General features: G+C 38.2%; 1 protein-coding gene and 1 long non-coding RNA gene across 2 annotated transcripts; both read left to right on the forward strand.

The window, feature by feature from the left end:
* Positions 1-440: 440 nt before the first annotated feature.
* Positions 441-34,902, forward strand: LOC118673102. Its single transcript, XR_004973306.1, has 5 exons — positions 441-474; positions 619-645; positions 31,333-31,404; positions 32,139-32,246; positions 34,868-34,902. It is a non-coding gene; the product is annotated as an uncharacterized LOC118673102 (long non-coding RNA).
* A 16,156-nt stretch (positions 34,903-51,058) lies between these two features.
* On the forward strand, positions 51,059-109,167 carry LOC118665306 (collagen alpha-1(XXV) chain-like). Its single transcript, XM_036326708.1, has 13 exons — positions 51,059-51,080; positions 53,084-53,128; positions 71,704-71,757; positions 73,688-73,714; positions 76,024-76,068; positions 83,007-83,039; positions 83,475-83,510; positions 88,518-88,562; positions 101,213-101,275; positions 105,095-105,163; positions 105,934-105,978; positions 107,987-108,031; positions 108,970-109,167. The coding sequence occupies exons 1-13, from the start codon at positions 51,060-51,062 to the stop codon at positions 109,165-109,167; spliced, it is 726 nt and encodes a 241-aa protein (XP_036182601.1). The 5' UTR covers position 51,059.
* The last annotated feature ends 4,701 nt before the right edge of the window (positions 109,168-113,868 follow it).

Raw genomic sequence — 113,868 nt, forward strand, 5'->3', positions numbered from 1 at the left:
ATAGGTATGTTCAGCTTGTGAAAATTTGTTCAACATATGATGTACCTATGACATGTACTTTTCTGTGTGTGTGTGTGTGTGTGTGTGTGTGTGTGTGTGTGTATACAGGATGGCCCCAAAAATGTGTACACACTTTAACAGCTGATAGCTCAGTTTTGAAAATGAAAAGTATTTTAATAAACACTGCCTTCATAATTATTCAAAGTGTATGTACATATTTTTGGGGAGCCACCCTATACATACACCATTATACCATATATATAATTTTCATAGCCTAACCATATTATAATTATAATTTAGATGCCAAAATTCCTTGAAAAACCTCGGTGACAGCTATATCTCTGTGCCCTTTGCATGAATCTTGCACCTAACCCTAGCTCCTCTTGCAAACTACAATTTTAAAAAATTATTTTTAAACTATATTTCTTTTTCTCTTTGTTTTCTTAGGGCCCTCCTGGTCCAAAAGGTGATAAGGTAAGAAAATGAATAGCAGAAACAAATTAAGTTAGTGGAAATTCATATTGACATGATCTATGCTATGTTTTCCTTTATCTTTTTTAATGAGCATCAGATATAGACTTAGTGCTAAAATTATCCTCTCATTTTTCTACTCTGCAGGGAGAACAAGGTGATCAGGGACCTCGGGTAAGTTGTACCCTTCCGATCCTGAGCAGAAAATTAGTTTTCAACTCCAAACTTGTCTTGACTTCATGACTGCCTCTGTGTCACATAGTTTAGTATCACCTATACTTACAATAATTGATTAACAATAATAATTATTATAATGTGCATACACTGTTGTAGTATCTTAACTTGATAACTGTAAAGAGAACACTCCACAGTAATTAGCCCTATGGATTCAGGGCCATAATTGCTACCCACAGTCAACAACAACATCATTCCACTGGCTACTGGGTCCTTTATAATTGCATGCAGTGTTTTCAACATAAAGGCCTTGTGGGTTCCTATTGAATTTGGCCTTTTTTTCCTGCAGTTAAATTTTATGTGCTGTTGCATAAATATGATACATTATAGATGAAAATATTAATGCATTTTATATGTTTATTTCTCATCATGTTTGAATAATACTTATTTGAATTTCTTATTTGTTATAGATGTTTGAGCAAATAAAAGGTGTAATGTAATTTAGCATTCCAGGGAGGAAGGGCATCCTTTTCTTTTTCTCAAATGTGGCTCTTTTACCCACTATAACACAGTGGTGAATGCTTTGTTGTTACCTTGGTAGTGCCAAGTCCTCTGCTCCACATCTGTGCCTTATTACCCCAATGTTCAGACATACTGTTCCAATGATGTAGTGGCTCCGTTCAGACATACCTCTCGATTTTCTCATGTCACTACGCACAAAAGCGAGTATTCGGGTGAAGAGAGTCTTTTTTCTTTTTCTTTCTTTCTTTTTTTTTTTTTTTTTTTTTACACAGTGGAAAAGCACATCTCAAACTTTCAGGTTGAAAACACAATTGTGTAGGATGTTTTTTGTCACTGTGCATAATTATTGAATCCATGTATACTACAGTCGAGGTTTTATTGCAAACGATGTAGTCAGTGCAAGTCTGAAAAGTTTGTGTCTTATGTCCTTATGTTTATTAAACTAGGTGAAAGTTATGCTATGATTTATGTTCCTTGCTATTCTTCGGCCATTCTTCATACAGAAATCATTATGCCTCAGAACGTTTCGTTTCTCATGGCAGTTATTCTAGCTGATGACTAGCTTCAAGGTAAAAGCTTATTTTATGGTCAAGGAGATTAAACGTTCTGATATATGTCCTGGATGTGAATGGGGTAAAATTCTCATAACCTTAGATGATTAGCGTATAGCCACTTGCTTGGTACGTGGCGGTTATTTCATATGGCATGTCTCCATGTATTGAGTGTCATTTCTTTCTACACGCAATACCAGAATCACTCAGCTTGCCCTTTGCAGGTAAGAGGGAGACTGTTTCCACTCTGAGAAGTCTTCTTTTGGCAAAGGAAGTGAAGGGGTGGTTCACAGCTTAGCTGTCATCAGTATGCAGGCAGCCCTCATTTTTAAAAAAAGGTGTGTTGGCTTTCATCGTTTTAAAAAGTGATGATTGATTATAAAGCTAAGCCAAATTTTTTAGGATGAAACCTGAAACCATGTGAAATTCACCTGGTTTCATGTTGCAGTGCAAACTAAGACTTGGACCAGGTTTCTTGGAAGTTTGGCCAAAGTTCATGAACTACTTTGACGAACCCAGACTGCCTTTCGTACAGATTTCAGCCAGTTTTCACACTGACTGGGGCCAAGTTTCACACGATTCAGGAGCCATTCAGCATTTCAGGTGGAAAGTGGCAAAAAAATGATCCCATTTTCTCCTCAGTTTTGCTTTGTATTGAAAGAATTTAGATTGAATTAATAATGCAGGACAAATCTTCATGGGTAAAAAGCTAAATGCTCTGGGAAGTACATGAGAAAGAGAATGCGGACCTACCGGATTGCCTAACTTTTCTCAGATTCTTAACTTAGAGACACGGCAGGTCACTTTCAGTGCTCTTAGAATTTTATAAATATTTCTTTCTAGTAAGCTAGTATTAGCTACTTATTAGGAAATTTATTTTATCAAGATAATAAAATGAATTTTTTATATTTCCTGGTAAATCAAATTAAATTAGAACTGGAAAAGTCTTCAATTTAATGATAATTAACTTTACCCACAATTTCTATAGGCACAGTGTTCAGGCTGATGCTGATAGAGACTCTTTTTTAAAAATATAAATCTTTGTATTTGATTATGCTATTTTTATCCTATCAAAGATTTGAATTCTACTTTTTACCATTTGTTTCAAGTAATTTATTTCTTTCCATGATTAACTTAACAATAGGATCCTCCATCATTTCATTATAGGATCTATACTGTTTCCTTGAATATGAAGTTCTTTTATTTTCTCTTTCCCAAGTGTGAAACAGGAATATATTAAGGTGTAATATGTGAATCAAAGCAGGAAAAGGGTAATATAAAATTAAGAAGGTGAAAGTATCTTGAAACTCTTGAACACATATTTAATGAGGTATATTGAGCATCTACCATGTTCAAGATACCATGCTTAATACTACAGAGACTATTAATGTGTCAACTTTTCTCTCTTCTACTGCCACTGTGGTAGTCTTCCAATTAATCTTGCTTCCACTTTTAAGCCGGTGTAATCCATTTTCTACACAGCAGCCAGAGAGGTCATTTTACCTGTAAGTTAGATCATCTTGCTCCCTGTTTTAAACCTGAGAATGAAATCCAAACCACTTCGGTTGGCCTTCACAGGCCTTCAAGATTAGGCCCTTGCCTCCCTCTATAACCTCACCTATACTAGTCCTCCCTCCACACACCGTGCTCCAGCCCCACTGTCTTCCACGTGACCTTCAAACATGCCACACTCACTCCTAACTTTGGGATGATTTTCCACTTGCTCTCCTCTGATCTTTTTGTGATTGGATGCTTCTTATCATTGATACTTCATTTCAAATACCTTTACAGGGAGAACTTCTGTAATTATCCAATCTAAATCTGACATTATCCTATTTGCTTATTTATCTATTTTCTTGTTATCTGTAAAACATGCCTCTCCTTGAAACATAAACTCCATCTTGTTCATGACACCCACCATCACCTAAAACAGAGAGGACCTGATAAATATTTGTTGAATGTTAGAATAAAATATTATTACATCATTACTTCTCTTATGGATCTGATAATCTCATGGGTACCTGAATAAGAAAACTATGTGGTTGTATGTTATATATCTTAAATAGCTATGCCACAAGATGATAGAAGAGGAACATTGTTCTATTTTAAATATTAATGGGAGACTGTGGGCGAGTTGTCACTAGAGCTAGGAATTCATAAATGGGTAATCTGTAGAAGATAAGATTAAGAGCAAGACATTACACATCCCAGGAAGAAGAAATAGTACAAAAGTGCTATACAAGTAGGAAATAACAAGATTCATTTAAAGAACAATAATATTCTATTTACCAAGGAAATAGTTTAAATATAGAAAAATTGTATTATATAAAGCTGAAATTTTTATAGAAGTTATACTATGGAGCAGTTTGAATATCTAATGTAGTAGGCAAGAGGGAACCATTGAAGATTTTTTATTACACCATTTGATGCATATTACCACCAGACTTTTTGGTGTTATTACCAAATGTTCTTTATGAAAATCTTTTTGTTGATGTAAGAAATATCCAAACCTGTAGAGTTTATTTGAACCAAACTGACAATATACCCAGAAGCAAGTTCGCAAATGCTTCACAGAATGACAGCTTTGCAGTTCCCTTTACACATTTGGAACTAAGGAGGGACATTAGGAAGATTAGATGAAGGTAAGAGAAAGCAAGGACAGAGAAAGAAATCTCTAGGACTGAATTACAGGACAGTTAATAAGATATGTGCTTCCTGGAATGTGACTAGGCCTCTGACGGGCCTTTTTAATATGTTTTTATTGATTTCAGAGAGAGGAAGGGAGATAGAAACATCAATGATGAAAGAATCATTGATCAGCTGCCTCCTGCATGCCCGCCACTAGGGATCTAGCCTGCAATCTGGTCATGTTCCCTGACTGGGAATTGAACCATGATCTCCTGGTTCATAATGCTCAACCACTGAGCCAGACCAGCTGGGCTCTTTAAAAAACAAAAGTATCTTTATTGTTGAAAGTATTACAGATGTCCTCCCCCCTTCTCCGCCACTGACCCCCTCTATCCTACTCCTGTCCACCCTCACCCCTCCCCCCGGCCAGGCCTTCACCACACTATTATCTGTGTCCATGGGTTATGCATATATGTATGTAAGTTATTTGGTTAATCTTTCCCTCCCACCCCCCGCTCCTCAGAGAAGTATGGAACAGACTGATTCATTTCTGAGGGTCTTTAAAAGACATTTCACAGGTGTGTTAACCTAGATGCATAAGAACAATGGACAGGGCTTGCTTAAAGCAAAGATAAACCTTTTATGTGCCTGGGTTGTCCATATCCACTATGATCTGCTCAGTTAGGAATTTATGATCAGATCACGCTGTGGGATTCCTTTTGGTCACTGGACTTGGCACATTTATCACAGAACCCCTTTTTTGTCTACGTGGGTGATAGTGTCCAGTACAGAAAGGAACTGGAAGAGATTGAAAGCAGGAAGACCAAGTAGACCAGGACACTATGTCAGCCATCAGGACAAGGTCAGAAGAATCTGGGCTGTAAAGATAATGCCCAGTCCTCAGGGGAAGAGGAGCAGAGGGGATGGGCTGGCTCAGTCTGGAACATCAGGCGTCATTGGGAGCAAGGGGCTGTACTGAGCAGAAAGTACAGTGTCTGAGTGAGAAGCTGAGCAGTGGGAAAGACTAAATTGGTGAACCAAAGAAGACATTACAAAGGAGTCACCAAAATGTTGTAGAAAGCGCCATGTTTTCTATGGGAATTAGGATATGAGTTTATTTTTCTCACATAATTAGAGGTTCAGAGAAGGCAGTTGGTGTTATTTATATAATTCAATGATGTTACTCTAGAAGTCTCTGGGAATCCCTTGGCCTTTCAGTCATAATTGCAAGAAGGCCACTTTAAATCCAACCATCACATGTATATCTATTATCAGTAGGGAAAATAAAGGAAAGAGAGTCCATATCACAAAAACAAAAATTTTCTCGTGAATTTTATGGTATGTTTCTGCTCATGTCTCTTGGGCCAGATCCTGTCACATAGTTAGGTCAAAGCTGCAAGTGAGCTGAGGAGAATGGAGTTGAAAAGGGAAGTTGGTTCATCTTACCAATAGGGTTTATCATAAGTGCAACCAAAAACCTGGGCAGATAAAGATGGAAAACCAGAGATGACACAATGAGTGGAGAAATTGGTAAGAGAGAAGTATTGAAGCAGAAGGTAAAAGATAAATTTGATCTATATCCAAAGTCTATGGCCCTGGGTAGAATTGTGGCCAGGTTAAGGTAAAAAAAAAAAGTGTTACAATCGAGAGGAGAAGACCTCAGATCATGTCTTCTTAAAGGGAAGATTTCAGTCAAGAGACAAAGTGTAGTAAAGCAAGCAAGAATTTATTGACCACAGCAAAACAAACAAACAAAAAAACCCACTTAGGACAGTGAAACAAAAAATGGCATAGAAGGAGCTACAGGAGAGCCTAGGCTGGGCTGCTTTGGCTCACTGGGAAAGGAGAGGAAAGGGGGCCTTGGAGACAAATTATGGGGGTTAGGCAGGATGAGCTGCCGCTGCCCATTGCTCCCTTGGTTACAAGTCTCGTGGGGTCCCTTGGTGTCTTTTGGGGTTCAGGAGATGCATGCCTGTGGGGGAAGGAGACAGGGAAGGAAATGGCACAGGTGTGCTCCCTGGAGGGAGAGCGTACTGGCACCTTCATTTTCAGAGGTTTTAAAGGGCGGGTGTTTAGGGGAAGTCTTGGGGGAGAATCAATAGACTATTCATCAGCTTTATGCTGATGTACCAAAATGAGATTTATTCTCAATTTGTCTGTCCTTAGATGTGGTTGGCAAATGGAACCAATTGGATTTCTGTTATCTATCTCCTTGAGTAGGGTGATTTAAGTTATTTACCCTCTGGTTGGGGGGATGTGCAAACCATTTACTCCTAAGTATCCTTGGTTTAGGGAAGATAGAATTTACTAGGTGGCTGCAAACTGCTGTTTAATCTGCCTCAGCTTCACTATTCCACTTGTCCTGGAATTTTCCTAGCTTCTTACTATTCTGTAACAGAAGCAGTAGTCAGGGGGTAAAATTTCAGGATACTGAGGTGAAAATTCTGTAAAGTCTTGGAGCTCATTGGATTTAGGGGCTGACATTGAAAAACAAGATAAATGTAGGTCTGAAGTTCCTGGCTCTGCTTGATAAATTTGACCAGAAGAAAGTCAAGAGGATAAACAAGTTGAATTTTAGTTTTGTTGAATTTGTAGTCTGTCTAGATTATTTTACTTGAATACTATAGCAAACAGTTGGAAACATAACATTAGAGATCTAAGGTGGTGGCATAACTGGACATAAAGGTTACATAGGTGAACTATCACACAGTGAGCATGGAAACTGTAGGGTGAAAGAGTCAAGCAAGAACCACTTTAGGAATATCCACATTTAAGGGGTGGGACAAAGAAGGGCATCAGCAAAAGAGAGTAAGCACTGAACAAGAAACCAGAACCCTGCCCCGTTGGAGCACTAAAGGAAGAACTACTTAAAGCGTGGTAAGGGGGACACAAAATGTTCTTAATAAAAAGAAAACCACAAGGATGAGCTCTATAAAAAGCTTTTGGATTTGGTGTTCTGGGATTATGGGAATATTAAGGGCGTGCATTTTGCTAAGTAGTGAAAGTGAAAGATTGTAAGAAGTTACAAGGTAAATGGTAGGAAAGTTGACTGTCTTTGAATACTGTTGTTGGCGTATGATTTAGTGCAGAAACGCGTGGGCAGACTTTTTTGGCATGAGCTTTCTGTCAGTATTCATTGAACCGATTTTGAGCTTGCAATTTTAGGTATAATATAACAACCATAGATAGCATTTGGTTTTATTCTACAAGACACTGAATGTTAGATTTCCACATATGAATGCATCCTGACATTAGAATTGCACTTCCCTCCTTGCTTCTTGGTGAGATGTCATTACGGATTTGCCGTTAATCGTCAGTTCATTTTGCAGTGAAACACTGTGTGTTAGCAGTTATGCCTTTAGACTACATCATCAGTGTGGTGCTTTTCCTGGGCTGGCAGTCACCATGCCCATACTCATTTTTTATTTATTTCATCTTCATAGGTTTGTATGACAGTTTTGAGGCTACGGTTTTGCCCTGTATTCAAGCAGAGATTGTAAGGAAGTTGTAGGAGCATTCCTAGACTGAATTCAGCTCAGTGGACTAGGGCATAATACCTCACATAATAATTGTAACTGCTAATTACTCAGAGTATTACAATTTGCTGAACACCTTTCTAGGTAAGTTTCCCACGTCATCTCTCAGCTTTATTCAGTTCAACAAGGTAGGGTATCAGGGAAGAAAAACAGGAAAAGTGATTTTACAGTACAGTGAAATTATAGCCGTATGGGCTGGGTTCAGGCTGGACAGGGATAAAATTCTAACTCCATCACTATCTGTTCTCTATGGTTATGATCAGAATTAAGTAAAATAACATGAAAAAAATTTTATAGTAAGTTCTCATCAGGTCATAGCTGATTATTCTCCCCATATTTCACATGAGGAATCTGGGGTAAAATAACTTGACCAAGTTCACATAATGTGTAGGTGGTAAAAGTGGGCTTCAAACTCAGCTCTCTCAGCCTCTAGTGTGCTGTTCCCAGGGGATTAGGCTGCTCCCCTATCATAAGGTAGACATTGTAATCATCAACCTCAGTGTGAAACAGTACAAATATATCTATGACTTAAATGATAACAATAGTGATGATAAATAACTTCACTGAGTTATTTTTTAAAGTATACTTTATTGATCTTCATTGATTTTTAGAGAGAGAGGACGGGAGAACAGAGAAGCATCAGTGTGAGAGTGTAACATGGATGGGCTGCCTCCTGCACACTCCCTACGAGGAATTGAACCAGTAACCTTTCGGCATACGGAACAATGCCCAACCAACTGAGCCACACCAGCAAGGGCTATTGATTTCTTCTTAAAGTATGTCAAATACTCTATGAAGAAATCTTATTTCAGTAGCCTTATGAAGTACTTACTTTTATGATTGCCATTTAATAGATGAGGAAATCAAGATTTAGAAGTTTAAATATTTTTTTTTTCAAGATAGCAGTGCCAGTCAGCAGTACAGTCAGGATTTGAGCCTAGGAATTTACAGATTACATTTTTTTGTTTGCTTTTTTTAGAGAGAGATGGGAAGGGAGAGAGAGACAGAGACAGAGAGAAATATCAATGTGAGAAACATCGATAGGTTGGCTTGCCATATGCTCCCCAACCAGGGATTGAACCTGTAACCTAGGTATGTGCCCTGACTTGGAATCAAACCTGCAACCCTTCTGTGTATGGGATGATGCTCCAACCAACTGAGCCACACTGGCCAGGGCACAGATTACATTTTTTATATATTCTCTCATTTATTCTCAGGCATAACTATGTGAGTTAGTAGCACAAATATTAACATGACTTGTATTTTTCTGATGAGGATTGAGCTCAAACAAGTGTTGTCCATAATCTTTCACACACATCTACCAAAAGATAATGCTGGAACCCAAACCCAGATTTCAAGATCTGCTCTCTTTCTGCAATGCCAAGCTGCCTCCATAGGCGGCTAGAACCTTTTCAGCTTTAAGATCCCATGCCTCTGTGAATCAGATGGCAAAGCCGGGGAACACAAATGCAAACAGGTGTATCTTTTTCCTTTGCAATCATGATAATCATGATACACTGTCAACCCTTCTAAAAACGAATGAATGAATGCTCCCTAGTAATACCTAGACAGGTTCTAGGGAGGAAGGGCAATGCTGACCCTTATCTGAGGGACATAAGAAAGCCCAGTTACCTTGTAATAATACAATCGTGCTTCTTTTCAGCATGATGGCACCAGTTTGAAAATTGTATAAATCAAGATCCGGGCATTATTTGCTATTAGCGATTTTTTTCTTAAGATAGCCAGATGAAGGCAATCTATTTTCTGCTTTTCATAAAGCTGCGTTTACATGTTTTGCAAGAAATTTTGTTGATTTTGCTTTAGGTTGAGCCTCTCTTCAAAAGATTGAATTACTTTTATTGATCAATAACAGAACCTGAATGTCAAGTATAAAAGGCTTTTAAGGATTTTTCCCATTGTTGTTGGCACCTACTGCTGTTACCACTATTTCTCTTCATTACTAAAGAGGGTTTGTTGCTTGCCCAGTTCATAAGGACCTCTGCCCTCATCATGAGCCACAGCCTTGGAGTCATAATCATACCCAGGGCTTTGTGTTAATGGCTCATTTTCTTTTTCTGTATCTTAGTGATGTAAAAACATAGCCTTAAAAATAAGCAAAACTATTGTAATGTTTAATACTGTTTTTTAAAATTAGGGTATTATGTTGTTCTGAAGTTGTGGCAAATTTACTAATTGAGCCCTAGCCAGTTTGTCTCAGTGATAGAGTATCAGCCCTTGGACTGAAGGGTCCCAGGTTCGATTCCAGTCAAGGGCATGTACCTTAGTTGCAGGCTCGATCCCTGGCCCTGGTTAGGGTGCCTGCAGGAGGCAACCAACTGATGTGTCTCTGTCTCTTCTCCTCACTTCCACTCTCTCTAAAAATCAAAGGGAAAATATCCTCAGGTGAGGATTAACAACAACAAAGAAAAATTACTAATCAAACTTAGGCAATAAAATGAACAAACATCATGAAGTTATCTTTTGACTATATATATTTATCTAATCAGTTGGTTTCCATCACATTGCCAAATAACACAGAGCCCTGATAAAGAAGAGATTTAGTAGTTATTAGTCTCAACATCATCAGCCAACAGCTGGTTTTAAATGAGTCCTAGGCTCTCACAGCTTCAATAAGCCACCCAGGAGCTCTGCTTAACTATTTTCATAAAATTCTTTTCTCTTCCCAGTGTATTCGAGTAAATTTTCATAACAGCTGGGACTACACAAAACTGATAGCATCTTAAAAACATCTTCAGCAAGACAGATTAAGTTCCAAAAAGGAAAGCATTTAGAAGTTTATTTTATTATCTTAACCTTTGTTGACTTGAATGATTAAACAGATTCTTTGGCTCTGCTAAAGCATTTAGGCCTGGATATTAATTTGATGTTCTTATTTACTTAACCCTTGCCTTTCTCTAGCCCTAATGAATACCCTACTCATTTGGTACTGAATGTATTGCCTGTGAAAAGAGAATTGATATAACACAATGGAAAGAAATAAATTATGAGAAAATTATTTTAATGCTTTCCAGATTCAAAAGAAGTTGGCATGGAAACAGCAAGCTTGTTAAAAATTGCAAACGTTCTTGTTATATTTTATAATTAGAGTTCTCCATGGAGTGTTCTCTGTCACACTTCAAAGCGTGAAGAGCTGGTATATTGAATTGAGCCCAGGAACATTTGTAAATTTGTCCTAATGTAGGTCAATTTAAAAAAATAAATGATCTTTGCAAACAATTGCCTGTATGTAGACAATATTTCCCTTGGAATTCAGTGTTGTAAATTATATCTCAGTTATTGGTTGTATAATTGAGCTCATCAAGAAGAAAAAGGAAAAGAGGATTTTGGAAAGGTTGAGAAATACATTCTATTTCACATGATTTTAAATCTTGTGCATTTTTGTTTAATGTAAAAGATGGTATAAGTAAACCTGTAAGTATATTAATACAGTATGGTAAACTTTCATACAAAATATTTGGAAGTAAAAGTGAAGATTTTGCTCCGCACAACAACTTGTAAGCATTTTCCATAACAAAATAGTAGAAAGCCTAAGATTTGAGCCCTTAACTGAAAATTCTTTTACTGATTCCAAATGCATTAGAATAAAACCCAAATCCAGTCATAAGCATGTCTGACAAGGCATTCTGGAGAATGATGCCAACCAGTTTAAATAACTATTAGGTTTTCTTTCAGTGTTTTTAATGCAGTAATCTTCATAATAAAATAACTATTAATTCTATTTTATAAAGTAAAAGAAAGATTTCATTTGCCCACACTTTTGCTTATATCAACTGCAATATTCTCCTTTTTTTACTTTTTTACATGATTGATATATCTGGACATATACCTTACAGTCTTTTCAGGATAATGTGCACCATTTCACATTTTTTGTTTTTTGGAAATGAGTGGAATGAAAGATTTCAGGTGAAATATTATTTAATATTATTCATTTATATTCCTTTTGTTTGATTTTTACAAGTGCTCTCTGTAAAATATTTTCTAAATAATTTAAAGAATACCTTGATACATTAATGATCTCTCAAACACAAAACTATACAAATGATTTTATTCTTTTTGTCATATAGCTAAGCATGTTAATTTTCTCTTGAATTAAAACACAGGTCTTACATTTATTAACCCATATAATGTGGAGCTATGATTTGCATTAATTCTTACAAATGAAGCATATTATAAAATGTGGAGGGAAAGATAGATTTGAGATGATGACTTTCAATATTATATTAGGAAGAGAAAGTAAGCCTTTAGATAAATATATTAAAAGCTGTATGTGAAGTGGACCAAAAAAATCAAACATACTATATTGTTGGTAATATCTATGAATAATGAGCATATTGGAAATAGGAAGTACAGCAATGTATAAGTAATTTAAACGAACAAAATCCAACATAATTACCACCATTCTTTTTCCATCGTTCCCAAAAGCAGAATTATAGTTGCAACAAAAATGTTAATGAAGTGGATTAACCAAATAGAAATCAAAAAAGTATGAGACGGCAGATTTTTAATGGTGCATCAAGGTTTGCAGAAGGGACTAGACTGCAAGACCGTATTTTTGATCCTTCCCTTCAGAACGGGTGAAATAATGGCTTATGCACTGACAGATCGTGTTCAGGGAGAACGGTTCCTGCAGTTCTGAATGAGATGGGTCTCTGGAAAGTCATTTATGCCAGACAGCAGCGTCCTTTCATAAGCATAGCCACACTAATGTGTCCAGCAGCTCCTCAGAGCAGACACAGCCTGTAAATCACAAGTGGCAAACAGGACTGGCTTTGTAGGGAAAGGATGTTGGTTGGGAGATCCTACTTCCAATGCAATTCTATAGCAACTTTGAAGGGAGCAGGAAGCTTTGTTTTTCATCTCTCAGAAGTCAGTTAGATTTTGTTGGAGAAATGTTGATGTTAAGAGAATTCCTTACTAGCACAAATAAACCTTTGAATGATTTAACCCACACAAAAATAATAGTTATTATAATAATAATAATGATAAAAGTAATAATGTAACACTATTGTTTTCATAGTTCCATATGCCAAGAAAACTTATGGGCATTTTTATCATGCTATTAGCTTGTGAGTTGAGCATGAATCTGTTGATTAAGAAGCCTTAGTGATGGGAAAGATGATATCAAAACCCTCCAGTGTAGCATGCAAAACATCAAGGAACTAGTGACGTAGGACATTCTTTCCGGAACAGGAACTTTAGTTAGCTACAGGCCTAAACGAATTCATTAGAGTTAAGGTGGAGAAATGATGGTGAGTAAGCAGGAGGAGAGAGAAATGGGTGCGGCCAGTGGCAGCGTCGTTCTGGCTGGAAGCCTGTGTGATGTGAAATCGCAGGAACTAACTATAACCATAGGAAGTTCAAGGGAACAACAGGTGGTCATTGCTGCCCCATTCACCATGTCTTCAGTAGAACGTGCCAGCTGAACATTCTGAGTTTACTGGCAGGTGAAGAAAAAGATAAAGAAGACACCATCAAAATTTTAATTAAGAAAACTTTCAATTGCTTTTTAAAATACCTTTACACCTTGAGCCTTTTTTCAGGCCTATTTTTAGACGTTGAGTTAATCTATTTATCTAAACTATTAAAATTTTGGCCCAACCTTGAAATATCTCACCCAAGTCTTGACCCCATTAAGACTTAGAGGAGGTCATCACTTTGTGAGGTTTCCGGGATGGGAGAAGGGACATTCTTCCACTGGTGAAGTAGGGAGTGTGGAATGAAGGATGTGACTGAGGGAGCCACGCCCAAACCCAGAACACAGCAGAGAATCTGCTAAAACATGCCCAGTGTCAAGTTGCATATGCTGTCATACTTTGTCACTTTGTCCTGTTCAAGGTTTACAAGTTGTTTCTCATATTAAAAATTATCAAACACTTGCCTTTTCTCACAACCAACCATTTATATTATTATACTGTATCTTATTCTGTATGTAGGTGTTTGCATATGTATTAATTTATTAACAGGAATTATTCTATCTATAGAGATATTTTATAGACACATATGTATAGACATACATATGTATATTTATGCAAAATTTTATTTGCCTACATTATCTTTATGAAACAGAGTTCTCCATGAGGATAGATTTTTATTAACATATACCAGTTAATTATGTATACAAGTGTTAACTTACTGTTATTTATACTCTAATTCCTATTAAGAAAAGATAGGCAAATATTCAAAGCAACATGGGAAGTTTATTTGGATTAAACTGCTACATCTTCCCTGTTTTCAAAAAAGCATTTTTCTACACAGTAAGGCTTTGAGAATTGTTTAAAGAGAATGTAAATTAACTTTTAATAATTTAATGCCTAATTTTTTTTCAATATTTTCTTCCCACCTTTTTTTTTAAAAAAAAATTTTCTTTATTGCTGAAAGTATTACAGATGTCCTCTTTTTTCCTCAATTGACCCTCTCCACCCAGCACCAGTGCCTGCTCCCCATCCTCTGCCCCAGGCTTTTAGCACAAGATGGGTTATGCATATATTCTATATAATAAAAGTCTAATATGCTAAGTGTCTGGTTGACCAGTGACCGTTCGACTATTCAACTAATCAAAGGGTAATACGCTAATGATATCCTAAGGCCACTCAGCTGCTCACTATGATGTGCACTGACCACTAGGGGCAAGACAACCGGTCAACCAGTCGCTATGACATGCACTGACCACCAGGGGGCAGATGCTCTAACCACTAGATTAGCTTGCTACTGGGGTCTGGCCGATCAGGACTGAGCAAAATGGACTGGACATGCCCTGGAGCCCTCCCGCAACCCCTCCCTGGCCCTGATCATGCACTGGTGGGGTCCCTGGGCCTGGCCTGTGCCCTCTCGCAATCTGGGATCCCTCAGGGGATGTCGGAGAGCCAATTTCAGCCCGAACCCACATGCCACTCCCCTCAGGAGGGCACCAGACACATAGCTCATGGCTGGCGAGTGCTGCTGTGGTGTGAGCCTCTCCAGAACGGGACTGATTGGGGGCAAGCCCACGGCAGGTGCAGTGGGGCCGAGATGAGCGGGAGTGTCAGGTAGGAACTGCAGTCAGCATTGGACTGTGGGTTTTGGCCCAATCCCCATAGGCCACCCAGAAGGATCCCACCTGTGCATGAATTCATGCACCAAGCCTCTAATACATATAATAAAAGGGTAATATGCAAATTGACCCTAACTGCGGAATGACCGGGAGTGACCAGTCACTATGATGTGCACTGACCACCAGGGTGCAGACACTCAATGCAGGAGCTGCCCCCTGGTGGTCAGTGCATTCCCACAGGGAGAACTCTGCTTAGCCACAAGCTGGGCTGATGGTTGGGAGTGCAGCAGTGGTGGTGGGAGCCTCTCCCATCTCCTTGGCAGTGCTAAGGATGTCTGACTGCAGCTTAGGCCTGCTCCCTAAGCCGTAAGTTGGACATTCCATGAGGGCTCCCGGACTGCCAGAGGGATTTCTGACTGCCGGCTTAGACCCAATCCCCTGGGAGTGGGCCTTAGCTGACATCCCCCAAGGGGTTCTGGACTTCGAGAGGGCACAGGCTGGGCTGAGGGACCCCCCTGAGTGCATGAATTTTCATGCACCAGGCCTCTAGTATACATATAAGTTCTTTGGTTAATCTTCTCTTGCCCCCCCCCCCCCCCGAGATTTGTCAGTCCGTTTCATGCTTCTATGTTTCTGGATCTATTTTGTTCATCAGTTTATTTTGTTCACTTAGACTGCAAGGAACACCATTTCTATGTTCTTTTGCATGGAAATGCTAATGGTGGCAGTTCTTGATCCTCATATCAACACTGGCTCTGACTTCCAGGAGAGCCCATTGACTGAGCTTTTATACAATAATCCTTAAGGAACAAATACTTGCCTTGACTTGAATATCAGAGAAAAGTTTAAGACTTGGTTCAGAATTCAGTTGCTATTTCTTAGCCATCTTACCTATACTAATAAAATGGCAATATGCTAATTACACCAGACGTCTTCCAAACATCCTTCTGGACAAAGCTGTGACAGCTGCGAGGGCCAAGAAGGGCCAGCAGACGTGGCGGCTGCGAGGGCTGAGGAGGACTGGTGGCCGGCAGTGGCAGCAGCAGCCGGGTGATGGGGGCAGTGCCTTCCCCTGATTGCCTGGTCTCCTGCCACAGAGAGAGGCCAGACTGCCCAGTGGGGAGCAGGCCTAAGCCGTCAGTAGGACATCCCCTGAGGGCTCCCAGACTGTGAGAGAGGGCAGGCCGAGCTGAGGGACTCCCCTCCATTGCACAAATTTTCATGCACTGAGCCTCTAGTTTCTTTATATTTCTTAGTGTTAGAGAAAGTCAGAAGTTCCTAGAATGTCAGCACTAGAATTTTCTTTTAGGAATTCTCTTTTTCATATGGAAGGGACTCAAACATATTTCTTGCATTGATTGCATCATAGCAGCACCTTGTAATTTTTCAGTCTTGATTCTTCTTTACTCTCAATGTATTTTTATCCTACTGAACAGTTTTGATAAGGTTAACATTGGAAAGATTGTGAATCATTAGCATAATTTTATCAGATGTATTGGAAATCAGAAATTACCTTGTCTTCATTATAATGGCTAATATCCATCATATGGTAAAAACTGCTAGCTACAATTCAACCATTTCTATTGACATTTTAAAATTTCTTTGAAATTATGTCTCTGTTGTTAAAAGAATTTATAAGCCATGTGATAATCAATATAATTTTGATGATGAAAACAATAGTAAGGAATATTTTACTTTTTACTAATGTGTTATTCTTTTCCTGCCTAGTAGTTAACTATTATGTTTAAACCTCAACCCTCACACAGTACTTTTATTTTCTGGTATAGATAAATATATATTATTTCTGCTTTGACAAATTAAAGTTTCAGGAGAATCTTCCAGTGTTAGAATATAGCATGATACGGCCATTCTATTTTTTGTTGCCTTTTTTACTCAATACAAAATTATTTTTCAGTCTTACAACTGTTTGTTTAATAGTCATTCACAATTTTTCAGTAATATTGGAAAAGGAAATGAACTTTGAGGAGTTATAGGAAGAAGGTAACTATTAGACATTTTGGATTTGTTCATAAAATTAATGTAGAGTTTACAACTTCACCCTTCATTTTATACTTTTAGGCAGAAAAGTCAAACAAAATAAAAATGGGAAAAGCTTGCCATGTCACCAGTATAATGTTGAATGTTAAAGCTGTAACTCTACACTGGCCTGTGGTATTACTCCCACTTTGGAGCCGTGTAGTTGTAATAAAATGTGTCAGAGAAGAATGCAAAGTTTGAGTCATGATATCTGCCCATGATTTTATATAGTAACTGTTATAACAACTCGAGATTTTTAGAACATGTCCAATGAAATGGCATGTGCCAACAGGGTTGTAGTTTGAGAAACTGTCACAACTTATATGGAATTTCTTTTTAGGGTGGAGGGTAATAACCTTGGTTGAAGAAGGGGAAGGGAATTCATTATCTTTATTTTTCCTTTCTTTTGAAATTGGTACATTATTTTATGCAATCTTCTCTCTGGGTTTTGCATTAATATTTCTCATGAGGCAGATGAGAGACTACAAAGTGGTAGCCTGTGGACCAGAATCTGATAGTAGCTAAACTTTATTTGGCTTGCCCAAATTAGTTGCTAGCATTTTAATACTGGCAATTTCAGATGAAATCTTGTTTTTTTAATTTCTCTTGCTCCCTTATTATTTTTTAAATTAAAGTATAGTTGACATACAATGTTATATTACTTTCAGTTGTACAACAAAGTGATTCTGCAGTTACATACCTTATAATGTCATCACCCTAATAAGTCTATTAACCATCTGTCACCATGCAAAGTTATTACAATATTATTGACTATTTCCCCTGTGCTGTGCATTCCATACCCCTGACTTCTTTATTTTATAGCTAGAAGTTTGTATCTCTTATTTCCCTTCACCTTTCTCACCCATCCCTCCACCCCTCTCAGTTTCTGGCAACCATCAGTTTGTTCTTTCTGTGAATTTGTTTCTGCTTTATTTTGTTTGTTCATTTGTTTTGTTTTTTAAATTCCACATATAAGTAGTCATACAGCATTTGTCTTTTTCTGTCGGACTTATTTCACTTAGCAAATACCCTCTAGGTTCATCTATGTTGTCACAAAAGGAAAGATTTCATTCTTTTTTATTGCTGAGTAATATTCCATTATATATATCACATCTTTACCCATGTATCTATTGATGGACACCTAAATTACTTCCATATCTTGACCACCTGTCTGGTCCACCATATACACAAGTGACATCAAATATAAAGGTAATTATAGAGCATTCAAGCATGTCCTAAATTGCAATCAAAATTTAGTCCCGTATGGAAACATGCAAATTTCAGGGAGTCAAGTCACAGGCTATGTTAGATTTGTGTAATTGAATTGACTGAGAAAACACTAAAACTTTAGGGTAAAGATCGAAGGGGGATACAGTGTTGGAGAATAGGGCCAGGTAAGTAGTGGAGGAAGGCTCCTAGAGTAGTACTACCAAGCAACATCAGTCTCCAGTGCACTCTTCCAAGCATTCCATTTCTGGGTGTTGTGGGGGTCATTGAAGAGTTCCACTGTTGCAGAGGGCTGTCAGGCATTTGCTGAGGGGTCACATTTATTTATGGAGGAGGGTGAACTTAGGATGTGACATGGGAAATACAAGGATAACTGTGCACCCGTTACAGCTGAGCCCATGGGACTCTCGCCAGCTCTTTTACAGGCTGGCTTCCAGCCATCTACCCCTTCTGTTGGAAGAAGAAAAGAGGCTGCCATCCAGGGAGCATGCCCAAGGAATTGTAGAGTCAACTCAATCTAATACCGTACAAAGGAAGTTTAGCAAATACCCAGGAAGCCAGAACTAAATAGTTTCTAGGGAACAACAGGACACTTTTGCTTTCTCTCCCAGAATGAAGAATGCAAAAAACGTTGCATTTTTCTCACAGGCTTCTGGACAAATGCCTATTTTTTCTTCAATATAAAGTGCCCTGTCAGCTAACAAATCCCCTATTTTCTTGGCACTGTTCTTTCCTAATCCTGCTGTGCCTATTCTCTCAGAGGTAGACTGTTTCCTTTCAGAAAATGGATAGGATACATTCAGGTTGAGGTGAGCTTTGACCTGGCAACCTCAACTAAAAAGCAGCCTCGGTTTCATGGAATAGTAAGAACAGAATAGTATTGTGTGGTACACTATCGTGATGCTGTGCCATCTCAGAGGGACGAGTACTTAAAAATTAGAAAGTCTAGTAGTTTGCGGCCCATAATTTATAATTTGTATTTCAAATGCAAATTGCATAAGATTTAGATGGAATGAAATTAAAGTTTCCTTTTGCATTATTTATATTTGTAAAGGGGGGGCACTTAAGCAAATTATTATGCAGTGATTGGTAGTCAAATTGATCTTCTAAACAAGACTTCTAGAGGAGAGCTTTTTAAAAAATTTCTAAAAGAACAAAATTTTCACCGTTCCATGTTTGCATTTATTTGCAGAACATATGCTAATTACAATGTGCTTATTTATTCATTAAAGCAGTTAATTAAAAGATGTATACTTGATAACAATTGATCAGGATAGTTCTGATTAAAACATAAATTGAAATTATAAAATCAAATTTATTTTTAATTACTATAAACTTATATAAAATTATAATGTATAATTCAGATTGCCCTGTATGTAGACAAGGCATTTGCTAGACTAGCCTATATTAACAAGTTCCATTGTTTGAAACTAAGTTAAATGCTTTAACTTCAAATCTTACTACTCTTTCTATAATCTCTAATTCTGTTAACAGGATCTTTATTGTCAACTTTGAAACAAGCTAACAACCCTTTCCTGAAACCCTCCGAGTCAAATGTGTTTCAGAATGTAAAGTTTTAGGCATTAGAAAGTTAATATTGTTCGTACACTGCTTATTGTCAGACACACTCAGAGACCTGAAGCTCAAGCCATCAATTTCTTCAGTGAAACACATGCGTGTTCACACTAAGAAGGAATATTAGTGACCATAAATGGCCTCACATCTGTTCAAATCCATCTTTACCACCAAGTGAGTTTGTTGCAAACTTAAAAAACCTTTAGTTTAGACTTACGAAAACATTTTATTTAGGAGATTTTAGAATTACAGAAAAGGAATCAAGAACTGTATCTTCATCTTTAATCTATTCTTCATAATTTTGCCTGGGTTGTCTTCCCGATACCCACTTATGCCATGGCACCTTCATTGTGTATCTTTTTGGCTTCCCACTACTTCCCTTTAAGCTTCTTTAAAGACCTTTCAAAAGTTATATCCTATTGACTTTTCCAGGTTCTTCCCTAAAAAGTAAGTGCTTCACTCCAATCAAACTCAACTTACCAGCAACCCCAGGGTGTACCTCCCACATCTTTGCTCACTGCACTTTAAACTGGAGTACCTTGCCTCAAGTCCGCAACCCATGTCAGATACTATCATCCTATTATCCTTACTCTCCTGACTGGAATCCCACCTTTATAGGAGCCTTACCCATGCCCTAGTCAGAATATGCTTAAATAAACCAGTCAGAGAAAGAATAGGGCCGTATATGGAATCTAATGCACTAACAAGCAAAATAGTGACAGCAGGCTGACTCATAGATAGAGAGCAGGCTGACAGCTGTTGGGAAAGGAGGGGGCTGGGAGGAGGGATTGGAGGGATTGAGCAAAAAAAAAAAAAAAAAAGAAGAAAAGGAAAATCTCATGAACACAACAACAGTATGGTGATTGCTGGGGAGGGTTGGAGTTGGGAAGGTGGAAGAGGCGATAACGGGTATATATGGTGATGGACAGAGACTTGACCTGGGATAGTGAACACATAATACAGTGTACAGATGATTGTTGTAGAATTGTGCATCTGAAACGTGTATAATTTTGTTTACCAGTGCTACCCCAATAAATTCAATAAAAATGGAAAGGAAAGAATGTGCTTAAATAGAATACTGCCTGCCCTCTAATTACAGCACTAATTTAGTATATTTTCCATTTGAATTGATAGTCATGTGCTAACTTCCCCACCCAACTAGATTTAAACCCATTCAGCTTTTTCAGTGTAGTTGGTGTGAACATGTAATTACAAGACATTGGTTACATGAATGAATGAATGTGTTAGTTAATATCTCTCTTGATCTCATCAATCTGACCACCCACAAGGAACCTTACACCCTGTGGTCATTGCCATTGCCCAGATCCTAAACGTCCCCACATGGAGAATAGGATAAAGATCTCAAGGGGCGTATCCAGAAAAAGACAGACTCTGTGTTTCAAGTACAGATTTAGGATTACTTTGGAAAAGGAAACTGTATTTTCTCTTTGGTTTCAGTCTTCATCCTGACAGGACTATCAAGAAGGCAAGGTGTCCCGCTCCTTTGAGAGTGGCCAGGTACTAAGGGCCTACAGGGCTATCCCGTTCTGTAGGTCTCCCTTAGATAACACTTCCTGGGGGAAGACCTCCCTGACCAGTGGGCCTGGTTTAGCTTTCCTTTCTGTGCACTCGCATAGCTTTTGTTTTGTTAATAGTCACCATATTTACTTTTGGGGTATGAGTCTCAATCCAAAAACTCAGGTCAGTAATTAATATTTGGACTTAATTTTCTGTAAAAATTTGATTTCTGAATCTGATTGGCTGCCTCCTGCCTTCCCCACACTGGGGATCGAGCCCCACAACCCAGGCATATGCCCTGTCTGGGAATTGAGCTGTGACCTCCTGGTTCATAGGTCAATGCTCAGCCACTGCACCACACCGGCTGGGCCCATTTTCTTTATAAAGGTATTGTTGCCTTCCTGGAAGTGCTTCTGGGAAGCTGGGCTAAGCCCCCACTGCTCTTGGGGACCACAGATCTCCTTCCTCTCTTTTAGTTTGTGGGAGTTTCTTCCTAGATATTCTTGATTTCTAGAAATGTTGTAGACAAGTCTGTTTCCTATCTTGCCTCCTCATACATTTTCTGAGGTAATATCAGATGGCTAGAGCGTGGTGGAATGGCACAGGAAATGGAAAAATAAGAGGAAAAAAATCTAGATAAAATATATCAAAAGAGATCTCAGCCGCAGTGTAATTGCTTCTTTAATGTCTGCCTTTCTTGGTTAGACTTTGAACTCCATCGAGCCTGAAATAAGGCTTTCTAATCTCAATGTTCAAGTATTGTCTTGTTTGTGTTAGGATCCTATTAAATTCTTCTTGAATAAATGGGGATGAAATTCAGAACTGGATATATGGAAAGTATAATGGCTAAAAGGGCAGACTCAGAGAAGATGGCCTGGATGTGAATCTTGGCTTTCCTATTTACAGTTAGATGGGCAAAACCCTTAACCTCTTCATGCCTCAAATTCTTCATTCATCAGGTGGTGGTTGTGAGAATTTTAAAAAGTTAATGTTTAGCCTGGCCAGTGTGAGTCAGTTGAACATAGACCTGTGAACCAGGAGTTCATGGTTGATTCCCATCAGGGTACATGCCCAGGTTGTGGGCTCATACCCCGGGGGTGGGAGGGGTCATGCAGGAGGCAGCCGATCAGTGATTCTCTCTCATCATTGATGTTTCTGTCTCTCTCTCCCTCTTCCTTCCTGTCTGAAATCAATTTTAAAAAATGTATTTTAAAAAATTAACATTTATAAAATTCTTAGACTAATACCTGGCACATCGTCTGTATCATATGAATGTTATCAGTGGAAGTGGAGTTCTTGAGGTGCTGTGAGGAAAATAATTTCCTGAGGCATCCACGGGAAGATGAGGTCTCATGGAAAGCTTTATTGATGATGTAAAATTAAGGGGCTCCCTTCCAAGGTCCCATCTCTGTCCGTCTCGCCATGGAAGAAGTCCATTCTTGTCTTCAGCAGGGCCAGAATGAAGGCCACTGCCCAGAATTTCTGCTCCATATTCAAGTCCAGTCCAGTCCAGCATCTGGCTAGCTTAGCTTGTGTTCCCAGCTGCAGTCCATGTCATGTGGGGTCTGCACGGCCATATGCCATGCAGCTGCTGAAGGCTGCAAGACAATGAGACAGAGCAGGCGAGTGCATGGGCTAATGCAGTTCCTGAGCAAGAGAGAACAAGAGTGAGCAAGAGAGAGGGTACCCTTTGTCTGTGGGTTTTAACTTTCCAAGATTTTGTGTGCTTCCAGTGGGGTCCACCCCCTAGCCAATGCATTGTTTCCCAGGCTAGACTGGCAGACAGGCACCTTCCTGGGTCACCCCAACTGCACTGTGCATGAGCCTATCTCCCCCTTTGTTCAGTCTCTTCCCCAGTGATCTGCAGGGAATGGGCCAGTGGTTCCCTGGGGCGCATGAAGCTGTAGCTTCCTGGTGAAGCTGCCAGGTGACCATGCCTATAATGTCTGGCCTTCCCTTTGCTCTCTTCCCATTAGTAATATTAATAAACTAATCACAATGTTAACATTAATGTTGATCACTATCATTACCATTGTCCTCATTATTTATCTTTATTGTTACTAAGAAATCCTCAGACAAGACTGTTCTCTTGATGTTCTAAAAGAGAGAACAGCTCTGGTCCAGTGCTAGCAAAGTTTATATAAATAAAGTTGATACAGTTTTATTTTTGAATGATCTCCAAGACTGCTAAACTATTTTATATTTCTTCCCTGTATTCTGTGTCTACTCTGGTTCCCTCAGGATCATGCTTCTTCAGGAATCTGACTTCTTTTCATTTTCTGTTGGCCTTTCTTAGCTCTATGTCTTTAGGAAACACTGCAATGACTCCCTGGGACCTCTTCTTAGTTTGTATATGACAGCTAGAGCCGTTCTCAGTACCTGTGGTTCAGGCAATTTTTCTTATATTTCACACTTGCCAGTGTTGAAGTTTATCTGCCATCTTTCTGCTTATTCGCAGATCCTTTGTGGTTTGTCTTTACTTAGCATTCAAGTAGCTACAGTATTTAATGACATTTGTCAATGCAGAGATTGCATTGTTCTCTTTCTCTTCTAAATAATTTGAAAATTCACACTTGTCATTTACATGTAAAAAGATAATTCCTGGAGTGACTAGGGTTAACATTGGTAATAGAACACAATAGAATGGAACTTGGAGTACCTATAAAAAAGAAAGACTAACTTTCTGAGCCAATATTACATTCAACTACAGGAAGCTAGGTTTTTTTTCATAAATAGTACTTCCACAAGGTGATCTTTTTCAGTCAATTATAAATTCTGATTTTCATAGGCTCAAATGCTCACATTATGTTTTTTCAAAGGATTTCTTTAGCTATTTAGAACTTCATATAGTTGCTTTTTCTCTTCAGACAGATACCATCTACTACAATGTGGAATGATTTAGTAGTAAATTTTCTTTCTCTTAATTCCTTTCCTGCTGTTAAACTAAAGTTATTCTTTTACCTAAATATTTTTGCATTCTATTATACTATTTCCCCATCTGGTCTCTCTTAGCTAGAAATCATCTTATCAACTTCTCAGAATATTTATCTTTATTTATGCTGCACACATACCCACTGTGATGGTTGTGTTGTAATGCATAATATATTTTGGGCAAACAGAATCATGATACTATTTACATTATCGAGAAGCTTAGGGATTGTCATTTCTCAGCATAACACAGATTTTTTTCTTGTATTGGGTCCCTTGGAGACCTTTACAATTAAAGTAATTGCTTGTTTTCCCTACTTACCTCTACAACTCCCTGTGTTTATTGGTGAGCACTGTCAGTGACATTGCCATTGTTAGCTTATTCTTACTATGGGTCATTTATGTACATCTGTACAGCACAATTAATGATGCGATAAACAGTGAAGTCAAGTGTGTGTGTCTATCATTTTGAGACATTCGCCTGTATGGAATAGAGCTAGCATTCTCTCGCTTCTATTAATCCTCTTTGTCGTTGCCTCTTTCTCTGCCTATCCCTTAAATGGAAGGCGGTTCTGCCTACAGCCTCCCTACGTGACTTCACACAGCCCTATGACTCGTGATTCCCATTTGTCTCCTGACTATTTCATGTGCATAGCCAACCTCCATTCCTTGGCTGTCCATAGACACCTCAAATTCAGTTAGTAAGTCCCTAACTAAATTCATCATCTGTAACCAGCTACCTGCCCAGAAAATCCAGTCTCTTCTAGTGTTCCCTCTAACATCCTCTGTTCCTCAGCCTATAGACCAAGGACCATTCTCTGCTCTTTCTCCCTTATGTTTCCATAAGGGAGAAATAAATCCTGCAAGTTCTACCTCCATAATATCACTCAAAACTCTCATTATGTCTCTTCCCTAGTTCTAGGGTACAGCCCCTCAACTAGGCCATTATAGCATTTTTCTAGACAGTTTCTCTCTGTTCAGTTTTCCTCTCCCTGTGCCAACTGCCATCCTCTCATTCACTTTGCTGAGAGTCTCCCAAGGCTCCTCAAACGGGCATTAGGTGCATGTATTATTTCCTTTGTAGCCCCTCTACTTCTCCAACAAGACGGCTGTCATCCCATATGACTGTTGGCTGCTTATTTTTCCTCGTTGCTCCACCAGACATTAAAACCTGTGAGCATAGGGTCTTGGCTCACCATTCAATCCCCAGGGCCTAACACAGTGAATGCTGCACAGAAGGCACTCAATAAACACTTCTCAAATATTGTGGAATATTAGTCAAGCTTTCTTGTACTTAAACTATAAATAAAGTAGAGAGAAATTATAAACACATAAATAGCATGATGACAAAGTCTGGAGTTAGAAGTCCTGGATTGAATTTCTGGCTCTATCGTTGCTTTACTGAATACTTTTGACAAAACACACAATTTCTCACTGTAGTGTAATCATATAACACTCATCATTAGTGAGTACACAATAAAAATGACTATAACATCTTGAATTTATGGTTTCTAAGTAGGTTAGAAGCATTACTCATAATTATTTATTTGTTCAACATCCCTTTGGGGTAGGCTTGCACCTTTCCTTAATCTAGAAGGTAGTGAAGGGAGATAGAGCCCCTCCTGCAATGGTGTCAAAATACTTGTTCTGAGATAGTTACCTACCTCGCAGCATGACAGGAAGATCCATGAAGGGCTCTGAGTGTGTATTTTCTCAGGAGGAAAATAGGTTGCATAAGGTGGTTTTTACTCTTGTATATCCAATTTCTTAAGAATTCAATATATTTGGGGGTGATATTTGTACAAATAATTTCAGTATTTTAGCTCATTCCTGGATTCATTCTCCATGTTTTTCTGGAGACACGTTTTTTTCCCACACCCACTCGAACCATCTGGGTACCAGGCAAGTTTTCTGAGATGTAAATCAAGTAAAATATGTCCATTCCATTTACTTAGAAAGATGTATGACTAATGATACTGTGGGAAAATGGCATAGTTAATGAACAAGTACTCCCTCTGTGTAAACAGCTAGGAAAGCCTAGCAGTTACAGCCACACAAAACTGTGACCTACAGATAAGCATTCAGCACAGGTGCTTTTCAGCCTTAGCCCCCAGGACCACCTGCAGGAAGCAGTCAGTTTGTCTGTGTGTGAATCTGGAAGGAACCCCAATGAGAAGATATTCTCTATCGTTGTCAAACAGTAACATTTTTAAAATAAGCGCAAATTTTACATTCTACCCCAAATTATGTTAATATTCGCTTTAAAAAAACAAAAATGTTAAAAATTATACATATGATAAGGGGTGAGTATTCCAAAATTTAAAAAGAACTTATACAACTCAACACCAAAAATACCCCCACACAATTCAGTTTAAAAGTGGGCAAAGGATGCATAATCCATGGACACAGACAATAGGGTAGCGAAGGCCTGGAGTGGGTGCAGCGGTGGCTAGAAGGGGTCAATGAGGGGAAAAAGGGGGACATTGTTGTAATACTTTCAACAATAGAGATTAAAAGAGAAAAAAAGATGGGCAAAGGTCCTGAATAGTTGCTTCTCTAATGAGGACATAACAAGTGGCCAATAGATATATGAAAAAAATGCTCAATATCACTAATCATCAGAGAGATGCAAATTAAAACTACAATGAGATATCTCTTCACACCTATCAGAATGGCAATCATCAATAAATCAACAAATAACAAGTGTTGGTGAGGATGTGGAGAAATGGGACACCTGGTGCACTGTTGGTGGGAATGCAGACTGGCATTAGGGCTGAAAAGAGTCTCATACTACAAACATAATTTTATTGATTTTGTTAAAATGAACTCTTAAGCCACTGTGAAAAGCAGTATGGAGCTCGCTCAAAAAATTAAAAATGGAAATGCCTCAGAACCCAGTGATTCTACTTCTGGGAATATATTCAAAGAAACCCGAAACACTGATTCAAAAAATATATGCACCCCTATGCTCATCGCAGCATTACTTATAAATAGCCAAGATTTGGAAGTAGCCCAAGTGCCCATCAGTAGATGAGTGAATAAAAAAGCTGTGGTACATTTACACAATGGAATACTACTTGGGTATAAAAAGGAAGAAAAAGGAAGGAAATCTTAACTTTTGTGACAGCATGGAGGGACCTGCAGAGTATTATGCTAAGTGAAATAAGACAGTCAGAGAAAGGCAGGTACCATATGATTTCACTTATATGTGGAATCTAATGAACAGAATAAAGTAACTAACAAAATAGAAACAAAGATATAAAGAACAGACTGATGCTGTCAGAGTGGAGGGGTATTGGGGGGGCTAGCTGAAAAAGGTGAAGGGATTAAGCAAAAAAACCCCAAAAAACCAACGTCATAGATACAGACAACAGTATAGTGATTACCAGAGGGGAAAAACGGTGGGGGGAGTAGAAGAGGGTTAAGGGGGCATAAATAGTGATAGGAGACTTGTCTTGGGTGGTGAACACACAGTCTATATTATAAAAGGCCTGTGGCCCTAATTCTGTAACGACCAAAGACCCGCGCAGGTGGGCGGAGCTGTGAGCACAGTGAGGCACGTGAGGGGGGGGAGGGCGGAGCCACGTGATTTCATGATTTTGCTCACTGGGCTTCTACTCCTACATAATAAAACCCTAATATGCAAATTGACTGAACGGCAGAATGACTGGTCTCTATGACGTGCACTGGCCACCAGGGGGCAGATGCTCATTGAAGGAGCTGCCCCTGGTGGTCAGTGCACTCCCACAGGGGAGCGCCACTCAGCCAGAAGCCGGCTCACAGCTGGCGAGCGCAGCAGTGGTGGCGGGAGCCTCTCCTGCCACTGAGGCAGCACTAAGGACCCTTTGAGGGATGTCCTACTGCTGGCTTGGGCCTGGCAATTGGACATCTCCCAAGGGGTCCTGGACTGCAAGAAGGTGCAGGCCAGGCTGAGGGATGCCCCCCACCAGTGCACAAATGTTGTGCACTGGGCCTCTAGTACAATATACAGATGATGTAGTATAGCATTGTACACCAGAAACCTAAAATAAAACATAATTTTATTAACCAATGTCACCCCAAGAAATTTAATTTAAAAATAAAAAATAAATAAAAGTATTTACTGTTAATTAAAATGAACTCTTAAGGAAGATGCACCATGTTTATTATAGCCTTTAAACACTCCTGGGATATTGACAAGTACCCTTCAAGCATTACCACAGTTTTAAAAACACAGGGTCCTAGATCATTGCAGCCCAGGCCATGGGATTTTTGTTAGAATTTAAGAGAATTTCTCCACATGTCCCCTTTCTACTTTGCTACATGTAAACTCTTGAAGTCCTTTTGCTTAGTTCACTAGTGAGATTGTAAAAATGTATTTTCTAAACACCTAATTGGCAGCATGTCCACAGTTCAGATGATGGAGAGACATACACTCAGCTTCCTCAAACAGAAAATCTCAGTCCGAGGTGAGAATTACCTCTCCACTTCCTCTTTAGATCTGGTTAACACAGGAAACCAAACTGAGAAGTTCTAAAACTTAATCCTTTGTTTTGAGCATTTAGAAAGTATGATCAAACAGCAAGCTGATCATGCTCAGATAGGAGTACAAGAAGTGACTTATTTATACATTCAAATTTCAAAACATTTCTGAGGCCTACCATGTGTGCTGTTAAAAGGTTTTTAATTTTAAATGATTTTTGTTAGATAATCTGTTTAAAGTGACATTATGATTTATCGCCACTAATCAAGATTCTGATCCCTCGTAGACTTCTTGTTTGTATCTGTTTTTGTTCTTTGTTACATAAATATGAGGTTTATACATAAAATTCTGACTGTGTAATATAGGGCTAATGAGTCACAGATGGAAAGATGCTGGCACATTACCATCTAATAACATTTTAAACTCATATTCCGTAGTAAAACAAAAGCAAATTGTACACATCTGTTTTCCAACTTGTAGCATTTCTGAATTTGTGTAGAGCCCATGCTTAAAGGACTTTTACTCAGGGAGAAGAAAAAAGAGGATACAGGTCACCTTGAAACTACCCAGCCACTTAATCGCCTTATCGGAAAGGATTTGGCAAAGGGGTCCGACTTCCTCTGCTTTGCTTCCTGAGGAGCCCCAGCTCTAAAGAATGAGAATCGAAGGCATTAGGGCTGAAAAGAAAGTCTCATGCTACAAGCATCGTTTTATTGATTTTGTTAAAAAGTAAAATATATCCCCAGTAAGGGGAAAATAAAGGAGACAATGTACGCAAACTAGTAAAATTGAAAAACTAGAAATTTTCTGGCCTTTCCTAAAAATATTCTCAAAATAGATTTGGGTGGGAAGAGGAGAAGGACAGTGAGGAGGAGGGAACGCAGGAAGGCAGCGCGGATCGCCGTGGTGGTGGTTTATTTTGTTTGTACGGTGAACATGTTCTGCGTGAAAAAAAATGGAGCAGAAGGCTCCCATATCACGTGTTGTTGCAAAAGATGTAGAACAAAGGCAGGATTCCTCTCTCAGACCCACCCAATCGGTACCGCCTGTAGGGCCGCGTGAGGACAGTTAGTGAAGTACAGGACTCTAGCGCAGTCTCCCCCGTGCTCCTGGGTTAAGGAATTCAAAACCACTTTTCTGCTTCAAGGGGTTGTGTGAACTGTCAAGTTCTTTGGGAAAAGGTACGTGACAGAAGTAATTACTACGGAGTGTGACCATAACTCCCCCTGACATGAAATGCCCATGTTATAAGAGACAGATTTCCATCTACCTCCTCTGCAGGAATTCCTGAAACAGGAAAGACCTGAGAATCATCAGATGATTCGGGAGGGGAATTCTGATATGTGGGTGGTAAGACTGTGTTTTGTGAGGCGTACTGCATTTATTCTGAGGAATACTTCTGATCCGACTGCAAAATTCTGTTCATGGCTGTCCAAAAAGGAATTAATGCACATATTGTATGTACTGTGTTGTAGATTCAACAGAATACCCATAGAGGGAAATTAAAGTGTTGTTTTCATAACAGTGTCTGTAGTTATCTCCAGTTTGTACTAACATTTTGTACCTAAGATTCCAGACATGTTGAGAGTGTATCCTGCGATGTATTGTACCTGCCGCAAGGAGCAGTTACATGGGCTCTCAATCTGGCATTCCCTTTAAGGAATGGCTCACTTGGGAGCTTCATGTGTCTGATATAGTTTATGGCAGGTCAAGCAAGGCAAGACTTAGAGCTGGGACAGGGTGATTTTTAGGTACATGCTTGTTTTGTTTGTCCACCAGTGAAATGTCTGTGTGACGTTTTGTGTCGTGTTTTGGTGCTGTGCCCTGTCCGTAGGGTCTGCCAGGCTTCCCCACAGTCGCTGCCCTGCACAGTAATCAGATCCTCACCGTCAAGGTTTGTGGTTGGCACCCATGCCCGCCGTCAGAGCCCGCAATCAGCATAAGGGTGAGCAAGAACAGCTAAACTGGCCTGCCGAGTCCTGCCGCTCCCTCTCATCAAGCGTACCAGCTTCTTGGGTTCTTGGACCTCATGTGCATCAATGGGGTCAAATATATATGAAGGAGACTCTCAAGCATATGAGAGAGTTAAGATACTGAAGTCGAGCAAGGACAGTGGGCAGAGGCAGGCACGACTCTGGACGGTGCCGGGCCTGGAGGGGCGAGTGAGTATGCTTTGCAAAGCTCTCAGTATGTCCCCATCAATTGAGTCACCCTAAGGGCTCTGGACTTCGGCATCAACAAAATGGCAGTCGCGTTCATGCCACATTGTGCTGGTTGACCAGTCTGACGGAAATGAACTGGCGCTTTGTCTGCGGACTTTCTGCTCAGAGTGCAGAGTGCAGGTGGCTCGAGCTTACCTGCCCCTTTAGTATACCGCCTTAGAAAGGCCCAACCCCACGGCAAAACGATGGGATTCCAAAAAAGGTCCACCTCTAACTACAAATCTGGTCTCACCATCCTGGTTCAGGGTTACATTTCTTGCACCCAGAGCCCGAGGGTCTGATGTCAGACACAAGTGCCAGTTCTGTTTTATGTAATGGTCATTATAACTCTAATGCATATATCTTTATTTCTTTCTTGGGGCCTTCTGATGTCTATTCTTCAACTCTCTCACCTCTGAACTTCAACCTTTGACCTCACCTGACTGATCAGATGGTGTTTCCTAAAATCAATCATGGGTTTCTCTCTGCTGATCAGCAGCTCATTAAACGCCGCTTGATTAAGGTAGTGCTTATTCTTGCTCAAGTCTGATTTCTTCTTTGCATTCAGTTATTACTCTGTATACTGTTGCTTTATCATGTATCTCCCTTGGGTGAGGGTGGGGGTGGGGGTGGAAGGGTATTTATTTGGCAATATCTTAGAACAAAATTATGTTTAGTGAGCTGCATTTGTTTGGAATGTAGATGAAAGTACCAAAATAAAAGGTATAGAGAGCCTGTCTAAATTTTTTAATTAAGAAAAAAGTCTTTTATTTTTAATTAATTTATATCCAGTAATAGACCCAGTTTCTAAGGTCTCTAGCTTTGGTAATGTATAAATTGTTATAAAGCATGACAAGAGGCTTGTATGCTTAATTTTATAGGTTATGAAAAGGTAAACATTGTCCAATTTCAAATGCAGCCACTTTATTAAGGTGGATATAGCATTGTCATGAATAAAGTTATGCAACGGCTTTATACCAGCTCTGAATCGAGGGATAAGAGACACAGCATTTCCAAGAGCTGAGAGTGCTGGTTCCTGAGCTGCTTGGTTTTAATAGCTCCACTCAGCTCCGCAGCATGAATATTTATTTGATCCCTGCTGGCAGGCAAATCGCCTACAGGCTTCATGCTTCTGCTTGCTCTGGTTCTTTCATGGTGTAAATGTGAATTAGATAATGCAAATTTAAAGTGTTGAAAAGAAGACCTAGGTCTTTATCCTCCGTGGTCATGGTTGGTCTGTCCCCCTCTCCATTGTAGGGTGACCAAGGACAAGCTGGGCCCCCAGGCCCACCTGGCCCTCCAGGCCCAAGAGGGCCTCCTGGGGACACCGGGAAAGATGGCCCCCGAGGAATGCCAGGAGAGCCCGTGAGTTGCTTTTTGGGTCCCTTGTTCTCACAGGTTTGGTTTTGCGTTAAGGGCTGAGAATTGGGATAGAGTGGGGTTGGGAGGGATTAGAGAGAGTGGAGTGGGTTGAGGGATGGTGGAAGCTAGGAAAGCCCCCAAGCAGGGCACTGCCAGCCAGGTTTCTGCTTTACCACTCAATCCCCGGGAACCATGCAACCACAAGGACCTGGGGAGACAGCTAAGCTGGTGTTCAGGTAAGGCTCCGGAGTCTGATTGGAGAACCTGATGTCACTCGTGTCCTGACTCCACAGAGTTCCTCAGTGCCTTTGGTTTAACAGGGAGACTAGCTTGAAACAGTAGGTGGGGGATTAATAACATTTTCCAAAAACCGATAGCAGAGACAATCAGGTCCCATATGATTTATGGAGAGTAAAGAATTTAAATGTTTCTAATATTTAATCTCATAAATAACTTAACCAAAAGAATTGATAAAACAGTAAAATTAATGGTTAAAACATCAGTGGGTCTGGTTTGAATATTATTTGTCCTTTGTATATGAAGCTTATTAATAGAAATGATTTAAAAGTGAGCTGTTACTCCAATAAATTTATTTTAAAAAAATAAAAGTGATCTCAACACTTAGACCTAAGTACTAACTACTTAGTGTCAAGTGTCAATATATAGCAGCACAGGACACTAGATAAATGGTTTGCTTTGATAGCGACAACCCAGCAATTTAAATAAATATGTGGAAAAGGGCAAACAAATTTTACACTTATATTATGGGGTTAGAATTTGAAATTCAGGTTTATTGATGAATTAAATTGTTTAATGTATTGCTTTAACTTTTAAAAAATATATGTATTTTTATTGATTTCAGAGAGGAAGGGAGAGAGAGTGAGAGAGAGAGAGAGAAACATCAATGATGAGAGCGAATCATTGTTTAGCTGCCTCTTGCTGGGGATGGAACCCACAACTGGGCATGTGCCCTGACCAAGAATCAAACCATGATCTCTTGGTTCCTAGGCCAATACTCAACCACTAAGCCATACTAATTGAGCAAGTGTATTACTTTAACTTTAGTAACTATATTCATTCGTGTTTACATAGTACAAAAGTAATACAGAAACTATCCATAATGTAGAAAATTTTGAAAATAAAGACAACCAAAAAAAAAAAAATCATCCATGCTCATTGTTTTGGTATATTTTATTTTTATATTCATATATTATGGCTTTTTTTTGTCTTTCAAAGAACAATTCTGTTTGTAAGAATATAGGGTACTTTAAAACTTTTCTGAGACAACCTTCTGTAAGCCTACTTCCCTTTCTGAAAGCTGCTGTTAATTTGTCATATGAAATGAGGAATTAATTTGTAACATATGATTTAGGATTGCTTTAACTGAATCATCAGAGAGAGTAGCTTCATCCTAAACTGTCTAATGTTTCCCCTTTTCTTGGGTTGATATCTCAAAAGATAGAAAAAGCTGTAGCTTTAGGGATATTTAGAGCTCTCCAATTGATTGCTGGTTTCCAACAAGATACAGTGTCTTCTCAAGTAAGAAGTATAGTTAAGACCCTTTTGATGGGACTGAATTAGTCAGATCATTGGGTATTATATACTGTACAGAAAATTTAAAGCATAAATTACTTTCAAGTAACAAGATAAATTAATGTATGACATTTTGTAAACCATCCAAATATTATGTCAGTCTTTAAGTGAATATAGTTTATTCATCTAAATAAGAAATGGAACTTTTAATACAAAGGTATAATTATTTTTAATTCCACAAATATAATTTGAACTGGATTTATAATCTCAGACTTGATTTTTATATACTCTCTTAACCATTGGAAAAAGATTTTATAAAAATAAACTGAGAACTACTTACTTTTAAAGTCCAACAACATCTATATGTACTGGCATTACAATCAAGTTTTTCAAAAAACATGACTGTCATTATAATAATATAATAAAACATGATATAATATAATATAATAAAACATGTATGAATCTGAGTATTAGAAAATTATGACAGTGGTGTAATATGGCAGACAATTTTATTTTAATATATGCTGCAAATTTAATAAAGCATGTTATTTCAGCCATCATTAATCCAGGATAATTAAAATTTAAAATCAATCTCTGCTCCTGTTCTTATTTAACTCCTGCACTAAGAGCAGTTGTCTCTGTGTTGAATATGTGGGAGTTCTGAATTCTCACAAAGAGGACCATGTCATCATCTTATGTCCTTATAAACAGGAAATAATAATTAATAATATATTACTGTAATTGCAATTAAATAAATGAGATATGGCTGTGATTACAATTAAATCTTTTTCTAGGACTACTTAATGACATATCACTCCTACTAATTTTATTTAGAATATATTCTTGGCATAATCTTAATCTCTATCATAATCTAGACTCACTTTATTAAATCCTAAAATGTTTATAGAATGCATTTGAAGAAAGAATGTTAGCTTTCTTTCCATTGCACTGGGTTTGCATTTCTCTAGCTTGAAAAGTATATTTGACATTCATGCACCCCAGTGGGTACTGTAAAAAGGGAAAAATATATATTGAACTTGTTTTTTTTAATATTTATAGCACTAATAAAATTATCACTATTCTTTTTTAAGGGTGAACCAGGGAACCCAGGAAAACAAGGCTCAATGGCAAGTATTTCAATTTATCTTTTACTTTAAATTCTATATATTTTCATAAAATTTCTATAAAAAGTAATGGAAGTCTTTTCAAAACTGTTGTCAATATTGTGTGTAACAAATATATCTGTCATGTAACCTATAACAAAAAGAGTGAAAATTAGTACAAGTTAAAAACTAATATGGCCTTTTGCATGGTAAGCATCACAAGACAATACATGCACAGAACTGACAGAAGAGGAAGAGGAAGGGTCCAGGTGGGAGGAGTGGAAGAGACACTTCGGAAGGGCAAAGGGGAGAATTTGTTTTAAGCAGCTCTGCTATAAGGGAGATTACATGTAGGGATATAACTATTAGCTTAAATAAAGTGGGTTTTGAAAGGGATCGGGTGAGACTAAGTGTGAAGTAGTATAGGCAACACTTCATAGTGACTCAAGGAGTTCTTTGTTGAAGGGCTTCACCCAGAGAGAAGCCGTTGTGTCTCTTGATCCCGGTCATTAACAAAGATCCTGAAATGATTCCACATGGAGTCGCCCGTAGACACGCAGGGTCAGTTCCTCAGGATTGCTTATCCTTTGCCAGTGGGAGAAGTTTGGGCAGCTTGCTGAGCCCACCTCTCCCTGTCTCTCTCCCCTGTCCCTGGAGCCATCTTTCTGACCAGTTTTATGACATGAGCCGTATGGGGGAATACAGGTTGACAATCTAACAACCCACGTTCCACAGGACAGCTGTGTCTCACTGCATTGACCTGGTCGCAGTGATCACAGTGAGCTCAATCCTGCTCATTCTGTGGAATGTGTGACGTGCAGCACGCAGGTGTTCAGGGCACAAAATTTATTTGTAAAAAAATAGTAGCTAAGTGCTAGTAAAACCGATGCACAGACCCAGGACAGTCAGTCAAGAATTAAAACAAATGTGTGAAGAGGTTAAAGGTCAAAATCTTATCCCTGAACAGGATGCTTTCAACAGCCCTCGTGGGAAGAAACTCGCTAAAGTGTGGTCATTCCTAGCAATAGTGTAGCTGCCTTTGAAACATCACTGGTGAAATGAAAGCCCCCTGGGGCTGAAACTGACCCTTCACCTGGAAATTCTCTGTTCCTGACCTATGATATTAAGATCGGTATTTGATACAGATAATGTGTGTTGGGGCGGGGGGAGGTGGATACTATATTGGATTCTTTTTAAAGAGAATAAAATGGAACAACAACAGAAGACCATATATAAAAATTAAGCAAAACATTTGTCATCTGTGATAACTTTGCATACCAGAGCAACATTAGCTGCCAGGGTTATAGAGTCACAGGAGGTGAAGGATTCTTGGAAAACTACAATATAAATTTTGAAATTGCTTTAGGCAATTGAATGCACCTGTGGTTTCTATCCTGGATAATGGTCAAAACATATTCCTCCCAGACCTTCTTGCATTGAAGGCTCCTTGGGACTCTTGGGAGCCTTGTTTGTTCCCAGGTGTGCACATCTTACTTAGATTTTTATCATTACCTTTGGCTTCCTACACCGATGTCCAGCGCAGTATCCTGATATACAAAGTTCTAAAAGAAAAATTATTGACATTCAAAAAAATTACAATCTTATCCTCCTTAAAGTCATATATTCTCTCTAGATTATACTAAGTGAATAACAATGGAATCTCATTTCCCTACAATTCCTAGCTTAATATTATTAAATATACATGTGGCACCTAAAATTATCTTAGTGTGCTGCAATTTCCCATTTCTTATAGCACCTTTTGAGATGAAGATAATCCTGGGTTTTTTAAAAAATATTTTTAATTGATTTCAGAGAGGAAAGGAGAGGGAGAGAGATAGAAACTTCAATGATGAGAGAATCATTGATCGGCTGCCTCCTGCACACACCACACTGGGGAGCTAGTCTGAAATCCAGGCATGTTCCCTGATTGGGAATCAAACCACAATGTCCTGGTTCATAGGTTGATGCACAATCACTGAGCCATGCCGGATGGGCATGGGTTTTTTTCTATAAGCTATTTTTCTGTTTTTAAACTCTTCAGATTTAATTCATATCCTCATTTTTAAAATGCAGCTAAGAAACTTAATTAAATCACAAATGTTTAAAGGATGTGTGATGTAATGATCTTCTAAAGTGCATTATACTGTTTTTCAAGATATAAATTTTTTCTTTTAACCAAAAACTTCTATACCAAGCATGTCAAACTCAAAGGCTAACACGGGCCAAATAAACAGGGTTTAAGTTATTAGTGAACATTGTAGTTCTTTATTAATAATTATGTATAACAGGATATTGTAAAAATTAAGTTATGAAATTTTTATTAAAATGCTTCTTACATACCACTATATTGGCTGGGCCGCAAAAATATTTATTGAGGGTTGCATGCATCCTGCAGGTCGTGAGTTTGACATGCTTGTTCTACACGTAAGGAAAAGTAGACAAATCTGAAGCCTAGATCTCAGTGAATTTTCACAGTGAACATAACTATACAATCAAAAATCAGGTCAAGAAATAGAATGTTATCCCCCCTTACACTCCAGTTGCCACCCCTTCTTCCCAAATTTTACCACTATTCTGCCTTCTGCCACCATACATTAGTTTTGCCTGCATTTGAATTTACATTACTAGAAGCATACTGTATGTGCACTTCTGTGTCTGGCTTCTTTCGTTCAACATTATATTTGTGAGATCATCCACCTCTGTTTTAATAGCCTTCACATCTGGTTAAAAAAAAAATAGGAGGAAGAACCTCACTTCCTTGACTACCCCGTTAAAAGTGCATCACTCAAAGAGCAGTAAATGAGTGAATGAATAGCCTGTCTGACCTTGGGCAAATCACTTAACCTCTCAATTTCTCATCTGTAAAGAAAGGATTATAATACCCTGTCTGCCTTCCTTTTAAGGTTGCCAAAGACAAATGCAATAAATTAGAGGAAAGTGCTTTAAACTGCATAATGAAGAATATATGAGTATGTTATTATTATTATCACTCAGTTGTTCCCTCTAGAGTAAATTACAGGTGAGCGTGGATTTATATAACAGATGCATTCCTGTAAAGTTCTGTATGAATCAGATTTTCATAAATCAACATATCTTATATGTGCTGAGGAATTTTGCTATATAAAACAATCCTATTCGGAATTTTTTTTTGTAAAGTAATATATAATCTCTTAATTCTTCTTCCTAGCAAACTGAATTTTTATATCTTATATTTGCTTAACTTGAAATATTTATGATTTTAAAATCTATCATTTTTTAAAACCACTATTTATGTTTGTTAAGTTAAATAGCACCTGTGTATATTAAACACTCTCAAAAAAGAGGAGAAGTACTAAAAATATAATAGCAGTTTTCATGAGGAGAAAAATTTCCTTAGAAAGTTTCTCTCTTCTTTTAAATAGTGGTGTGTGTATGTTTTGACTCAAAGTCTGGTAAGCAAAAAGGTACATTGCAACCGCAGTTCTGGCTTCAAAATCACTTAGGAGTGTATGACTGTAGTCTGTGATCCTTTTTACGGACCTATAACATGTGGACAAATTCCCATTTTACCTATCTCAGTGGGTTATGGCGAGAAGTAAGTAAAATAATAATAATAATATGAAAAGGATTTATGGCTACAAAGATGCCATAAATGAGAAGTATTACAGTTAAAAGTCCAGTGATACAACTTGGCACACAGGAAGGCCACCCTATGAAATGTAAGGGCTAAGGACAATGTGGTTATAGTCATCAGTGAAATCACAGTGTGTCAGATACTGCGATGATAATGCAACTTCCTCCTTTTGTCCTGTTTGTTGTCATTGTTTTTGGCCTTCTCCCATGTATCACATCATCTTACATTACCAACTTTCCACAACACTGCCCAGCTCATCCTTTAGCTAAAGTAAGGAAAGACAACAAATACAACTGTTCTCAGCTTTTCACACAACCCAGTACATTTCTTGGTGTGTGTTGTGCAGGGCGTGTTTGCTTAAATGAGAGTTTTGAGAAGCACAGGAGAATTGTTAAAATTTTTAAATGTCCCTGATGATGCAATGAAAAAGCTAGGAACAATCTAAAATTAGCTCTTACAAAACTGTTTATGAGTGTGTCAGGTGGGGAATTTGTTTTCCTGATCCAAGATATATATTTTATATTACAAAAATAATCATCTGAAGATTAACAGCTTCTCTGGTAGAATGAAGAAGACCTGCTGCTCAGGCGGCTCCACATTTATTTAATCCTGCTGTGCATCTATTCTGTAAACATGACCTTTGGGTTTTCCGAGAAGTTCAGGATGAGATTTTAAAAGACAGAATCTTGAGCTAAAATAAGTTGGACTACATCTGAATAAAGAGAAAACTGCTCTAGCTCATAAGACTATACCCGAGCATCAAAGAAAGGACTGACCACAATTACAAGTGCTCAAGTTCTGGACCCTCACGGGAGTGGCCTTTATTTTTCAGTTCTTCAGAAGTTTCAGTGGTTGTTAAAATAGTACTTTTTAAGGTATCTTCCTTTTGGTATTCTCACTGTTTCTTTTGACAAATGTAGTAGAAGTTCTCAAAAGCATAAAAGGTGGATGGTACACACACACACACACACACACACACACACACACACACACACACCCCAACTGGTCCCAGTTTCCTGGGAATTGTTTTTTTTTATCCAAAGTGTCTATAGCCAAGGTTTTATAGGCCAAATTATTTTCCCTACTCTGAAACTCTTTCTTCATTTCTCTCCCTCACCCCAAATATATGCAAACTCCATAGCATATCCATTCATCTCTTTTTGAATTATACTAGTAAGAGTACTTAAAATGTCATTCGTTGGGCCCTGATGTCTCAGCGTTCAAAATCCAGAAAATTTTTGCTGTATTGTCCCTTAAAGTGAAATTTGGGCTGTTTCAGGTATTTTCATTTATTTCAATTTTGCCTGTAAACACATTTAATACATTTGGGTCAAGTGAATACATACAATGTTTTTGAATTAGTAAATAACATAAGCATAAATAATTGCTTCTGCTTCATTTGAAATAAAATTGCAATAGCCAGTATGTGAATACTTACTCTAAATATATTCAGCTGTGATGCAATGCTCTCCCACAGATTTGATAAGACCCCCCATTCTACTTCATTGTCCTTGCTCTGCCAGTCATCTTGAGCAGCAGGATGGCCGACGTCAGAGACACCAGCAGGCTTCTCTTCCTGACTTTAATCTGGCAAAGAAAGCAAAACCTCAAACCTTCAGATCACAAATTACAAACATGACCCAAATCATCTTAACATATTTAGTCATTATGTTCACAATAAGCTGTTGTGTGGTAAAATCGTGTGTTCCTAAGTTGTGCACACTGCCAGCTGGGGTGTCTTAGGAGCCGTTCTAATGCTCTATTATCCTCACTCAATCTACTTGTCCATGAAGTGCTGGTACCTGTAAATGGCACACTCACAGGGCACTGCCCACCTCCAGACATGCTGGATGCTTTTGTCCAGAGCCTGTAATGCTGAGTTTTCCAAATGGACCGAGAGAAAGTAGACAAGTAATGCCTTCTCCTTCTGGTTCTGTCCCACTGCCCGACCTTGTCCAGCTGAGGGGAATTCACTCTGTGCCTGTGGATTTCTCTAGGGGTGTCTAGAGGTTACTTTAGTGTGGTAATAGATGGGAACATCTGACTTTGCATTAAGCTGGTTCGGTCTCCTAGAAACAGAAGGTCAATTGTTGGGGGAACATGTTCAGTCGTGATTTAAGAACACAATCAAGAAACATTAAGTATGAAAAAATAGTCTAAAAGGCCAAAGACATGACTGTATTCTTCTCTTTCTCATTCTGTTTTCCTTCACTAACTCTGGACTGTAGATCTATTTTTCACTATGTTGCACAATTCCAGTTAAAGGTCTAATAGGCTCTATCCTCATGGACCAATTAAGATTTCTAGGCCTAAGACTCCTCATCTATAAAAGTGGCGAGACTAAATAATATCTGGACCCACTTCCAGCTCTAAAGTCCTGTCCTCCTGTTTTCATTATTAATGTACAGATACAAATTACATAGTCATTTACTCTTGTTATATATCATGGAATTCTGTAAATAGGTTCAGTGAACAACAGTCATATAGTATATTTTAATGGAAGAAAACCTTAAAAATTGTCTCCTTTGTTATCATTTATTTTAACTTTTGAATCCAACCTACTGTAGCTAAACTAGTATAAAATATACCAGTCATCTTGAATGAGGACATTAATGAAATTAACTGCTTTTACCAAATTCTCATATCTTATCATTAGATTAAGAAGAAACTTTAAAATAAAGTTGTGCCTTACATCTGCAGATTAAAGGCAAATGTACAAATTTTAGGGCAAACATATAAATGGAAACCCTTATACAATATGTCTAAATACTAAGAAGGTATAATCCAAACTAATAAACTGCTAAGTAAGTACACTCTATCCTTTAACCTTCATGATATATCCTTACATTGACTTGGAAAGTTCAAATGTAGAATTGTTGCCCTTCGTGAAGATCCAAGCCAAGATGTGGCAGCATTCTGGATGAGGAGAGCTGGTACCCAGCCCCAGCTCCTGGCTCCGGCCTGCTCCCTTTCTCTCCCACACCTCCCCCCATCCCTTAACTTGATAAGACTCAAGCTCTCACACGTAGGCATTCTGGGATGCACACAAGATCCAACTCCAGCCACACACCTCAAAATACCTGCCTCATTGCCCCTTTCTCCCGCTCATTATTGTGCACACCAGTGGCGTGGTTCACCTCTGGAAGAACAGACCAGAGAAAGAGGCAACTCACAGTCTTTGAACTGAACTCCAGTCCTTGGGGCAGAGAACTCCAGGGTTCTTAGTACTCAAAGCAAAGTCTAAGGTCAGGGGGTCAGCTACCACATGAGGAGGAGTGAGCCAGAAAAGAGCTCGCTAAAGCATGGGTCCCAAAGAAAGAGCCCTCCTGCCCAGGGCTAACGGCAATACAGAGTCTCTGTCTGAATGGAGTAAAAAAAAAAGAAAAGAAAAGACTTCTGCCTTAGTCACTTCCTTTGAGAAAACTTCACACACACTGACACACTCACACACATTCACCCTCCCCCAAGCAAAGCTGGAAACGGTCTTCTCCTCCACAGCATTTACCACGCCATATAATAATTGTGCTTGGTACTTAGTGTCTTCAATAAACTGAATGAGTGATAGGAATCAGTGAATTAATAAATCAGGTACTGATGCAAAAGAAGCAGATTTGTATTTTTCTTTCAACCAATGTCATTGCATGTCAGGACTAAGATTAAACAAGATAAATCCAACAGAATTATTGCAATGCTGCTATTTCTCCTGCATCTTCATATAGTCATTCATGTATTATAGATTTCTTGGAGTACATATGTGTTCGTGGATATGCATGGTGTAATTAAAAGACTGATTTTCATGAAGACAGTGATATTTGTATCAATTTCTCATCACACTGTGTGGCTATTTTTAAAGTAGAGTGTAAAAGACAGAAGAAATCTTAGGAATAATCTAGTTTCTCACTTCATTGATAAAAAAAAAAAGAAAAGAAAGAAAAGAACAGCATCAGAGTGAATAAATAACTTGGTTAAGGTCACAAAGTAGTCAGTGGCAGAACTAGGCTGGAATCCAGTTCACCTGATTAGTCTTATGTGTTTTGCTCTCTGGATCTGCTAGATCTGCACTTTCCAATACACTACCCACTTGCTACATGTGGCTGTTTATATTTAAACTAGAGGCCCAGTGCACGAAATTCGTGCACTAGGGGGTGGGGGGATCCCTCAGCCTGGCCTGCACTCTCTTGCAGTCCCGGAGCCCTCGGGGGATGTCCGACTGCCATGGAGGCGGAGATGCTCCTGCCACTGCTGCTGCACTCGCCAGCCATGAGCCCAGCTTCTGGTGCACTGACCACCAGGGGCAGCTCCTGCATTGAGCGTCTGTCCCTGGTGGTCAGTGTACGTCATAGTGACCAGTTGTTCCGCCGTTTGGCCTATTTGCATATTAGCCTTTTATTATATAGGAGTAACTCAAATTAAATACAGTTTAAAATCCAGTTCCTAATAATTGCACTAGCCACACTTCAAGTGCTTAATAGTCACATGTGGTTAGTGGCTACCATTCTGGATAGAGCAATATAGACCATTCCCATCATTCTAGAAAGTTCTGTAATACAGTGCTGGTCTAGATAGAAAACAGACCAGAGTCTGTTTTGTACTCCTAAATTTAAGTCCTTCTTCTGCTGATCATGGGATATTTAAATTTTAGTAGCTGGTATTTCTCAGCATTGTTGACTTAAAATAGGAAAAGCGTTTATACATAACTGAATAGGAACATTTTTTACTGAGTGTAGTGTAGGGTGATAGGCCTTTGTGAATCATAAATGTGTTTCCTTTATGGTTCACTAGGGAAGAATGCTTAATCACAGAGGGCAGAGGAAGCTTGCTAATTTTTCTTACTTTCCGGGTCATTTCCATTTTGGGTTTAGCAATTGGAAACAATTTTTTGAATATTTAGAAAGGATGGAGTGAACTATTTTCAGCCCAAAATATCTGGTGAGAGGCAATAGAGTCTCTCTTTGGGGACCAAATCAGAACATAGATTTTCAAATACCTAGATCTTTTTTTAATCTGCTGGTGGTGGGTAATGCTCAATGTTTAGTCTTGGTTTTTGTCAAGTTTTGAGAAAAAATGTATTACTTCTTTAATTTCCTGAGCTTTAAGAAACCTCCCTTACAAAGGTCACCACAATAAATGAGTCATCCTGATTTAATATTTCCCCCCAAAAGTCAGCATGTGAAATAGATACATCATAAATAATTTACTTAAAAAATAGTTACCCAACTTGAAATTTTTTCATCAAATATTTATTAATTAATATAATGACATGCCATCTTATTGATGTGATCTAAATTAGATCTGCATTAAAGAAACTTCTCCAAGTAATAGAAATTGTGGAGTTATATTATTGAAACAAAAATCCCAGATACTTAAACAGAAACAACTGCCTCCAAATAGGAACTCTTTCCAGGGGGATAGGCATGATAGTTTGCACAGTAAAACAATGGGGGAAATGCGGTAAATGAAATTTAATACTTTTTATATTCATTGATTCACTGTTTCAATTTATTCAATAATTTTGTTTATTAGGCACTGATCTAGGTGTCAAGGATATAAAATAGATGGCCTGAAGAATATGCTGCCTAGTCAAGCACATTTTATAAATATGTACATACATTCAAATACAGCCAGTTAACGTGCTAGAGAGACTTGGGTAAAAACAAGCCCCATCTGGGTGCATTGGAGAAGGCTCACCGAGGAAGTGAGTTATGACTGCAGAGCCTAGAAGAATGAATGATTAAGAATGTCTCATGAAGACTAATAGGAGAGTGCTTGGGAAAATACAGATATTAAGTGTGACGGGAGGCAGTCCATGAAAGACTTGAAACAAGAGAGGAGGCTCTCCCATCTTAGCACTGTCCTGTCCTTTCATTGTTTATGCTGAGTTTCTTCATACCCAGTTCAACTAAATCATTGGCTTTTTACCCTGAAAACATTTCAGCACACTCTCTCATATTCTAAACATTTCCCAGTAGTTGCTGGTTTGGCACTTCCACACACTTAAGCTATGAAATCTGAATCTTGTAAAACATCGCTAGAATTATACTCCAGACATACATATAATAGTGGCTAGAGTTTATGTTTCATGACCTTCCCTCATCAATCATCCAAGTAGAACGTACAATTTTATATAAGTACATCTGAAGTGAATCCTCCTTAAGACAAATTTCCTTTATTTAGTTCTAATTCCCTCTTATTCTTTATAAACCATTTTTATAGATTTTCTGATGCATTTGACCAGGTTAATATCTTTCAGAAGTTGTTATTAAAGTCCATTTCACCAAACCCTTGAGTAAGTCCAATACTAATATTTTATGACTCCGTAAGTTAGATTATGTGTGTTATCATTGTTTCCTATGGAATCAGACTTTAAAAATAATTTTCTTTACTTTATTAAATAATGGAAAAACTCTTACCTCAAAAAAGGAAATAATTTTAAATGGCTTCATAGTTTGGGGCTTTTATCTTCCCTTCACAGAGGGACCACCTCTTTTTTCTTCTCTGCGTTTTTTATGACAGGAGCTGGTTGTATATTTCTTGTATCTAGAAATGACCAGCAGCTTTCAGAGCTTCACATTTTACGGCTAGCCATCAGGGACAGAACAGGAACCGTGTCCGCCCCCTGCTCACGCAGAACATCGTTTCCTAATAGCAGGCAGCCCGAGCTTGCCTTCAAACACCTCCCCGGAGGCATCCTAACGCACATCATTTAGAAAGTCTGCATCCTGTTTAAGTAATTAATACCTCAATCAAATTTGTGCTAGCATCAGGTTTGTCAGAAAAAAATTCATTAATTTTTCCCATTCCATGATCTATCCAACAGAAAGCTTTTTTAATTAATTTTTTTCATTTTTATGAACTGGAAAGTGTAGCGAATGCAGAATAGTTATAGAAACATTCATTTCTTAACTGCATGCTCTGAAGATGAACTTGAGTTGATACTACTACTTACTGTTTGTGTGATGGGTTTTTCAGCAGAGGAAGGATATGAATGCATCAGCCTTTTAGAAAGCTTACTCTTTCTGACGTATGTTAGAGACCTTAGACCTACATCCACATGCACAGCACTCTGAGTGTTAATGAGATCGTGTAGCTGGGATGATTTTTGCTTTGCTGTTTTATTATAGAGGCCGTGAACTGAATTCCTCCACCCACTCTTGCACTTGGAGGGGATCTAGAGGCTATTAGAATAGGCCCAGAGGGTTAGAATGACTCTGGTGAACACAAGGGTGAGGAAAAAAAAAAACAACTTGATTTACTTTATGCATTCACTTATTCATTTTTATAATTTCATGACACTCAAAGGAAACACCATTGTGCTTAGAAGCACCTAAAAGGCCATGCAAATAGGATCCCTCTTCCCCACCCATATCCCCGTCTCTCACTCCCACCTGTAGCCTTGGTGTTCTTTGACACACTTCGCAGGCGCCCACCTCTTGGCCTTTGTTCTTGCTGTTTCCTTGCCTGAGACATTCTGCACCTTCTGTATGCTTAGTTCCTGCCTCGTCTCTTTCAGAGCTCCATCCAGCAGTCACTTTATCACTAAGACCTTCACTGACTCCCCAGTTTAAATGCTACCACATCTACATCTCCCACCCCAACTTTCTTATTGGCTTTAGCACTTACCACCCCACACAGCTTCATATTTTATTTGTTTATTTGTTTACTGTCTTTCTCTGTTTACTAGATATGCAGTCCAGGGGGGTGTGCATTTTTTGTTTAGTTTGTTCACTGCTGTATCCCCAGTGCCTAGAACATTGCCTGACACTCAGTGGGCATTCAAACACTGTTAAGGAGAGGAATTAATGAAGGAACTCAAAATGATTCACTGAGTATTTACTATGTGCCAGCTACTGAGCATGATAAACACGTTTAAAGTCAAGAAAGAAATAACCACTCAATTACAATCCTGTTGGTAAATTCTATAAACCAAGTCCTACCATGGGATGCTTTGAAGAACAAAAGCAGGGAACCTCACCCCAAGGGGGAGACACTGAGCTCTGCATTATGGGAAGGGTGGAAGAGAGGACCAAAGATATAAAAAGCCCATTACAGAAACCAACCGCCAGAGGTGTAGAGATGTGAAAGCGTGGCTTATGTGTTGAACTACAGCTATTACGAAAGCTTGGACTTCTCTCAAAAGCTCTGGAAAGACACTGAAGGGTTTTTTCCGCAGAGGAAGGATATGAATGCATCAGCCTTTTAGAAAGCTTACTTAGGCAGCGCTGTGCAGAAAGGATGGAAGGAGACTAAAGGCAGAGAGGCCCCTGGGCGGATGTCACATTAGCTATGTGACAGAGAAAAGGGTTTGAACAAGAGCTTAGCAACGCTGCTGAAGAAGAAGGGTGGACCAGAAATATATTCCTGAGTAAGTGTCTGTTGGACTTGGAGCACAAGGAGTAAAGCATTCCTCAGGCCTGAGCAGCACACTTGCGGTAAAGACAATCGCTAAACGGGGGCTATCATATTTCTTTAACTTATGTGCTGACCATATTCTACCTAATATTTTATATAATCTTTAGAAAGGGAAACTAGCGGGGTGGGGTAAACAGGAAAGAAAATCAAGTGCACTGTGTAAATTTATTAGTTTTTTTTTTTAATAAGTTTTAACTTGGCATAGCTCCCCATGGTCTTTTCTGAAAGATTGTGAAAACTTTGGTGTAAAAGTTCACCTGTAGACAAGTGAAACTTTCAATGGCTCATTTGTTTTTATCATTTGAGCAAAGGTATGGCCATTATGTAGAATCTTTCAATGAAAAAGCTTGATGTATTTTACAACACCCAGAACCTATATTGAAATGAGCATATTTTAAGGTTCAAATTATATTTTAACACTTTCGGAGTTAACTTAAAAATATATATAGCTTAATATGTTGAGATTCCATATGTTACACAGTTTTTAATCTCGAGACATATACACAGAAGTTATTTTAAAAAATAAAAGAGACCTGAGCGGCGTGACTCAGTGGTTAGAGTGTCAGCACAACAGAGGGTCGCGAGTTCCATTCCTGGGTGCAGGTCTGATCCTTGCCCCAGGTCAGGGCGCATACTGGATGCAACCAATGGATGTGTCTCTTCTATCAATGTTTCTCTCTTCCTTCTCCTCCTCCTCCTCCTCCTCCTCCTCCTCTACCTCTCCCCTCCCTTCTACTCTCTCTCTCTAAAAGGCAATGGAAAAAATATCCTCACTCCTTGGGTGAGAATTTTAAAAATAAATAAATAAAAGAGACCAGATTAGTCTTATTTTAACTGGTTGTATACAAAATATATGCAAACATAAAGGTGCCCATCAAAAAAAATGTTTAAAGAAGGAACAATTCATTAATTAATAAATATGGACAGAAAAGATTAACTCTTTGGTTTGGAAAACTATTTGATCCAAACTTATTAAGTCATGGGGCTAACAATAGTGTAATTATTTTAGAGATCTTAGAACACTAGAAAATTGACTTTAATTTGAGGAATAAAAAAGAAGCACTAGTTTGAGTAGTAAGTAATGAACTTAGGACATTATTCATCTAAGTCATTATTCATAATGACTTTTGAAGCAAGATGAAAATAAGAAGAAAGATTCGATACATTAGTGAATGGTTCTATGGCAATTGCCCACTATTTTATATATTTATATTTGTACTAGACACCCAAAAACTAATCAAATGTAGACATCTTAATTAACTGGTAGCAACATACTTTAACTTCAAAATCAATTTTTGAACTCAAAGCCTTCATTCATAAGCTTAAATTTCGTGACCACAATATCACAGGTATATAGTGGGTTTGTTAACCTAAGGATATTCAAAGCACATAACATAAAAGCAAAGTCTGATCAGGAAAATAGCTATGTTATTATGTGTGTTATGTGTGTTGTGTGGTTATGCTTACTTAAATGTATGTCTGTGTGTTATATTCAACTCTGCTTTATTCCTAGTCCCCTCCTAGTAACGGATGACACTATCCTTGGCTTGCTAACATTTTTCCTGCTAATGATATCAAATGAGAAATTCAAATTTTTGGTAGCTGAGAACCTATCCTTGGCAACATAGTTATGAATAATTCACAAGACATGTATTCACAATTTAAAATTAATGTTATATTTTGAAAACTGCTTTTACTTTTAGAGTTTAGCAAAAATGGCAGTAGTTTCCTAACAGTGAAGAAAAACTTTGTTTATAGCAATCCTTTGGCTTTCACTAAATACTGTGCTAAAATATACAATTAACATAATTTTTATGGATTTCAGAGTTATACATAATCTTTCTAAATCTCTGATATGTGATTACCTAATAGAGACCAAATTAGAAAATAGCAGATATGTTAGTTTCTAGTTAAGAAATTTATATTTAAAATTTGCTCTAATTTTATATGACATATTTTTCCCAGCGTTATACATCAATATAATAAAATATTCAATTTTAGTGAACAATATTTTTTCAAGTGGCAGTTAGGTTTGTAATGGGAAACAAACCCTTTTGAATTGAACATATACATCCTCAGTCTAAACATTGAATTAATGTACTTTTTGTTATATGATTTTCTTTTTAACATCAACATTTTAAGAAGTGACATACCCTGGAGACACTTGGAAAAATGGAATCATAGACAGTGATAAAACCCAAGTCTTTTCTTCATGCTCAGATCTGTAACTATAGCTTTCAAATTCTGACTTTACTCAGCATTAACATTCATTTCCCAAACAATTTACCCGATTGAGGAAATGATTAAACATGTTTATGTGCTGAGGGGAAGGAACTAGTGGGAAGCAGGAGGCTCTGATATGGATGCAGGGGTAATTGATTTTCTCAAAGCCCCAAGGGCAGAGGCAAGGATGGATTCCAGTGTCTCCAAGATGCTTTTGCCTTGTAGAGGATGAGGGCCTCTTCTTCTGACATTGGAAGGGGGAACACTGGGTTTGAATTGTTGAGAGATATGGTGTTGAGGGAATTTATACCTGATAGCCTTATTTTTCCTGTAAAATCTAAAACAGGGAGAATTTGCCCTGTCCAGGTGGTTTGGTTGGTTCGACCATCATTAGGTACATCAAAAGGTTGCAGGTTCGATTTCTGGTCAGGGCACATGCCTGGATTATGGGTTCCATTCATCCTTGGTGGAAGCACATAAGGGAGGCTACCAATTGATGTTTCTCTCTCACATTGATGTTTCTCTCTCACATTGATGTTTCTCTCTTGCTCTCGCTCTCACTTTCAACCAATAAAATCATGTCCTTGGGTTAGGATTTTTAAAAATAAAATAAAACTTGGAGAATTTTAAATATAAGGAATGAGATGGGTAGGAAGGATTCTGACCACACAGATATGTCAGGTAACAAGCTCATTAGGAAGTTGGTTGGCTGAATAAATCTGAAAATAATATATAAAGGTGATATTGTACATGTGCTTTCAATAATCTGAAGCTGATTATATGAGGAAATTGTTACTCTTCCTGTGAGGATTACAAAATAATTTATGAGGAACAGATTCTTCAAATGTTCCTAAATATTGTGTACTTTTTACTAAAAAAACATTATGTATGACCAGTTCTTCCTCTGATGACCACTCTAGTGCTTCAGTGTTTCAGAGTAGGCATGTAAGATGCTGATTAACTGAAATGCAGCACATTGAAAACAAACTAGCCATTAGTTAAGTGTAATGGAATAAAGAGCTCTATATGAAATGGTAGATTACCTATAACTTTGTTAAAATATACTAAGTTTAAAAGTATTTTTCAAAAATTGGAAAAATTGCTTAATATTTTAATATTGAAATAGACATGAATGGTCAGGATTATAGCTGCTTCTCTTTGTGCTCTTTTCCATCATCACAAAGCCAGGCCTTGTTCCAAATAAAGCCAACAGAATCCCAGCACAGACTTTGTAGTTGAAAAACTGCTAAATCTCAGAACTGCCACATTTCCATTTTGTATGTAAATATTTCCATTCATCTTCCTAAATATTATATTTCTTCTCCCCCCGCCTCCCTCCCTAGTGTCACAGTTTATGCAACAGCTGACAGCATCATTTGTTCCTTTTCTGGTACACTCTAGGTGCCACGAGTGACCTTGTCATCCCCTCATTTGTAAACAAGTGTTTGTGCAGGTCCATTGGCCACATTTCCTAAGAAAAATAATAGTGGAAAACATGTTTATTTGTAATACTGTTGGATTATGTTCTTTGCAAATCTGACTGAGGTTTTGAAGACGCAGAGGTCAGAGAATGTGTCCATTTACTGGGGAACTGCATTGCATTTTAACTGCCTCTCGTAGCAACAGCTGAGCTTTCTATGAGACTGATGTGATAGATTTGCAGGTATTTGAAAAAACAGAGGTGCTGGGATAACAAAGATTCTTTTTTAAAGGAAAACGATCAGAATCTTACTGCATGTGCTTAATGTTCTTCAAAAGAGAATAAGAGACAAGATTTATGTTCTTCCAACTGAAAATTTCATTTGCCTTGATGTACAAAATATGAGCATATTTCAACACAGCTAAGAGAACCTTATAGAATAGCACAGTTTTAATTGGTCATTAAGTTTAAATGGTTATAATACGTTAATTGAATTGATTTTTTTTTAGGGTCCTATGGGGCCTCCAGGACAAAAGGTAAAGTATAAACAATACTATGAATGTACGTAGTCTGCCGTTGCCTAATGGCTAATGATGAGAGGTGGATGGAATTAGCTGCTGCAAGTCATGGCGAAGCGGTCTGGTTTGTGCAGTCTAAAAATACAATCATAGAATGTGAGCCGTTAGATTTCTAATCAATTCCATTATAGAAAATCCAGAGCAGACTCTTTTTATGCTATCTGCCAAACTTGTAGGTTATTGAATTTTTCATTCAAATACTGATTAACTGTGACATCTTAGAATGTGAAGGGTCATACAACACTGCAAATGAAGTGCATGGCCTTGCTCAAATACCTGATTGCCAAATGACCACAGAACTGACCAGACCAAAGGACGTACTTGTTGCTTGGTGACTGTACTCAAGTGGCCCCCTGGGGTAATCTGAAAAGTGACTTCCTGGTTGTCATTTCTACATTGGAGAGGGTCTAGAATTTCTGAAATTACACCCATCCTGCAGTAATAAACGTATCAGTACAGGTAGATGGCCCTTTGCCAGCAAAGCATCACTGAGTCCCCACTGCCCATTACACCTCCCACCCTGCAAGCGGGGGGGAAAGGGACATTTAACCTGTAGAACACTAAAGAAAACAATGGTATCACAACAGGTGGACAAGTGATTATCTTTATCTTTGGAATCCATGAAAGATAGAGACTTTTTATCCCCCAAGCAATGGGCATAACCCTGTTGAAACATAACCCTGCAAACCAAGTAATGGGCATAACCCTGTTGAAACATAACCCTGCAAACCAAGTAAAAGCCAATGAGTTGTGAAACAACTTGTGTATAGGAACACTCTGTCCTTCGCAATAATGTCTCTATTAAGCATGGTGTGAAATTGTAAAGCTACCCTAATCCACATGCAGCCAGGCTAAAATTACTGCCTCAGGCTTCGGGAAGTACTTTAATGACCCACTCAGTAGAGCCATGGAAGCACTAAGGAACTTGCCCTCTCAATGCGTTTTGTTTATAATGACTGTATTTTTAATCGACTTATTTATAGAGCAGTTTTAGGTTTATAATTACTATTTTTTTAAACTTCTTCCACTATTATTAAGAAACTTAATAGCATACATAGACTAAGAAAAAGCTGTTTTCTAGTGCGAGGCAAAGAATAAGAACATTTTCTTTAAAAATGGTTTCTCCAGAGCCTAAAAGGGAGGTGTATGGAAGGAAATGACATCACTATTTGAAAACATTTGTTAATGTTACCATATCCAGTTCAATGTCATAGATTTTCCTCAGGTGACAGCTTGCTTATTCTCAGTTCACCCCACCTATGTCCAGTCATTGGTATTCACCCCAAAGCACATGCACACATGTTCGAGAGCCTGCGCGCAGGCGCGCTCACTTAATATTTCATGTACGGAAGTCGTGTTGTTCCTAGTCAGTGTTTAACATTTGCAACATTTTTCCTAGTCTGCTTTGCAAGACGTATTCACACTCATGTGGCTCAATGTGCTCCCTAAAAGTCTGGGGGGAAATGTTGCAAATATAATAAATTTGAGTTTTACAACACGGGTCCCTTATTTGACTAATTGTGCAACAAGTGGTTGTTATTTTAATTACCTTTTGTTTTATGGTATTTAAATTCATAAAATTCAAGAGTTGCTGCTACTGCTAGGCATTTTCCAGATGGAACTAAGCCTGTTTATTTCCTAAAAGCACCCAAATTTAGAGCCATGTGGCCTTGTGACCACTGTGGATCTCAATTTATGATGTGACTTTCTTTAAAATCTTACTGCAGTTTGGTGGGTATTGAGAAACAGCTAAATTTAACTCAGTAGTTTTTGCAAAAGCTGATGAGTCTGCGTACCTTGTTGTATGTTTAAACACCAAGGGTAAGAACCAAAAAACATAGCCTCCCAGATACGTTTTGTCAAGGTAAAGCTATGGCTGACGTAACTAACACAATATAAATTTAGAATTGAAGTATTTTGTGATTGTGATATCAATTTAATTTAATCATGTGTCTCCTTAGGGTTCTGTTGGAGCACATGGGATTCCAGGGATGAATGGGCAAAAGGTGAGTGCTATATTTTTGATCATTTGGAGATGACTAAAATTGCAAAATTATTCTAATCAGTAATGTTAGTAATAAGTTTATGTTCTTATAAAAACTCTACAAATAATTTTGAAATATAAAAAATAATGTGCCAGTGGTCAAATTAGTTTAATTTTTAAAGGTGTGTTAAATAGAAACTCTTGGAAATTATTCCATTTTATTTTGATAACTTATGTAAGAGCTGTACCTTTCTCATAAATATATATGGAAAGTCTATGTTTAACACAAATTGTGACCAATAAATGCACTCTATTCTTGTCATGGCCAAAGCAATATGTATTGTTTTTCATGAACAGAGTTTATTCTTACAGTGGGAACCTATTGAAATCTGAATCCAGAAGCTAGCTCTTTTTACTGATAAGCAAAATTAGGAGTAAAATAGACTTTATTGAACTGCTAATAATGAGGGAGGCAGAAATAAAGTTTTAAAAAAAACACTCTCAACTCTACAGAGACATATCTATGTACATGTGTACTTTTATCCCTGCAACATGCTTACTAGTTGCAAAAAACATGTAGCTGTATCCCACAGCTAGGTCTGGATTCAGTTCTCCCCAGGAGTCCTGACTGGTTTGTCAATCTGGAACCTCTGCAGAGACCAGGAAAGCCTCGATGGCAGGCAAAGCCACTAGCTGGGCCAGTGCATTGGAGCCAGCAAGCTGAGCTAGGGACTTCCTGTTCCCCTTAGAGGTTTTGGACTGGCTCTGAAATTTTGTGATCCGTCACTTTCTCTTCCCAGAAGATTTTACATCTATGCACTCTGTATTGAATTCTGAAATCACAAGGAACCCAGTTCTTACAGACAGAATAAACCACCACGTGACCTTCTCCAATTCATCTTTTCTTCTCTAATAAGATTTAAACTATCACAGCTTAAAATCCACTGAGTGGCTGAGAGCACGAGTCTGCCACTTAGACACCGTGTGAATTTTGGCCAAAACTTTTTCTTCTCTGGCCTCAGTTTCCTCATCTGCAAAAAGGAGACAATAGCAATACCTACCTAATAAGGTCAGTGTGAGGATCAAATGAGTAAATAGGCATAAAGCCCTTATGACAGTGATGTAACTATTCATCTTTTCCTTCATTTCACGTTGGTGAAATTCTGGAAATTTGATGGATCTGTGATTGAAAAGAGGCCCTCTGTTTCCAGAATTACTCAGTTCCCAAGTGAAATTAATGCTCTCAGCCAAGGCTCATAGTGCCTTGAAATCCCCCAACTAAACACTGCACACTTATCAGAAATGGACTGCCCATGCCATTTAGTACCATGCATATCCATTTGTTTTACAAACCCTGGCAAAGAGAGGATTAACTTTCCATCTGCAACATGGCAGATCAAGGAAAGAAACAAATAAAAACTCAAAAGTGTATTCATTCGAAGATGGATTTGAAAATGACATAACTCAGGCTATTTAGAAAGTTCAGTATGTGGGTATAGCACAAACACTGCTTTTAACGTGGGAGAGAAAACAAACTCGTACCTGAGGTTAGTGTCTCCCTTTTTCCTCTTTTCTTTTTTCAACTGGGAGACAATCATGAAAATTTATAGGAACCTTTAACCTCAAACAAGACAACTTTAAAACTGTCACATATATGCTTATGAAGACTGCATATATTTTATTTTTGCAAAGGAAATTTGCAATTTCCTTAGCAAGAGAAAGGAATGTGACATTTTCTTGTCCTAGTCACCACATTTAAATTATATTTCAAGGAAATAGACAGTTAATATTTGCAGTTTTATGTCTTGTTATACATCTTTGTGGCATTTTAAAGTGTTTTCTGTAAAACCCAGGAAAGCTAAATTATTTCACACTTTTATGAAGGTATCAGCAAAATGTAATTTAAAATTGTTTTTCCTACTTCATAGAGCTTAAGACTTGGGGTGTAGGATTTCTGTTAATCCTAGTCATTATCTAACATTTGTAATATTCGGCATCTCATCTTTAGGAAAATGAAGTGCAAAAAAAAATGAGTCCCCTTCACTGAAACAGCAGGTCATTTAGAAGGAAAAACAGAGTTGAAGACGGAGTTCTATCCTTAGAGCACAGGAAATATGTCTTGGATCTCTAGAATTTGCTTCTCTAAGAAAGCTTACAATTACATTTTTTTTTTAACAAAAAAAGCACCTCAATGTCTTTAAATTGTCTTGAGAAAACATTTTTTCCACATTACAAGTTTACTTTTTCCACTGATATACTTTTAATGCCTAGGAAATAGTTCTCAGACAATGGTTAAGGAAGGAAATGATTTCTGAGCCATCAGAAATATGCCAAATAAAAACCAGGAAATATAGAGGGGATACATGGTGATGGGAAAAAGTAAAAAAACAACTAGAAAATAAAATGATTTTTCTCCTATAAAAAAAAGAAAGAGAAGTAAACTACATTAAGAAAATGTTTTGGAACATTTTCCATCCATTCAAATTAACACACTTGGTGACTGGCTTTGACTAATCAGTTTGGTGGAGACATTTTTTTACTACTTTTCTTTAAATTTTGGTTACCTTGATTGCTAATCTGAGTATTTCTTATTTTTGTAATGGTCTTCCCATTCTTCAGATTCCGGTAGGAACGAAGACTTACATAAGCGGTAACATGGCATAAACTCCAATCTAGCTCTTTCAGGCATCACAACCCACAAATGGCTCCTGAGCACCCTCTGTGAGCGGTGGGAGGCTGGAGGGGCAGAGGGAGGAGCATGGCCTCTGCGGGCAGCGAGAGGGAATGCTTTAAGGCCCGTCCTCCACTGGACAGGTCATGGAATGCTTCTAAGGCTCAAGTATCAAATACAAGTGCAGACTGGGCAGTATTAACTAGATGACATCTCTAAAGTGAACATAATATAATAGGTGCTCCATAACGTTATCAAGTATCTATAATAGTAGCATATTAGAGAGTTTCAGCATACCCTGGCTGGTTGCTCAGTGGTTAGTGTTGACCTGCTGACCAAAGGTTGGATTCTGTGTTTGATTCCTGGTCAAGGACATGTACCTCAGTTGCAGGTTCCCCAGCCCTGCTCAGGGTGCATGTGGAGGCAACCAATCCATGAGACCTCTCACACTGATGTTTCTCGCTCCTGTCCCGCTCCTCTCTCCCTTCTGCTCTTTAGAAATCAATGGAAAAAATATCCTCGGGTGAGGGGAAAAAAAGCATTTCAGCAAAGGAGCCCTAGGCTTAGTCTCAAGAAGGTAGCAGAAGCCAGTTGACTTCATGAGAGGGAGAGAATGAATATGCAAAGTTACACATAAATATAATGTGTAAAATATGTATAGCCTCCCAATATAAATATAAAACATTTCCCTGTCCCCTGGCGCCCCACCGCATGCCCCATACTAGGTAGTCGGCATGTGAGTACCGACATGGAAAAGAAAAAGACACATCTCATTATCTGAAGGCTCAGCCACCGTCATGGGGCAGCGTAGGAGCGCTGTCCTGGAATGGGGACACTCTGTGTCTTCTGCCGGTTGTGCAGCCCTTGAAAGGCCCTTTTCCTCTCTGGGTCAAGCGGCTTCATGTGTAAAATGGGAGAGGGGCTGTACCAATGTATCTCTCAGTCCCTAAGTGATGGTGTGTATCTGCAAAAGGTCACTCCTGTCTCATTCCCAATTCAACCAGCTTTGAGCATGTGCTGTTCCCAATTCTGAAGGTTGTTTCCACAATTGGGATTTGTTTCTAACAAATAGCTGAAGCAGTTAGAGCAGATCTAACACCATCCTACCTAAAAATATGCAATGTCCTCTTCTCGGGATAATTGTGTTGGGCACAAACATTTTGTAATTCTTATAAGTAAATCTCACTGGCAGAGGTATAATTAATATTTTATTTGTACTCGATGGTCCTTCTCTCTCTCTCTCTCTCTCTCACACACACACACACACACACACACACACACACACACACCCCACACAAATGTACATCTGAATATTTGTTAATTAAACCTTACTGCTCAGATATACTGGAGAAGTATATGGGCTTTTAAAAATGATTTTTTTGGTAGACCTTTTTAAAACTGAATCATCCTTTGACAAAATAAATTGCTGTCTACAATATATATGTCAGAGCTTTTAAAATTTCAGCTCTTAATTGGTGTTATTAGAACCCTATATTTCCTACTTTCCACATTTCCACATGAATTGGCATCCATAAGAATAAATCACCATGATGACAAATTATTTGAATAGCAATCAAATAATTGATTGGACTGTGCAAATGCCATAGAGGAGGAGCTCGTGGGGAAGAGATAGCGTGCAGTCCAAGTCTAATTTGTGCATCACTTGGTTCACATCCTTGTCTCTTTGTTACTGTGAAAATAATATTAAAGATTTTTCAAGATTAAAAACAAGTTATTTTTGTCTAAGCCAGCTGGAATTTTTCCGAGGTCCCGGAGTCACAGGGATTCTTCCAAAGCAAAAGAGAAATATCAGGTGATCTTGTTTCGTGTATTTTTCAAGGGTTATTGTAAGACTTCAAAATAAAATATAAATTAAAACTTGCTCTTAGTGTATCATCTATGAATCTGCCCCAGATAGCAATGTGATTTTTAAGTCACATTAAATTTTAATTAGCTTATAGTTATGGTATTTAGACTTTCTTTTCATCTCTTATCCATGGGTCTCACAGTTCTTTACTGACATTCATCCTCACAGCATATTTCTAATGGCATTTTTATTGTGAGCATATTTAGAGAGCAGATAAATTGAAGCTCTCAGACTTCCAAAGGTCAAGCTGTTTATTAAAGTCTATGCAGGGGACTATGCAAGGAACTCAGTATTTTTTATTCCTGATTTACTTATTGAATTGCTAACTACACTCTTTTCTTTGGCTACCTTGACTGTATCATTAAACAGTCTGAGTTAAATTCCTGAAGGATTTGACTGTGTTATAGTTTGGTTTGTTTTCTGGTTAGCTTAAAATTTTCCTGTAACAGAATTTACCCAGTGATCTCTTACCCAATCTATGACTTTTCAATTTTAGACTTTAAGTAAAGATATTTAGAATTAAGTGAAATGATTAATTTCTGATTCCAGATTAATTAATAGTTCAGGGAAAGTATCTTACAGCACCTTAGTTCTTTTGTAGGTTAAAGTTGAAAATTACATTATTTTTACTAATTGTTTTATCTTTTAAAGTTAGAAGTTGTATGCAGCAGAAATCTAAAAATACGTGTGTGTTTTTCCTCTCATAACTAGATATAATAATAGAATGGATTCTTCTTAAAGAAACATCATTATCATCTATTACACGATATTTTATACCCTCAAATCACATCATCCCTGAGTGTGATTCACACATTCTGAGGCATTTTTATAATACAAATTTACTCTTCAAGATAATTTTTACTCAATTTTACTTAAGTGGGGCAGACAGTATTTCTATTCTTTATGTAAGTAACTTAAAGTTCCTTTAGAGAGGAATATAGTTGAAAGGGGTAATTTCATGCTGGCTCGAAATAAAACAATGATAGTAAAATCCTCTTAAAACCACTTTCCCCTCACTCTATCTAGGCATGTTACTATCAAACTTGACACCAGTCATCATTCTGCTAAATGAAAATGTTGGGAGAGGGGAAACTAGAAAATGGAGGGAATGGGATAGGTGGGGTGAGGGGTACGAGAGGAAGGGAAGCTGCTCACAGGCTGCTGCAAAACAAAGAAACAACCAAATGTGTCTGAAGGTATTATGACATCGTCAACGCCACTTGTTTTTCATTGTAAAATACACTATCTATTGTAGAAGGGATCGCAAAAATACCGATTTACTAGATCGGATTAAATTGCATACATAATTTTACAACTTTAAAAAACAACAACTCCCCTGACATGTGCTGTGTCCATTAATTCACTTATTGGCTTCTTCAACCATCTGTTCGGCCCTAACTGCTAAACACAGGCACCATCTGAGCACTGGCATTAAAGCTCTCTCTGCCCTCATGGAATTTCCAGCCTCATCGGGGCGATGGATATTACATAAGCATTTATTTTTATAGATAAAATTTTTTTATTTTTATATTTTATTTTTTACAGAGAGGAAGGGAGAGAGAAACATCAATGAGAGAGAAACATCAATCAGCTGCCTCCTGCACACTCCCCACTGGGAATGTGCCCGCAACCAAGGTACATGCCCTTTGATGGAATCGAACCTGGGACCCTTCAGTCTGCAGGCCGACGCTCTATCCACTGAGCCAAACCAGGTAGGGCTAAATGAGCATTCTTACTAAAACGTGTTAAGTTGTACTGCTGTTAAATACCACGGTGGAGAAGCACAGGCCAGCCTGGCCTGGAGCAAAGGGTCAAGGAAGGACCGGAAGAGGTGATTTTAGGGGAAACTTAAAAGATAAACAGCACTTGGCAGTGGGGAGAGAACCTATCACTAGGCTTCAGTACTTACAAATGAAAATACAGACAACCTTGGTCTTAGAATTCTATTTTTAAAACACTGAGTCAGCAACCACTGTAGAATTTTTATATTCATCAGAGATTGCATTTCAGCCGAGTTTCTGACCACTAAAATATTAAGTCAGTATAAGCCACAGAGTTTGTTGTTCTTTTTTTGTTAATCCTCACCCAAGGATGTTTTTTCCATTGATTTTTAGAAAGAGAGGAAGGGAAGGGGAGGGAGAGAGAGAAACATCAATGTGAGATCCATTGGTTGCCTCCTGCATGTGCCCCTACCAGGGCCGGGGATCGAGCCTGCAACCTAGATATGTGCCCTTGACTGGAACTGAACCTGCGACCCTTCAGTTAGCGGGCTGACTCTCTAACCACTGAACTAACTGGCCAGGCCTGTTCTTGTGTCATTAGATCTGACCTCTAAGTGATACACTTGATTTGTGGAATTTGTACTAAAAATCAAGCTGTCATGAAATAAATTATTATGCCAATCATAGCACATTAACATATACCCAGTTCCCTCCATTTGATACCATGTTGCCAAGGGGACAGTAACCATTCCCCAGTTGTGAAACAGCATCAGTGGGGCTGATTTACGAGGAATTGCCTCTCTCTCAGGATTCTCTTCTCTGTCTTCCCTGCCCAGTGCCGAGATTAAAGAGTGCAGTAGTAATCATTACTAACATTTATTCAGCACTTACTAGCGTCATGCACTGTCCTAAATGTTGTATGCATACTCGCTCACTCCTCACAGCTGTCCTAGGAGGTGGGTGCAGTATTATGTCTATTCTTTTAATGAGGAAACTGAGGGAAGCACAGGAAGAACCAGTGCTTTGTCCTAGATCCGTGGTCAGCAAACTGCAGCTCGCAAGCCACATGTGGCTCTTTGGCCCCTTGAGTGTGGCCCTTCCACAAAATACCACGTGTGGGCACACGTTCAGTGCGATTGAAACTTCGTGGCCCATGTGCAGAAGTCGGTTTTCGGCCTGGGTGAGTCTATTTTGAAGAAGTACTGTTGATATTTGGCTCTGTTGACTAATGAGTTTGCTGACCACTGTCCTAGATCATCAGATATTTGTGGTAAAGCTCAGCTTCAGAGCCAGGTCTGCCCTAGACTTAAGAGTGAGGATTTTATGCATGCATATTAGCATAACCAATGGTCACAGACACCGGGGTGGTGGGGGCTTGCCCGGGATGGGAATGGCTGGGGCAGGGGTGGGGGGGAGACACGGAAGGGAGCTCAAGCGGGGGAAAAAGGAGACATATGTAAAACTTTAGACAATAAATAAATTAATTGAAAGTAAAAGAGTGAGGATTTTAAATTCTGCCCCCTCTCGCTCGTCACTATTTGTTTGACTTAGGACAAGTCACTTACCTCCTCTGAGCCCTGGTTTCTCTATTTGTCAAATGAGGATTATAACATTTACTTCAAAGTGTAATAAAAAATATAGAAATTAATAAATATAACTGTTTATTCAAATGTATCATTTCATAAGTCCAGGCTATTTTTCTCTGTGAACTGGAGACAGTGATTAGCTGCTCCCACTGCAGTTTCTTTCCTGGCAGCCCCAGTCCCATGGAAAGTTGCAAGAAACATGAATTGTCTAATTTAGAAGAGATCTGTATGGCCAGGGAGCTGACCACTGTGTTGTGTGTGGTTTAACCCGGGCTAGCAAACTCTCCCACTTCACAATGCCCCTTCCTCCATTTTGACATTTTGTCTTTCTAAAACATCTCTTTGTTCTTCACCTTTTTTCCCCATGACAATACACACGGAGAACAATTTTTTCCTGCATGCAGAAAAGACTGGCCTCTGGCGTCATACCCTGGCCGGTGTGCGCCCACTTTTGCACCTTTCTTAAGTTAAGCAGGAAGTACTGGATGGCGTTTCCCTTAGAGGCCAGCACGCGGTGCTCCTCGTCCAGCCCCCCTTGTCCCTCCGATAGTGTGACCCTCGCCGTGGAGTGTGGGGCCCATGAGGCCAAGGGGACATGCCTACTCACAGCCCAGTCTCCCCCCCACTTCTAGATTATAGGGGGTACAAGAATTCCTCCATCAATTGTCCTGATTCTGCTTCCAGTACCTGTAGTGGCCTTGTCCCCAAGTCCGTATTCCCAAGGGTGGACCGCTCCGCCAGGGTGTGTGCTCCGCAGCCTGTGGGTGACCTTGGAGCAGCTATCAGTGGGGTCTGCGGGCAGAGCTCCCAGGATGTGCTCACACAGCCCCCACGCCTCTTCCTGGGGAACTGGAGAACTGGGGCTGGGAAGAGAGAGGACATTTGCATTGTGGGGTGGGTGGGGCAGCCATGGACTCCTCCTACCCAGACCTTTAAATTTTAGGGATGTGCTCAAGGTAGGTAATTCTCATTTGTGTTAAATTTCACCCAAATAAGCTCAACCTAACTACTTTCTGTGACCCCTAAATTCTTACTGTCGCTTTCCATTTGAATTTCTTTGTTCAAATTATATTTGGTATATTTCCATCTACAGGAACAATACAGAAAACTAAAAGAAAAAGAGCTACCCAGCAGACTTATTTCTGAAATAGTCCATACTGTAATGTTATTGCTATAACTATCATGTTTTGTTATTTTACAATTTTAGACAGTGGTACTTAAAAAAAAAAAAAGCATAATGAAGGCTTGATTACGAGGTTTAATTTAGTTATTACTGTAATCAGTTTAAGACCCATTTCAGTATATTATCTGAAATAGAATATTTTTATTAAGTTCCTGGCTGCTAGACCTGTCTACTTTCCTACTCATCAATATTCATATTTCCAATGCGGACTAAGAGACTCTAATTTTAGGGCTGGAGTTTGCTGATTAGAGGAACAAAACAAAGTCCTCTGAAGGAAGACAGAGCTCTGACGCATAACCAACCCTAATGGCCCAGGCTAGGGCTCTTCTGATTTTCCTTTTGCCATGTTACAAAGCTCCCTCCACCTCCAGGAAAGAAACAGAAAAAGAAGAAGGGATTGGATATGCAAGTAGAAGCTTTTGCAAAACTGCTGAATTGCTCCACATAAGAGAGAGTGAAGCTGAATTCCCAGAACTGTCAAGGGAGGGAGGGTGGGAGGGAAGGAAGGAGGGAGGGAGGGAGGGAGGGAGGGAGGGAGGGATGGAGGGAGGGAGGGAGAGAGGAAGGAGGGAGGGAGGGAGTTGAAATGGGAGGGGGAGAAAGGAGAAGGCAGGAAGATGAAGAATGTCTGCATGCTCTGTGATGTGACAGCTTCCCAAGAACACCAGGTATTCGGTCCTGAGCTTGCAAAAGGTCTGGGGAGAGTGGGGTTCTCCAGGCAACTGACTGACTGACATGTCGGAATTGGTCTGGGGCAAAACAGAGGTGACACATGCAGATGCGGGACCGGAGAGGTGGTCTTGGACTTCCGCAACCTGTGAAACCGGGACTTGAGCCAAGTTTAATCAGATGTCTGAGGAATAAGAAGCCACCAGTGACATCTTTAGGCCAACAACAACAAATAATAATAACAGTGAAACTAAGTCTTAATTCTTTAGAGCTGGGAGAGAGGACGCATTTAATTTACCCCGCACACTGCATAGAAGAAAAAAACAAGCTCCACAGAAGCTCAAGCCGTTTGCTCTATGTCCCAGGACCAGAAGTGGAGAACATAGGACTAGACTGGAGGCTTCCTGAAGCCACTCTCCTAGTTTATACTGAAATGAAAGAGAAAAGAAGCATAAAAAATGAATGGGTTTTTGGACACAAGTTGCTCAAATAAAAGGAACACAAGATGAGAATTCAAAGACCCAGCTTCTAACCTCACATCTTCCTCTTCGCAACAAGTTGCCTCTGGAGAAGTTCCTTCCCTTTTCTGAATGTTTCTTCATCTGTTAAGAATGAGGCTTGGTTCACCTAACATACTCGCTATTTCGTGTATGTTTCTGCTTAGGGAAAAGCAGATGTTAGCGTGAGTTCGTGAGGTAAACGATGATACTTGGGTGAGTTCTGAAAGCGTGTTTTGGAAACGTTAGATGACCTGTTAATTTATAAAACCAATACTGCCCCGGCTACTGCTCACCCTTCCCCTGAGGCACATGGGGTGAGGGACGGAGCAGATGGAAGAGGGGAGATAACTGAGTTATATGAACATATTTATGGCGGCCCAGTCTCTGTACCCCCAGGCAGAATTGTTGGATCCTTTAGTCCTGGGCAGGCACGCTTCCCCTGCAGAGTCCTGGGGGGGCTCAGAGGCTTTCTTGAGAAGCTCGTTCTTGGCATCCAGTCCTTAACGGGACTCCTCTCCACACTCACTCCCACCCTTCCCTCTTACCCCATGCGCTTTCTCTGCTCTTCAATCCTAATCTCCCAGAGGGACCTGCATGATTGGAGGTGTCACTGCTGGGTTAAGGTCTCTCCCATCTTTGCCCTGGGTCCTGCTGTAGCTGAGACAACCGACTGTTGTCACCACGGTTATAGGGCTTTTCTGCTTTCCCAGTATTGCAAGGGTTATAAGCGCTTCACATCTTTATGTAGGTTTAATGTGTTTGCATCTCCTGTATTTACTCTTTCCTCCAATATGTGTGTTCTGAACAATTATTATGTGTCAGGAACAGTTTCTAGTGAACAAAATAGACAAAATTTCTCTTCTAGTAGTGGTGAGGGGATGGGGATGGCAGTTGCCAAATAAAATACCCAATTAAACTTGAACTTCAGGTAAACAACCCATAGTTTTTGATATGACTATATCCCTTTTATTGCTTGGGATATATTGAACTAAAAAAGTATTTGTTGTTTATCTAAAATTCAAATTTAACTGGGTATTTTGTATTTTTATTTCCCAAATCTGGCATTCATAGTAAGGGAGATGAAACTTTTCTTTTTTTAATTATAACTTAGGTGGTAATGGGTGCAATAGAGAAAATAAAGTGAGGCAATGGGCAGAGGGAGTGCTGGCAGTGGTGGAGATTCTGGGGCCACCCCTGAAATAAGGGGATGTTTATAATCTCCAATATACAAGTGGGCTGTGTTTTAGATGTAAAATGGGTGTAGATAACGTACATAAAAGAACTGTTTCCAAGGATGAATAGTTCAGCAGACCACCCCTCACAAACTTACTAAAAAGATAGCGGAGCGAAACTATATATTAGTGTCAATTGGATCTCCCTCACGTCAAACATCTTAAGCTGGGGGTGGGTATCCCTGGGAGTTCACACAAGTGTGCACAGGTACCAAAAGAATAAGGATTCTTCTAGAGCACTGATAACACTTGAAGGTTGGAGCTAAGATTCTTATTTTGTACGAGAGGCCCTGTGCATGAAATTCGTGCATGGGTAAGGTCCCTAGGGCTGGCCGGTAATTGGGCCCATCTGGGCTTTCCAGCTGCTGGCCGGGGCCTTCCTTCATTCTGCACCACGCCCTGGTGGTCAGTGCACATCATTGCGAGCAATCGAACTCCCGGTCTTCCAGTTGAATTCCTGAGGGGACACTTTGCATATTAGGCTTTTATATACATAGATTGTTGTGTCATGCTACATTTCTATAAATGTTAAGGTAACATATATTGGTTATTTTGTACCTTCTATCTTCAGTCAAGTTCATGTTCATACTCTTTTGCCGTTAGGAGACTAGAATGAAAAACTAAATTAGAGAGAGGGAACACATATGAATGGAGAGGAGGAACCCCGTTTTCCTACCTCTTCCCCAAATAGTTATATCTGAAGTCTGGGTTGGGTGCCTCACCTTCAAAGAATCCTCCTCTACCAAGTGATGTTTATCCAATTGCTGCCAAAATCATTGAGGCCCTGAAGCCTAAAAAGGGGACAGCTACTCTCCACCGTGACTGCCCATAGAAGAAGAATGACTCAAGGCCAATCCTGTTCACTACGCAAGCTACTGAGATCCTTCAGCATTCTGTCACCTCCAGGAAGAAACGTCCCATACAGCCAGTGTTTAGAGAGGTATCCATGGCCTCGCTGCCCACTTTTCGTCTTTATTTTATTGCACATATGCACCAACACTACCAATTCCAACAATCTTAAGACTGACGCCACATTCTGGTCCATGTTCCTTATAGTTATTTTTCTCTTCTGTTTGGATGAGTTCTTTAAGAAAATTCAGTACTAGTACATAACAGAAGCAAATCTGTTTTTGACAAGTGAATGCAAAATTATATTATGCTAAAAATGTTAAGCTATGACTCATTCTCATTGCCAGAGTGAAAAACAATTATGATTGAGTAATGGTGAGCAATATTGCTGCTAAATAACCTATCTCCCTTTAGCACTCAATTACATGAGAAAAATGCATTCCTTTCTGTCTTAAAATATTTTTTCAAGTTGTACCTGAAATAATTGTAAAAGCCCTAAATTATGTTTTACATTAGAGTTCTAAAGAATGGTGTAAAAAAAAAAAAAAGAAAAAAAGAAAAGAAAGCCATCTTTCTTAAAAGCCAGCCCAACTTATTTTTAGCTTGAATATGCGAATTATCCTTTGGGAATAGCCTTAGAATTTAAAGTATATTAGAGAAAACCACATCAATCTACCTGTAGTTAAGATGTTAGCTGCTGTTTCTCTTTATTCTGTCTTTGGATTGTCCTTCAGAATGTGTGAATGTGAAATGCATTCAGAAAGAAAATGGATAGTACCAACAAATGATACTGTCTCTCTATACACACAAAACCTAATTCCCTTTTCTTTGGTGTGTCTTTTCTGATCTATTTCTCTGAATGTGTACATTTTTACTACATTATATAACAATAGAATATTATTATAACTTTATTTGAAGAAGCTTCATGATAATTATATTTTGTACTCATATCAGAAAATATGAACACCATATATAACATATGGTTCATTCTTCATTAAGACATACCTTTGATTTATATTTACTGTGCCTCTTTACTTCATGAAGTATAAGAAAACTTTGCTTAAAAAAATAGTCTATCGCCGAAACCAGTTTGGCTCAGTGGATAGAGCGTCGGCTTGCGGACTGAAAGGTCCCAGGTTCGATTCCGGTCAAGGGCATGTACCTGGGTTGTGGGCACATCCCCAGTAGGAGATGTGCAGGAGGCAGCTGATCGATGTTTCTCTCTCATCGATGTTTCTAACTCTCTATCTCTCTCCCTTCCTCTCTGTAAAAAATCAATAAAATATATTTTTTAAAAAAAGCTTATAAAAAAAAAAATAGTCTATCGCCTGACCAGTATAGCTCAGTGGTTGAGCATCAACCAAGGAACCATGGGGCCACCAGTTCAATTCCCAATCAGGGCACATGCCAGGGGTGCAGGCTCGATCCCCGGTGGGGGTCATGCAGGAAGCAGCCGATGTATTGATATTTTTTATCTCTCTATTCTTCTTCCTTCCTCCCTTTCTAAAAAAATCAATCAAATACATTTTAAAAAACAATCTATTACTTCAATTAGATGCCCCAAGCTATTTTTGTATATATATTTTCTCACTCAAAAATAAGCTCTTTAGACACAGACATTTGCCATGTCTGTTTCATCTTTATATACCATGAAAAAGCCCAGAGTAGTGTATAAAATAAATTTTCACTAAATTCAGTGTTAGTTGAATGAATTAATGCACTGATGGTGAACCTATGACACGCGTGTCAGAGGTGACACACGAACTCATTTTTTTGGTTGATTTTTCTTTGTTAAATGGCATTTAAATATATAAAATAAATATCAGAAATATAAGTCTTTGTTTTACTATGATTGAAAATATCAAAACATTGCTATATGTGACACGGCACCAGAGTTAAGATAGGAATTTTCAAAATGCTGACACGCCGAACTCAAAAGGTTCGCCATCACTGAATTAATGCCTTTCAGTACCCCATAACCTGACCTTGGTACACAAAGTTGTACAGCATTTTATCTTTAACATTTCTTTCTCACAACCCAAGAAACTAATTTTGGATAACAACAGAATGCTCCAAAACCTCCTAATCTAAGTTTGCATATATTTTTCTTGATATAATTTATTTAAAAGGTGAAGTTCTATGAGTCATTTTTTTCCTTCTTCATTTCATTTTCTTTTGATTCACTTAGGAAAAGCTTATTCAAATTTTAGCTTTAAAATTTTATGAGATATGTATTTAAATTATAAACACATGGAAAATATTTAACCTTACAAGTGATAAATGCAAAACTGAGCAACAGTAACTCTTCTGTGCTTATTAAAATAGCCAAAAATTATTAAAATTGTGATATACAGTGCTGATGAAATTGTGGAAAAGTAACAGACTGGGTGCCTATACATGCAGATAAAACTCAGAACCTTTTTGGAAAGCAATTAAGAAATATTTGCAGAGTTGATTTTTTTAGTTTATGTTTAACTAGAGGCCTGGTGCATGAAATTTGTGCACTGGGGGAGGGATCCCTCAGCCCAGCCTGCACCCTCTCCAATCTGGGACCCCTCAAGGGATGTCTGACTGCCGGTTTAGGCCTGATCCCTATCGGCAGTCAGACATCCCTCTCACATTCCGGGACTGCTGGCTCCCAACCACTTGCCTGCCTGCCCGATTGCCCCTAACAGCTTCTGCCTATCAGTCTAATCACTCCCTAACCACTCCACTGCCAGCCTGATCGATGCCTAACTGCTCCCCTGCTGGCCCGATTGCCCCAAACTGCCCTCCCTTGCAGGCCTGGTCGCCCCAACTGTCCTCCCTTGCTGACCTGGTCACCCCTAACTGCCCTCCCCTGCTGGCCTGATTGCCCACAATTGCCCTCTCCTGCCAGCTATCTTGTGCCCACATGGGGACGGCCATCTTGTGTGAGGGTGTGAGGGTCAATTTGCATATTACCTCTCTATCATATAGGATAGCAAAAAAAATGGCAATTACCTAAGTATTCAACAATTTGGGACAGATTAAACAGGTTCAAACCTAACTTTGGTAAATGATAATTCAACTATTCGCAAGACAATCATGAATAGTGTGTGAAAACAAATGTGTGATATCTATATTCTATACATATAAAAGCCTAATATGCAAATTGTCTCCTCAGTAGTTCAATTGGGAGATTGGGAGTTTGATTGCTCACTATGATGTGTGCTGACCACCAGGGCATGGCGTGGAATGAAGGACGGCCCCGGCCAGCAGTTGGCAGCTGGGGAAGGGAGGCTCTGGCCAGCAGCTGGAAGGCCCCAATTGGCCCTGATCGCTGGCCAGACCTAGGGGCCCTACCCTTTATTTTTGAGTATACAATTCAAGATTTATATAAGCTTAAGTTACTTATTTTAAAATTGCACAATGCGGGAGAACAGTTTAAAAAAGAATCAAACACACCATTGCAAGGTAATTCAAAGAGCTGCTTTTTTAAAAAACAAATTTGTACAGAAAAAAAAAAAATCCTGGATCACAATCTGTATCATACAGTCACCCTGTTCAATATGTGGGGCACCACAGGAGCCCCAGTGAAGGAGCTGATAGGCAGCTGGACTGCGGAAGTGGAAAAACCTTGAGTTCCCTTTGTTCTCCAGTGTATCTTGTATAAAATATTACATTTTTAAACACGTATTTACAGTGTTTGCACAAACAGATTTCATGCACCGGGCCTCTAGTGAAATAATAATAAAAAACAGGTCAGACTATGTAATCAGCTGACAATTGCTTAAAAATATGTAAGCATACATAAAAAAAAAGACTAGAAGGAAACAGGACAAAACGAAAATAATTATTATAGGGTGATGGGATCATGGGTGCAGTTTTTATTTGTTTCCTTTTATGTTAAAATATTATTTTAAAAATGTATAAAGTCTAGGAAAAAAGGGATCAAGTTTTAGTCCCTCAATGTCCATATATTAAGGTAGATGTTATGTAGATACCTAAGCAATGTTTCTCTTCCTTGCTTCAAAATCTCAGCATATATTTTGTCCAGAATACCAGGACCAAAGGTTAGTACAAGTAAAACCAAGTGGAATCATTTGAGACATGTGTTTTTATGAAATTATAAACTATTACAATTTTTTAAATATCCCACTGGAAATAATTGCTTTTTTTCCCAATAGTATACTAGCAATAAGCTACAGTACAGAACTTTGTGACTGATGAATAAATTATGTTTATGATTCTTGTTAGCAGTACAAATGCAGGATATGATTGTCTAAAACCTATATTCTGGGACACTTAAATAACATGAGAATGTCCAAGTTTCAAATATGACTGTTGTCATTTGACATTTATCATGAGTATATTAAAACATAGGCCATGTTCATACTGCCTAAATTTTGCATACTATTTACACAACTTATGCTGGGCTTGACCATTTATTTATTTATTTATTATTATTATTATTATTATTACCATGGTTATTCTTTGAAAGTCTAAATAAAGTTTGTATTGTTCCCTTGTAGCATCTATTGTTTGCATTCAACCATATGTTTGGACATTAGCACATCCTGTTGTAGTCTTTGAAGAAAGTAGACTGGATAGCTCTTTTTCTGGTTGCACAGTAAAATCATAGTCCTCTTTCGGAGTGGATTCTATTTCCAAGTTCTTACCCTTTTGATTTACAAATGGTCTATCAAAAATTTCCTATAATGGCCAGCGTTATTCCAAGATAGCAGTTTGCCATTTTAGCAAGGAAAGTGCAAGAGTTATGATTATAGTGTAACTTGATATAGGAAACAGAATTTCTTGCATGAAGTTAAGACTTTCACAATTATAATAATCCAGTATAATAGTAAAACATTTTTTTCTTTTCTAGAAAGATCCCATAAGCTTCACATTGCTTAATTTATCTGATAGATGTACAAAAATCGCCTTTATAAGTAATATTTAATTCAGGTTTCTATACATTCTGAAAGGGCACTTATAAATGAGAAGTATAAACTGACTGATAATGGGGATAGAATACTCATCATCTACTCTCTCCCGAGCTGTGGATGCATTCACTCATTCAGCAGTGCATCATATTGTTAAGAGCACAGTCTCTTATGCCAGATTGTGAGAGTTCAAACCTTGCCTGTAGTTGTGTAAATCTGAAAAAATTATTTAACCTTTCTGTGCTTTACTTTGTTCATCTGATAGGCAGAGATAAAGATAGTACTTACTCATAGAAATTTGTGATAATTGAGTTAGTGAATGTAACATTCCTGGCACTTAAATGTTACTACTATCATGATCATTAATGTACATATTTTCATATCTGTATATGTTCATATGTATGTTTTCTGAGAGCACCAATATTAAAATGGCACAATCCCTGCCCCCCAGGTGACTTACAAAATGTGCTTAAAAATCAACTAAATTTGCTGTGAAACTAAAACTAATCTAAGAATGAAATTTGTTGTTGTTTTTTAATTAACTAAGAAGCAACTTTACATCCCTCAGTGGAAGAAGAAAGTGGTCCAGTCATTGGAGCACATAATTAAGGGCTTTGGAAAGGCTTTTTATGAAAATGAAATTCTAGTTGCTCTAAGTTGGAGCCACATGGAAGCCCTGGGAGCCAGAGTCTCTCTCCTTTGCTTCGGGCCCTTCAAGGCACTTCTCCTCCTTGGTAAACATTTGCTGGCTCAGCGTCTAAAAAGACTGGGATGCATCATCATCTTTCTGAAATGGAATGCTTTCTAGCATAATAGCCATCATCTTTTCCCCAAATTCCTATCGTTCAATGTGACGAGAGCCATACGTCTGAATGTTTTATTCGAATTATTTTTACAGTGAAATTGGAAAGAGAAAACAAAGCCATTTTCACTTTTTACTTTTGTATCAGATGTGTCTAAATGAATTAAGTAGATGTGTCTGTTCTTCACGCTTTAGATTTGGAAATGCTCATTTGATTAAGTCTAATTGTATAATGATTTAGTCTATATTTTCCTGAACTGACCAATCACTTAAAAGTCTTATGTGTTCAGATGTCTTTTACTCATGCAACAAATACTTATTTGTTGCCTACAATGTACCCAGTACCATGGTAGATGCTCATTTCACATTGATAAGTTGCTTTTGCTTTCTTAATGGAGAAAAGACTAATCAAAAAAAATTATAGCCCAGTTTTATCTTTGGTGCTTAGCACTTTTTGGGGGGACCAAATAAACTAACTTGTATTTACACTGGCAGACACTTACTTTCTACCTACACTTAGAGCATTGTTAGATGACCATATCTTCCAATGATTTATATAATGTGCTGATTTTTGTCTATTTTATTTAATAATACCTATTTTTTTTATTTTGAGGGTGAGCCTGGGTTGCCTGGAGCAGTGGGACAGAACGGAATACCAGGGCCAAAGGTCAGTACAAATAAAACTTAAGTAAAATTATTTGAGACATGAATTTTCATGACATTGTAAACTAATACAATTTTTTTAATATTCCACTGATTTTACCTATTTGTTATCATTGTTTTTGTCAATAGTATAATATGCTATAGTACAGAACTTTGTGACTAATGAATAAATTATACTTGTGATTTTTGTTAGCATTACAAATGCAAAATAAAATCATCTAAAACCTATATTCTAGGACACTTAACGTGAGAAAGTCCATGTTTCAAATATGAGTGTTGTCATTTGACACTTAATAGGAGCATATTCAAACGTAGGCCATGTCCATACTGCCTAAAATTTGTATTCTAGTTACACAACTCACTAAAGATGCTGTTCTCAGTGCCGCTGTTGCTTTTCCTCAAGATTTGGCGGCCTCTAGCACTTACACAACACAACCAGTTAATCAAATGAAGAGCAGAATAAAGACGTGGCATGTTTAAAATTTAAAAATGGATGTAGTCAATTACTAAACAGGGAAAAAATGTAATGAAGATTATTTTTTTTGGATTGCAAGTTTTCTTTGTTTCTTAAAGAACAAATGAATCTGTTAAATATAAAAAGATTGGTGACAGTTTAGTTTAAACCAAACAGGCAGACAAATCCCAAATCCTTTGATGAGTGAACATCCCTTGAAGTACAAAACTAACGTCTAATCCTGTCAGCTGTGCTGGTGTTTATCCATACTCACAGATGCCTGTCAGCTGATTTTACAGATCACATTGCTATTGACAGGCACTTAGGATGGACCTAAAACCTGTAGACCTGTCCTTTGTCCTGTAAAAGAGGAAAGAAGATATTTCTTCTGGCTCTACGGCCATTCTCCTGGTCTGTTCCCTCTCTTGTTCCTGCTAAAGAGCCAAATGGTAGGAGTTAATGCTCAAGGCCTGTTCTCAGTGCTATTCTTCTGTTGCCTAGCAACCCTCGATGGATGGTGAGCGCTGAAAGGTAGTCAGAAAATTCAGAAAGCCAAAGTGTCAGGCTGACTTCCAGTGAATGAAAATAATCTTGACTCCAAACTGACTTCTAGAGTGGGTTATAATTTTTAAAAACACAATAATCACCTTAAACCATTTTCAAAGCAGTTGATCTCATGGCAGCACTTACACTTTGTGTAAAGGGAATATTCTCATAACGTGTATAATTTACTTTAGAACTCTCCCACGCCATCCCGTGTCCCTTCCCGGGTAAAGTGAAAATGAGATACTTTGCAGAGCACGGTTTTTCACTTTAGTCCACATAGTGACGGGGTCATCATTCTGAGTAAAGACATTCACCTAAACTCACTTTGATTCTGCCATCCTGGTGTTTTTCCTGAAGGTGCCAGTGCCTCCCAAAGTACACCTGATTTGAAACATGCTGGTTACCGGTAGGGTAAAGAGAGTTCACGACATTGTGAAGGGGTCCAAGTTCAGGACTGTATTTATGGTTATGATAGGAGAAGACAGAACTACAGGGGGACTCTGAAACCCTGAAATAGTCCATGTACCAGGGGCTGCTTTGAATAAAGACTTCGTGCAAAGATGTGCTCACTCACTTTACTGATTCTGAGTTCAGGCAGAATACAAAGTCCTAAACTAAAAAACTGCCCAAGACATTAAATTGCCACCTCACTGTTCTCCTTAGAGCCCAGTTTAAGGATGATAATCTTAAATATCTTTCTTTAGTCCTCTAAAGGCAAAGAATTAAGATTTTATTTTATATTGATATCCATGCCCAATTCTCCCAGAAACTCATATTACCATTTGTTTTCATGTAGCAACTATATATTGCCCCCCAAAAGGGTCACATATGATTTATCAACTATGTTCAATATCTGATTTTGTTTGGTATTGCTTAATTGGGTATTTTACAATTTAATATGTCACTCAATCTTTGTTCTTTTATTCTCCTCCAGGGAGAACCTGGAGAGCGAGGAGAAAAGGTGAGGTTTATTCTACCCACATTTATCTTTCCCCCCCTCCCCTTCCCCCAAAGAGGTACCAAGCAGAACTGTATAAAGTATGGACAGATGAATAGATTTAGATATAGATGTATAGATATAGATATAATGACCAGTTTTTTTCATAATTAATTAGTGGAAGGAGAAAATTGTGTAATTCTTATGTATAGAAAGAAATTTTTAAAGGGCTTAAAGAAATGGAGGGAAAAGGAGCAAATTTAAACATTCTATGTCTGGAGTTTAAATGACTTTCAGAAATCCCTGGGCCTGCAAAATTTCTTTTCTCCCTGCTCACTAATGCCATTCCAGTGCTTTTCTGAGCATCCACATCTCTCTGCTGCTTCTTAGGTCACTGAGTTAAAGGGATACAGATGTTTACCGGAGCGAATATACTGAGAGTTGCCCCACAAAGAATTCCCATAAAAACCAAAAAGAGAAACAAAAGAAGAAGAGTGCCATATGTTAAATTTCTCTTTGCTGTCCTTCCTTACTACCTTTGGGCATGTCCTGATCATTTTTAGACTCTCAGAGCATATTGTAAAGCTAATTTTCCTGGTTCTCATGCTTCTTTATAGTGTTTGAGAAGTGAGCTGTCTGCCAGGAAACTTCCAGATACTCCATAATGCTCTTCATAAGTGATCTGATCTTTCTGACAAATCAGTATCATCACCTCTCCTCCCCAAAGAAATACCTCTAAAGATCCAGCAAACGTTTGAATGTAACTCTAATTTAGGTGTTGAAAAACAAAAGGAACAAAAGCCACTTATTTAAATGGCAGGAGAGCAAACCAGAGGGGACACTCAGACCCTCTGTCCCATGTCTGTCTGCTCTGAGCCTGTTTTCCTAATGAGAAAGTTAGTTTCTTTGCTTTTGTTTTTTAATAAAGGGATTTGCAAGCAATTTTTTAAGTATGCTGCCTATTGAGGTCCCTCATAACAGATTATCAGTACATTTACATGGCATCCAGCCAGTTCATGGTAATTAACTTGAAGTTAATTAGTCACCCGATGACTCTTTTGTGTGGACACTCAGGAGGAAAAAGGGGCAGAGCCAGCACCATCCAGGCTCCTCAGATAAAGTAGCTCAGGCTTCCAGGCTGCAGTGGGGTATCCGTCACCAGACAAAGGCCTGAGCAGGTTAGTTTCATGCTTATGAAACAAGAAAAGACGCTAGAGAAAAAGAAAAAAAAAGTCTTCCTCCCTCGCCACCCCTCCTTCTCTCAGGGAAACAGTCATCAATAGTTTCTCTCTTATTTTAAGGAAATTTTTAAGTGAAAAAAAAGTGACCTCTTCTGAAGACAGACAGAGGGCTTATGGAGTGTAAGAACAATAATGCATTGTTGTTGCTAACAGCTTGTGTCAGAGACTGTCCTAGCTGCTTTACACACAGTACATTGTTTATTTCTTACCACCCCATAAAGTATTCTTGCCCTTATGTCACACATGAAAAATACGATGCATAGAAAATTTCATTTGCTCAGTCAGTTTTGGAGTTGCGCTTAGGCTCTCTGGCTCCAAATCCATGATATTTCCACCATAACATGCTACGAAACACAAAGAATTCAGAATTTAAGGAAGCAAAGCATGGGTAATAAACAGCTGACTTTTTTTTTCCTAATGCATTGCTTTGTGGATAGAAAGGAGATGTTAGTGAGGGAATAGGCATAGGAAATCTCAAAAATAACCAAGGAAACATAAACTCCCCAAGTTTTGATTTAAAAAAGCAGTTTTGTAACAAAATCAAAAACATTTACTTCACAAATGCAAAACATATAAGTAGAGATAAGTCCGATATTCAGGGCACAGGTCTTGAGGGCTGACTCATGCACTTTGAGGCCCTGGAGATTTGAGATGGGCTTCAAGACAAGAGTGGGATTCAGACAGATCAAAGGGAAAGGGGGAGCCAGGGGTCCAGGTGGCGGGATAGGCACAGAGGTGGTGAGGCATGTGGCACATTGCGGGAACAGTCAGGAGAAAGTCTGTGTTACAGTGGAGTTTTGAGCAGAGGAGAAAGAGATCGAGTGAAGGAAGCTGTAAGTGCCAGGATAAGCTACTGGAAGTCAGAGAAATTGCTCCTTTTCATTAATATCATGGAGTAATTTAAAACTGCTCAGCCATGTTCATTGTAAAAAATCTATTTAGACCAGTGATATCAGTCAGCTGCTCAAGTAGAACATTTGCAACAGATTTTAATATATGGTGCTTTTGAAAGAAAACTTAAAATAATGGAAAATCCTCTTTGTATAATGTCACCAATGTATTTTACAAGTATCGCTTTTTTCCCCCTCTTAGGGAGATGCTGGCGAGAGTGGTCCCAAAGGTGATGCGGGCGAAAAGGTACAGTGTTGGCAAATACAAAAGAGTATGTGTATGAGCAAGAAAGAGTATTCTGTATATATGAAAATGGGAAATTTTGAAAAAGATATGTGAATGGTAGTACCTTTGTTTCATAAGAAAATAGAAAATTCTACAAATTTAGAAAACATTTAAATATTTAATATATAAAAGGTGATTATTCTTCAAGCTCATAGCATAAATTTAAATATTTTAAACATAAAATGGTATGTCACAAATTTCAGAAAATGTATAGCTAGGTTTCCAGGCTTTCAAGGAATAACACTTATTCATGTGTAAAGGGCACACTCCCTTTATCTGCATATATACAAATAGCATTTCTAAAGTGATTCTGTTTGTCGCAATGTTAAGAGAGAACACGTCAGAGGATTGGGGTGAGATTTAAAAGTTCGAGAGTAAATGTCACTTGATTAGACTCTCAAATGCAGTCAAAGATTTGCCTCAACTTGAAATGTACTCAATCTGGATATTTTGTCAGCCTTTTGTCGTTATTTTTGGTCTTTTAAACAGTTCACAGTACAGTGGTCTTGTGGCTCATCTTCCTACTCCCTCTCTTTTTCCCTCCAACGATCATGGCAGCTTTTGCCTCAGTTCAGACTGACAGACATCTTTGACTTAAGGAAGATACTTTATTCCCCTTGTGCTATCTGTGAAGAATGAAGGAAAATATCTTTTTTAAGAAACTGAGAATAGAATATCAGTCATATTTTAATTTAAATCAACCTAAATTGGTTGAGTACTGAAAAAAAAGAACGGAATTATTTATTTAGGCTTATAGTTCAGAATAAGAACATTCCACTTTGGAAATTATTTCAATACAGATGGGTAATGGTTACTCATAAAAACATACCCATAAAATAAAGAGAATTTTACCTTTCTCATTCTTATGAATATTAATATAACTATGGCATGGTGGCAGGAATGAATTAATGTCACCAAGTAGCAGGAATGTTCGTATTCATGGAGCAGTCTAGCCATGGAAACACACTCAACAATTAGGGTAGACTCTCAGCTTCTTGGAGGTTGGGGTTTCCCAGCCTCAGCACAACTGACAAGACCAGATCATTGTTGTGGGGACTGTTGGATATTTAGCATCATTCCTGGCTCTACCCACTGCATGCCAGTAGCATCCTTGAGTTGTGACGACCAAGACCATCTCAAGACGTTGCCAAATGTTCCCTAAAGACAAAATTACCCCTAGTTGCGAATCACTGATGTAGGCCCATTCTATTTACCTGCCAAATTTAAGTATCATGCTGAAATCAAATAGGACATGAATATATTTAATACTAATGAGAACGATGATATACCTCGATGATTCTCGAAGTCAAAGTTTCAAACTCTAGATATGTAAACCTGTGTTATATTTGACTTTGCTTGTTTTGCTTAGAAGCAGAAATTAACAAAACTTTTCTTATAAAGGGCCAGGAAATTAATATTTAGGTTTTGTGGGCCAGATGACCTCTGTCGCAACAACTCAGCTCTGTCGTTGTAGTGTGCCAGCGCCTGTAGACAATAGATACACAAATGAGTATGGCTGTGCCCTATGCTTTTTAACTTTGGATGCTGAAATCTTAATTGGTGAAATTTTCATGTATTGTGAAGTGTTATTGTTGATTTTTTAAAGCTATATAAAATATAAAGTCCATTCTTAGCTCGTGGGCTATACAAGGAACAGGTGGGTAGCTGATCTGGCCCTTGGGCCATAGTTGCCACCTCAGTTTAAAGACAGGAAATCTTCTAAACAGAGAGCAGTTTCTTCAAGTTAAAAAAAAATTATGCCAAGTCTGAACTACGCCTATGTGAACTTATGTACAGAATTTTATGCTTCAGAAGATATACTTTTAAAGCTTCATTTTTTGGAATATAGGCCAATAATTGTTTCTTTAATCACACATTTTTAAAATGTAATTTTCCAATAGTAAAGGAACTTTTTTCTTTTACAAGACCATGTTCATCTCAAAGGAATACTGTTCGTACTTTTTATATTAATGCAAATCATTTACCATACTGACTCACACATAGTAAACTCTCAATAAATGTTAGCTTTCTTACCACATGGAAATTGAAATCAACTAGATTGGTTGTTTTTCTTTTTTATCAAGAAGTTTTATTAGTCAACTGAAATTAAGTGCAAGAAATGCCTCAGTTAAAACGGAAATCATTTCTATAAACTTGCAACGGGTCTAAACAGGGAATTGTAAATAGGAATCTGTAGCGTATAATATGTAATCTGACCTGCAGCATTCATCCCCGACAATGCTGTAATTGGAATATAATTTTTGATGTGTTTTTTAAACATTTCCTGCTTCTGTCACATAATTTGTTTCCGGCATGTTGGAAACACTCTTCTCATGGCCTTTGGGTTTAGTATGTGAAACTAATTCATCATATACCAAGTTGGAGATGTAAAATCAAAAAACGCTTCATTTCTGCCATTGATGTAGTAAAAATTACATCATGGACTGATTCATTTTAATAGGATTTTTTCCCCCTTTTGATCCAACTCGGTGCCTTTGGATGGGAAAGCAATCTAAGCCTTTCCAGCCTGGTCATCTGGAAATGCTGTGCAGCTATAAAACCACTGGGCAGGGCGTCCCCGTGGCCAGCGAGTGTGGTGCACTCCAGGTTTAAGAATGACCTGCCAGAAACTGGTTTCAGTCATGTGTGGGGTTACTGTGGGAAGGCTCTGTCTGCTCTTCGGAGTATGGATCCCACCAACAAAAGTGGAAATGGGCTTCTTATCTGCTTCCCTCTACCTGAAAGTAGGCGTTTGTGCGGTGCACTGGATGGATTGGCAGTGTCACTCTTTTATTTGCAATTTTATCTGTGGGTGCAGAAGCTCCGCCTTCATGCTCTTTGCTCCCCCATCTCCATTCCCGTAAACACACCGCCTTCTTGGTGTATGGCTACATAACGTCTGTGATTTACATCCCTTGAGCCGCTGCAGAAGCCACACTCTTATTTGGAACCACCAAGCACATTGTCTTCTTTACTTAAAACCACAGGTAAAGAAAGGGCTATCCCCGTGGGTGCTCCTACCCCCGATCAATGCAGAGTCTTCTCTAACTGGGCACATCTGATTCCTATAGCTTAGGACACTCTTGCTCTGTCCACCTCCACCTCCAGCTCCTAATCCTATTCTTCAGGCCACTGAAACGAATTTATGTCATTTTCTGGGGCAGCCTTCCAGTCTCCTCTGAATTGGTTAGGTTACCTACTATATGCTCCCACAGCCCTCCTTATGATCCCTTTCAGAACCTGTATCACAATTTACTTAATTCTTTGTTTAATTGGGCATTCAGCTCACTGAAAAAGAAAACACAAACAATGAAAAAACTATATGATACCAAATTGTTCTATTTCTAGCACCAGCCCAAGTTCTTGGAAGAGAACAAATAGTTATTGAATGAATAATCTTTAAAAAAAATATTTTTGTTGTTGTTGCTTTCAGCTGTTTCTTATTTTCACTGAATGGGAGAACTTTTTCCTGTGCTGTGCATTTGTGTATCATGTCTTCTGTGTATTTACAGTGACACGGACTTTTCCAAACCTGAGAATCTCTTCCTATCCCAGATTTTATTTTTTATTTAAATGAAAAGAAAGTATCTTTGATGCTTTCAATCAGTGATATTTTTGTATACATGTGTAAGTGAATGCGGGGATTGCAACTACATTGTTCACTGTTGTCACCCAGCTCCTAGCATCCCTGCATCTAGAACATGGCTGGCACATAATTGGTGCTCAATAGATATTTATTAAATGAATGACAGAAATATGGCCACATTCACTTTATATACCCACATAGACTTTATTAACACATACATATAATTACATACTGAATTTTGTGTTTGAAAATAATCACAACTAAAAATAACTCTGTGTGCTTGAATGAAAAATACTGAAGTCAAATTCATTTACCTCGAGTATCTCCTAAAAGTATTTTCCCCATTTATGACTTACCCCATGAAAACTTCTGTTTCCAAACCAATTTATAAAGCTAAGAGTATACTTAATGCACAGATTTTTTCCCCCTACTTGAATCCTGTATTTGTTTTCACTGTTAGAGGAATGAGGATTATAAACACTGACTTTTCTTCCCACTACTTGCGGCATTATCCTTTAAAATGTTTAACTTATGAATGTCTTCCAGCAGTTACTTTGCCACTTAAAAGATATAAAAATTCCTTGAGATTTCACAGTTCTAATTTTTTAAGAGAATTAAAATATCACTCATAGTTGTCCAACAAATGAAACTGCTCCAATTCCCACAAATAAATCAGTCTTTTGGAGAACTCTTTTTTGTTTTTCCATTCACTTTCTGAGAACTAAATCTAGTCTTTTTTCTCATGAGCACATTATCTAGCCACTTTCTGTTAAAACACTGAAAAATGTATTTAACCTACAGTTAATACAAGCAACTTTATTTACAGTTTACTATAACCTTTATATCCTATTGTCAAAATAAAATAAACCAATACTTCTCTTATGACAATAGAATTTAGGAAGCCCAAAATTCACGTAGTCTCTAGTTGCTTCAATTTCCTCACCTATTAAATGAATATAGTAATATCTGCCCTAAATCATGGGAGTTTTGTGAGGTCTAAATGAGATGAAAGAGGAGTCTTAGCCAAGTCAAAGTTGCTTTTATGAATACAAAGGTCTTGTGCAAAATCTTGCAAAATTGATTCATTTGTGTTGATAGCTTTCAGACTTGATTTAGTAGAAATACATATAAGTGTTATTAGCCACATTTATTTCACTTCCCATTAGAGCTCAATTGATTGTTAATGACTGGGAAGAAAAATCATTGTCATTCTATAATATTTGGAGTCTTCTTTTTATGTTTCATCATGGTTTAATTTTTTCCTTGGCTAATACTAATTACAGATGTCAAAGAAACTCACATATATCTCTCTATATAAAAGCCTAAGTGACCGTCACAACTGACCATCACAATCGAACAGGCTGTGTGGGGTGACCAGGCTGGCAGGGGGGTTAGTGAGGGACAATCAAAGGACTGAGCAGCAGGCTACAAAGATGGTGGTGCCCACAGCCAATAAGGAGGGAATATGCTAATTGACTGTCATGCCCTCAGAGATGGCGGCACTCACAGCCAATAAGGAGGGAATATGCTAATTGACTGCCATGCCCTCAAAGATGGCAGCACCCATAGCCACAAGATGGCGACGCCCAGTCCCCTCAGCCTTGCCACACACCTGCCTCCAGAGTCCCCTAGTCCCCTCAGCCCCCCAGCCACCCAGGGCTGGCCCAAGCCACAGGGAACCTCAGATGGTGGCTGCCCAGCTGCCCAGGGCCACCTGAGGCTCAGGTAACCAGGGCTGACCAAGGCTTGCACTTCCAACAGTGGCAGCAGCAGAGGTGTACAGTGGCAGCAGCAGAGGTGTGATGGGGCATCGGCTTCCCCTGATTGCCAGGTCACCTCCCACCCCTGAGGGCTCCCAGACTGTGAGAGGGGGCAGGCCAGGCTGAGGGACCCCCCCTCCAGTGCATGAATTTTCATGCACCGGGCCTCTAGTATATATATCAGTTTCTTCAATAAGCTAATTTATTATTTCCATCTCCTTCCTACGCTTTTTTCCCTTCCTAAAATTTTTTTTTCATTTTGGTTCTTGACTTCTGATCTGCTTAAAATACTGTGTTTTGAGATTTGTTTATTCACCATATGTGTATCAAACATATTGGTTGGTTGGCTGGTTGGTTGGTTGATTAGTTGGTGAAGGGTTATTTGTGGCAAAGCCACTTCAGCCAAGATCCAAAGAAAGAGAAGGTGTCAGCCACAGGAGGAGGTGAGAGGCGGTAAGAATAAGAGAGGGGACAAGTGCTCCATGTGAGCATGCAGAGGCCTGCGCCTTATCTCTCTCTGTCTCTGAATGAGATTGATGAGCAGCTTCCTAACCCTAGAACAAGGAAATAGACCCCAGAGCTCCTTGAGCACTTGCACAGCTAGAACAGCTGAGGAAATCCCAATATGTGCCTTTCTCCCTTGTGGCTATTTCCATTTTCATAACAGTTTCAAGAAACTAAGTTTTCTCCCTTTGTGTTCATGGGACGGAGGACTAGAAGGAGCTTGAAAATGCCGGCCCTTTGCTGGCCTCATTTCAGAAAAGGCCGCATTCTCAGCTATCCTCCATGGTCATTTCCACTCATCCCTATCTGCTTATTTGTAACATGTTTGCTCTCGAAATGTAGACACCCTCTGTGAAATCCGGATGGAATACAGTGCCTTTTAGAAAACCAGATTTTATCTCAACATTTTCTCTCAGATCTTCCATGTGTCCCTGTCACCCACAAGCCATTTATCATTCTGTAACTTTCGGGTGACTGGGTTACAATGAAATAAGTGTAAAGCTGGAAAAAACGTGCCGGTCCTAACTGGGACAATGCTTCCAGGGGAGGCCAGCTGACATGCTGCGTGGCTTTTTCCAGCACAGCGTCATTAACCCTTGACTTCATCCGTTGAACCCTGACTTTGTGAAGACTGGAAGGGTCAGGGAACTCCCACTAAATGATAGCCATTGACATTAATAAATTCCAGAAACAGAGAGAAAACCAAAATTCCAGATCCCCAAAATTATAATGTATTGCTTTAGAACACAATTTTAGCAGTAGATCAAGGGGAAGGCCCTTATTTATATATTTGTAATTTCCAAAAATATAATGGTCCTTATGTATTTTGCATTCAAAGTAAACCCATGTTTTTAGAAAGTACATTGTTTATCTTGGAAATTGTTGACATCTTAACAGCTGACAGATTGATACAAAATCTTCGGGAGCCTAGTTAAGCCCATTAGTCATGGGGTTCCCTTGAGTGCCCTTGTCGATAATGGCTCTCTGTGTACTTGTGTGTTTCCTGTTCCCATAATTTGTGGAATAATCTCTCATGGATTTTATTTTAGGGTGACCCTGGATCATCTGCTGCAGGAATTAAGGTAACGCTAACCTTGCGAGAGCGTGTTCCCCAGGAGTTACAGTTTTTATTTTTATAAGCCTCTGCTTTCTCTTCTCTTTTACCACCACTGATGGTTATAACTGTTCCTATTCTCCTGCAATGATCAGCCTCCAAATACAACAGGAAGTATCTGCTGGAAATCTGATAAAGGCTTAATAAGAGATCTGGCCTTCTCTTCCCTTTCTGATTGGTTTTTATGGAAATGTGGATTTGGATGTGAGCTTTAGGTATATTCACAGAAAAAAAAAAAAAAAGCATTTCCTTTGTCTAGTGAGATGTAGAGTAACAGAATAAAATAAATGAAATATATGTGATCAAGGAGGCTGGGCCATCTCTGTGAGCGTGTCCAGAGGCATAAGGGTTTTGGAAAATTCTTGTAAGACTGTCCTTTTCATCTTTGGCTTTCTTTGGCCAGGGAGAACCTGGAGAATCTGGTCGTCCAGGGCAAAAGGTAATATCTTTATTTTAGTGTGATCTTTGCACTGTGTCACCATTTTCTATCTACTATCCGCTGTGTAGTAGGAGAATGACTGTTGCAAAATGAGGTGGGTTTTGTGCTTTGCATGCTGAGCGTTGTTGATTGTTTTGCGTTTTAAAAGGGGTGATGCTGCCACAGAAGTGAAAACACACTGTGTGTGTGTGTGTAAAAGGATGCCTAATGAACTAAAGTCTGCATGTGCTGAGCCTGACAAAGACCAGCTGGGTTGGAATGCAACAATTTACCTTGCACGTTTAAAGACACTGTGCATGTTTCTATCTTTCATGAGAAGAAATGAATATTTACTAAGTGGTTTCAATAGGGAAGGATGGACAGTTCTTTTAAAATTATATTCCTTTTCCTCTCGTTTCAAATACTACCCTACTGACAATTTTTCTGTGAATAATATCTATCTGTGCATTGACTGTTACATTATACAAAGAGGTTTGTTCATGAACTGAAATTTAATTACAGACACTAGCCAAACCACTTTAACCAATCTATAGATATAGACATAATTTTATTTTTATCATTTGTGCTTCACTTCAGGGATGCATGAGAGAACATGCAGTGAATGTGTTTAGATCCATATTCTCGTTTGAGTCTGAGGCAGGAAACAACTCTTAGCAGTCTATTAACACCGCATCTGGCCATCAGTGCCCAGTGCAGTCAGATTTGAGATAACAGACATATTATAGCTAACAAGTACATGTGAATTCCCCATTAGGTTAAATCTCTGAAGAGCATGATTCTGTCTTTGCCTAGAAGTAGCTGATGTAGGGGGGCGGGGGTGGGGGAAGGACATGAATAAAAACATAGAATTTATCTCATTCGTGTAAAGGGAAAGAGAGAATCAATTCCCTTGTAGTAGTTTGGAACCCTAAAACGTGATAAAATGATTGTCCCCACATTCTTGAAGTCACTGAGAGGATCATTGCTTTGTTTTAAACTGGTGGGTTTAAAGTAATTTTTGAGTCTTTCACATTCTTTAAATGTTTCTCTACTTTAAAAATAGATTTCCCTCTAGAAACTAAGAATCTAAGAGTAATGATTCATCCGGCCCAGTTTCAGGCAAAGTTGAGACTTTTCCAAAGAGCCCAGCAGAACTCTGAAAATTTTGCTCTTCAATTCCTAAGATTTCCTCTTGATTCTTTACTTAAGAAATTTGAAATTAGCGATGCCATCCTAATAGAGATCCATGGTCGGCTTTGGTTTGAAAAACAACAACAAAAAACAACTCATCTTCTCCAATGATCTAATTTTAGGTCCCCTAGTAAAAATTACAGGCTAAATTTAAGCTGCTTTCCAATTCTGTGATATCTCTGAAAGAAATCTCTGCAACCATTAATATCTTTTTATCACTTTTTAATTTTTTATTTTAATTTTTCCCTTTTTATTGAATTTACTGAGAAGACACTGGTTAATGAAGTTATACAGGTTTCGGGTGCACAATTCCATAACACCTTATCTGTACACTGTATGGTGTGTTCACCACCCCAAGTCAAATCTCCTCCCATCACCATTATCCTCCCTATACCCTTCTCCACCTCCCTCAGCCCTCCTCCATCCCCCTGCAATTACCACACTATCGTTCATGTTCGTGAGTTTTTTCTCTTTTGCTCAATTCCTCCACACCTGCACCAAACCCCCTCCACCCAGCTAATGAAGATCAAAATTGATTTTCAGTTGCTTGATAAAACATTGCCTTGTCATAAATTTTTAGAAATATACTTCAGATGCATTTCTGGGAGTTTGTAGATTTGCATATGGAAACATTGAATTTCTTTTATATTTCATCAAGCACCTGTTTTAAATTATTATTGAGGGAAGTTTTCAGCCAGCCTGAATGAACATGTGCCCTGAAATGAGCAGCATCTTTTTCATTAATATTTAGGCCAGATTCTACCCTTTGACGCAATCTCACTTTCCCACAATATTTATGACTTCCTTTGTCTAATGTCTGGATTTAGCAATACTTACCCCAACATTAATTTAAAAGTAGAGTATTTCCATGCTTGCTTGCTTACTTAGATTAGAAAATGGCAAACAGAAGTGACTACAAAATCAATTCAAGAGATCTCTCATGGCCCTTTTCTCACCATTGCAAAACTGTGCTGTGAGTTCACTGGCACTTAAGCTCTTGCATGTGGGACATTCCCAGAAAAAATAGAAAATGAAAAGCCCCTTGATTAGTTTCCACTGTCTAGTATTTTATTTGTGATTGATAGATGAGTTAGAGTGTGTATATATGTTTATGAAGTGTGTAGATATTGTGTTTCACCACATAATCCTTTCCTTCCCAACTTCTCTTTGTAAATAAAGATACTTGATCCCCCATTGGAAGGGACTCTCACAGTTGAACTCTATCAGGAAGGACAGTGGACCATCACAGGAACATAGGGTAAAGGCAGTGTTCTTACTTTGACAGTAGACAGAGACCTCCTAAGGTGTAGGGAAAAGAGTGAAAGGGAAAGGAAAGCAGAAGTATAATGTATCTGTGTGACTTTTAGTCTACTTGGACAAGTATTCTTCAAGTGGAATAACAAACCAATTCTTAATTATGACCTAGATCTCACCTTGGGTGGTGTATACCCAAGAACTCAACTCAGAGAAGCTTCTGAACCAAGGAGTAGGCAAGAATGGAGGAATTAACTAAATTACTCTCTCTTAATTTGAAAATAAGCCTTAATGGTATAAAGATAGAAATTTTATATAGGAAGAAATATCTTCCTAAAACTGTTAAGAGATGTTCCGCAACGCATAACATTAAATATTTTATAATCTTTTCTTAGGCCACTTTTTAAGTAAACATAAATTTGGAAATGTCAAATTTATGAAAATACAAGACTATGAAATATTAATTTCTGAAACATTTGTTCATTAATATATACATTTATAACCTCTACACTTACATGCATACATACACATATAATGTAAGGAACAACTATATGCTCAAAGTCTCTAAGTATTCAATCTACATTAAAATATATTCCATAATATCTTATAAGTCATTCTCATTGTTAGAAAACATGGGTGTGTGTCTATATGTGCATGTGTATATAAATATCTTTCTTCAAATTAGTCATATGATCCTTTTAATTTGGCCAGAGGGAAGGGTGTGGTGAGAACTGCTGGGAAACAGTGTTAAAACCTATACATTTTCACATATGTTTCAAATAGAATGTCCTGAGTTTTAGGAGACTTTTCTAAAACAATACAGAACTACAGATTTGTCACCAATAGATTTACTTTTTTGGTTGTATACTCTACTGCAATGTAGTATTTTCCAGGGCCTTTTTTTTTTTTTTTTTTTTTTTAAATAAAAGAGAATTGCCTGGCCGGTGTGGCTCAGTAATTGAGAGTCGGCCTATGAACCAGAAGGTCACAGTTCGATTCCTGATCAGGGCACATGTCCGGGTTACAGGCTCAATCCCCAGCGTGGGGCATGTAGGAGGCAGCCAATCAGTGATTCTCATCATTGATGTTTCTATCTCTCTCTCCCTCTCCCTTCCTCTCTGAAATCAGTATAATATATATATTAATATATATTAAATAAAGTAAAAGAGAATCTTCAGTAAAATATGGATACCAGCACTTTTTACTAAATCTTCCTAAATTAATTGATTGAAGGAAAAAGGAGGAAGAAAAAAGAAAATCAAATATATAAAGTAGTATCTGTATGAATTATAGTTTATTTGGACAGGTATTATTTGAATGAAATAGCAAATGCTTAGTAATCATCCTTTCTTCTCTGGCTTAATCTCATCTTAGTGTTCTCGTTCACAATGCAAACTTCTATTGGTAGTTTCATACATAATAGCTTTTCTTTTTCATTCCTGAAGCACCTTTGACCTAAACCATCAGGAAAGTCATTGTCCTTCTGTGTCTAACCATACAGCTTAATCCACAGTAGATGACGCCATTTAGTGATAATACTAGAGCAAGTTATGACTCTTCATAATTGGAAGGTAATAATATTAAAAAATGAAATGTTTGATTGTTCTTAGTAGATTTTTTTTGAAATGAAGGTTGTTAAAGCATTTAGATGAAAAGAAATACCTTCCTCTACCACTTTATTAGTTTGATACTCCTGTCTCAGTATAGTTATCTTCCCAATGACTGACCGTCGTGAAAATGTGTAACCCTTTTACTTTCCACAAATAGTCACCTCAATCCAGCACAAGATGGACTTTCATTTTCTCCAGCAATTCCATTATGCTTCTTTAGTGGAATTCAGGAGATTTTCTAAGCATGTAACCTCTTGTCACTATACTTTGTACTTAAAATAATGTAGACCATTCTGTGAAAATGAGAAGGTTAATCATGACTCCAGTGTGCTCACCCCAAATCTGCCACTTAATCTGAGACCTGTACTCAGGAACAGCTGCATGGTACCATTAGCCCTAAATTGCTAGGCAGGGTTACCCAGACTCAACAATTGTCAGAAATATGGGCTGGAGTTAAGTATAATATTAACCATGCATTTATCTTCTCATCATTCAGGAATGGAAAAGAAATCTTACTATACTTATTAAAAGTGAGCACGACTTTTAATGTATATTGTGTTGATGTAACCATCTGTTCACACAGCCAACTCTTGATTATCTGAGGTAAGAGAGACTGGGCTCGGAGGCGTTCTTCAGATGCACGCATAATCCTCACTTCAGCAGAGCTTCGGCCTCCCCAGCAAACCATTTACCAGGAATTAATAAAACGTGGGAGCTCGTTCTCCTTTTGCTTCTCTTTCTTGCCTTCTGGTAGAGATGCCAGTGAGCAGTGAACTGGCAGGAAAATCTGCAAAAGGGTCAACCAATTCTGAATCAAGAGTTGACTGAGCTGTATAATCTCACCAAGTTCTTGAAAGGAGACAGTGTATATGCAGATGGCAAGCATCCGGTGAGGAACACTTGCCATGCTTTTCTCCGGAGACCGTGAATGAGTGAATATTGTTCTATAATGTTGTGTGATTTTCCTGTGTAGGGTGAACCAGGGCTTCCTGGGCTTCCTGGACTCCCGGGGATAAAGGTAAATACTGACTGACAGCCTTGGCTTCATAGAACTGCAAGTGTGAGAGTCACAGAAATTGCCCAAAGATAGGAGGGGAATGAAAACTGAAAAGATAGTGTTGTTCTTTAAATACTCACCTCTCAGCCACTTGAATTTTTTAATTAAAAATTAAGCATAGGTATTTTTAAAGTTTTCCATCACTCTCTGGACTATATTTTCTGTTATGTAACCTAATATGCCCCTAACTTAAATAAATGTAAAAGCCACTTTGTTGGAAATAAGAAATTCTTTAAAGTCTAGAATGCCTACCTTCACATTTAGCTTTATTCTTAAGATCTTAACAGATATTTTACCAGAATTATAGTGTTCACATCCCCATAAATCTAACACTTGGGCAGCTGTTTTTATGATTCGCTCATTATAACAATCCCTCTAAAATGTTTTGTGCTTCCACTTCCTGTCAATAATTCTGACTGAAAAGTACAAATCATTTTACTAAACTACTTTGACTCATACGTTCCCATAAATTTTTTATGTATCTTTTGAAATAATTGTGTAAAACTTAGTTTAAAACATCATTTACATATTTTTAAACCATCTAAAAATGTTAAGAAATATTTTTTAATTGTTCAAAAGTTTTCAACATGGCAACGGAGAAGGCTTAAAAGCTCTGTTTAGTTGTAGGTACTCCCTTAAAATCAGCTTCTTATTTTAAAGTTCTTTTTTAAATTCCAGAGCTGTTTGATAGGGAAACACAATGCAAGTAGATTTTTCCTTACATTTTTCTCACTTTATAGAGGTGGGTTTTTTTAAAAATATATTTTTATTGTTATCACCTTGTAGAGTTTTAAATTAATCTCCAGTATGTATTAGACCATTCTAAAATTAATGTTCCTAGTTTCACTGTGAGGGTTGTGTATACTGTTTTATGAAGGTTGTATCTGAAGTGTGTTAGATGAAATTATAAGATTTTAGAATAAATAAGTTAAATTATTGAGCTCCCAGACATCATCTGGTATCATACATAATATTTTATGGGTATATTTAGTGTAATTAACAGACATGAAAGCTATGTCTTCTAGGTTGGCACTCAGAAACTTTGGTTCTGCTTTTTGTTCGATGGTTTCAGATTAGTTTATTGAAGTTCAGATGTGTGTTTTTAATGTATTATTAATCCTTGGTTTCTTCCATGGAAAAAGTATACTCTATGACAATAGTTTACTAAAAAGCCAAATTATTTCCTTATCATTTGATATTTAGCCAAAATAACTTAATAAATGAATATGTGATTTCATATTACAGAGTTAATTTATGGAAGTTCCTTAGTAGTTCTCTCACATTTAAAAAAGGAGCTTTTTAAAAATGATTGGAAGGTCATAGATTTTTTAAAACAAACTGAAGAAAGTCATAGTCGGCATTAATTATAAAGAACCTTGTAGCACTATAAATAAGAGGAAGGCATTTAAAAGGAGCGTTTTGGAAGGACCTGGGCTGCGTCTCCTGCAGCGCTTGCCTGCAGGGTGAGGGGCTGCCAACACCAGGTCCGCAGCAGGGATCTCCATGCAGCCTTGAAATACAGTTGTTTCTTCCCCTGAGCATGAGGCACTTTCTTGTTGAGAGAGAGCATATATAGGGTGACGGTATTGAGTCCTTTTTCTTTAAAACAATTTCAGTTACTACTGTTTATTATCATTACCTTTTAGTTATTTTATGTCCTAAAATACCCCAGGTCATTTTTCTAGTCATCTGTGGACTAATCTGAATGTTTCAAACTCTTTCAAATCGGGAAAAATATTGGTGATTTGCCACCCCCCGTAAATGCTTTTATTCCTAGAGTCATAGGCAACTGCCAGTCAAATTCTGTCAAGATCATATAGTTGACAATTCTTTTTCCTTTTCCAACGTTGACTAGTGATTCTAGTGACAAAAACCTTTTCTGTATAATTACCACGGACTGTTGGGTAACTATCTAAAAGTTTACTTAAATCACAGATTCTATTTTTGGATGAATAAGCCTGTCTTCTCACTCTGGTTCAGGATGTGACTGACATGCTTTCCTTATAATGTAGAAGGTTCTCGGTATAAATAAGTAATTTTGTAAAGGAGACAATTTAAGAACATATCATAGTCATTAGTACTCATTGAATAGTCATAAATGTAGAGTTATAAGTTTGTAATTTTATGATATAGCTCCATTAAATTGTGATGTTATTATTCCTTGAATATACCTGCTTTTATTAGGTAGCTAGCCACAGGAGAGTTCATGATTTCATAGTTTGAAAGATAACAATATTTAAAAGATGAAACCACTGTGTATGTATTTAGAAAGTGCAGTAGCAAGAACATTAGTCATAACCTCCCTAAACTTGTGTGTTTGTTTATGCTTTGGAAATACTTCCTGTTGCTATTCATCTCCTTCTTATCTGCTGGTGCTACGGAGAGCATGCAAATGCCATCCGTTATTTCCAAGACATTGAGGAAACCAGCCATGACATACCAGGGAAGCTTTGATTTGCCACCTGTTGCACTCGGGCAATGGTTGGAAATTTAATGAGCATCCAAATGCCTTCCACACAGCTCTCAGGAAATGAGCAAAGTGCCTAAATACAGACAGCAGACTCATCTGTCACCTCAGGGTCCCACTCAGAGAAAGTGCTACTACCTTAGGCATACATAATAAAAGTCACTAAGAACAGGCATAGCTTAATTTCAAATTGCTCTTCAGCTTCCTGCACAAGTACTAGAAAGTCCTCTCACCATGTGGAAGACATTTGGAATTCCTATTTCATGCATTCATGGTTCATAGAGTGTCAAGATGTTCAACTGGGAAAATTAAATTATGCACAATGTACCATGCAGACATTGATCTTCTGGAATAGGATTTGAACTCCAAAAATTATTTTTTAAAACAAGCTTGCAAATATATATTTCATAGGCAAAATTTATAACTAGCTTTTCTGATATCCCATAAAAACGTAAGACTCAAAGTTCCTATTTTTAAAGCCTTTTTCTCTCCACAGTTATTTTGAAAAAAATGTAAATACATTACTTAGCCCTTTTATGATTATATGACCCTAGTAATTAAGGAGTATAGAGCAGGGGTCAAGACCCCTGACTGCAGAGCCAGATCACCACGGTGCAGATCTGGTCCTGCCCCTCACCAGTTCATGAATCTATATCATTACATTTCCTTATAAAATGAAAATAATCGCCCGGCTGGTGTGGCTCAGCAGTTGAGGGTAGACCCAAGAGGTCACAGGTTGTATTCCCAGTCAGGGCACATGCTGGGGTTGCGGGCTCGATCTCCAGTAGAGGGCATTCAGGAGGCAGCAGATGGATGGTTCTCATCATTGATGTTTTTCTCTCTATCTATCCCTGTCCCTTTCTCTCCCTCTAAAAATCAATAACCTAAGGAACATAAAGCCATTTATACTCTATAGGTTAATAGATGTAAATTCTGAAAATTCCTTTGCAGTGATGGGCGAATGTTACCTTTAAGAGCAGTGAGATAACCTACTTTTTCTTGAAACATGGCTTCATACTATTCCTCTCTTCCTATCACCCAAGTGTGTTCCAGGAACAAAGGATGAGGGGATACAGTGTTCTGGGTGTGAGACATGGTGCTGTCAAAGTTCTCCTTCCTGACACTGTTCACACAAAAGCAAAAGGAAACTTGACAAATGAATTAAGAAATTCTCTAGGCCTCAATCATGGTGTTGCCAAGCCCAAGACATTTTTTAAATAAAACATCGCCCTAAGATTTTATGTCTCAATGAAGGTGACATTAAGAAATGAGAAACAGTGCATTTATTTACTTATTTGTTTGTTTATTTATTTATTTATTTACTTTGAGGATATTTTTCATTGATTTTTAGAGAGAGTGGAAGGGGGGAGAGACAGAGAGAGAGAAAATCAGTGTGAGAAAGACACATCCATTGGTTGCCTCCCACACCCGCCCTAACCAGGGCCAGGGATTGAACCTGCAACTGAGGTATGTACCCTTGACCGAAATCAAACTCGGGAGCCTTCATTCTGAGGGCAGACGCTCTGTCCACTGAGCCAAACTGGGTAAGGCCCAAGACGTTTTTTACATATTTTGATTTTTCAATGCTTGCTTTTCTCCTTTCAATATGGACCACCAGTTTATCTCATATTCAGAAAAGAAATTGAAAAAATGTACATAGTACAGTGAAATTAATACAGTAGGGAGACATAAAACAGTAAAAATTACATCAAATAATTTAGATGGCAAATAAATTTATATAGTATTTTCTCTCATAACTTTATATTTTTGCTCTGGCTTCTCCATTAGTGAAAATTTGACATTTAGAACAAGAACTTGAGGATCGGGAGGCTATGAGACAGTAACTAACACTTTGTACCTCATTATATGAAATCATCTTTGACACTAAATCATATAAAGACTAACTTTTACAGGTGATGGGAACATTTATTTTGGCATTCTTAGGATTAAATAATCTAATAGAAACCTAAGTTTTAAATCCACTGGAGAGGAGGTTTCTTCCTCAGACACATCAAATCACATTTTAAAAATAGCAGAGGAAACTTTTTGGAAGTAACATAGGATATGAAATGAATTCCTAAAAGAAAAAAAAAAAGGAAGAAATACCGGTTAAAAGGATAACATTGTTATTGTTACTTATAATTATTTCCTGCTTGCACCAAGTGTGTCTGAGCAGTTGAATAATTTAAGAGTCCAATTAGGAAACTCATACAACCAGAAATCAGAGATTTTTAGCAGCCAGAATAAAACTTCCAATAAATTCACCAAATGTGCTTTCATGATGTAATTCTGTTAAGAAAAAAAAATCAGAAAGATATGTTTTCTGGGGTTTAAATAAACCTGTTATAGTAGTTCATTTTCATTGTAACCACCAAGATGTTTTAATTTATACTCAAATTTGATCCTAAAGGGAAATAAATGTTTTTGGGATAAGCTCTACTTTCTCATTTTTTCCCCCTCAATAATTTTACAAATCAATCATTACCAAAACTGGCTGCCTGGAGGTTCTTATTACAACAAATGTTCTTGCTGTAATCCTCAAAAGCAGGTATCATGCTGACTTGAATTCTAATTAGCCTTTAAGCAAGAAGAATATTGTATGGCTAATGCATTCAGTGTCAAGACACATTAATCAAAATTATTGGTGATGCTTTTAGCACCCACGCAAATCACATATTTTTGAGCCCTGTTGTACTGTTTTGGGGGGCAATGAAGATTGAATCTGCTTGAGGGTAATAAATATCATAAAAAACATGGCTTGGTTTAAGCAGGTATTAGAGGAGTCTTTTTAGACAGGTTAAAAAATGATATCTTTTGCTCCTTTAATTGATAATGACTTATAAAAATAAAACAAATGGTAATAAATGAAAAACCAGAGATTTTTCTGTGGGCAAGAGCTAATCAGTTAGGACTTTCTGTCCACCCTTCTATATAACAGATGTTGAGTTCTGGAAGTTTATAGGGAAACACCTGGTGAGCCATTTCTGTATGAATGAAGCTGTCTGTCTCTTCCTTTTTTACCTTGAGTAATAATCCCATTCCCATATTTGCTGACTCTTCTCATCTATATGAAGGACATCCTTTATGTAAATTTGACAAACTGGTGTTAGGTGAATTGTCCCAATAGTCATTTAAAAGTTAAAGTAAGGTTATCTGAAATACTTCCTTGCTATGTATCACATGTGGGTTTGGAGAAAAATTGGTACAGATTTTCAGTGGTCTTTGTTAGAGTTCAGAAAGGTCAAGTTCTTAAGGCATTCCTAGACTTCACTGGCCTTTTTGTACTACAGAAGGGCAGGTTTTGTTGCCTTCTTGGTTTGTAAAGATGGTAGTTGTTTGCATTATTTTAAGGTTTTAAATTTTGTCTTGGGGTTATTTATTTACTGGCCAGAATACACAGAATTTAAGCTATCTCAATGGGCTTTTTAAATTTTTTAAAAAATAGCAAATGAGTTGAGCAAAAGTGACTTCAGTCAAAATCTTATTTTTGTGGTATCTTTGCTTTACCTTATAGAGTGAATAGATCCCACCTTCCTATAGCTAAATCTCCTGGTAGCTCACTTCATTTCTCTGTACATATTCCCAATTTATGAAAGAAAGTAGAGAGAGAGTGTGCGTGCTCTCTAATACTGACACTCTCATCAATAAAGGAACTACTGTTTGGTGAAAAAAATAGGATAAGTTTTCAAACATAGTACATATTAGTTACTGTGACATATTCATTGAGCTTCACATTACAAGATCAAAGTTGTGGTTGCCGAAACAGTTAGCTGTAGTTGGAAAGATCAATGTGAAACTATCAGGCCCTTCAAAATTGGTCATGTGAAGATCCACCTTTCATCCCAGCTATAGCTGAAACCCATAGACTTGGTTTTGCATCTTTGTGTGCCCTGGCTGTTTAAATGGGCAACATGTGTGAGATTTTCCAGCTGCTGCCACTTCCAGCAGTTTACTACCAGGCCTCTATTGGGCTTCATCATGAATTCATAACATTTCTGCTGCCAACCTGGGTCTCAGTGTAGTTGCCAAAACCACCTCTCTCCCACCAGCTCAACACAAGGAAATGTGTTCAGTCTTGGGATTGAAACCTGGGTTATTTAATTCATTGGTGGTGAGCTGATTAATTAATGTTAAGAATAAATAAAGCACAAAACTCATGAAACAACTCAGGAAGAAATCAGATGCAATATCCAGGACAAGGCCAGAAAATTAAACCAAAGGTTCCTTCCTTTTGGAATTCGATGCTGTATTAGTGCCATATTATAATACCACTAACAGAGCTGAGATTTCTATTTCTCTGGCAACCATTTAATCACTGGTTAACATGTGGCTTGGGTAGCAAAATATGATGCCAACTATTAATTGTGTTTTAGTGATTAACATTTTGGATTGTATTAGGATTCTGATAGTGTTGCATATATTTTATCTCCAGGCTGTGGTTAAGTCATAACTCTGTATTTATTTTAAGATTTAAATATGATATTATTTATTTTTTTGTTTATCCCAAGGATAGATCTAGTTGGAACCAGTGAAAACAAACCAAAAAAAAAAACAACAACAGATTAAACCTGGATTTAATTGTTATGGCCATGATAGAGGAATATAACATTTTGAGATGCTTGTTCCTCTCCATTCTTCCTCACCCCTCTTGTCTTCCTCCATCTTACTCCTGCCCCCTCCCTCCATTCCTTCCTTATTCTTCTTCTCCTCTTCCTCTCTTCCTTCTTTTTTACTTTTCTCTTTCCCTGATTAGGTACACTGCAAGCAATTACATTTTAAGATCTTTCAGTTGGCTGCCTTCACTTTTTAATTCCCTTCCTCACACAGTCAGTGGCACCAATATGAACAGAATCCCAGTTGACATTGTTCTCAACAATAACAAAAGTAAAAACCTAAAATGCTACCTCACTTGAGATGGTGAGTAAATAAAGAGGCAGGAAAATTTTGAATAGCTGAAAGGAGAGGAAAAAATGTATATGACACTTGAGAGAAAAACAGATTAAAGTGCTCAGAGGTAATTAGTACTCTCCTTAAGTGATTCCTCTGCTTTTCATTGGTTTGAAGCCTTTGGCTTTCCTCCATTTTCTTTAGACATTTCTTGTTGTCATAAGAAAAGCACTAACACATCATAAACTGAAAAGATTAATGTTGTTTAAGAAAATGTCATATTTTATTGTTTTCACTTTAATTGTAAAGCTATTTTACTTTCTGTTTACCTGCTTACGTCTATGTTTTCCTGATTATGGGAGCCAGCATCTGCCCTTTTCAAAGGACCTCAGCCTCATGTTTCCCATGTTATTCCTAAAATGACTCATTGAAATTATAATTGGGATTTTCTAATTCAGGTCATTGACTTGTAAAAAAAATAAAAAGAAAAATGCCCTCTAGATTTAGTTGTTTCTTCATTAAAGTTAATCTAAGAGCTTAATTTCATTATAGTGCCAATTTCCTCTATTGCACCTCACTCCCACCTGTCTACTTAGACAAATACGTGTGAATAATTTCCAACTTAGCAGTCTCCTATTTCCCACTGACTAAATGAGATTAGATATGCAAACACAAGTCTGAGAATCACTTTATAGTCCAATATAATAGTTACTTCCCCTGTTTATTGCCCTGGAAACTTATGTAACATCATTTTTGTACAGTCTGCTTTACTCCAAAGGTGATTTCCCCAAACTGTTTTGTGTTTGAATCACATTTCAGCTACTTTCCCTGCCTTCCCCTGATCCAGGTTCCTTCTTCTATGCTGGTTAACTGGCATTGTGACTACAGTAGAATAGTCATTTGCTTTTCTATCACATTAAAGTATTCATAGACCTGTAGGTTGGCATAGCCTCTCTGTTAGGCTTTTTTAGGAGATTCTAGAACCTTTAATCTCTACATCAGTCAAAGAGGCAAGACTTTTTTTTTAAGGATTACATTTATTTAGGAAAATTCAATAGGTATGACCATTTTCTTCTTTCTCTTTGAAAGAAGATGAAAACAAGATGAAAATTCATTCATAGTAAATCTGTCACTTCTCTACCTTACCCACTTTGGGTTTTGCAATCCTAAGTGCTCTAAAAGATAGATATTCTGTCATAAAATGATATGTTCACACAAGAAAATTTAGGGTTACTTCTTGAAAGAAGTTGAAGAGGTATTGAGTACAGCCCCATCCAGGTTATAGAGAAACAAGCGTTCACCTTGTCTATCACCAATTAGTTGGGAAGCTATAATACTTATATTACTATTACTACTAATAATAATGATAGCCAAAATTTTTGAGCCAGTAATAAGGGCAACAATAATAACAAACATTTATTGTTCATTTGCCTCATTATAGAGACAGTGCTAAGGGCTTTGCTTACATTATCTTTATAATAAGTCTTGACTAAGCCACCATTAATGATGCCAGAATCTTCCATTATATGGCAGGTCAAGATTCCAGCTTATAAAATCAGGCTTTAATTCAGTTCTTTGACTTTGTACCAATAGTCCTCAAACATTTTGGTCTCTAAATCCCTTTACACACTTACAAATCAGGATTAAAAGAGTTTTTGTTTATGTAGGTCCTATCTATTGGTATTTCTGTACTAGAAATTAAAACCCAGAAATTTAAAAAACTGATTATGTGCTAATTAAAACTGGTCATGTGTTTTATGAAAGATAACTGAATATTCAAAAAAGAGGAAGAGAAGTGACTTTTTTTATTTTTTGCAAATCTTTTTAATATCTGGCTTAATAGAAAATAGCTAGATTCTCATTCTGCTTCTGCATTCTATCTGTTGCAATTTGTTGTTTTGGTTGAAGTATATACAGGAGAACCAGCCACATGCAGATAGGTAAATGGATCAGGGAAGACTATTTTAATAAAGACTTTTCATAAAATTAAGAGTATTCTTCTTTGATACTAATCCAAATTCTGCAAGTGGTAGTTTCTTAAAGTTTAGGTGACATGTGGAATCTGAAGTGTATCAATGTACACTAATAAGGGTAAGTGCTGTAAGTTTTGAAAGGTAAAACATAGTGCAACCAGCTGAATCATGAGTAGACATATTTATGCCTTAATTACTTCAATAATGTCCTTCAAACCTGAGACAAAGAAGAGACCAATGATTATTTCCTCCCCATGGAGAGGATGGAGCTGTCTCTGAAGTCACTGAGAGCTCTGGAATTAAATAAATATGTCTGTGGTCGTAAAGTTAAATATGCTATCTTCCCCTTGAATACATTGAAATAAATAAGTACATGGGTATGGTGGATGCTTTCTTAAATTTTTCCTCTGACCATTCTGTTTAAAGGAACTTTTTATATATTTACTTGGGATAAAATATGTTCTATTTTCTAAAAATGAAGAAAGGGCCACTTTGGTGACTGAGATCACAAAGCCTTATTTGTTTATTTGTGAACTATGAAACTGCATGCTACTTCTTTTTATAAACTAAGCACTAACATGAATAAGAAATACATTTTTGCAGCATTTGCTTTTTTTCTTCTCTTTTATTAGTATGCTTTAATGGTGCTTCTATTGCTTTGCTAAACAGTGAGATCATTTTATTTCTACTTGAAGATATTGCAAGAGTCTTGTCTACATGTAAACTTTCAACCTATTAACTTGCATTATGTTTCCATGCCAGTAAGTCATTCCTAATGATTCACATTGACTTTAATACAACTTTATTTCTTGAGGGTGGAGAGGGAATATTTATATATTTATATATATAATTTTATTGGGAGAAATATTTTACTTGTAAATAAATGTATTCCATATGATTTTTTTGTTTAAAGTAACAAGTTAAACTCTTTTACAAGAAGTAGAATAGTCATCATGATTTCTCTGAATATAGTTGATTTTCATTTTAGACCATTAAGAGATCCACCCAAAATTTTTTGTTTAGATTCTTCTTTCCAATGTGTGTAAGGATATGGGGACAGGTAGAATAGAGTTATAGACATTTCACAAAAAATAAACTTACAATAAAGCATTGGTTCCCCTCCACCTTGTTTTGTTCTTAAACTAGTACCAGGCACATCAGAGCCAGAGATAAATCCATTTGAGTTATATGCCAGTCTGATACATTGGTGGTGGTGATAGCAGTTTTTTGTTCGCCCAAGACCCAAGATTTTATATAGTGTATTTTAGCAATGCAACTCCAAGTATCAAAAAAAAAATGTTGAAATATCCCAACCTCAGGAAAAAAAACAAATGTATCAACATTAGGAACTGTTCCAGAAATAATTCATTGAGGGGGAGGGGAGAGAATTTATGGGAACAGCCATTACATTTTTTACTTTAAAACTTTATTTTATCGATTTTAGGAAGTTAGATTGCCTTACATTTGAGCTCACATTTTTAAAAAGAAAATAAAACTTTATGGCTAGTCAAGAAAATATGAACACTGACACCAAATACATAGTGTCTTTTCCAACACCGATTATCCAACTCTGATTCTCTGACACCAACTGTGTCTTACAACTCAATCCTATTGTGACACTAACTACTCAGAGTTATCATCAGACTCTTCAGGTTGAAGGGCTCAGTCCCACAAGACTGCCCTCACTTCAGACGTAGATCACCGGAACGGGGGCCCCTGGTTACATGACTTCTGTCTGACTTAACTACAGATTCAAGGGTACTCACAACCTACTCTGACTCTAGTTTGATAATTTGCTAGAACAACTCAGAGAATTCAATAAAATGCCATTCTTAATATTACAGTTTACTATAAACGATAAAAATGAACAGCCAAACAAAGAGGTACATGGGGTAAGGTCAGAAGGGTCTGAAGCACAGGAGCCTCTGTTCCCATGGAGTTGGGGTGCATCATCCAGCCAGCACATGGATGTGGTCACTAGCTTAGAAGTTCTCCAGTCCCCTTTGTTAGGGGTTTTTATGGAGGTTCCATTGTAGGCACAATGGCTTAAATTACTGGCCATTGGTGATTGAACTCAGTCTCCAGCCTTTCTCCCCTCTTTGGAGATGGTGAGAGGAGGCAACGGGCTGAAAGTTTCCTCCTATCACAGCTCCATCCTGGAGCTATCTAGGAGCCTACCAACAGTCACCTTATTAGCATAAACTCAGGTATGTTTGAAAAGGGATTGTCAAGAATAACAAAAGATGCTCCTATTACTCTTATCACTCAGGAAATTCAAAGGAGCTCTGTGCAAGGGACCAGGAACAAGACCAAATATATGTTTTAGTATACCACAACTGGGTTTCCTCTAAGTGGAGAAGAGGTTACAGAGGTAGGGCAAGGAGAGAGATTTTCTCTGTCATGCTGAACATTCCTGAATCTCTTCCCTAGCCACATCTAACATTCAGGTATCTATTGCTGCATATCATTATTACCCCCCAAACTGGCTTTAAACAACAAACAATTATCTCACCATTTTGGAGAAACAGGAATCTGTGCATAGCTCAGCGGGGTGCCTCTGGATCAGTGTCTCCCATGAGGGGTCAGTCAAGCTGTTAGCAGGGCTCCGGTCTCATCTGAGTGGAGCGTCCCCGCCCAAGCTCACACATGAGGTTGTCGGCTGACCTCTGACCTCACCACTCGGACCTCTCCCAAGGGCTCTTCACGGTATGGCAGCTTGCTTTCCCCAAAGAAAGTGATCCAAGTGAGAGAGAACAAGAAAGACCCCCTGGAGATGGAAGCCACAGTCTTTTTATGACTTAGTCTCAGAAGTGATATCCCATTACTTCTGCCAAATTCTGTTAATTAGACATGTCATTAACTCCAGTCTGCACTCAAGCACAGGGCATTGCACAAAGGCATGAATACCAAGAGGTGGGATCATTTACACCTATCTTAAAGGCTACCTACCACACTTGCCCAAACATAATTAATTGGACCTGGTAAATGCTAAGAACCACAGGACAACAGATGAGAAAGGAAATTATAAAGACATTGATCTGGGTGGTTTGCCACTTTTACTTTCTAAAGCTTCTCCAAAACTTTGCTCAAAGTATTCTCATTGCTCAAAACCTATTTAATTTTATTGGCAGTGGCTGGATCTCAGCAAAAAAGCTGTATGCAATCAAAGATGTGAGATCCCAATAGAAGGAAATCAGTTTAACTTTACTTACTTACTTACTTACTTACTTACTTACTTACTTACTGTCAGTTGGTAACAGTCTCACATGCCCATCTCTTTAAAGGGTGAACCCGGTTTCATTGGCCCTCAAGGGGAGCCAGGCTTGCCAGGCTTACCAGGGACAAAGGTGAGTGGAATCTTTCCCTTCCTTTCTTTCTGAATTTTTCTGTCATAAAATGTTTGTCCATTGTGTTGAAAAAAATAGGGGGTAACTTTACTATTTAGGTGACCATACCTGTTTGCCTCATAAAGAATAAAAGCAGCCTGTCACCCATTCTAACACTTCTAATGGAGGCCCCGTATTAAATAGAGTAACAGGAAGTTAATGTTAGAAAGCCTTGGGCAAGACAACAGGAAGGTGGGATATATTAGTTGTTCCAGTTGTCCCCCAAATTGCTCCTAAATTGATGTGGTGCTATGAGCTTCCTGGCCATATGGAAAAGTGGGGGAATTCGGAGGAGGGGAGATAGAACTCATCAACTCCCCCTCCTTATCGCTGATTTTAGGACAAACTTGTAAATCAAACATTATTATTATTCCCACATCACTCCCTAGATTTCAAGGAGTACTGATGTCATAGAGATTCCTAAGTGCCTCATCCCAAAAGGATCCATCCCGAATAACGTTTGCAGAAAGATCCTGTAATGAAAACCATCTCATGATCTTCCATTTGGCAACCCTAGAGAGGGCTCTAAAAGCACAGTCTATATGCCGCCAAATAAAAATTATGCTGCTGCGGATACAGTCAGGCCTATCGTTCTCTTTTTATCTACCCAGTAAGACATTAAAATGTACAGCTCTGAGGAACTTTACTCAGGACAGAGTCATGAATCAAAGGAGGGGCAAAATTAAGTCAAACTACATTTTTTTTTATTTTTAACCCATAGCCGCCTTTGCCTCCATGTGTATTGCATTCGCCAGAAATAAACCAGGCTGATTTCCGGGAGCCAGAGAAATGTGTTCGTGGTCTGTTCTGACAGAGGCGTCCTCATTCCCGCTGCTCAAGAGAAAGTAACTCTAATCCCAGTAAATGGAAACTATGCGTGGCCCAAGGGGCACTGGGTCGAATGTACGCAAAAGTGCTGTTTTTTCAAGCAATTTCATTTTCACATAATGAGCTGTCAGGCTTATTAACAAAATATGAGGAATGCCTGCTTTAGCCTGAACAGACTCACACAGAAACACACTTTCTGGAAGAGAGGGGAGGTGATGGGTGGAGAGAGAGGGAGCATTCTGTGTTCATATAAGAGCCGGTGTACTTATTCAGGCTTCAGCCCCAGAGAAGGAAGGCAGCCTGGTTAAAGGCTCAAAGCTCTGCCTGGTCAATGCTTCAGAGAACCAGGCTGGAGCTAACTCATCTCTAAATGGTGGTGGCATTGGGTTTGCTAAGCAAGGAAATATAGAAGAAGCACGGGCCGTAGAGAGGGGAGGTCAGCTCTAAATATCTCTTCTATAGTTCACCGACGTTAAGCTATTCCACAGTTTCAAAAAAGACCCAGATGCGGGGCCATAAACTCACCATTAATTACTGCTCATGAGGAGCCCAGCCTGATTTTACAGACCAGGTCCTCTTATCACAGATACTACTCTGAACTCCCAATAAAAATGAGGAATGTTCTGAACCTGTTTTGTATTTCTACAAGAAGGGGTGTAGATAGGATATTCATTTTATTAGCAATATTGTGAAGTTTATTTTTCAGCTAAATTGCCTATCATACATGAATTTGGTATAACGGAAAAGTCATGATTATTTAAACATTTCCTCCAGCCAAACACTAGATTTTTTCCCAGTTGTTTAGGTAATCTGGTTTTGTCCCACTCAATTCAGATTAAAAATATAAATCTGTGTTTTACCCCCCAACACAGTGAAGAGAAATCATAATGAAGGAAGGTGTGTGATGGCAGTTAAAAATCTGTTTATGCATTGCTGTGTCCTCAGCATCTACGTCAGTCCTGGGAGAGACCTACAGCAGTCTAAAGAAATGTAGTGTTATTCTCAATAATTTAGAATACTTTGCGTGATACTGTTTATTCGTTAATCCAACAATTTTTTTTGCCAGACTTTTTTTTAGTACCTGAGAATGAAAACTAAATGCAGCAAAAATGGTGTCTATTCTCCTGAAGCTTACCTTCCAGTATGTGTGAGGAAGGGTGGGAGGAGAGAAAGAAGTGAACAAACAAATTACGTAAATCCAGAAAGTGACAAGTGACCAAGTAGGGGCATTGTAATTTTTTAAAGTGATTCTAGGTAAAGATATAGCCACTCCACTCCTATGGTATATAACAGATAAATGATTTTCTAAGCTTTCTGTTTTGCCCTGAAACAAGCTTATAGTTACTATTTTAGAATTCTGCTGTAAAATATTAAGAGAAATGCCAAATATGGTACTTTTTAAAGATAAAAATTCCATATGTCAACAGAAGTGCTTCAGTCTCTAATCCCCGGGGAAGCTCTCAGAGCATCTTTTCCGTCTGCTGCATCCCTCAAGTGCCTGCCTTCCTCCCACCTTCTCCACTGTCCCACCCCCGTTGGTTCATGCTGAGCAACCTCCTGAGTTTTCTGTTATGCCTGCACTGCTCTATCCCACCTCGCCTGCAAAGCCATAACAGCTTCCCAGAGAGGGACTGATACAGATAAAGGTCTTGGAATTTAAAGCCCTGTATCACCCGGCTAACAGCAGACTGAATTCACAACCTGTTTGAGTACTGAATGCTGCCCATCGTGCGGGAAGCCAGACAGCCTACTGTGCTCAGGGAATATAAAACGGCGGCATCTTCCTGGAGGGTGACTTGGCAAACTTCTAATATGTTCATACTTTTTGACACAGCAATTCCACAACTACACATTTTTCCTTAGAAAATGGCCAGAGATGTTCAAAGGATCACATACAAAAATATTTCTACAGAAGTTGAAGATGGAGCACAGTTTTAACTTACTGTTCTTCCTTTTAAAAGCTTTGTGACTTTGAGAAAGTTACTTACCTCTCTGAGCTTCAGTTGCCTCGTCTGTAAGACTGTGAATACTAACGCCTTTCTCATCTGCCCTGTGGATTACGTAGGATAAAGCATGTGAAGTGTCTTGTGCAGTTCCTGCACTCATTAAGGGCATAGTCATAAGCAGCAGTACTTATAAAATACAACCTACTCATCCTTCAGGACATGACTCGAGTCTCACTCTCAGGGGGCCAGTTTGGACCATTAAAAACCCCAGGGGTTTCTTCTTCTCTCATATATGGCCTTATGCTACTCCTGAATTCTTAACTGTTTTGTTATGTGGACCTTGTCTAAGTAGGTCACTAGCTCCTTGGGGGCAGTGGCCATATTCATACTTCACAGAGCTGTGGAGAAAGTAAAGCGGTAATACCTATGTGTCATGTACTACATTTATAAGTTATGAGATCAGTACTATAATTTTCTGTATTTTACAGAGGAAACGGGGGCTTTGGGGACTTAACCAACTTGCCTCGAAACCCAGAACTGATAAATAACAGACCCAGGATGTGGGATTACAAGAAGCCTGGCCACTATATGTGATAAGTTATGGCCATTACAAAGCCTTAACCACTTTGCCATGCTGCATCCTGGTGGTACTGAGAAAGTGGCCTCAGAATGAAAACTATGTCTATTCCTGACTTGAGGCATCATGATGGCCCTTATCAGGTCCCTTTAAGGGTCTTCCATTTACTTACGTAGGTGTTTGACAGGTATTTACCAATTCATGTCTTTATCTATCAAGTGGAAGTGATAATGCAATGGATTGAGCAGTCGTTTGATTAAATTAGATAATTCATGTTGCGATTAATACAGTGCTGGATACATGATAAATACATGGCAATTATATGCTTTCTTTAATTTTATTCAACTTACTTATTCATCTACAGGTACAAGCGGGGGATAGGGGGAGAGAGAGGAGGGTTGCCATTTACAGTTTTGCATTTTGTGACAGGGTGAGCGAGGGGAGGCGGGGCCTCCTGGAAGAGGTGAGCGAGGGGAGCCTGGAACTCCTGGACCGAAGGTCAGTTATTCTTATGTTGGAAAATAACAAACATTCTTTGGTTGGGAAATGTGTGCCTCTTGATTTATAACATAAAACTAAAATTTAAAATTCCTCAACAAATATTAATTTATTGAAATGCACAAATTTATTGAAATACACATCAATTGGTTCTTTTAAAAAAATGAATTTTACAATTTAACTTTCCTAATTTTCTCTCTTTTCGATGAACAAACATAATAACACATCCAAATGTAAAGGGGGAATTACTGTCGTTAACACATTATCACTCAATAGGTATTGAAACATATGAGAACATGTTGATATGTGTTGTATTTAGTTTTGATGGTAACTTGTTGATAACACCTTGAAATTTATTTGACTGTTCAATCTTTATTCCTCTAAACTTCCTGCAAACTAATATGGTAACACTTTATTTTAATAGCCCATCCTAGATACACAGGAAATGATTTACTCTTTGATGAAAAGGAAATTTATGCAAACACTATTGAGACTAATGAGAATCATTCACAGAGCTCTCCCCAGCCACTGGTGGGAGGGCAGTCTTCAGTTATAGTGGAATGCAGGTTGACAGGGAGACCAGGGAATGAGCCAGTGATACTATGATGATATTTATGTTTAGTGTTTTAATAGCCAACATTACACAGAGCCATATATTATGGCAGTTAAAATGAAGTGTTTCCATTTTTATGTCGCTGATCATTTCTTTTCTCTGTTCTTATGCACTCTGTCTCTTTTCTCTTTTTCATCTTCATATTCTCCTGTAATAGGGGAAACAAGGTGAATCAGGAACTAGAGGCCCAAAGGGGTCAAAGGTCAGTAACCAGACAATCATTTTAATGTTACATGAGGCCTTCAAGAGCTGTGCTTTTGGCCTCTTCCACAGAGAATCATGTTTTAAATTAAACTCTTCCAATAATTTCATCCTTATGATGATATTTTAGAACAATTGGTTTGTTTCATCTTGTTTGTTTTTGTGTGTTCCTGTGTTTCTGGCTATTCTTTAAGGCAGCGGTTTTCAACCTGTGGGTCGCGACCCCTTTGATGGTCGAACGACCCTTTCACAGGGGTCGCCTAAGACCATCCTGCATATCAGATATTTACATTATGATTCATAACAGTAGCAACATTACAGTTATGAAGTAGCAATGAAAATAATTTTATGGTTGGGTCACAACATGAGGAACTGTATTTAAAGGGCCAGAAGGTTGAGAACCACTGCTTTAAGGGAAGTTTTATTTCCTTTTTCATAGAATGGTTTCTTTGGAAAAAATTAAGTACTGTACCTAATTTAACTTATATATGGTATAATCTTAATTTTCATTTCCTGGCTATCTTTGTGATAAATATTCCAATTATACTTTGCTTTTTAAAAAAGTCCTCACCATAGGGTATGTTTAGAGAGAGGAGAGGAGGGGAGGGGAGGGGAGGGGAGGGGAGGGGAGGGGAGGGGAGGGGAAGGGAAGGGAGGGGAGGGGAGGGGAGGAGAGGAGAGGGAAACATAGATCATTTGCCTCCTATATGCACCCCAACCAGGGATTGAACCTGCAGCCTAGGGGTGTGCCCTGATGGGGAATTGAACCCACAACTTCTTGATGTATAGGATGACACCCCAAACAATTTAGCCACCTGGCCAGGGCTACTGTGCTTTTAAGTTAGTTGACTCCTTTTATTGCATTAAAATTTCACCACCAATTAAAATTCTTTTCTGTACCATGTTCTTTATAATATTTGCCGTTATCTATACATTGTTAGCAGAATCATGTTATTTAAAATGCTAATAGCTAATAATATGGGAAATTGGTGCAGAAATAAAGAAAACAGAGCAGAAATTATTCTCTATTCTCTCAATGTAATTATTATGGGTCAATGTGGATGGATAAAAATCATAATCCCTTTTCTTGTTTCTCCTCATTGGTCCTTACCCAGTTTATAGGAATATATAGAAAGATATATCAAGATGCTTTGAATTCCATTTAGACAAAGGTCTCTATAAATTTAAGGTTGTTTTAAAGAACCTTCAAATCTACACAGGTTCAAATCTCTTCTCCGTTTCTGTTGAGACTTCTGAGAATTTTGAGTGTTCTCAGAGTGATGTGGATGCAGTTTGAGACTTGGACTATTCCTTGTGTCTCTGCAGGTGGGGTAATAACACCATAAGTGGAACTTCAGAGGTTTTTCATTTAGCATTTAAAAAGACAAGGGAGCTGGGTTTGCCCTGCCCCTGACCTTCAGCCCTGCCCACCAGTCCCAGCTAGCTGCTGTCCACTTCAGCACCTTCTGTGTTAAAATGCCTGTACCCACAGGAAAACTCTTCCTCAAATCTCCATCATCAGAGGAAGGCCTAGCTGGTGACCTTTCCCTTCTGATTCTCCCAGAATGAGCTCTCCGTTCCTTCCCTGTCTCGATTATTTACACATTACCTCTCAGAGGAAAGACAACCAAAGTGGTTGGCTCTTTTTTCCTTTGCCCCAGTTTTCATATAAAGGCAAAAACAGAGCTCAGTCTGAGGGGTAACTTTGTACACTGGGTGTCATGGAAACCACTTGCTTTGCTTTTGAAGATCCCTAGTGAAAGAGCTGACATATGCATTGTTGTTCCAAGATAGTCTCTTATCTGAAAGGGGGATTTTAATTCACTGCAAGATGTATCTTAAAGAAGCATTTGCCATGTAAGTGGTTATTGTAGTTGTCATTTTGTACTTCAGAAGTTTGTAATAAGGGTGCTGCTGTATGGTATTAAATACATCCTTAGATCTGGGATATTTCTAGACTGTTGGTCCTCCTATTAATTAAGTTTTTTTTCTCTTTTCACTGGTGTAAGGGTGACCGTGGAGACAAAGGAGACTCTGGAACCCTGGGACCAAGGGTGAGTGTGTCTCTCCTCCCAGCTTTTGTCCCATATGCCCCCACAAGCCCAGAATTAAAGTATGGATCTATGTGGCTTTTCACAAGGCACCTCGACTACTAATGCCCAATAATAGCACCAGAGGTAGACTAGTGTAATTATTATTGATACACTCCTTTCATATTATTTTCAATTTCACTTACAAGTAGCAATGAGTGTATAGATTCTAACACATAAAATGAGCTCAAGAGAAGAAGGTCTAAAGAACTCTTGATCTACTTTCCCTCTGCTAGACAAGCAACAGCAAACCTATAGTCATCCAGCTAGTAGAATTTTCCATTTTTCTCAAAGAAAAGCAACCACTCCTATTTTTCAGAGCCTTTTGTTAAAACAGGGGCAAGGAATTAGGACATAACTAATGGAAATTCAGTGGCAGAGCCAATGAGTAGGATAGAAATTTTAAAGATATTTGTCTTCTTTGCATTCCCTCTTTGGTTTTATTTCAATGGAACTCTATTCCTGTTGGGAAAACCAGGAGCTTCCTAAGAACAGTGCTCTATCTTCTTAGAGAATGAGGAAGCAATCTTTGCATTGTAAATGACCAGAAAGGGTTAGGGTTGCTTTAATAAATATGGATAAAGCCAATGAATGTTTACAAGTTGAATCAGATTGGCCTACATTTTATAATTTTCAGAAAACAGTTTCAGAGATTGACTCAGACCTATTTTTTAGTCATATTTCCTATCTTTAACATGCACAGACAAGGAAGTTAGAAATGGTTCACCTCCTATGAAATAAGGACAAAATTCAAACATGACTATGTATTCCAAAGTGCAGTTGTGCCTTAGCCAGGAATTGCTGGTCAAAGAGCTGCAAGTTACTAATTCTGTTTTTGCCAAAGCCCCTTCTATATCCTAGCCTAACCCACATGATTTCCTGTTGGTTGGTTTTTTTCATAGGGTCCACCTGGTCAAAAGGGGGATCAAGGAGCCACAGAGATCATAGACTATAATGGCAACCTCCATGAAGCCTTGCAGGCAAGTGACTGCTCCCTGCCACAGACAGTGACACTGATGAGCATAAATATCATCAGCTCCATACCCCCCAGGGACTCCAGAGGGCTCCACTGCTCAAACCACACCCTCTTCCTGTTCTGAACCCATCCCCTTCTGCTTGCCCCAGTTTAGCCTCTTTATTTCCTAGCATTTTCAATCTTCCCTTTCCTTTGTAGCTTCAGAGATGTGTCAGTCTTACCTGGTTTAAACCTTGTGTTTGCTTCACCAATCTTTGCCTCCTTGCTTGAAAAGCAAGCCAAGCAAAGCAATGAAAACCCCTTTGGTTCTGGAGTTGAAGGTGCCTGGGTTCAAATCTCAGCCCTTGTGCTTACTCAATGCATGACCTGGGCCTCAGTTTACTCTATAATGAGGACAGCTGTAGTATCTACCTGATAGGGTTGTTGTGAGCTGCAAATGGCTACATGCCTGCCATTGAATAAGTCCTCTCTGGGTGTTTCTTATTACTGCTACCATTCAATTCTTCTTCTTCCATTAAGTGAAAGCCATCGACTGTGTGGCATGTTTCCATCACTTTGCATCCTAGTCATCCTTTTCATGCTTAGACTCCTGCATTCTAGCCTCTATCACCAGTCTGTTGTAACTTCTCCTATAAAGGTCACTAATAACCTCTAGGTCAAGCACATTGTACTTGTCACCCTTGACTTTTCTGTGATATTTATACTAAACCACCTTCCTTTTCTGAAGCTTTTTCTTCCTGGTTTCTCTGATCCTCTACTCTCACTTCTTCTAGTTTTTGTCTCTGATGGATCCACTCTATTTTTGTATTTCCAGTTTCTCTGTCCATTCCCTAATTTTTGGTATCCTCAAGTCTCTGATCTTTTCTCGGCACATCACTCCATGTTCTTCTGTGTTATGGCTGCTTCCAAATCTGTCACACCGTGTCTGATCTGCATATACTTCCAGCTGCCTAGGAATATTTCCTCCATGGATGCACAATTGATTATCAACTTCCAAGACACAAAGCTAAACTGGTTACTGAAAGGGAAACCACCTACCAAGTGATTCCCTTTCTTAACTTACCAGTTTCTGTAAATGATACCACAAGTCTTTGAATTTCTTGATAGAAACTTTAGAGTTATTTTTTAACTATCCTTAGCCCTTCACCCATTATACCTCACCAGATGCTACTGTTTCTTTCTTTCAAACTATCTGTGAGGTTGCCCCATTCTATTCATTCCCAACCAAGTCCACATCCTATTCATTTCAGGTCTAACACTGCAACAAGCCCTCAGCCAACTCCCCTGCCCTAGTGCCTCCTTACTCTTCTACCATCCTGTACATCACTTCAAGGTTAATTTTCATAATTTTTACTATTTTGGTGGTCTCAATCTTCTCAGAAACCTAAATGGACCCCCTCGCCTACTCTATCAAGCTCAAATTTCTCTACCTGACTTTAAAGGTTCTATATTCATCTGTTTCCTACACAGAATTTTCTATTTTTCCAGAACACATTTTCCCCTGAAGTGGTCCTATTGATCCTATTTATAAAAATCCTCCACTTTTTGCCTGGTTCATCCCATTCTTCTTTTCTTTCTTTTATCCATCTACGTCCTCTCCAACAATGCACTGCTGCCACCCAGATGAGATCCTCCTCTCTTAAACATTAGCGGTCAGAGCCCAGTAGTTTAACATTTAATTATTCTTTAAACCACATAAGTTATTTAATCTTGCTGCTTACCTGACTGAAAGTTACTTGGTGATGGGAAATCTGTCTTGTACTTACTCTGTATCCCCCAACATGCCTGACACAGGTCTGGGCATAAATATTAAATAAAGTCATTGGGTGAATGAGTGAGTATACTTATCTCATATGTACAATCCATTTATTTGCTTGAAAGACTCAACAGTTGTCTTAAATATTTGCTATTTTCTATTTGTTTGGGGTTTGTTTCCTATCCTCATGACTTCACTAACATTCTCTAATTATTGTAGGCCTTCATTCCTATGAGTCTTTCGCTACAACTACCATTTTTACAGAATCTATTCTATGTTCAGCTCAGCCTACTTTTTCTGGTCTTTTCATTGGTATGTGTAAAAAAAAAAAAAGAGAAATAGAACAAGAAGGTTAGTTAGGTACACTTACTATGTTTTCAAAGTTCTTACTTATAAAATATAGGGACACTTCTTAAACTTAATTTATTAACAATGTTGTAAATTTCCCTTATACTGCTTCCCATGGCACCATAATTCTTACTACAATCTTTAAGAGATATCCATTGTCTTACCTTCCAAGAACTGCTCCAATATTGTTGGCCATTTTTCTAAAAAAAAAATTGTAAAAGAGGACTTTTAAAGCATCTTGTGCATGAACAGGGCCTGGAATGGAGCAATTCCTATCTCAAGAAATGCAAAGACTTATGGTACCATTAACAGAAACTGATTAGTCAAGAAAGAGAATTATTTAAGCTCAAACTAAAATCTCTGTTTTGATCTCCCCTCTACTACTAATTAGCTAAGTCATTTTAGAGAAATCAATGTATCTATACTTCATTGATTGCACCTGGAAAATGAGGACTTGATTAAATAGATTTTCTTCTAAGAGTCTTTAGATTCTGACATTATACTTAGGATTATTTTCTGAGCTCCTGAACCCTTTCTGCTGGTGTGCCTGAACACACTGTATTTTACTAAAATTGTGACACCTGCATCTTGATATGAAAGAATATCTGTGCTGTTTCTTCTTCTCAGCATGAGTTCTATATGACTATAAACAAGTCAATATTCATCATAATCAACTGGTTCATATTTATATCTCAACCTCTAAAGTTTTATTATTCTTATGGGCTTGTTAGGGCAACTATATGTTGTGCTTATAAGTAGTTTATAGTGCCATTGTTTTTCACTTCAAAACTATTTATTTGTTTTTCTAATTATATACTCTAGTGAATAAGAGTCCCTTAAAAAAATGAACTAAACTAAATAGCCATTAAACTGAAAGGAAATAGTAGACATTTATTCTTCTAATTCTCTACCCAGTTTTGGATTTTCACAGTTTTGTTTCATTTTACTATTGCCTCCTCTAAAAATTCTGCAAAAAAGTCTAGGGTAATTAGATAAATATGAGTATTTTACAGTTATAAAAATATCACATTATAAATATTTTACTGTTGCCTCAATTGAAATTTGTTATTTATGTGAACATTTGCCATAAGCCACTTACTTTTATTTAAGGTGGTTGCATTTCCACAATTTGCAGTAAAATTTCCCCATTTCCTACTCAAGCTTTTAAAAGTCCTCAATAGCATTCAAACTAAACCTGTTCTCTGGTGTAAATCATGGGGGATGTTAAGTGTGAATCTTTGTCAGAAAGGAAAGGAAATAACCTCTAATTCTAAAGTGATTTGCATAAGTATCTCAGGGAATAAGTCACTAAGCAGCCTGCCAGCCTTCAACCCATTCAGTCATTCTAGCTCATGCTTCCCGTTTCCCGTCATGCCTCACGAATGGCATGCCTTTCTTCTCTCCTACAAACAGCATTCTGGCTTTCAAGTCATAGCTGAACTTCAAGCGAGAGTCCTGCTGAGCGTGTGCACCCTTAACTTAGAAGAGCCAGACACAGGAAGGCCAACATGAGCAAACATCTTTAGGACGTTTCTTTGTGTCTGCACACTGGTGCTTCAGGATGGCAGTAAAAACTCTGGTTTTGAGAACTTAGCTTAGTGTTTTGTCATTTGTTCTTCTATGAACTGAGTGGAACCTGCCCTTTCCTATAGCTTTTAGGTCTCACAAATACAGTTATTTAACAAGATCATTTAAGCCCCATCTGTTAGATAGTTCCGTTACCATTAATAATACTCTTTTATTATGCACCTCATTATAAAACATGCTGTTATCTTTAAATTTATAAAAGAACTAGTTTTGTGTTTAGATAAAAAATGAATTATATGTGGCACCTGTTGGAAAACCTTCGAGGGTTCAATTTTTAAGTTCATTTTCCTTTTCTAAGGCCTTATCACTCTGTTTTCTAGTTAAAATTGCAATGTGTAATTGGAAGGCAATGATAAGAAAGTATTTTTACTCTATAATTTTCTAGCAGATTTTTTAAAATGACTAATTTACCTATAGAAATGAAGAAATGGCTTTCTCATAATCCTAAATTTGACTCTTGCTTTAGGTGAATCCCATATGAATAAAGTAACTGGTATCTGTTTTTGGATTCCGGTCTAGGGCACATACTTTGACTGCAGGCTCCTCCCCAGCCCAGGCCTGGTTGGGGCACGTGCAGGAGGCAACCAGTCAATGTGTTTCTCTTACATCAGTATTTCTCTCTGTCTTTCTCTCTCTCTTCCACTCTCTCTGAAGATCAATGGAAAAATATATTTGGGTGAGGATTAAAAAAAAAAGTACTGGTTGATTTTCTCCTACTATGTTTTCTCTGAAGCTGTAATGACCATAACAGATTTTATCACAGAGTACAAAGTGGAATATGTATACACATGCATAAATACATTGTTTTCTAAGGAATAATGACATCATGTCACTAAAGCCACAAGTGATTGAGGTATGACAGATAGTGTTAAGATTATTTTTTCACAACAACAATAATAAAAAACAGCAACAACAACCTACATCAGAAATTGGAATGGAGTATTAGTGGGAAGCAACGGGATGGTGCTAAACTGGTAGTCACAAGTTTCCGTGCAATTGGATAATGTTTCTCTATTGGGATTGGAGTATCCAGTGGAGAATGTTTGCCCCTCTTTGGTTGCATAAATTGGTTATAGGTCCTATGCAACATTTAGCACAAAACATAAATTAGAAAAGATTAACACAAAAATGATC

The sequence above is a fragment of the Myotis myotis genome, unplaced genomic scaffold (assembly GCF_014108235.1).
Source record: "Myotis myotis isolate mMyoMyo1 unplaced genomic scaffold, mMyoMyo1.p scaffold_m19_p_1, whole genome shotgun sequence".
NCBI classification, from domain to species: Eukaryota; Metazoa; Chordata; class Mammalia; order Chiroptera; family Vespertilionidae; genus Myotis; species Myotis myotis.

Excerpts from the sequence above, each read along its gene's own strand:
- LOC118665306 (XM_036326708.1), top strand. The coding sequence starts at position 51,060 with ATGGGGCCTCCAGGACAAAAG. Across the intron at positions 83,040-83,474 it reads CATCTGCTGCAGGAATTAAG|GGAGAACCTGGAGAATCTGG; the intron begins GTAACGCTAACC and ends TTCTTTGGCCAG. Across the intron at positions 83,511-88,517 it reads CTGGTCGTCCAGGGCAAAAG|GGTGAACCAGGGCTTCCTGG; the intron begins GTAATATCTTTA and ends TTTCCTGTGTAG.